Genomic DNA, 144,179 nt, shown 5'->3' on the forward strand with positions numbered 1-144,179 from the left:
TCCTCTTGTGTATCCGAGGATTTGGCCAGGCTCCTTGAGGGGAAGGAGCACCTGGAGGGAGGTCGAGGTGCCCTGTTTCCCTCTCACATTGCCGCTGCAGGAACTCACCCATGGCTACTGCGATGGAGTGCAGGCCTGTGCGCATCTCCACGTTCTGCTGGACCAGGGTCTCCATGGCGTCCACCATCCTTCCCATGGGGATCTCCATACGCGTACATGCGGGTACCACTTCATCAAAGAGCAGGCGGATGCACTCCTCCGGCCTGCGTGCCACTCTGTTGAGGGCTCCCAACAGCTCTCCGTGATGTTCTCCCTCCTTCTGCTGGCCCTCCACAATGAGTTGGAAGGCTGAATCCAGAGGCTTATCATCTGACTCGGACCTCACAGGTGCCTCTTCCCCAGAAGTCCTCTGAGTGCCGGGGAGCTCGGCCAAACTTGCCTCCTCCTGCTGCAGACACATGTCCGTATGGTGACCACAAGATTGTGAACCCAAGCCTGCTCTAGATCTAGATCCCACCAAGGTGTGTGTCTCTGCACTGGTGGAGGGTGTGGGTAAGCGCTATGATGGGACTTCCAAGCTGCTTATTTCCAGTTCTTCAATGGAGGAGGTGTCCTCTTGGCTGGTGGTGAGGACCTGAATGGAGCTGAGGGACTGGCTGGCTGAAGGTATCGGTCGCTTGGCAGAGCTCTCAGTGAACCAAAGTAGAGGTAATTAGTGCACGGCAGCAGAGTCAAAAGCAGGAGAGAGAGCACTCAGTTGCATTGAGAGAGGGATGACATGGTGCAGGATTCTCACGAGAGTGTTCACCGCCGACCTCACTGTAACTGCAGGCATGGTCCATGTCCTCACCAGTCAGCGCGATGGCACACTCTTCAAAGTGAGTGAGGGGCCTAAGGTGGGCCACTCCACCTTGGTCTGGGACCTCTCCCTGCTGCTGTAAGCCAGCTTCTCCTGCATGAAAACAGATGGAGAGAGTGTTAGCAGGACACAAGGAATGATTGCGTGGTGAGTGGAGCCATGGATGGGATGAGGATTGAATTTGAAAGGGTATGAGCCTGATGGAGATGTGAGGGTGTGTGTGAGAGTTTGTGGTTTTGTCCCTTGAGGTGTGAGATCCCTGTGGATGTGTGGTGAGTTTGTGATTTCAAAGTGATGACAGTTCTAATTCTTGGCGGAATGGATGAGACCATTCATGTTCTTGCTGCATTGGGAGGCTGTCCTCTTTTGCAGGGCGTTGGCGCTGACCACAGCTTCCACTGCCTCCCATGCTGGATTGGTGACTTTGCTTGCTGGCCTTTGCCCAGAGCAGGGGTAGAGGATACCATAGCAGGTGTCTAGCAGGTGTCCAGTAGGTGCCTCAGGGAGGCATCATTAAATCTGTTTCCTCCCTTTGGCAGCCAGCAGTTCCCAGCAGCTTCCTTCCCTTGAAGCGTGCCAGCTCTTTGCAGCGGCAGACTTTAAAAATGGCGATAAAAACAAAAACTACTGCGGATGCTGGAAATCCAAAACAAAAACAGAATTACCTGGAAAAACTCAGCAAGTCTGGCAGCATCGGCGGAGAAGAAAAGAGTTGATGTTTTATGAGGACTCGAAACGTCAACTCTTTTCTTCTCCGCCGATGCTGCCAGACCTGCTGAGTTTTTCCAGGTAATTCTGTTTTTGTTTTAAATATGGCGCCCGGTTTTCTGAAGGCGTGAGGTGACGACGGGACGGGTGAATCAGAGGATGCCCCACCAGTGATCCAACATGTTTCCCGGGAATGCATAATGAATGAGGCAGGAATGGAATGATATGGCACGAAAATCTCCCATTCCAGCCAGTGGGTAAAGCACCCTTTTCCCACCCACTGCGGCACTTTGTGCAAATCTGGGATAATTCCACCCTAAGTCCAGTGGGTGGCTGTAAAGTCGGTGTGATTCCCGCTGGGCAGCAGGACAGCTGAACATGCGCGATCTTCCGGTGTTCAGCTCATTAATTCTGCAAAGAGCTCAGCGAATCTCATGGCTGGATGGGCAGTAAGTCGCATACCCCATTGTTACCTCACGGGGTCGAAGATCCTGGTGCCACATCTAAACAGCAGCTGGACAACTTTCACCCTTCCCCGGTCTCTTGAACATGCTGCCTGGACAGTCTTTCACCTATGCCCTCTGGTCCTTCCCTCTGCCCTCTGCACCCCCCAGTCCTGCCTCTGTCTTACCCCCTAGCATTACCCCCCCCCCCCCACCCCCCATCCCGCCCCATTGCTGGTCAAGCCTCCTGTGCCCAACATTGGTACAGCTTATGCTACAGGCACCTGATGCGTAGTAGTGATGCTTTAAAAGGAAGATGAAAGCTTCTCTATTGACCTCAGAGTCATGGATGAAGTGAAGCTCGCTAGGCATGCACCACTTATATATAGTCATGAAATAGAATGCTCTAATCACCCACTGGTAGGGAACGTATTTTGGAGGTGGAATGCGATTCCAGCGAGTTGGCCTTTGAATGAGCATTCATGAGATGCTAATGAATGCTTATGGGAAACTGTCTTTAACCTTCCTTGAAAGTCGGGAGAACAAAATTCCAAACTATTTTCCCGCCGTCGGGAACCTGATTTTTTGACTCATGCCAAATTAATTGCCCCCGCCTGCCATGATTCCCAGTGCTAGTGGGAGCAGAAGTTTCCATCCTATATGCGTATAATTTAGGAACCTCTGTATACACTTACCCAAAACATCATCTTCTTTAACTAATAGCAAATTTTTAAAATGTATTGTTCTAACAAGATGAACACTTGAGTGTAGAAGGACAGTGAGGCTCATTCACTGAAGTGACAGCCACATTAAGATCAAAATACCATTTCTGTTCATAACTCAATGTCACCAGAGTGGTTATTGGGGTAAGTATGAAATGATTAAAATCAATACCATATATTTCAAATGACTATGAACAGCTAAGTGTATATTTTTAAGTGAGAACAGGGGAGAAAATGAATAGAAAATGTATTCCTTATACTTCCCTTTTCCTCTAAGTAGCTGTATGCTTTCGCTTGGAAAAACCTGATTTGTTTGTTTCCAAGTGCGGCCAGCAGTTCATTCATATTTGGTGATAGCTGGGGAAAGAAAACCGAGGCAGCAGCAAACATCCATTGCACAAAAAGGGGTGGGTAAATTCCTGCAGTTCTCCTTCTTGGCAGGGGAGCTGGGGAGCTTCTGGGAAAATTCACCCCATGATTAAAAATGCAGAAGGAGCTCTAGGTGAGAAATACAGATCAAACATGCAAACAGGGGAGAACAGGGACAAGCAGAATGAAAATAAAGTGCAAGGAGGAAACAATGATGAACAAAAAATGATGAGGAGAGCTAGAGAAAGCAAGGTGGAGCAAGATAGCAACACAACAGTTGATTTTAGAAGCAAATGCAATTAAAACACAAAGGCAATAATTTCCATATTAAAGCTTCCTTGAATGAAACTTAAACCACATAACTATGGCACAGGCATCTATCTGACAATGCAGACCTTTGCCCAGGTATGCCTATCCAAAAGGAATAGGCTAATTCTAATCTGGGCAATATCAGATTAGTAAATCTGATAAGTAAAAGGTAAAGCCGATACAAGCTTTATATGTCAGCAATAAAGAAAAGAATGAACAGCAAAGTGAGGAAGGCCTAGAATTATCTTCAGGAAAGAAGAACGGTCTCGCCAGGGGAGAGACGGGAAGTCAACTTTTGGCTGCTCTCCAAGTTTTCACATCCTGCTCATGACGATGCCTGGAAAATGCAAACCAATGTTGTAGTGGATTAAACTGGGTTAGCACATTGGCTGGTCTTTTCTGGCTTCTGGCTTTAAATCTGGCCTGGAATGATGGAATAGAAGGCCATCTGTTGACTATAAGGATCTCACATCAAATGAATGTGGGTAGTCTCAATCTTGTTTCTAGTGGGTATGCATCACTACCCGATTTGGCATTAATTGGCACTAAATCTGGCATAGTTGACAGAGAAGCTGCGGATAGTTACTGTGAAAAAGTCAAAAATGATTACTTTGGATGTAATAAAATGTATTTATCGTAGATTATCTGATAAGATAAATGAAAGAAATGTGACCTTGCACCAAATTTTGTTGTGTCCAGCCTGTGAATCTTTAATGTTTAATGGAAAATGTTCCAGCCTCTTTGATCTTAATGAGTTCAAAATTCATTAAATATATTCAACATTTGAATTTTCTAGAAAATATATTTGAAGGAGTAATATGCTACCAAAATGTATCCATTTAAAAGAAGTTTAGTATTAAAGGATTGAAAATAAAAATGACTGAAATCAGATAATCTTGCAATATTAAACTTTATTCCATGACATAAGTACACCGATTCCCACATTCTGAGGAGACCAAATTTAACTGCACTTTTTTGACTAAACAAAGACCTCTAACTTTAAAACATTACTATCATTTGTACAATATAGCATCAACAAATGGTTTGCTCTTAACAGTAAAAGAAGATTACACAACAGTTGATTTTAGAAGCAAATGCAATTAAAACACAAAGGCAGTAATTTCCATATTAAAGCTTCCTTGAATGAAACTTAAACCACACAACTATGGCACAGGCATCTATCTGACAATGCAGACCTTTGCCCAGGTATGCCTATCCAAAAGGAATAGGCTAAATCTAATCTGGGCAATATCACCCTGTCAACCTCCCCCAAACACCAGAAAAGTTAAACATTTGTATTCTCAGCCCTTTTACACCTCTCCCTATTTGCTACTTTTAGAGGCAATTTGATCTTCAGCTCTTGGACTATCAAGAACTAGCCACCAGCAGGAAGAACAAATTGAAACTCTCTGTCATACAAATCAGGGCCTGGATTTTCGCAACAACAGAGAGCCTCTCTGTCATTGCAAAAATGGTGGAAGAGCCTGAATCCAGAAGTTCTGCCCCCAAACACAACGGCTACGGGGTTGAGAATGGGCCTGGGTTGGGATTTGCACATGTGCATTTTCATAAAGGCAGTTACCCATATAAATCAGCAGCTTTCTCCACTCATTTGTGATCTTGGTGTGACAGGTGTCCAAACTTGACATGCATAGATTAGACCTGGTAGGAGCAGGTCTGAACTTCGTAGATCCATTTGGATAGCCAGGGTATCCTTTTGGAGATGTAAGGTACCGTTCTGGATATGGTCCCAGGACCTTTGGGAAGGTCATGTGCCCTTTGGGGAGTTCATATGCCTTTTGGAGAGGTAAGGTGCCCTTCGGGATACTAAAACTAGGCATGAATGTGTGTACAAAGTGCATAAACTCATCGGAACTGTGAAGCTTGTTGGAGCTATCAAAAACAACTGTCAAAAGTGTCAAAATGAACTATCAAGAAGAGCTGTCAAAAATAACTGTCAAAAGTGTCAATATGAATTGTTAAAGGGAGCTATCAAGGCATTTAAAAACCCTCCCTTTAACTCTTTATAAAAACCTGCCTGGAGTGTTAAAAATTATTGCTTCTGTTTCACACTGCCTGTTGACACAAGCCTTAGAGCTACCATTACTGGATTAGAGCTGCATGGTTGAGTTCATAACCTCCCATTATCACAGTAGGGTGCCTGCAATTACACAGTATGATTTACAGCCCCAAGCGTTTATGGGCTCTTTGAAATGGGACTATGAATTCCAATGCTTGTTTTTATAAGGGATTATGCAATTGAATGAAATATTTGTTGTTTATAAGGGACAATACAGTTGAAGGAATGTAAATGTATTAAATATGTTTTTTTATGAATGATTGTTTTTTAAATAAAGTCTGCAATAGACACTTGGAACTTTATTTTATTTAATCTCAGAATGGGTCCTGAGGCCTGCCTACAGCGGATACTGGGTCAGCTGGCATGATAGGTGTAAAGGCAAAGGGTGTGGGGGGGGGGTGGCATGGGTTGACGTGAGTTGGCATGAAGGTGACACGGGGCTATAAAGGGCCATGGAGGGTATGAGGGGTCATGAGGGTAGGCAGAAGGGCATAGGTTTCCATGGAGATTGTGAGAGGCCATGGGGGGGTGGGCAGAAGGGCATTGGTTGGCATGGAGGGTATACAGGACCATGATGGGGTAGGTGGGGACATAGTTGGCATGGAGGGTATGAGGGGCCATGTGGGTTGGGTGGAGACTATGTGCGGCCATGGGGTGGTGGGGGCATGAGGTGGGATGTGTTGACATGGATGGAGCTTGGGGAGTGTGCACAGGGGTGAAGGGGTGTAAGAGCTGAAGGATGTTTTATGTTTTGCTTTTTTTAAAAAAAAACTTCAATACAGTACTCATGCACCAAGGTAGGCCCACTACCCAGCCCACTTCCGCACCTGGCATCCTCCACACTGGTTACAGGGTTGCCTGGCCTGATTGCCAGAGAACCCCGCCAGCCCAGAATGAAAATATGTCCTTTTGGGCCACTTTCTCCCGGATCAGATTTGTGGGGCCGGGAAATGACCCGACTCTGTGCTCCCAAACTGGGAGCAAAAATCCCAGCCCAAATGTCAGTGAGGACGCATTTTCTCTCTCTCATTTTTACTGCAACTCTAAGTGAAGACAAATAATGAATTAAGTGGACTCTGGCAGTGCTGCAATCAGTAATACAACAAATAAATCTTAATGACCCTTCACAAGCTTGAAACTTGGGGGGAAAGTTTCCACTGAAGATATGAACCAATTTAGAACTCACACTGAGTTGAACTTCTGTCTGCAGCAATAATTATGCTTCCATCTCTATTTTTGATCTATTTTTGATGTTGACTGTTAATCCAACAACTGAATGGAAAACTCTGGTCTTAATAGCATTGTTCCACTGTGCTCACCTATATGATTCCAAACTTACCCAATCCTATGATAGGTCATTTTTAAAAATCTACAGACCACTTTTCCTTACTTTAAGAAATTTGTCTGGGGTAAAATAAAATCTTTGTATTTCTCAGTGGGTTCTACTAAAGTTATGATGGAAAATAGGAGAATTCCTGCAAAAATGTTACCCATTTGTGTTCAAAAATATTCTCTGATTGTAAAAACACAAGTCCAATTGATTGTTTTAAAATAACACTTCATTCACTCAGTAGAATATAGAATATTTCCAAATAAATGCTAAATGCATACTACAGCTGACTTAAGGGAGGTATCAGCAGGCTATAGTCTGAAATTTACTGTCATATAGTACTACTTTACGAATGGCTTAACATGTTTATATTGAAGTCCACTCTCTATTTTAACAAAAGCATTTAAAGTGACTTAATTTTCACAGTGTTAAATGAGAGAAAGAGGATTTAAAATGAGCATGTTAAGTGCTTGTCTAATCGCTCACAATAAATTGTAGGTTTATATCAGTGTACAGTATTATCATTTGAATAGTATTGCACAGTGCAAATAGCAAAACTGAGAAAAATATATTTTGGACCCATGAATGGTGATCCATTTGAAGAAAATGCTTTCTAAAAAGAGGTAGACTCAGAAGAATCTCTCATGCTTATGATTTTTGCAAGATTTTTTCGAATTGCGTCCCAACCCAGATGGTGTGAATACTTCTGTGCGTTCAATGCTGGGACTTGCACTTTTGCTCCCACTGTTTCAGTAAGAATTTCTTCAACCCTGTAATAAAAAGAATAACTTAGATAAATGAAATTTGTATTTGAAATGCAAAAATGAATAAGTAAGATACTGACATGTAATTTTTGGATTACCCAATATACCACTTGTCATCATCAAAACCCAAAGATCTTCCTGGAACTCCGGAGCGGATCTTCAGAAATACTGGCACACGTCGTTCTAGAAGCAATATGGTGGCAGCGATCTGAAAAAGATGACCTAGCAATTTAATCTCTAATACTTGGAATGTTTTATACTATTACCATTTTAATTTCTAATACAAAGCAAACAAAAGACATTGGAGAACATGGACACAAATCCTGCTCCTTCCTCCTATATCCTCACTCACATGCACACTGATAACAGCAGTACATCTCATTTAAAAGCTAATGGCCCAGATTCTGCCTTCCTAAAGGACATTAGTGAACCAGATGTGTTTTTATAACCATCTGTGATAGTTTCATGGTCACCATTACTGAGATTGGCTTTCAAATCCAGATTTTATTAATCAATTTCAAATTCCACCAGCTGCCACGGTGGGATGTGAGTCAATGTCCCCAGAGCACTAGCCTGGGTTGCCTGATTACTAGTCCAGTGACATTATTACTATGCCACTGCCTCCCTTGTGTCAGGGTTGTTTGGAGGGGAACTTGCAGGTAGGGGTGTCCCCACATGTCTGCTGACCTTGTTCTTCTAAGTGGCAGAGGTCATGTGTTTGAAAGGTACTGTCAAAGGAGCCTTGGCAAGTTGCTGCAGTGCATCTTGTAGATGGCACACACTGCTGCCACTGTGCATCAGTGGCGGAGGGAGTGAATGTTTAAGTTGATGGATGGGGTGCTAATCAGATGGACAGCTTTGTCTTGGATGGTGTCAAACATCTTGAGTGTTGAAGCCGCAATCATCTATGCAAATGGAGAGTATTCCATCACACTCATGAATTGTGCCTTGTAGATGGTGGACAGACTCCAGGGAGTCAGGAGGTGAGTTACTCACCACAAAATTCCTAGGCTCTGACCTGTTCTTGTAGCCACAGTATTTATATGGCTGTTGCAGTTCAGTTTCTGGTCAATGGTAACCCCCCAGGATGTTGATAATTAACTAATTCAGCTGATTTTTCAGCTTAACAAGGATGGGTGGGGGTTCAGTTATAGGTTGGAGATGTGTTCCATATATGGACAAGCATATTGTAATGATATTTAAATTATGGTAAAGGTAGGTCATTGTGTCAGGCTTTTGAGCCATAAGGTAAATCCAATTGTAGAACTCCTGCTCCCACTCCAACTGTGATCACCTAAATCAGTACACGTCAATGATTGAACTCAGCAGTTTCCTGATTGGTGTAACCTAGTACTGCAACATACAATGCATTTATTAGGAGGGTATTGGAGGAGAATTGATCAAAATATGTATTACAATATTAGTCTGCTTTTTCTGCACTATATGTTTGAAATGGTTAACTTGAAGTTTGGTGATTAACTCTTAATATACTAACTACAGTAATTTAAAGTACTAACTCTGCAAATCATATTATTTACCTAGCTGGTGCATTTGTACTTAAACGAGAGTGAACAACTTCATGCCTGCTTATTTTCTGTGCAACAAGGTAGATTTTGCCAAATGGCAAATTCTCACCTGTTGCAAGTTTATAATTGAAAATCACAGGCAACGTACCCAGAAATTCAACAGGCACTCACTGCAGATGAGGAATCTCCTCATGGGTGAAGACTGGAAAAAATCTATTCTAAATTCTGACAGGAAGTTGTTTACTAACTTTCATTACCAAATTTGATTCATTACAATGTTGCCTTTCTCTTATAAATTAAGTATCATGGTAGCTATGCGTTTAACTTACAAAATTGACAAATTAGTCACTATAGACAACTGATTCAAGTACTGCAGTATACATCTCTCACTGTAATATTAGAAATAGGCAAACCCACTTGTTCCAGTCAAGGATGGGGTGTCAGTATTTCCAATTAATTAGATCACTTCCTACGTGATTATGTTTTCTGCTTTCTAACTTTTCAATTTGTCTAGTTCATAAACTGGATTAAAAAAACTTAGCTTACCTGCACTTTCCAAAGTTCCTCTCTTTCGTATGCAATTCTCCAATATGTGTCATCCATCATTGCAATCAACAAATTTAACAGCAAAAGGTACACAAAGATCATGTATAGAACATAGCCAGTATATATAATACTGGGAGTAGGCCTATCATACGGAACCGGAAGATCAATTAAGCCCATCATTAGCTCAACTGTGGTGTACATGGTCATTGAAAAGTCCCTGAAATACGGATAATTTCTCAAATCCAGAGTCTGAAACATAACATAAAAAGCTGCAGGACAAAAGCAAAAAAAAACAAAGCCATGTGAGATTTGTTTTCAATTAAAATGTCAACAGTGAATACTGCAGCAAAGTGAATTTTAGAACTTTCTATGGGTCGGAAGAAAAGGGAAAAATTATGCACAAATGTGTGGTCTACCCAGGCCTATAATATTGGAAATGTCTTCATTAACAATGCAATGTAAACAATTCCATATTTTAGTCTCTGCTGGGATTAGAAACTACTCAAAATCACTTACACGTGGGGATGCAGTTTAGTATTAGGGTGAATGCTTTGTACGCAGGTGGACCTGGGTTCAATTCTCATCATTTCCATTCAACGTAGTGTTCATGTTGGATCGAATTGTGAAAAAGGTTTTATGCACCTGAAGTGCCATAACCTGCAGGGCTTCAGACCCAATTCTGGAAAGTGGGATTAGGCTGGGTGGCTCGTTTTCTGGCTGGCGTACACATGATGGGACAAGTGGCCTCTTTCTGTGCCATAAACTTTCTATGATTCTATGCAGAGACTCTAGTCACTTTTTCTAATTCTGTTAACCAGCTTCAAATCTAAAGGAAATCATTTATTTAGCATTGCCTTAGCACACTCAATCCATATCCAATATGGAATCTTGTAACTAAACTTTTGAATGAAATCAAACTATTTGGGGGGTGGGAGGTGGGTGGTAAGCAGACCTCATTCTTTTTAATTACATTACACAAATGTTTGGTTTTTAACTTTCTCAGACGTTTACAGAAGGAGGCCATTTGGCCCATCATGTCCATTGTGTTTATTTTAATCAGCTACCTAAAATAATTTTTATCAAGCTGAGGCACATACCAGAGGTAAATCCAGTGATACAGATAAGTACCAGGCAGCACCATTGCATAAAATCACCAAAAATTATCTGAAAGGAAATAACAACCCACAAACATGATACTTAGGAAGTCACATCATGTTACAAATTACTTAGCTTTAGTTGGTGACTAGATAACCCAAAACCTAAGTAGAATTTCAAAAAATATATGTAAATTGGAACTTTGTTGAATTTTAACTTTAATTTTACATGGCAAGTGGCAACACTGGAGGAAATGTCATCCAGGAATTTATCACACTATTATTTTTCCCTTCTTACTTCTGTCTCACCCTACACACTCCAAACCTTCTCTCAACAATCTTAACTTGGCTGTCAGTGTTCTTCTTAGCACATTGAAGATTATTTAGCAAATGTTGTCCCATCGCGGAATCATATCTAACGTTGGACACTGTGTTTTGAGTTTTGCAAGCATGAGTCGGTTGGGTACAGTCTGTACCTTGCCCATTGCAAACAGCAACTGGGACATGTAGGATAATGGCTACCCTAATCAGATTACTCTGTGCTGTATATCATGCAAACTCATGAATGGGCCTAAGGCTGTCACTTCCATCCCCGAAAAAGTGCCCAGTCTACCTCAGATTACCCTGGAAGGTTACCTTTTGAACACAAGTGGCATTCATCTCTAACAGGATGCTGCCGTCAAGCTAAAAATATGTACTGCCTATCACACAAATGAGTAATGTGGTATATTAATTTCAGTGCCAGTGTGATGCTAGGTATGTAGGCCTTACATCCGAAAGACTGATGGATTGTATCAAACAGAATTCCCAACGATTGTTCGCGATTGGACGTTTGCTAAATAATCCTCAATGCGCTAAGAATTGAGCTGAGAACAAATTTAAGATTGTCAACTGGGCTCGCAAAGTGGGACATTTGTGCGTACTGGAAGCTATATATATTAATACACTGGGCCTTGTTCTTCACAGACAGAAAGAACATGTACATACATTGCGTCTGTTTTAGCTAAAGAAAATATGTGACAGCCATTCGCTGACTCATTCCTCAGGGCAGTACATTGACCAATCAGGGTCAAACTACCTGGTTTAAATTTCAAACAATGCTTGGCAGTTAACTGTCAGCCACCATCAGTGGCGTATTCTCCATGGCAACGCTACTTGCCAACCAATCAGCACTCTCTTCACATACAGCACAAATTGATGTTTCCCCCTTATATTGGTATTCATGCGAGTGTCCTGATGAGTGCAAGACGAAAAGCTTAGACATCTCTCTTTTTTCAGCAATACTCAAGTTCTGTACTGCCAAATGACTACTTCTTAAAATATTTACTACTTGAGCTCCCCAAACGTTCAATGGTCATTGAGAAAACAAGAAAATAATGCCGAATTTCACTGGGTGGGTAGCAACATAATTGAGTTCTATAATAATGCCTCTGATGGGAGAGGTTTAACTGAAAACGAGATGGGAGTGAAATGTTTAGGGTGACCCATCAGCAGACAACTTGTTGGTAGCCGGGGACAATATAACTATTTTCAACCTGTTAAGATGTTTCCACTTTTATTAAAAGATTTCAAATAGCTTTTTTACCTTTTGAATCATAATGGAAAACTGTCCAAGCATTTTAAAACCTCTCGCAAAATAGATGGTGTTACACCACCCAATGATCAGAGCCAAAGAAATTGGAACTGCTTCTTCAACATTACCGAGGATTCTCATGATAACGGCCACAGCAATCAATAGGGAGTAACAAACCCTGGAACCACAGGAAATCATAGTTTGGCTTTTTATAAATCATGAGTTTTCTAACTGTTTTATATAGATATACATTTCACATGATATATTAAATATTTTGCACCATACACTGGCAGTAAAAAAAACATTTAAGCCCTGATTTTCTGCATCTAGTAAACTGAGAGTTGGGCTTTTCCATGGTGGCCCACATTGGCAATGTGGTGGGCTGGCCTCACTGAATTTCATAAGTTAGGTTCCTCTTCTTTATTTGAATACAGTCATGACTGGAAGCTGATTGTCTCCAAAATGCAAAACTGGGGGCCAGATTTTCATCGTCAAGTTGGGTATCGGGAGGTGGGAATTTTCCTGACCCCGCGATCCTCTCTCTGATGTGGAGGAGCCCACCTACCCTATTTTCATGCCAGGAAGACAGGCTCATGATGGAGACTGGCCTGCCAAATCTGAAGGCTCCATGAAGCTGGAAAGGGGCTTGGATGCAGAGGCGGGCAAATTGTTTTGCAGCCCTAATATAAAGGCCCACCTCCGACGCCATTGCTGGGAGTTGAGATGGTGAGGAGACAGCTGACCCAGTACTGTGAAGTCTTCTCTGACCCTTGTCATGCGAATAGTGAACTTTTCTCTGACTCTATGTGAGAGCCAACAGGTTTTTAACTGTGGTAAAGTTAGCCCAGCATAAGCCTACCCTATGAAAGCTGCAAATCCCTTGTTGCTGCCTCCATTTCTCACAAGATTGTTACACATGGCATTGACCCATTTCTGGCAATTGTACCTGCTGTCCTATCAGAAGCACAGTTTAGGGTCTGCTTTCTGCACTCAGCCTTCAGTCATAAGACCTCTAATCCTAATAGCTCACTGGAGAGGTAAAACAGAAGTGCCAAGCCCTGGCACATCAAGCCACCTGGCACTTCATACCATTGTCACACTCCTGCACACCTTATCATCTAATAGATCCATAGAAGTAGTGAAGTCTTGCTTCAATTGTATAGAACCTTGGTTCGACCGCACCTGGAGTACTGTGTGCAGCTTTAGTCTACTTACTTTAAGAGGGATATTATTGCCATAGAGAGAGTTCATCAACCTTGTTCCTGGGTGGCAGGATTATCTTATGAAGAGTGATTAGTGAAACTGGGCCTGTATTCTCTAGAGTTTCAAAGAATGAGAGTGATCTCATTGAAACCTACAAAATACTTAAAAGGGATAGACAGGGTGGATGCAGGTAAGATGTTGGGGAACCAGGGTGACACCATTTTAAAATAAGGGGGGAGCCACTGAGGGCCGAGATGAGGAGAAATACTTCTCTCAGAGGTTTGTGAATCTTTGGAATTCTCTACCCCAGAGGGCAGTGAAGATCAGTCACTAAGCATGTTTAAAACAGAGATTGACAGATTTCTAAATACAATTGATGTAAATGAATGTGGGGATAGTGTGGGAAAAAGGCATTGATGTGGATGATCAGCCATGATTGTATTGAATGGCAGAGCAGTCTCAATAGGCTGAATGGCCTACTCATGCTGCTATGTTCCTATGTCGTGGCCACTCTATCTGCTCTTGCTATGCTGGCATGCAGACAGTCGTGGCAATGCCACATACCTGGCACACAACTAGCCCAGCACCAGTTGTCAGCACCCACTCACTGGTGTCACCCCATTATCCAACCGGACCAATTGATTGTGACTTTTCACACAAGGTGAGTGTGGCTAATGACCAATATGCCTTGTTTGTTGCCATGCCAGAATGTCCCAGAGAAGACCATTAATGGGGAGCCAGGCATCAAGTACACCTCAATTCAGTGACCAGGACCTGGAGCTCCTGGTGCAGTCAGTGAGCAGCAAGAGGGGACATCCTGTAGCCAACAGACAGATAGCTCTCCCAACCACCACAAAACCAGAATGGCTGGAGATTGCAGCAATTGTGAATGCCTCAGGTGAACACAAGCACAACTGCAATCAGTGCCACAAGTGCTTTCACGACCTTCTGTGGTCTGGCAAGGTAAGTGGATCCTTCTGTAGACCAGAGATGGCCATTAATGGTCTCTAAGCAGCATGCCAATATAGGTGGGCCACACATGGCACATGCCTGTCCTGTTTCAGGAGAACTATGTGGACATGAGACAATCGGAAGGGAGACCACTCATGTTGTAAAACGTGTATGACCACTATCAGTTCAAGCCACGTTGATGAGCAGCATATGCCCATACAGGTGTATAATGCCTTTTGCACCTCTTCCTCTTGTCCTTGCAGGAAAAGGTGCATAATGCCAGGGACATGACCCGAGATGGTGTTGGGGTACCGCAGCTGAGGGCAATACTATTGTGGAGGAGAGGGCCATGGAGAGAGTGTGTGTGCCCTGTCACCAGAGCATTGGAGATGGTGAGTCTCCCGTTCCAGGTGCAGTTGGTTGTGGATAAGCCCTACAACAGCATGTTTTCATTGGTGGGAGTGATGGCGTTTAGGAGGGACAGGGATCTGCTGTGGATGATTATCACAAAGGGAGGAAATGGATTGAGGACCAGTGAAAGGGGTTGATGGGTCGAGCTGCAGGCAGGGGCCTTGAGGTGAGTGTCGAATCACTGAATGCTGAGCCCAGGATGGTGTGGATGGTGCCATGATTGTATATCCAGGATGTCAAAGGTTAACTCTCATTACCATCTCTTGTCTCTCACATAACTCCCACCAGCGTGCGGCCATTCCAACAAGTCAGGTGATCCCTAGGGCATCAGGAGGAGGAAGAGATGTCTGCGGATGCAATCTCACATCAGATGATTACACCATCCCCCATCGCAGATACTTGCACTTCGGTGGGCTCTTACATGCGATTAGAGTTGGTGTCACCTGGTGAAGCACACGGCACCAAAGTGCAGAAGGAGGCATTAGAGTCAGAAGCATTCATAGACAGCTCTCATAGGAGGAAGGGCAGTCATGATGATCCTCCAGCAAGCACTGAAGAAGATCCTGAGGCTCAGTGCTTGGAACAGCTACAGCAGATGTGTGAACATCTGACAGAGTTCCTGGGGGCAAAGCAAGCTCATGCTCTGTGAGTGGGAGGAATCCATGGTACAGATGAGATCAATCATGCCCCAGGGGCTCAAGTGCATGAATTCTCTCCTGGAGATAATAGCCATCCTCATGGAGAGCCATACGTGGCAGTACGTGGAGTGCGCGTGTGAGCAGCATGAGATTATGCACAGCTACAGAATCGTTGCTGTATTCGGTGGGTCCTGGCGACACTGGCTTGAGCATGGATGCAGCCTCCAGGCATGCCATTTGCCAATCCTTCCCTCGCCACCATCTGCTTCTGATGGCTCATGCTCTGATTCACTTGGCCGTTCCTCTCCCTCCTCTACTTAGTCCTCATCCTCCGATGATGTGGGGCATTCCTCACCTTCTGCCTCCTCAAGGTGAACTCCCCTTCTCTGCACCATATTGTGCAGGATGCAATGGGCAACCAACTATTCTGTAAACCCTGCCGGGTGAATATTTCAGGGCACCTCCACAGCGTTCCAGGCACCAAAATCGCATGTTCACCAGCCCGATTGCCTGTTCAGTGATGAGACACATCTCAATATAGCTCACGTTACGATGTTGTGGTCCTCATTCTGTTGTCAGGGGAGTGAGAAACCAATTACTTAAAGGGAAGATTGTGTCACTGAGTAGTCAGCCACGTACCTGCAGAACAGGTTGGAATAATTGAGACAGGCACAACTCCTGCAGGACGAACGCATCGTGAGAGCTTTCCGGGAATTGAACGCACGTGTAGGAATATCTTCCTGTGGTCACACACCACCTGAATGTTGATAGAATAGAACACTTTTTGGTTTAGGAATCTCAGGTCTGTTGGCGGATGCCCTGATGGCCACATGTGTGCAATCAATTACTCCTTGCACCTGGGGAAGATTGGCTATTGCGGTGAAGCCCGTTGCCCTTTTTGCCTGGGAGTCTGTGTCTGTGGAGAAGGTGATGAAGTCCGCTGTCCGCGCAAACAGGGCACCCGTAACTATGGAGCCGGGCTGCTGCTTGTGAAATCTCACACAGATCTGCATCAAAGCCCTGGGATGAGGTGAACACAAAAATATTTAGGGGCTACCATAACCTTGACCGCTATGGGCAGCGCCTGTTGGCTGTTACTCTGAGACCTGCTAAGGATGTAGGAGTTGTGGACGGTCCCTAGGATTCATGCGCAGACCTATAGGATGCGTTTGTCATGGTTGCAGACCATCTGAACATTCAACGAGTGGAAGCCCTTGCGGTTGACATTGTTGACCGCTTGTTGTCATGGAGATCTGAGCACCACGTGAGTGCAGTCGATGGCACTCTGCAACCTGCGATCTGGGCAAATCCAATTGCTCTTGCATTCTGGCTTAACTGGTCCCAGGTGAAATGCACAAAGTTGTGTGCCTTCACGAAGATGGTATCCATGACCTCATAGATGCATTTGTGGGTGGAGGCTTGTGATATCCCACAGAGGTCACCTATGGAGCCCTGAAAGGAGCCACTGGCATACAAATTGGGTGCTGCAGTAACTTTCAAGACCACTGACAGTGGATGCCCTCTGTGTCCCCGTGGAACCAAATCCTGCACAAGGTGGCAGATCTGACCAACCAGTTCCCTAGACATGTGCAGTCTTCAGTGGCACTAGTTCTTAGTCATCTGCAGGAATGAAAGGAGGCGTCTATAGACCCTGGGTCTAGCTAGGTGCCGACCATCGACGGCTCACTGTAGCTCTTTAGCGGATGCCCCAGCTGCCCCTTCTTCCTCCCTCTGCCCAGCCAGGCGCCTCTGTCACTTTCTCCTCTATTGTCTTCACTTTCTGTACGCCATGAGGCATACAGCTAAGTCATCAGGCTCCATCCTCCTGATGTACTCCTCCTGAAGGATGAAAGAGAGAGACATGTGGGTTAGCGTTGGTGTTCTAAGAACCTGTCCTGGTTAAGTCTGACGGCCCATTAACATCCTAGAGAGTGTTGGCAACCACTTGGATGGCCAGAGTTTAGTGTGCTGCATAGCTTCCCGAAATCCCACCCACCTCCGCCCCATTCCATCTGACCGATTAGTGACAGCTTTGCCCACTGGACTGCATGCTGTGCTGTCAGCTCAGGCACAGGCATTCTCCTAAGCCACACTGCGAGACTGTGCTGTTAGCTTGAACCATGGGGGTGACTGGTCCAAACCGGGATCATGACTTTGCAAGGGGCTGTGAGCACCTCCACCAGTGAATGCTCCATGGCCAGCTTTAGCAAAGGAGATTGTAGAACGTGCCAAGTCATCCAACTGTTCTGCAGTCCACTAAAATGCTCATTAGTTTGCAGTCTGTGCCCGAGAGGTGAAAAGCTCTGGAGCATTTAGTGACTTTCATGCCCCTGCGTTGCTTGAGTGGGCAGGTAACATAGAGGCCCGACTCCAGGTATGTAAATGACGCTGCGTCCGAACTGTTTCAGCTGCGGAGGAATGGTCACTTTATATAAAGTTTCCCTAATCCTTGGATGTTTCCCTCCCCCGCATCCCGCACGTGCTAGTGCACTACCATCAACCGCGGGGCAGCCCTTGCCCCTGCCCCCAACTTGCCTCAGCCGCAGGGCAGCTCTTATATCCCACCTGCACCAACTCATCTCAACCGCAGGGCAGCCGTTGTCCCCACCCTGCACCAATTCACCTCAACCATAGGGCAAGCCTTGACCTGACACTGCACTGTCAGCCAGCCAGGAAAAGACAACTTGCCTGTGCCCTTGTCTGAATGCATGGCACCTCAGCCGTGAGGTCCACGAATGCTGCGCAACGTTACAATGCATTCACCTCCGAGTTCCCCTCAAAGTGCAGCTCGCCAGCTGCACTCCTTATAAATGTTGTTGTGAAACAATTGAGCGTGATTGCTCAGATGATCCAGCGTGGTGGGATGATTCCAGTGAGCTGAGCTTGTAATGATATGCAAATGTATTACAATGAAGTTCCTGATGTCCAGCAGCAGGAACACGGAAACACTATTTCCGCTATTGACAGATGGAGTGGACGGGTGCAGAGGTGTTTCACAACAGTGTGGAAGTGATTTTTGGCCTTCCTGCCATATTGTTCACTCATGCCCATCATGATACCCAATGCCAGCAGGCATGGAAAATTCCGCCCTTTATGTACCTACAACTTTGTTAACAATACTAAAGAGGGAAAAATCTATCCCAGCATCACTGAGAACCTGATCTGTGCAACTTATAAATGCAGCATGGAATGAGGCATCATTATTTAATCCATTTTTAGTTGTGTTATCCAATTTGTAAAATTATTTACCTTCTCTAATTAGATTCTAATGTGCTCTCTGGATCCATTTAGAAGAAAACTGGTAAGAGCGGGAGATCATACTTACAAGAGCAATGGAAAAGGCCCTCCTATTGATGTATTTCCTAAATAATTTCTTGGACCAATCCTGTACAGATAAGGGATCTGGAAATGAAAATAATTGAGTCCATCAAATATCTCCCGTAGGCAACTGAAAGAAGCTGAATAACTACTGTTTAAAATGTATTTGCTTCCTGGGTTCTTCAGTCCATCTTGCCAATTCTAATTGTATAAAGATCCTAGATCATTCCCCACATCCCTATTCAACTTGAATCAATTTAACCCAGGTTTGTTCAACATATGACCTGCGGACTGGATGTGACCTGTGAAGCTGCTCTATGCGGCCCCCAGAGCCAGTTTTCAAAATGCTGGTTAAACAGGTAAGTTTGAATGGAAGATTTTGCATGGAGTTGCTCCTTCAATCACAGGCTGTTCCTCTCACTGTTTGCAGCTGATAGGCTCACCCTATTACACTCTAATGCTCATCTTTATTTACTAGCGCCCACTCCGCCCCCCTCCCCTCCCCCATTTATCTTGGAATCTTTGCAGATACATGAATCACATACAGTAGTTCTCAGTACTCCATGGGGAAGATCATTCTGTCTGTGCCTGCTATCATGACTACAGATGAATGGGTTTCATTATAACAGCACTGAGCTGATATCTTGACAACGTGCAAAGCTGCCATCAGCCACTGTTGTAGAAGGTAAGCTTGCGTGATCTTGAAGGAGTTTTCAAAGGATCTGGTTTTGAGAGTAAAAGAATGCTAGGATAGTGGACAGACTTAAAGTAAAAGCACCTTGGTTGCACTGGGGAAAGTAAATGTTGACTTATGCGGTGAGATGCTGCTGCTGGTCAAAATGAGCTGAACAGTGAGGGTGGAATCCTTTGCTATTGATATGCATAATAACACAGATCATGAAAGCATCTGTGAGTGATGATTCCTTGGACCTTGGGAATCTTGCCACTTTATAAAATCACATTTCCCTGTCGTATCATCAACACCTGTCCTTGGGGAAATGGACAAAATAGCAGTTCTAGTAACAATGTATACAATGCTTGCTTAAATATACCCAAGATTAGCGAATTGGCTAATCTTACAAATGTCATCAGTGCAACCTGGGATGTTGTTGAGGACAATTGTGGCTTTCACTGCCACTGGCATTATGACATCTGTGGTGGAGATGGACTGTGGCATGATTTTCCTTTCAGTGGGGATAGATTTAACTTTTTGGCCAGGATTTTTCCCTCATCGGGCAGACTCAGCAAGAGCGGGCGGAAGCAGTCAAGAAGCCAACCGCTGCCCTAGATTGGGCCAGGCCGCGATTTTACCCTGGCAGGACAACTAAGGTTCACCTAGCGTGAAACATGCACGGCATGTTTTAAATTGCTGTTGGAAACCTAATCCCGCCCATGGATGAGATTTCCTAAAAAGTGCAAAGGCTGCTTGGCCTTTTTGCCTGCCCACCAACCGAAAGGCTGGATGGGCAGCGAATTAACATTTAATTAAATCTGTAATGGCCTTAATAGGCTTTTTAATAGGCACAGGACTTTAATAGGCGCTGACCGAAATACTGTGCGAGTGCGCGATGATGTTGGGATGCTCGTCTGATGTCACCGCGCATCATTTTACACTCCAGTGGATTGGGCGCGTGCCCACCCGCTCAGTGAAAAATCCTGCCCTTTATAAACCTATCAAAACTCAAATATCATTTTCATTATTGGCTTCCCTTGTGTAGCACAGCCTCTGAAAGTTTTGCTTTTCGGACAGCAAGAAATAAGAGTCTCTTAGTCTGTGCGTTTTGTTGTAGAAATATAAATGGTTATGTACAATGCATCCCAGTAACTCTGCAACTTACTGTGTAATTTCTGGCTGAGGTATGTTTGATACTAGATTCCCAGAATCAGAGGTTGTGTAAATGTCTGACAATGTTTGACAATAGCTGTCAAAATCCTGGAGCTTCCTCCCTAACAGCACTGTGGATGTACCTACACCACATGGACTGCAGCAAATCAAGAAGTCAGCTCACCACCACCTTCTCAAGGGCAATTAGGGATGGGCAATAAATGCTGGCCTTGCCAGCGAAGCCCACATTCTATGAATGAATAAAAAATAAACAAGTTTTATTATAGCTTTGAGGCTGGGAACTTATCATGAAAGGATTCAAAACTGTAAACCAGCCTACTACCATTCTATCGCACAATGCACTGGAATGCCAAGATATTTCCTCACTAGTGCTTTATAAATGTTACCTTGTAAACAAACTAAACTTTGTTCTTACAAACATTTGAAAAAAAAACTTGTTGGGGAATACCACAGCAGAGCTTATGGATCATGGCAACCTTCAACTCTATTAGCTCCTCTGTAAATGGTGTCATTTTAGCCAGCAACCTTGGCATCCCAGACTGGATAATTGATTGTTGGGATAATGCTACTGCTCTACCTTCTCTAGACTTCTCTTCCCAAAATGCAAGCAAGGGTGAGTAGTTAAAGAATTACCTTCACCAGCTACTTCTCTTTTCATATGTAAACTGTAAGTGCACCACTCAGCCCCAAGGTTTACAGGACGTAGGTCTGGGACTTACCTCACTAATGAGTATCACCAGTGCTCCAATGATGGTTATTAGTTCACCCACAAGTCTCAGATAATCTTCCTTCGTTTGATAGGATTCCTAAAATAAGTAAATAATAGAAAAATAACTGTTAACACAAACACAATACATTTATCACAAACAAAGATTAAGAATAGCAGTTGACCCTGTACTGTGCTTATTGGTTAAATTAGAAACTTGACTTCATCCAAAGGGAACCAAAAACAGGTGCAGGGATAGCAATGTGTGACTAACCTGGGTCCATTGATTGCAATGCAGGCAGCGCATTTACTTGGCGCAGATGTCTCATGCACTGTTCGCACCCTGAGGCTGATATTAGAAATTGTTCCCTGAACACCCTAGGGGAATATGACCTTCTGCTGAGAGCTCTTCTCCCCTTCCTTCTCCTCTCTCTGCCAACAGCTTCTTCTGCTCTGCATGACTTCTATTCATTCTCCAATTCAAGGTGCATTCTAAGAGAATGCCTCATGTGTGGGAACAACTGGTTTGTGCTGAAACCTTAAAGTCCGCACAAAGTCCTTCTGCACCTGCCACAGCACTCCCTATAGACCTTTACAATTTTAAACATCCATATGAAGGACTAAACACCTGTAGAATCATAGCAACAGCCAATCAGTTACTAACTTGAAATTAAGTTGATGATCCCTTTATAGGCTGCTGATGGGGCTCCTTCTTGTGGAACACATCCTGTGTGAGCTCCAAAATGGCAGCACTAGTATCAAATTAGTGTTACATTACACATGATCTGCCTGCTCTGAATACTTCCATTGCATGTTCACTGCACATGCTTGTACAAATATGGTATCTGGTGTAATTTTCCCCTTTCTGCTGAAAGAAGTTGGTTCAATTGGTGTTAATTACTGTAGCAGGAAGCTAAACGAGGTAGTGACTCATCAGAAGCTCTACATAAGAGACCCGTTCTTCAAACTGCACGGACGGTAAGGAGAACATGAGGAGACAAGAGACTATGTCTGAGTGAGACATAGATGGAGTGTGGAGTTGGGAATTTGGTTCATGTGGGAATTCAGTGTACAGGGTGAAATAGGTGCTCCATCTTATACCCTTTTTATCAGTCTCCAGTGGTTGGAACAAGAGAAGAAACTCATTGGTGTGTTAGTCTACTCTACTTTTTAGTCTCCAGTTTGCAGTAAATAATTGAAAAGTAAGCTTAAGGTATGGTAGGGCAGCTTGGTCACGTGGAATGCTCATCCTCTGGCATGTGGGGACTCATGGACACTTCACGTGGCCTAGGCAAAAACAGTAGGCAGTAATAGTGGGGATTTTAACTACTCCAATATTAACAGGGATTATTTTAGTATGAAAGGAATGGAAGGAACAGAATTCTTGAGGTACATTCAGAAGAACTTTTTTGGCCAGTATGCAGCAAGTCCAACAAGAGGGCATACAGCTTTGGACTTAATTTTAAGAAATGAAGCTGGGCATGTGGAAGGAGTGATAGTGGGAGAGCATTTTGGCGGTAGTGATCATAATTCAGTTAGTTTTAACATAATTATAGAAAAGGACAAAGAGAAAACAGGAGCTAAAATCCTAAGTTGGGGCAAGGCCAGTTTTACTAAGCCGTGGAGTGATTTAGCAAAAAATGGACTGGAAACAGCTACCGGAAGGTAAATCAGTGTCAGAGCAGTGGGAGTATTTAAAGGGGAGATTCGAGGGGTTTAGAGTAAACATGTTCTCTCAAAGAAAAAGGGTGAGATTGCCAAATCTAGAGCCCTGTGAATGTCAAGGAGCTTACAGGATAAGATAAGGCAGAAAAGGAAAGCTTATGTCAGACACCGAGAACTCAATACTACAGAAACCCGAGTAGAGTATAAAAAGAGGAGGGGCGAAATCAAAAAGGAAATTAGGAAAGCAAAGAGAGGACATGAAAGAATATTGGCAAGTCAAATCAAGGAGAACCCAAATATGTTTTGTAAATCCATTGAGTAAGAGGATGACTAAGGAAAGACCAGGGCCTGTAAAAGACCAAAAAGGTAACCTATGTGTGAAGGCGGAGGATGTGAGTATGGTTCTTAATGAACACTTTGCATCTGTCTTCACAAAAGAGGGGGACAATGCAGATGTTGTAGTTAAGGAGGAAGAATGTGAAGTATTAGATGTGACAAACATTGGTAGAGGGGAAGTATTAAAGGGATTAGCATCCTTGCTGAAGTGAACTGGGATACTAGGCTAGGGGATAGATCAATAGAGAAGCAATGGCAGACATTTAAGGGAATATTTCAGAATACTCAGAATAAGTATATTCCTGCTATAGAGAAAAATTATAAGGGGAGGACCCAAATCCGTGGTTAACTAAAGAAATTAAGAAAAGCATCAAACTTAAGGAAAAGCATATAACTACACAAAAATGAATGGCAGGTCAGATGATTGGTCAGAATATAAAAAACGGCAGAGAATAGCGAAAAGATTAATCAGGAGAAAGAAATTAGAGTATGAGTAGAAGCTAGCTAGAAACATGAAAATGGATAGCAAGAGTTTCTACAGGTTTTTAAAAAGGAAAAGAGTAAGTAAAGTGAGTCTTGGTCCTCTAGACAGTGAGAGTGAGGAGTTAATAATAGATAATAAGGAAATGGCGGATGAAATGAACATATATTTTGCTTCTGTCTTCTCTATTGAAGATACTAAAAAAAATTCCAGTTATAGCTATAAATCAGGAGGTGGAAGGGAGAGGGGAACTTGGTGAAATTGCAATCACCAGGGAAGCAGTACTGAGCAAACTGATGGATCTGCAGGCTGACAAATCTTCGGGTCCTAATGAACTTCATCCTTGGCTCTTAAAAAAGGTGGCTAATGAGATAGTAGATGCATTGGTGTTAATTTTCCAAAATTGGCTAGATTCTGGGGAGGTTTCATCAGACTGGAAAGAAGGGAGGGAGGCAGAAAATAGGCAACTATCGACCAGTTAGCATGACATCTGTTGCGGGGAAGGTGTCAGAACCGATCATTAAGGAGGTTATAGCTGGGCACTTAGAAAAACTCAAGGTAATTGGGAAGAGTCAGCATAGCTTTGTGAAAAGGAAGTCATGTTTATCCAATTTATTGGAGTGCTTTGAAGGAGTAGCATGCACAATGGTTAAAGGGGTGTCGGTAGATCTGCTGTACGTGGATTTCCAGAAGGCATTTGATAAGGTGCCACTTCAAAGGTTATTGCAGAAAATAAAAGCTCATGGTATACGAGGTAACATATTAACATGGATAGAAGTTTAGCTGGCTGGCAGAAAACAGAGTATGCATAAGTGGGTCTTTGTCTGATTGGTGGGATGTGACAAGTGGAGTCCTGCAGGAGTCTGTGCTGGGGCCTCAACTTTTTACAATTTATATCAATGACTTACATGAAGGGAGTGACGGCAGGGTAGCTAAATTTGCAGGTCACGCAAGGACAGGTAGGAAGGTATGTTGTGAAGAGGACATAAGGACCTTGTAGATGGATATAGATAGGTTGAGTATTTGGGCAAAAATCTGGAAAATTAAGTTTAATATTGGAAAATGTGAAGCTGTTCACTTTGGCAGGAAGAATAAAAAGTAGAGTATTACTTAAATGGAGAACGGCTGCAGAATTCCAAGGTGTAGAGGGATCTAGGTGTTCTGGTGCATAAATCACAAAAAGTTAGTATGCAGGTACAGCATGTAATTAAGAAGGCTAATGGAATGCTATCCTTTATTATGAGAGGAATTGAACATAAAAGTAGGCTATGCTTCAATGATACAGAGCATTGTTGAGACCACGGTCAGAATTTTCTGGGTCCAACCCAATCTCCGGTGGGCGGGGAGCCGATTGGATCCAGGTGAGGTGCCGCAGCATTGAGGTCTGCCAACGTTGTACCTTTGTTTAAAAAGGGAGTGAGGGATAGGCTGAATAATTACAGACCAGTCAGTCTGACCTTGGTAGTGGGCAAATTATTGGAATCAATTCTGAGGGACAGAATAAACTGTCACTTAGAAAGACATGGATTAATCAAGGACAGACAGCATGGATTTGTTAAGGGAAGGTCGTGTCTGACCAATTTGATTGAATTGTTTGAGGAAGTAACAAGGAGGATTGATGAGGGTAATGCAGTTGTTATGTTCTACATGGATTTTAGCAAGGCTTTTGACAGCATCCCACATGACAGACTGCTAAAAAAAATAAAAGCTGCTGGGATCCAGGGGAATGTAGCAAGCTAGGATACAAAATTGGCTCTGAGGCAGCAAACAAAGGGTCATTCTTTTAGTGACTGGAAGGCCATTTCCAGTGGGGTTCTGCAGGGGTCAGTACTAGGTCTTCTGCTTTTTGTGATATATATTAATGATTTGGATGTAAATGTAGGGGGAGTAATCAAGAAATTTGCAGATAACACAAAAATTGGCCGTGTGATAGGTGCAGAATGCAAGAAGATATCAATGGGTTGGTCAGGTGGGCAGATAAGTGGCAAAAAGGAATTCAACCCAGCAAAGTGTGTGGTGATGCATTTGGGTAGGTCAAACAAGGCAAAGGGTTACACAATAAATGGGAGGATACTGAGAGGTGTAGAGGAAGTGAGGGACCTTGGAGTGAATGTCCACAGATCCCCAAGGTAACAGGACAGGTTGATAAAGTGGTTAAGGAGGCATATGGAATCCTTTCACTTATTAGCCAAGGCATAGAATACAAGAGCAGTTAGGATATGCTGGAACTATATAAAATTTTAGTTATGCCACAATTTGAGTACTATGTGCAGTTCTGGTCCCCTCATTACAAAAGGATGTAATTGCATTGGAGAGGGTACGGAGGAGATTTACGAGGATTTTGCCAGGACTGGAAAATTGCAGCTATGAGGAAAGGTTGGATAGGCGAGGGTGTTCTCCTTGGAACAGAGGAGGCTGAGGGGAGATTTGATTTGAGATGTATAAAATTGTGACGGGCCTGGATAGAGTGGATGGGAATGGCCTATTTACTTCAGCAGAGAGGTCAGTGACTAGGGGGCATAGATTTAAAATGATTGATAGAGAAATTAGAGAGAAAAAATTTTTCACCCGGAGGGTTGTGGGTGTCTGAAACTTACTGCCTGAAAGGATAGTAGAGGCAGAAACCTTCAACTCATTTAAAAAGTGTCTGGATATGCACCTCAGGTGCTGTAACCTGCAGGGCGATGGAACAAATGCAGGGAAGTGGGATTCGGCTGAGTGGCTCGTTTTTCAGCCGGTGCAGACACAATGGGCCCAGTGGCCTCTTTCTGTGCCGTAAATAGTCCATGATTCTATGTTTGTGTGCCCCACGGATGCCATTTTGAAAGTCTAAGGCCCCTCACAATGCCCTAAAAAATGGCTCTAATAATCCCAATTTTTGCTCATACTCTTTGATTTCCGGAACAATGCTGTATTGGGCAAGCCTTTCCATTGGGAATGCTAACTCATTCTGCTGTGTACTGGCAATTACTGTTCTGGAAATATATTTAATTATTTCATTTTATAAACATTGGGTTGGATTTTGTTGGGGTAGTGGTGGCCTTGATGATGGGTCAGGAAACTGGGGACAACCCCACCTCGGCTGTTTCAGGGGCAGTCCTGACTCGATTTTCTGTCCATTTTGCAGTTAATGAGTTAACTGCCATTGGGACACCTGTCCCTTTAAGGCATGAGGGTATTTCTCCCAGAGCTGCTGGCCAGTTGGAGGGCTGACAGCTTTGCAGTCTCAACAGCATCACCAGGAGCAGTGGCCGCTGCTGGGACTACATCCAGCTGAGAGGATGCAGCAAGGGACACCTGCCTTACAGCAAGGTAAGTGAGGGCGGAGGTCATCAGAGCCAGTCAGGCAGGCTCCGCTGAGAGTGGGTGAGATGGCTGGTGAGGGCAAAGGAAAGTCACGTAGGTGGCCATTGCTGCCACAAGGCCCTTCCTGGGTCACAGAATGCCCAAGTGGGAGGGCATCCCACCTTGAGCCCACAGAGCAGCTGCCAGGGTTCACCAAGTGGTCCCTCCACAAGTCAGAGGGCCCACCCATTTCTGGTAAAATGCTATGGCGGCAGGAAGACAATGGCAACCCATCCTTTGCCATCCTGATTTCCAGCCCCCTCTTTCAGATCCCATAAAATCCAGAACAATATCATTTCAAATCTGTTTTTTGTTTTCATTTTGTGACAACTTTAAATTCAAGAGAATTCTGTAATGCCATTACTATCTGTTCATGTCAAACTAATTTTGACCACAGAATTTCAAACATGATATGACTGGATAATTAGCAATTCTTTCATAACACTAATATTTTTCTACTTTAGCAACAATTATGCTCAATCTGATAGGCTTAATTGCAAAAATATTATGAATGTCTGATATAATCAGGAAACTATTGAGGTACTTTGGTCTGGATTTTGCTTAACCCATGCCAGCAGAGTCAGTGTGATATTTTTGCTTGCTATCCCAACCAAGACCCATTTTCCTGGACTAAGGTTCACACAGGGGTTTGTGGGTGGGGTCAGGAGATCCAGCTGAGACCCCCACCATCAAGAGGGACCTACTATTGACAGGGGAAGAAAATGCAAGGGGAGCTTCAACAGAGCTCCTGATGCAGCACCTGAGAAGATGAGAACATTAAAGTGCCCTGAGCTTCAGAATTCAATTTTTTCTTTAGACCTCAGACTGGCTGAGGCTTTCATCCATTATCGGTGAGGTTGAGCAGAGAGAGAGGGAGATCCACCCATCAGTGGTGGGCCGTGTTTCCCTCCACTGTACATCGGGAACCTAATTTCAATATTTTAGCATCTCATTATAAGCCTTGCTCGCCGGAATCACCCCCTTACACTGGATCACTCGGGAACGTCGATGTGATCATACGCCAACATGTTTCACAACTGTACATAAGCAATATGCACCTGGCAAGCTGCACTTCATTCAGGAATTTGAGGTTTGTTTGCCTACCTTGCTTCAGGCAGCACTCGCGGTCATCAGCACCAAGTTTTTCAGGCAGCACCACATCAATTTTACGGGGGGTTCACATGTAGGTCTCTACCTACCAGACCAGCCATAAGGCTGGGGTAGCATTTCAATGGCTGAGCGGTAGGGCTTGCTTGGGGAAAGGGAAGAAGTGACCTCAGTCAAGGGAAGAAGCTGCAGAGTAAGGGCTCTACTGGGGAAGGGGGGTATCCCAGGGTGTGTGTGTGTGGGGGCACATGTTGATCTGTGCAAGTGGCCTCAAGATGGTGGGAACTGAGGAGGCAGTCTCCAGAGGCGATGAGGCCTAATGGTGATGAGAGTGTGTGTGAGAGAATGAATGGTAGTGTCCTTTGAGCTGGCAGTGAGTGAGATGCCAGTGAATATGTGATGGCCTTATCAGTGTGTGAGTTTAGAGTGATAAGATGGTTGCCTTGCCCTGGTGGCACAGATGAGATTATTCATCCATTTTCTGCACTGGATGTCCAACCTCTTCTGTGTAGCATTGGCCCTGACCACACCTGCCATTGCCTCCCAAGTGGTGAGACTGATGGGCCTCCTGCAGCCAGAGCGGGGGTAGAGGACATTGCTGTGGGCCTCCACAGTTTCCCGAAGGCATCCCAGGGATTCATTGCTGAATCAGCGGGGTGCACTCTTCTTGGCTTTTGGGGCCATGTCTTCACCGGTGCCCTCCTGGGCTGCAAGCATTGAGAAGGATGAATGCAGCTGCAGTTTAAATATGGCACCCAGCATGAGGAAGCAGTGAGGTAATGGTGTGGTGGGCAAATCAGAGGCTGCCCGCCAGTGAGACAGCACGTTTCCTTTGGCTGCATAATTAATGAGGTGGGAATGGTATGATACGGAGCGAAAACCTGCCATTGTGGCTGCCGGGCAAAAGGGTTTCTTTCCCGCCCGCTACCGCACTTTGTGGAAATCTGGGATGATTTCACCCCAGCATTGCTGGGTTGATGGGCCAGTGGTTGAAGACAGAGAAAGGACCTGAGTTGACATGCTCTGCCTCCTCTCCATTGTATACAGCGGGACAATGTAAGGGTGTCTATTGACATTACCTACCCAGTTGAATGGAGGGGAGTGTAGATCAGGGTGGGGAGGTGCTGGCAGTCCTCCCTATACAAATATCTGTTGCTCTCACCTACCTGGGCCAGAATTTTTCCCGTCGGCGAGTTGGGGGCGGGGCCCACTCGCCGACGGGAAAATGACGTGGGATGACATCGGGAGGAACCCCCTGAAATCATCCCGCCCCATTTAAATATTCAGGAAGGTGGGCGGACAGCGAAATCAGCTGTCCGTCCGCCAACCTGCCAAGGGCCAATTGAGGCCATTGACAGGATAATTAAGCCAATTAAAGGACCTGCCCGTCCAACCTTAAGGCTGGCGGGCAGGACAGGAGCCCCAGCGGGCTTCTGAAAAAACATGAAACCTCATCCATTGATGGGGTGAGGTTTCATGTCTGTTTTTAAAACTTTAATAAACTTTGTGATATTTATTAACATGTCCCATCTCATATGACATTGTCACATGAGGGGGGGAACTTGTTAATAATTTTTTTATTTTTCTATTTTTTAAGTTTATAAAACTCTCAGCGCTCTCCCTGAGACAGCACTTAGTCTCAGGGAGATATGCGCTCTTTCACGCGTATGCACAAAAGAGCGCACTCTGACAGTTGGGGAATCCCTTCCCACCGCGCATAGCGCTTCCCGTCGGGCGGCCCGCTAGGTGGGCCTTAATTGGCCCTCCCACTCACCGTGGTGGCGGGGCCCATTTCTGCGGCGGTGATCGGCTGCCCGCCCACCGCTGAGCCGGTGGGGCCCGCCCGCTCATCAAGGGCAAAATTCTGACCCCTGATTTGGGGAAGATTGGTGAAGGAAAATCCAGCCCTTAAGTAAAATCGATCAATCAAAATTGTTGCATTGAATCATTCAGCAGCCTTACAAAACAGGATTTTACAGATTTCTTATAGAAGACATGGGGAAGAAAAATCCAGCCAGATTTAATATATGTCAGTTAGAAAATATCCTGAAAACTATTCGATCTTTACAGGATTCTGTAAAGTGTTTTGATGAGGATTTTTTATGGGATATTTCATCAATGGTAACATACTTCATACACTTGAGGATTGATCAGTATTCCCTCTAACTTTTTTTTCAATATGTGGGTGATTTATTTAAGCGAATGGTCCCTTTAAAGATTTTGTGCAGCCTGACGTTTTTGAGAACTTAAAGGGGCTAAATTGTTTACGGCCTGAACGGGGACTTCTGGGTTGCTGTGCAACCATGCAACTTATAGACAACTTTGGAATGGATTATTTAGTGTTGCCTGATTATCGCCTACCCCGCACCCACCCCAGCCACATCTTTTCAGTCTTTAGATCCTCCTGCACAAACACTAACTATTATTGGAAATGATTTATTACAGTCCGTATTGTATTATCTTAGCACTAAAAACTTATGCCTCATAATGATGAGGTCATTAGAAGGCCTAGAAGGAATTGGTTTTTAAAAGCCTTGAGATGATGAACATACTACATAAATAACTGGAGAATGTCCATAAGGAAATGCTTATACTTACTGCCAAAGTCTTTTGTGTCCTAATGGTAAGGTTGTCAGATAACCCGGGTGGAATTGGCTTCAAGGGCCGATAAAGACTAGCAACGGTGAATATAATAATGTACATAATATAGGAGAACATCCATATCAGGAAATACTTATATCCAAAGGAATTCCACTTTTGATGTAATAACTCCTTCACTGGTTTAGCATCAACAAGTTTGCGAACCTATAAAAACAAGATTTTTAATGTCTGGTCAATTTTTCAACAGTTTTCTTCCTTTTCCAGCCAACCTTCTCTTCTTCTGATGAAGTGACATCATAGGTCACATCTTCTACCATTACGAGTTTGGAATACTGGACTTTAAACTGTTTACAACAGGTGCCTAACATTACGAAGTAAAGTGAAATGTAAGAAACACTTTAAAAGCAGATCAGAACCTCAAAAGTGGGATTATCAATCTGAAAACTCACACAACTCTACTACTGGATCTGCAGTGGTAAAAGCAACTACCTTTTTGTTATGATGGCTTTTCCTTTAAGCATATTGTAGACATCTGACCTTTACAGAGCAATTTCTTGAGCACCCACCTGCCCCCTTCCACCCACTCCCCACACCCCCCAGTGATGGAAAACTTCCAAACCCAAGTACGGGTGCGAATCAGCCAGTTTAAAAGATGTAAATACTTTTTTAAAAAAGTAATGCTTCTAGTAATCTTCTAGCAGAAGTCTTGAAATCCCCTGCCATATAAACCATGGGCCAGAATTTTACGTTCCACGGGCGGGTGTGCGCCCGACCCGAACGAGCGCGAAATCGCGCGAGCTGACTTCAGGTGAGCATCCCAACATCATCGCGCATTCACACAATATTTCGCTCGGCAGGCACGCTCAGAAGTCAGAGGGGGGCCCGCCGACAATTAAGCGGGCAATTAAGCCCATTAATGGCCCAATTGTCAGCGATTTTTCATGGCCCGTCCAACCTTACGGTTGGTGGATGGGCCAATCAGCCAGGCGGGCTTTATGTTTTTGATGAAACCTCATCCAAGAGTGGGATGAAATCTCCGTTAGGAGGTAAAATAAAAAGAAACATCTGTGGATGTTTTTTCATGAGGTATGTTTTCAGGTGCTTGATTGTGCTGCACGGACATATTGTGCAGCAGTTTTGTGCTTTTGTGCACTCACCAGTACCCACAGTGACATTGGCACCCGCTCTCTTCCCACCCCCAACAGCAGTGCTGAGCCTTTCTCCAGGCACGTTAATTGGTCAGCCAGGGTAAGATTGCAGTCAGGGGCTGATCGCAGGAGGAAGCGCATTTCGTGCCCGCTTACAGACCCACCGATCGCACGCGCCTGATGAGGGGGAAAATTCAGGCCCACATTATACAGCTTTCCCTAAGATATTTAAAGTTATTTTATTTTTGTTTAAAAATAGTTTTATTGGTGAGCATTGTGAAAGAAAGATGTTCTTTTGATACTATTGGGTAATATTAACTGCACCTTCCTCTGTAGTTGATTTTTCACTGCCTAAAAACTTTCACTCAAAAGAGCAGTGAATTGTTATGAATTAACACTACGAGGCATAAAAAGTTACACTTTATTAGTTGTAATGAAACTAGTCTATTTAGCTTCATGACTAGAAGTCAATGTGATTAAGAAATTAACCAAAATTAAAGATCATGTGTTTGTAGCCTTGCAGTGGTGATCCTTATTTCTGACTGGTGTCATTAACTGAAGTGCTGAATGTAGAGTGCAAGTGGGGAACACCAGCAAAGCCACAATATTTACTAAAGTAAAAACAAAAACAAAAATACCTGGAAAAACTTAGCAGGTCTGGCCTGCTGAGTTTTTCCAGGTATTTTTGTTTTGGTTTTTGTTTTGGATTTCCAGCACCCGCAGTTCTTTGCTTTTATTTACTAAAGTACATCCTCATTGAAAACGTAAATGCATATTTGCACAATAGAGATCTCAAAGTCACAAAATATGTAGAACTATCCCATGGAAATGTATGGCATAAGGGACAATTACAGCAAAGTACAGGTAAGTTCATTCTTATGATTACCTCACTATTCCTGCTTGTTGTTATGATGTCCAGAACTGATTTTTGATCACCCCATGTATCAATGTTGGTGAGATCATAGACACAGTAAGAAATTGTCCCCATTGTCCAGTATATCTTCTTTTGTTTTTGCACCAAATAGTTGAACATCTACAGAGGAAAAAGCATTTAATAATTAAATCAAGTATTAAATAAATTTGGGTACATTTTTTAAAGAACAATTTTATATGATTCAAATTTAATTGGAATGCACTCGTTCTGCTGAAATATGTTTTGCTAGGTTCTGATTTTTTCCTCTGTGGTTACAAATCTGAGTTTGAACTAAATTTAGGAGAAATCTCATTTCAGCAGAGGGAGAAAGTGAGGCAAGTAAAGTCAAGCTGAGTTTAGTATTTCTTGTACCACATCACTGTGTGATTGTCCCCATGGAAACAGAAACAAAGTGATGTTAAAACTGTTTAACTAACAGCATACCTCCCTCCCTAACAGCACTGTGGATGCACCTACAACACAGGGACTGCAGCAGTTGAAGAAGGCAGCTCATCACCACCTTCTCAAGGGCAATTAGGGATGGGCAATAAATGCTGGCCCAGCCAGTGATGCCCACATCCCGTAACTGAATTTAAAAAAATACAAAATGTGATTTTTTTTTGCAAGGGAAATTCAGTCCTCAATAAAACTGACCTTCTGCCTCAAAAGGGAAATGCTTCCACTGAGATATCTGCTTCTCAGATTAAATTAAAGCACTTTCATCTGAGGCATCCTGCTCCATAACAGCTCACCCATTGCATAACCCCTGCTGAATCTCTCTCTCTCTCTCCCATTTCCCTACCACCCCAACTCACCCACACCCCCTCTAGCCTTGCACACCCACTCCATCTCTTCATTCATCTCCTCCCTGCCTATTCTCCACATCACCACCCCCCCCACCCCAGTACAGACCATCACCACCTACTAGTACCTCCTGCAGCCTTTCACCTGCAGCTTGAAGATTCGAACCCTGGGAGAAGTTGTTGCTCCGAGAACAACCACCTCATGTATGCTGCTGCACAGAGAGGATCCACATAGTTGTTGCTCCACCCACCCACTGATGCATGTGATGTTCCAGGGCCTGGTCGCTGGAGACTCTATCTTCTCAAGCTGCCTCAGGCCTCCTGAAGGTAAATGGTGACATTTACACGCCTCGTTGACCCAGAAATGTTCTGGACTGGCGTGATTTCCTGCTGGCGGTGCGGATAATTAGGCAGGGGGTGGGGGAGGGGGGGGCGGCTATTCCAGTCAGATATGCATCCCACTAGTGGGCTGAGAATTGGTTTTGTGCCGGCCTCTGGTGGGAATTGCGACCTGTCATGGCAGGTTGGAGTGGAAGATCCCGCCATCATTTTACATTGGGGGGAAACTGATTTTTGATCTCTCGCCGCATCATTGCCGCCCCCCCCAGCTCATCATTAAACCCACCATGGGGAGGGCCTGGGAAATTCTGCCCCTTGATTTAACTATTAAGATAAGGCTTCCATTGGTTTTGAGCTAGAGCTCTGGCCTTCTATTTCTTGAACATTGGGTGGCCAGTGAGCAGCAGCATTTAAAAAAATACATATCTGCTTCCTTCCCCTTTTTCATTGTGAATGGCTTGGCAAGCAATAAAACATCATTTTCTCAGAAGAAAGACAGAAAAGGTTACAGAGAAAAGAAAGTATTTGTGGAAAGCACTATGTGCCCAACAGCAAAGGAAGGGGATAAGGAAGAGAGAGAGGGAGAGCAAAACAAAGAGGAAGGCAGTCAGACTGCAATAAACTTGCTGTACTGGACAGGTTCTTACTTGAAACAGAACTTTATTTACAGAGCTTTTGTAGAAGCTACATGCTTGAACCAGGTCCATGGCTAGAAAGCTCCACCCCTAAGATTGCCCACGCTTAGCACTGATTTGTCAGTACGATCACATAGCCCCTAAAGGCAGTAGGAAAGGATTTACCTACAATCACTACATTCCTCCTCCTTTAGTTTTGTTTTACATTTCTTATTTACAAGAATATCATAATCCACAACATATACATTTATACACAGGTCATGCAATTATAGATTAAGTCTCTGAGGTGGTTTTCTATTCGGTTAGAGCGACATAGCTCTATGACTTGAGATTCTCCCACTGGATTGACATGATCAGGAACTGCAGCATCAGTGACCTCCTTAGAGAATGGCAGTTCAGAATTAGGTAATTCAACAGAGAGCCTGAGGTATGTCTATTCTAAATCAATCTGACACCTCAGGGATTAAAGGTTCAGCATCAGTTACAGGTGGAATAACTGGTTGTTGGAATGTCTCTGTACCCCTTAGATGATCCACATGCTTTTGAACAATCGGGTCTTCCACTTCCACTTGGTATGACAAAGGTCTAGTTTCAAAGTCAATTATAACAGGGTCCATTTCCAAAATTTTGCACAAAAACTGTGGGCAGAATTTTCAGGTCGGTGGGCGGGTGCGATCAACGGGTCCTGGAGGAGCTGGGGAACGGACACTAACTGCGATCAGCCCCTGACCGCAATTTCACACTGGCTGCCCAATTAACGGCCAGTCAGCGTGAAGCACTCGTTGAAATGCTCAGTGCTGCTGGGGTGGGGGCGGGAGGAGGGTGGGTGCTGATGTAAGCTTGGGCGCGGGTGAGCGTGGAATGAAAGCTCCCTGAAGGCAGAGAGACGCCTCAGGGAGCTGAAGATTTCAAAAGTATTAAATAAAGATTTTTAAATCAGAACAAAAATATCTAAGCATTACAAACAGTCACCTGAACATATACATTATAAATATTCTGTCCATAGATTTTTATTTCTTTTTTAATTTAATAACGGAAACCTCATCCCGCCCTTGAATGGCACTCTTCAAATCAATATTAACTTATGCAAGTAAATGGCGCTGAATGGCATCGTTGTGTACTCCACAAACCAAACGATCTCGCAACATGATATAGATTATGATTGACTCACCCGGGGCCTTTACTCGAGTTGAACTTAAATCTCTACATAATAACTAATGGCTTCAGCTGAAAATGCACCTTCGCAAGGTCTACCAGTTTGTTAAAAGATTTAGAATTGGGTGCATTTGGGGCCGTCGGACTACGGATGAGGTTATATATCTTGCTCCCACAGACGATTAAAAGAATTGCTTTCTGCTCCTCCTCCACTGTTATTAATTCACTGTGAAATAAAAAACCTAGGCGCTTTATGTACTGGCTCCTGTCTTCCATAGACAAGTCATAAGAGTCAATTCTGCTGAAGAGTGGCATGACTGGTGAGTATACTTTTCTATCTTTCCTTAAGAATTAATGTGCTCACATTCACAAGGCGAGGTGCAATGTGGGAGCTATCCCATCCTCATCGTCAATTGTAATAAACTTGGTGTACGGGACAGGTTTCTTACCTTGAAACAGATAACTTTATTTACAGAGCTCTTGTAGAAGCTATATGCTTGAACAAGGTCCATGACTAGAAAGCTCTGCCCCTAAGATTGGCCACACTTAAGGCTGATTTGTCAGTACAATCATGTGATCCCTAAAAGCAGTAGGGCAGGTTTTACCTACAATCACTGCACATACTCACCAGGAAACTGCTGAAGAGGCAAAATGAGAACAAAGTAAGGAAGAGGTGAAAAACAAAAAATGTAAAGTAAAAAGACAAACACAAAAGTGAGAGAGAGTAAAAATAGGAAAAAGGGAGTAGAATCGGAAAGAAGAGTGAGAAATAAAACAAAAGTGAATAAAGATAAAAGGGAGAAAAAAGAGAAGTGCAGGATGAGATTGCAGAATTAACATGAGCAGCATCCTTAGCCAGGCATGATAGACCGAAGAGCTCATGATTGCCCCAGACAAGGAAGTTTCAGAATGACTGAATTAGACAGTTTCATTGAAATTTATTGCCCAGAATGAGCAATAGTGGTAGGTGACTCAATAGTGAGGGGTACAGACAGGTGTTTCTGCAGCTGTAGATGTGACTCCAGGATGTTGTGCTTCCTCCCTGGGGCCAGGGTCAAGGATATCACTGAATGGCTGCAGGTCATTCTGAAGGGGAAGGGTAAACAGTCAGAGATCATGGTTCAAATTGGTACCAACATAGGTACAAAGAGGGATGAGATCCTGCAAGAAGAATTTAGGGAGCTAGGTAGCAGATTGAAAAGCACAACCTCAAAAGTGCCACCTGCTAGAGAGTATAGGAATAGGACGATAGAGCAGATAAATGGGTGGCTGAAGAGATGGTGCAGGAAGTTGGGCTTCAGATTCCAGGACGCTAGGTCCATTTCTGGGGAAGTTGGGACCTGTACAAGTCTGATGGGTTGCACTTGAACCGGAACGGGACCAATATCCTTGCAGGGGGGTGGGTGGGGGGGTTGGGGATGTTTGCTAGCGCTGTTGGCGGGGGTTTAATCTAATTTGGCAGGGGGGTGGGATATGGAGTCAAGGTATAGGTGATGCATAGACAAGTATAGAAGAAAAGCCAAGTCAGTCTGGAAGGCAGAGCATATATAGTCAAATTAAGACAAAAGGCAGTGTGGCAAGGCTGGATGGCATTTATTTTAATGCATGGAGCCTTGCAAGTAAGGCAGATGAGTTGTGGGTGTTGATTAACACATGGGGACATGATATCATTGCTATCATGGAGATATGGTTGAGGGAGGGGCAGGACTGGCAGCTCAATATTCTGGGGTATAGAATCTTCAGGTGAGATGAGGGGTGTGGTGGGTGTAAAAGAGGAGGTGGTGTCACAATATTGATCAAGGAGTTAATTACTGCAATAAAGTGGGATGATATCTTAGAAGGTTCCTCAAATGAGGCCATAAGGATAGAACTTAAAAACAAAAAGGAGGTAATCACATTGCTGGGAGTGTACTATAGACCCCCAAACAGTCAGGGAGAGATAGAAGGGCAGATATGTAGGCAAATCTCAGAGAAGTGTAAAAATAATAGAGTAATAATAGTAGGGGATTTCAACCTCCCCAACATTAACTGGGATAGACAAAGTGTGAAAGGCTTAGAGGGGGTGGAATTCTTAAAATGTATCCAGGAGAGCTTTTTAAACTAGCACATAGAAAGTCCTACAAGACAGGGGATTTTAATTTTAGGGAACAAAGCCGGGCAAAAGGTAGAAGTGTCAGTAGGGGAGCATTTTGGTGATAGTGACCATAACTCAGGAAAATTTAAGGAAGTTATGGAAAAGGACAAAAATGGACTGTAAACAAAGGTTCTAATTGGGGGAAGGCCAATTTTAATATGATAAGACAGGATCTGGCCAAAGTGGACTGGAAGCAGCTACTTGTAGGAAAATCAACATCAGAGCAATGAGAGTCATTCAAAAAGGAAGTAGTGAGAGTACAGGGCTGACATGTTCCCATAAAGGTGAAGGGTGGGACCAACAAGTCCAGAGAATCCTAGATGTTGAGGAATGTACAGTACTGGATAAGGGAAAAAAGGGAGGCTTATGGTAGATACCAAGGGCTCAAAACAGCGGAAGCCCCAGAGGAGTATAGAAAGTGCAGGGGGTTACTTTAAAAAGAAATTAGGAAAGCGAAGAGGGGGCATGAAGAAACTCTGGAAAGTAAAATAAAGGGAAAACCAAAGGCATTTTATAAGTATATCAGGAGCAAGAGGATAACCAAGGAAAGAGTAGGTCCCATTAGGGACCAAAGTGTCAATCTGTGTGAGGAGCCGGAAGACGTAGGTGAGGTTTTAAATGACTACTTTGCATCTGTATTGTCAGGAAGATATAATAATTCTCATAATGTTATTAGAATTTGTTGTAAAATAGTGATATCTGTGTCTGTATGTGAGACTTAATTGGATTAAATGCAGCTGGTCTGAAGGCTTGGTAAACATGGGTGAAGTTTAGAATGTAAGGGGTAAAAGGACATTTGCTTTTTTAAATAAATCAGACTTGATTGTTTTCAAAGGAGGGGTGAAATGTGTCTCCTAGCCAGGTGAATTTTCCCAAAGATTATTGGTAAAACTTAGTGCTATAAGAGATTTTTTATTATCAGAAAAGTAAAGTCCAAAGACATAGTGAAACAATGGGGATTTACCTTCAAAGGGGAAGATATGTATAAAGTAGCAAAGGCTATGTGCAAAGGTTGGCATTTTTAAGATCTAACAAGTGTGAAAAGCCTTCAGCATCCATGCCTCAAGCTGCTGTTTTCAAAAAAACTGAAGGTAAGAAAGCTCAGTTTGAATTCAACTGGTTCAGGGTATTGTGTGTCACTTTGCCTAGGTATTTTAAATTCTGTATGACTTACTGTTGCCTAAATGAAAGTGTAACTGGGAGTCAGATTAAGTAGGGGATTTAGAAGTTATTATATTAGTAAATTGTAGACATACATATGTGCTTAAAATTATTTCTCTTATTAATAAATGTTTAATCTAGTTTTGTAAAAACCTATAAGACTTGGTGGTCTTATTACTATTGAATTTAAGGCAAGCATCTCGAAATTTATACAAATTGCAAAACAAGTTGTGGCAGTTGTTTCAAGTTTCCCTTTGGGATTAGAACAACTCAGCATTTACCATCGGCTGTGCCATAACAGTATTCATTATAGAGAAAGTCGACGTAAATATAGAAATCAGGGAGGGGGTCTATGATATATTTAAACAAATTAGCATTGAGAAGGAGGAGGTATTAACAGTTTTAGCAGGCTTAAAAATGGATAAATCCCCAGGCCCATATGAGATGTATCCCAGGCGGCTGTGGGAGGCAAGCGAGGAGATTGCAGGGGCCCTGACATTAATTTTCAAATCCTCTCTGGTCACAGGAGAGGTGCCAGAGAGCTGGAGGACAGCTAATGTGGTACCATTATTCAAGAGCGATGGTAGGAATAAACCAGGGAACTATAGGCCAGTGAGTTTAAAATCAGTGGTAGGGAAACTTTTGGAAAAATTCTGAGGGCCAGAATTAATCCCCAATTCAAAAGGCAAGGATTAATGAAGGATAGTCGGCATGGCTCTGTCAGGGGGAGATCATGTTCAACAAATTTAATTGAATTTTTTGTGGAGATGACTAGGTGTGTAGATGAGGGTAGTGCAGTTGATGTAGACTACATGGATCCCAGTAAGGCTTTTGACAAGGTCTCACATGGGAGACTGGTCAAGAAGGTAAGAGCCCATGGGATCCAGGGCAATTTGGCAAACTGGATCCAAAATTGGCTTGGTTGCAGAAGGCAGAGGGTGATGGTCGAAGGTAGTTTTTGTGACTGGAAGCCTGTGTCCAGTGGTGTACCACAGGGTTCAGCACTGGGATCCTTGCTGTTTGTAGTGTACATTAATGATCTAGACATGAATGTGGAGGTATGATCTGTAAATTCACAGATGACACGAAACTTGGTGGTGTGGTAAATAGCGAGGAGGAAAGCCTTAGACTACAGAATGATATAAACGGCTGGTCAGATGGGCAGAACAGTGGCAAATGATATTTAATCCTAAAAAGTGTGAGGTGATGCACTTTGGGAGGACTAACAAGACAAGGGAGTACACGATGAATGGTAGGACCCTAGGAAGTACAGAGGATCAGAGGGGCCTTGGTGTGCATGTTCATAGATCCTTGAAGGCAGCAGGACTGGTAGGTAAGGTGGTTAAGAAGGCATATAGGTTCCTTGCCTTCATTACTCGAGGCATTGAAAACAAGAGCAGGGAGGTTATGATGGAGCAGTATAAAACATTAGTTAGGCCACATCTGGAGTACTGTGTGCAGTTCTGGTCACCACACGATAGGAAGGATGTGATTGCACTAGGGAGGGTGCAGAGAAGATTCACCAGGATGTTGCCTGGGCTGGAGCATTTCAGCTATGAAGAAAGACTAGATAGGCTGGGGTTGTTTTCCTTAGAGCAGAGAAGGCGGATTGAGGTGCACAAAATTATGAGGGGCATACATATAGTAGAAAGGAAGAAAATTTTCCCCTTAGTCGGGGGGGGGTCAATAACCAGGGGGCATAGATTTAAGGTAAGGGGCAGGAGGTTTAGAGAGTATTTGAGGAAAAGTTTTGTCACCCAGAGGATGGGGGGTATCTGGAACTCACTGCCTGAAAGGGTGGTAGAGGTGGGAACCCTCACAGTACTTAATAAGTATTTGGATGAACACTTGAAACACCACAGCATACAAGGCTATGGGCCAAGTGATAGAAAATGGGATTAGAGTAGATAGGGGCTTGATGACCAGTACAGACACGATGGGCCGAAGGGCCTCTTTCCTTCACATAAAACTCTATGACGCTATGGCTCTGAGTGTTTTGTTACAAATAATGTGCTGTTGTTGTAAAGTTGAAAATCAAAACAACAGATTCTCACCCAAAGAATCCAAATCAGATGACTAGTGAAAGCTGTTGGGAAATATAAAAATGAATATGACACATATGTTAATGAAAATTAAATGTTATTTAACATAGTAACATAGAAAGTTTACAACACAAAGGAAGCCATTTATCTCATTGTGCTTGTGTCGGCTGAAAACGAGCAATCCTGCCTAAGCCCACTTTCTAGATCTTGGTTCATAGCCCTGCAGGTTACAGCACTGCAAGTGGATATCCAAGTATTTTTAAATGCATTGAGAACTTCTTCCTCGACTACCCCTTCAGGCAATGAGTTCAAGGTCCCCATCAACCTCTGAGTGGGAAACTTTTTTCTGAACTCCTTTCTAATCCTTCTGCCAATTACTTTAAATGTATGCCCCCCTATTGACATCTCTGCTAAGGGAAATAGGTTCTTCCTATCCACTCTAGCCATCATAATTTTGTATACTTCAATTAAATCTCCCTTCAGCCTCCTCCGTTCCAATGAAAACAACCCTAGTCTATCCAATCATCCTTCATTGCTAAAATTCTCCAGTTCTGGTAACATCCTCATAAATCTCCTCTCTGGTGCGATAACCTTGGTGTAAGACTGTGACTAGTACTGTAGCTGTGGTCCAACTAGTGTTTTCACAGAATCTCAAAATCACAGAATCTCACAGTGCAGAAGAGGCCCTTTGGCCCATCGAGTTTGCACTGATACTTGAGAAACACCTGACCTATCTACCTAATCCCATTTACCAGCACTTGGCCCATAGCCTTGAATGTCATGACATGCCAAGTGCTCATCCAGGTACTTTTTAAAGGATGTGAGGCAACCCGCCTCCACTACACTCCCAGGCAGCGCATTCCAGACTGTCACCATCCTCTGGGTAAAAAGTTTTTCCTCACATCCCCCCCTAAACCTCCTGCCCCTCACCTTGAACTTATGTCCCCTCGTGACTGACCCTTCTACTAAGGGGAACAGCTGCTCCATATCCACCCTGTCTACGCCCCTCATAATCTTATACACCTCGATCAGGCTGCCCCTCAGTCTTCTCTGCTTCAACAAAAACAACCCAAGTCTATCCAACCTCTGTTCATAACTTAAATGTTTCATCCCAGGCAACATCCTGGTGAATCTCCTCAGCACCCCCTCCAGTGCAATCACATCCTTCCTATAATGTGGCAACCAGAACTGCACACAGTACTCCAGCTGTGGCCTCACCAAGGTTCTATACAACCCCAACATGACCTCGCTACTTTTGTAATCTATTGATAAAGGCAAGTGTCCCGTATGCCTTTTTCACCACCCCACTAACATACCCCTCCGCCTTCAGAGATCTATGGACATACACACCAAGGTTCCTTTGTTCCTCAGAACTTCCTAGTGTTATGCCGTTCATTGAATACTTCCTTGTCAAATTACTCTTTCCAAAGTATATCGCCTCTCACTTTTCAGGGTTAAATTCCATCTTATCTGCCCATTTGACCATCCTGACTTTATCTTCCTGTTGCCCAAGACATTCAACCTTACAGTTAACCACCCAGCCAATCGTTGTGTCATCCGCAAACTTACTAATCCTACTCCCCACATCGTCATCTATGTCGTTTATATAAATGACAAATAATAGAGGACCTAGCATAGATCCCTGTGGTATACCAGTGGACACTGGCTTCCAGTCACTAAAGCAGCCTTCTGTCATCATCCTCTGTCACCTACAACTAAGCCAATTTTGAATCCTCCTCATCAAATTACCCTGTATCCCATGTGCATTTGCCTTCTTTATAAGTCTCCCATGTGGGATCTTGTCAAAGGCTTTGCTGAAATCCATATAAACTACATCAACTGCACCACCCTCATCTACACCTGGTCACCTCCTCAAAAAATTCAATCAAATTTGTTAGGCATGACCTCCCTCTGACAAAGCAATGCTGACTATCCCTGATCAAACCTTGCCTCTCCAAGTGGAGATAGATTCTCTCCTTCAGAATTTTCTCCAATAGTTTCCCTACCACTGACGTGAGGCTCACTGGCCTGTAGTTCCCTGGCTTATCTCTACAACCCTTCTTAAATTCTTAAATATACGGTTTTATACAGTTACAACACAATCTCCCTGCTCTTTATTAAATAAAAAGATTTTCATGACCTACGTATTGATAGCAACACCTATGTGCCCATTCGACACTGTGAGCTAAGTTACAAATGTGCCACTGAAGGAAGCCATCAACATTTGTGCTGTCTCTCTATATCTATGTGCTGCCATTTTCTGAATCTGCCTTCATTGACCTGATGAACTTAGCAACTTGTGCAGTCGAGTTGTTTTAATGACACCATATATGCCCAAATAGATAGTGTAGCCATGAGATCCCCTCCAGACCTGGCTCTTGCTAATATTTTTGCAGGTTTCCACAAGAAATGCGTTTTTAATGGAATGAGACCTAACCTCCTACTCTGTGCATATTTCCAATATGTAAATTACATGTTTGTGACCTGTGAAACTGCAGCCGCACGTAAGGATTTTATTACACATCTTAATATACTTCATCCCGCACCCAAATTCCCTTTTGAGATAGAATAATCTAGCTCGCTCATGTTCCTCAATGGCTAGTTGAGAAATCTGCTAATGGGTTCTCAATGTCTACCGCAAGTTTTATGTTCACCAGTCAATGTACACGTTGGAATTCATATAGTATAAGATAGGCCTTATCAGTAATCTTGTTAATAGGGCCCTAGCCATTTGCTCATCCTGCAAGCTTGACGAAGAAAGAGAGCACATCAAAGCTATCCTGCGGGATAATGGCTATTCTGCTCATTGTCCACAGTGCATTGGGCAAACTCACAAATGGGCCAAAGGTTGCCACTTGCGGTCCTTTAAAAGTGTCCAGTCTACCTCAATTTACCATGGAAAGGCAAAGTATCTCAAAATTTTGAACAACAGGTTATAAGTAAGCCATTTCACATTGCCGTTATGCAATGGCTACAAGACTGGTATTTTCCACTAACAGGATGCTGCCGACAGTCCAAAAAGACATTCTGCCTCTCACACAATTGAGCAACATTGTATATGAATTGCAGTGCCTGTGTCAGGTACATTGGCCATACGTCCCAGTGATTGGCTGATTGAATCAAACAACAGGTTCCTTCAATTGTTCAGAATAGACAAAATATAGACCATACACAAACAGCCCGCGCTTGCAAAAACCAAGACCAAACTACTTTTAGATGTGATTCCGTGATTGGGAAGCACTTGCTGAACAATCCTGAGTGCACTTACAGATACACTAATAACCAATTTAAGATAATCAGTCAAAGTCATAGTGTGACTCATTTATGCTTGCTAGAAGTGACATTCATTCACACACAGTGACCTGTTCTCCGCAAACAAAAGGAATATGTTCAAGCCTTGTGTCTTTTTGAATTATCATGAGCTTGAGGAGCCTATAGTTCCCCGTTGCTTTCTCTATGGTCTCTATGGCCTAATACCCTGGCCAATCGGAGTCAACTAGCCAACCAATCAGCACGTCTATCTCCTGTAGCATAAATGGCTGTGATCATTTAAAATTTGACATTCTTTCAGTTGTCCTCATGAGTGCAAGATGAAAAGCTTCAGCAACATGTCTCTTTTTTCAGCAATGAAAGGTTTTGTCCAAAAAAACAAAGGTATATATTTAAAGAGATATTTTAACCTAACTGATATTTTGATTAGAGGTTATGCACTAGGGTGCACTTTCAGATAAAGGTTTCAACACTTACAATGCAAAAAATATGGCAGCCAATTTGTGCACAGCAAAATTGCACAAGCAGTACTGTGATAATGACCAGATATTCTGCTTTTATCAATGTTGTTCAGCTCTTCTTCGAAAAAATATCATGGGATCTTTTATATCCACTGGGAGGGAAAATAGGGCCTCAGTTTAATGCTTTATCCAAGAGGCAGAAGCTCCCTCAGTACAGCACTGGAGTGAGAGTCTAGATTTTGTGCTTAAGCCCCTTGAGTGGGATTTAAGTCCCAAACTGACTCTGCGGTGAGAGTGCTACTTCCCACTGCCAGCTTATTAGATAGGTTCACTTAATTTCAGAGAAGTAGTTTACTTACTACAAAGTCACCTTCGGCTGCTGCAAGCTTCAATGGAGTGTAGCCATCATTGTTCACAATGTTTTCTACAAATTGATGATGTTTCTCAGACACAAGTGATGTGATAAGATCATACATGGAATATGCCTGTTCTTTTTCTGGTTGTAGAACTAACACATGAAGCACTGTATTGCCTGCAGAAAAAAAAGATTTGAATTTCCAATCACTGTCATAAGCATCCTGCCTTCCGAATCAAGGTAACATATGTAAGCATTCATACCAGTTTAGTTTCATCTGCCTTAGAGTGATGCTGATGGCTCACAGCCCACATGAACTATGTGTACACACATTTGCAGGTATGAATGTGCATTTTAAACACAAGTGTGTGTGCCTGCATTTAGAGTGAGCTCATCAATTAAACTGAAATCTTAAAACCACCCAAGCTGGGTAAATTCATGGTTAATTTGCATATACAGCATTAGCATTAATTCATACGTTTGATTCCATTTGGTTAGCACAAAACATCCTACATTCTCGCTGTTATTGCTGAAAGCAGGGTGTTGAGCCGTTATTATCATAGGTAATATTTTATGTGTAAGTTTTAGACTATGTTAACTATTAAATGAGATGGACAAGCAAGATAAAAGGTTGAGAAGAGCATTTTTTTGTGAATGTCATAGCAATACTCTTATTCTGAAATAAAAACAGAAGATATTGGAAATTCTCAGGAGGGTGGGCAGCATCTGTGTAGAGAGAAATAGAGTTAACACTTCAGTTCAATGACCTTTTGTCAGAACTGGAAGAAATTAGAGATGGAACAGTTTTTAAGCAAGTGTGGAGGAAGGGAAAGGGAAGAGGGCACAAAAAATCAAAGGGGACAGTCTGTGAATAAGGTGTAAGGCAGGAGAGATGACATGAAAGAAGTGTTGGTGGTGCAAGGCAAAAGAGAGTGATAATGAAACAAGTAAAGAAACAAAGGATGGGTCTGAAGAAGGTGTCAATATGGCAACAGCAGAATTGCTGTCTGAAAAGATACAAGCAATTGTCATTACCTGAAGTTATTGAAATCAATGTTGAGTTCAGGAGAACTTTCTAAAATCTGAAGGTTTGTGGACTTTCTCAAGCACAGCCATGATCTATTTCCTGTTACCTGCACATTCATAAAATACATACAGGAAAGCTGGAGAGGGAATTCTTAACTGAGAGTGAGATTTGAGTGGGTGGAATGTGGGACAACTATCAAAAAACCCAACGGTGCCAGTATGACATCTTGGCATTCTTGACTCCTGCGTCCCATTTGAATATGATAAGAAATATGCATTTTTTTCAAAGAAAGTCACCTCCAACAAGATTTCCAAGGCTTTACCAATAAAAGTAAGAAGATCTTCACATTCCTGCATTGTCTTTAGTGGAATATGCCTCTGGCCAATTTGTCTGAAACTATCCAGTATTTTCTGCACAACTTTCACCATGATAAACATTCCCTCCCCTTCAATAGCAAGTACATGCCTTTTATTCAGTGAAGTCAATCCTCTTCACCAGCAACACTGATATTACTAACATCATAAAACTGTGGCTATAGTTTCAAAGTGACACATTTTTCTATCCCATCTAAGATTGTATATCATCCAATAGCAAATATATGAAAACTATAACTCCTAATCAGCCCTGGGGCATTTTTATTTCTTCGGAGGCTCACACAACAGAAAATATACATCATAATTGCTGCTACTCGCTTCTGTTTTCAGCATTCATGTACATGCAGATTTCAGGAAGCAACTCGCACACATGTACCAGAAGATATCCAAGGAAGTCCAAACTTGTTTCAAACAAATAATAAGTCAATGAAGAAATGACAACAAATTAAATTTATATAGCATCTCAAAAGTAGAAAAATATCCCAAGGCATTGCACACAGCAGGAAAGCAACGGACACCAAATATTTGGTTGAGAAATAGAAGATGACAGCCAAAAGCTTTTGAAAGTGAGGGGAAAGGTGGAGAGGCACAGAGGGGTTTATATACAAAGTTCGAAGAGTAAGGGTGAGATAACCAAAATATTTGTTATCAATGAAAGAAGGAGGAACGAAATAGGCCAGAAGTAAAGTATTTTCCAGCCCCGCCCACCATCTGGTCCCGCCGAAAGTCAATGAACTTTTGGCTGGGCCACCAAATCTCCGCGGCAGGTCCTGCCACAACGGGGCCAGAAAATCCTGGCCATAGGGCTGGAGGCAGTTTCAGGGCTAGTATACAGCAATTCTGTGAATGAATTTGAAGATGAGTGTTGGGAAGATAGTATAGTTCAGTGAGAACTTAGTGTAGGACAAGATATGGATATCAGAGTTTTGGATGACTTTGAATTGGTGAAGAGAGGACATTAGAGATTGGTGGACTGACAAGAAGGGGACTGGAAAAAATGAGTGCAGATGTGATTAAGGCATGGATGAAGACTTCCCTGATCCAGAGATGGAGGCAGTCAATGCTATGAAGTGGGAAGTAAACCATTTAAGGATGATTAGAATACAGGGGTCATAGCTTAGCTCTTGGTTGAGCAAGGTATCTAACCTGCACCCAATCAAATTCAGCTTATATCATCAAACACTGAAAGGAATAGACTTTCCTGAATGTGTGGAGTTTGTGGTAATCATTGAATGCCTAGATTTATTGATATTAGTTTGAAGGGAATTTGACTTATTGAAGACAGGCAGTCTACAGCAGAGGCAGTGATGGAAGGAGCTTGAGTTATAAAATGTTAAGGGTAGAATCATGCTAAGCGCAGAGACATCATATTATGAACTTTCAGACAATACTTTTAAGAAAATTTGACAAACAAGCTATTTAACTGGCTGCTGCAAATCATGTGACCTTTGGCATTTGAACTACAGCCAGTACCAAGTCTCAAATGAATACCTAGTTAAATATGGGCATTCACAGCCCTTTTGTTAAAGGATGGGACAACTATGGAGTTTTCCATACTGCCTGTCTCCAAGTTTCATATGGAACAAAAAGGAAGATTGGTGACAGATGGAAGTGAATGGCCCCTATCACCATGCCATTGTATTTGATGGTTTTCTGCACCCAAACTAAGTTCGGTGGACTTCAGAGATGTTAGCCCAGGATGTTACATCAACATAAATACCACCCCTTACTTGGAAAAGGGCTGAACTTGTCACATGGTGAGGTAGCCATGTTTTTGTCTGATTCTAAAAATCAGCTAAGGGCTCTTTGCAGGCAGTTCCACAAAAGCCATCAGAAGTATCAGTTCAGCCAGTCTGTGAACCAGATTCAGGCACAAGCTGCAAGACATCAGGCAGCCAGAGTAAGTAACTGTTCCACTTCACATTTTGTCTGAAGAACAAACCTCCTAGCTATTTGACTACAAGAAACCTTACAATCTTCTGTGAACCCTTCACTTTGAGATCCTCATTCCAACTTTAAATCATCAAATCCATTCAAAAGACTACAGGCCTGCATGTGGAAGACCAAAGGTTATAAATCAGACTGAGATAACTATAATCTATAAAATTGCATGAGCTTTATCTGTATCCAATCTTTATATGTGGGGGTGCATGAGTGAGACTGAGTATGTGTGATGTTATGCTAAATTTGGGGTAAGTATGTGAGAATAAATGGCCTTTATTTTTAAACTCACAAGAGCTTGCTGCTGAATTATTTAATTGGAATATGCACTCCAAGGGTAAGAAAACACACACCTCTTTTCATACAAAACACAAAGATTACAGGCAGTAAGAGAATGCATAAATTCTGTCCATGACAGTAGTATGACATTGACAGTCACTGCCAAAGCATGGCCACCTAGCCCAGCAAACAGCAGGCCTTGTTGCAGGATGTTGCGGAGATCAACAGCAACCTGCCTAAAAAGGCATAGTTTCCCCATGTACTGTTCGTCAGAGATACTCCTGACCTATAAATCCAGTGGGCTGAGTATAGTCGCCCGTGAGCAGCCTATCCCATCTGCTATCTTTTAACAGGACCACTTGCTGCTGGTCCTGGTTCTTGAGGTTGCTGTTGTTGCTGCTGCTGTTCTTAAACTCTTCCTCAATCCAAACAATGAAGCTAGGGTGGCACCCATCGTAACACAGAGTGCTTTTCAAGGTATGTAAGGTAAACAATAAGCAGAACAAACAACCTCCAAGCTCAAAAAACCATTTGAAATCCAAAAGTCACATTGCCAAATAGATCTTGATGATCTGAGTGGGCGATATACCTTATGGTCACTGTTATTTTCTGAAACTTGTTTCTCATTCCCTTCAGGGGTCAGGAAGGAATTTCTAAGAACTATTCTTTTCCTTTAAGTCAACCTAGATTTTCTTGTAACATTTTTGTGTGCCTCTCCCAGGAGATCATATGATTATGGGGAGTATTATTGTTCATGTAGTGACAAGACTGGATGAGACAGAATCAGTGGAACAGCTGGTCTTTTTCTGTCCAGCTTTTTTATATGTTCATATCTTAATATTAATAAAAGTGGTGCAGAGATTGAGATAAGTTTCATTGGATGCATATGGAAGCTAGCCCCATCCCAAAAGATAATGCTACTATGAAGTCGCATGTAGATCAAGAAGAAGTGGAGGCTACTTTGGAAAAGGAAGAGCCATTGTTTGAGATCTCCTGGTTGTTTGTGACAGGTACAAGTAGAGTTCCCAAAGAACTGAGGAAGATAGCATGGTCAAATAGCTTGGATGCTGAAGGAAGATGAAGAAAGATAAGAATAGATCAGATGCCATGTACACAGGTAAAGGAGATATTGTTGATTACATTGACTTGGGTGATCTTGCCCTGATTAGGGTGGAAAGTAGACTAAATGAATTCAAATAAAGAGTAATGGCAGAGCTGAGTATGTAGCAGGGAAATGAGGGCTTTACGAAAGAATGGTTAAAGATGAGGTAGTAGTTGGGAGGGAACAGACAGTTGAAAGTTGGCCTTTTTGAGAACAAGTAAATATGGCAATTTTGAATGGGACAAGTGCTAAGTCTGACAAAAGAAGTAAATAACAATATTGATAACCAGTGGCATCAGATAGGTAGTTGAGTAAAAATTGAGTTCAAGACTGGGATGAACTGGTTGAGAAGCTGCAGAATGACAGGACATCAGGACTAGACTGAACAAGTTCTAAGGGGAATATTGGGAGCTAGCAGCTGGGGTGGCTGTATGGATGGTCTCAATCTTTGCAACAACAAGCCAATGCATTCCTTGTCTTGGTGTTAGTGCTAAGATTGGAGGAAATAGTTTGCCATAGCAAAAGGGAGGAGCAATAGATTGCTTATCCACCAGGATGGTTCAATTAGTAGCAGGATAGGTAGGAAAGATTGATTGTATTCTATAATTTACTTTTTTTTCTTTCTCATGCTTTCCTCCACCCACTTCCTGCTCTTGCTCACATTTTGTCAAATATAGAATAAATTAATTTTAATGAAATTTACAGACAAATTAAGTCCCTACCCCTGAGTTTTAGGGATTAAATTAGGCAAATTTACACCATATTCTATCCATTACTTACTTATCACTGCTCACTTCTTCCTCCACAACTGTGTCCATATATGCTGCCATCTCATCGCCACTGTTCATGAGCCTTCATTCACAATTTGTCACCCCACTGAATCAATTTCTATGATGCCATCCTTGCAATTTTCCATCCTCTATAATCCATCTTGCTTAAAATTCAGTTGCCCATACCTGGTCCTTTATATCTGCTGCTTATGTTATTGCTGACCAATATTGGGTTCTGGTCCTTCAATCCATTGAATTTAAAATCTTTAGTGCTATCTTCAGATGCCACCATGCTCTCACTGTAACCTATCTCTGCAACTACTTCCAGACTTAGAAATTTCAGTCCATCATCCTTGTGTATTGCCTCTTCCCTTTGTTCAATCATTGACAGCTTGACTCTATTGAATTTCCTCCCTAAACCCTTCTCTCTCTTTAAAAACATTCTCAACCTACCTTTCCAAACAAACATTTGGCCACCTCTCCTGACTCTTACACAATGGCTCTTTGTCCATTCCTTTTATTCATAATTTTCTCCCTTTTCTGTAAAGTGTCTCAGGACTACATTAAAGCTGTTAAACAAATGCATGTTATTGTAAAGGATTAAAGCTGCTATGGATTCTGCACTTATTGTGAGTCCATTTCCACAATTATATTAGACATTTGTATGCCACTAACTAGAATTATTCTTGTTTTATTACAGGATACAATTATATCCCAATGGACATATAAGTCCATGTTTGTCATTACCTACCAATGTTTCTCAACATATTACATCTTCTCTCCTGCTGTTTTGAGCCATGGTGATATCCTGCACTATGACACTTGGTTTCTCTTGTTTTAATTTAAAACAAAACAGTTTCCATAATGGTCTGACACTTCTGAGCAAAGAATTGTTAAAAACTTGTTAACCCTTCTATGTATTTCATGAATGTTTATAATTGTAGTTTACATCTGGTATGTATACGGAGGTAGCAAAAGGTACATTCCTTCAAAAAAGTTTAATTCAGGCACAGCTCTTGGAATAATTATGGAATACTTACCTAAGGAATCTTGTGCCTCTAATGGCGCACAATGCTTAATAAGAGTTCTGACAATCTCTTCATTGCCAATGCATGCTGCAAATGACAACAAATATTCACCTGGAGGTAAGATAATATGGTCAAATACAGACAAAATAACCTGCGTAAAACTGAATCAAAAACTAAACCACCTCTGCTCATCAATCTACAATCAACCATTGATGACATTGTGAAAGACAGTTGCAATAGATTGTTGAAGAGGTTACAAAACTATTAAAACTATCTAAAAGTATTATTCCACACATGCCATTACTTGATTGCTACATGCCTGAACTTAAGTAAACAGTGATCCCTTACCTTAAAAACCATCAGGCAGGGCTACATTAAAATTAGAATTTCAGAGGTAAATAAGAGTCAGGAGCAGCAGTAACAAGCAAGGCAGTTTATTCAGTTACAACAAGATAAAAGCAAAAAACTGCAGATGCTAGAAATCCAAAACAAAAACAAAAATACCTGGAAAAACTCAGCAGGTCTGGCAGCATCTGCGGATAGGAACACAGTTAACGTTTCGAGTCCGAATGACCCTTCAACAGAACCAAGTAAAAATAGAAGAGAGGTGAAATATAAGCTGGTTTAAGGGGGCGGGTGGGGGGGGGGGGCTGGTGACGAGAAGAGCTGGATAGAGGGCCAGTGATAGGTGGATATAACCAAAAGATGCCACAGACAAAAGGAGAAAGACGTGTTGAAGGTGGTGATATTATCTAAAGGAATGTGCTAATTAAGGGTAGAAAGCAGGACAAGCAAGGTACAGATAGCCCTAGTGGGGGTGGGGTGGGGGGAAGGGATCGAAATAAGCTAAAAGGTAGAGATAAAACAATGGATGGAAATACATTTAAAAATAATGGAAGTAGGTGGGAAAAGAAAAATCTATATAAATTATTGGAAAAAACAAAAAGGAGGGGGAAAATGGGAAAGGGGGTGGGGATGGAAGAGAGAATTCATGATCTAAAATTGTTGAACTCAATATTCAGTCCGGAAGGCTGTAAAGTGCATAGTCGGAAGATGAGGTGCTGTTCCTTCAGTTTGCGTTGAGCTTCACTGGAACAATGCAGCAGGCCAAGGACAGACATGTGGGCATGAGAGCAGGGTGGAGTGTTGAAATGGCAAGCGACAGGGAGGTCTGGGTAATGCTTGCGGTCAGACCGAAGGTGTTCTGCAAAGCAGTCACCCAGTCTGCGTTTGGTCTCTCCAATGTAGAGGAGACCGGATTGGGAGCAACGAATGCAGTAGACTAAGTTGGGGGAAATGCAAGTGAAATGCTGCTTCACTTGAAAGGAATGTTTGGGCCCTTGGACGGTGAGGAGAGGGGAAGTAAAGGGGCAGGTGTCGCACCTTCTATAGTTGCATGGGAAGGTGCCATGGGAGGGGGTTGAGGTGTAGGGGGTGATGGAGGAGTGGACCAGGGTGTCCCGGAGGGAATGATCCCTGCAGAATGCCGCCAGGGGGGGGTGAATGGAAGATGTGTTTGGTGGTGGCATCATGCTGGAGTTGGCGGAAATGGCGGAGGATGATCCTTTGAATGCGGAGGCTGGTGCAGTGATAAGTGAAGACAAGGGGGACCCTATCATGTTTCTGGAAAGGAGAAGAAGGTGTGAGGGTGGATGCACGGGAGATGGGCCGGACACAGTTGAGGGCCCTGTCAACCACCGTGGCTGGAAAACCTCGGTTAAGGAAGAAGGAGGAAATGTCAGAGGAACTGTTTTTGAAAGTGGCATCATCAGAACAGATGCGACGGAGGTGAAGGAATTGAGAGAATGGGATGGAGTCCTTACAGGAAGCGGGGTGTGAGGAGCTGTAGTCGAGGTAGCTGTGGGAGTCGGTAGACTTGTAATGGATATTGGTGGACAGTCTATCACCAGAAATTGAGACAGAGAGGTCAAGGAAGGGAAGGGAAGTGTCAGAGATGGACCATGTGAAAATGATGGAGGGGTGGAAATTGGAAGCAAAATTAATAAATTTTTCCAGGTCCAGACGAGAGCATGAAGCAGCACCGAAGTAATCATCGATGTACCGGAGAAAGAGTTGTGGGAGGGGGCCTGAGCAGGACTGGAACAAGGAATGTTCCACATACCCCATAAAGAGACAGGCATAGCTGGGGCCCATGCAGGTACCCATAGCCAAACCTTTTATTTGTTTAGTTTATTTGTGTTTTATTTTATTTTTATTTCCCCTTGTCCAGTCCCTTCCCACCTACATCCGTGATTCCTCTGACACCCTACATCATATCAACAATTTCCAGTTCCCTGGCCCCAACCGCCTCCTCTTCACCATGGACGTCCAATCCCTCTACACCTCCATCCCCCACTGGGATGGCCTGAGGGCTCTCCGCTTCTTCCTCGAACAGAGGCCCGAACAATCCCCATCCACCACTACTCTCCTCCCTCTGGCTGAACTTGTTCTCACACTGAACAATTTCTCCTTAAACTCCTCTCACTTCCTCCAAATAAAACTGGGCCCACCTCCGATGCCTCACCTCTTCCAATGGAAGTAGGAGTAAAAAAAAATTGCCTTGTAAGTCCAACAGCCTACCCCTCATACTCCCTTAGGTTAAAGCCAGGCAGTTGGATTTGAGTTTTTGCCAGTTCTGAGGCAGTTCATGCCTACACCTCTCCAGAATGGTACCCAGGCTATCCAAACAAACCCACAAAGTTCAGACCTGCTCCGACAAGGTCTAACCCGCACACGACGTTTTTCTCACACCTGTGAGAGCACTATCGCACATGAGTGGAGGAAGCTGCTCATTTAAGTGGGCAACTGCCTCTATGAAATACGCATGTGTGAAATGTGACCCGCCCCATTCCTGCCCCTGCAAAAATTATAGGTGCCATGTTCGGGCCAGGATTTCCAATTTTCAAGCTCACCCACCATTTTTGCAACAACAGGGAAAATTCAAACCTGTTGGATGGAGGTGACGTCCACCATTCTTCTGGAAGAATGGCCCGGGTGGGTAGGGGAGTCAGGAAAATTCCCAGTTCGGCCCACCACCTTGGGAGAAAGTGCCTGCAAAGGCAGGATCTTCATTGTTTGTGGGGAGGGGGGGATGCAGGCTGGAGTCGGGCCAGCCGACCCAGGAAGTAGTGTAGAAGTGGCCACAGGGGTTGCCAGGTGCCAAGGTGGGCTATTTAAAAGGCACACCTCAGTGCCATGGGTCTTTGTCCCAACTAAAATAAGAAAACAAAGGTCCTCCAGTCCTCACCCCTCAACCCCTTCACCCTCCAAACACTCCCCATGCCCAATCCATGCCACTTCATGCTCCCATGCCAAGCTCTGCCCTTCAACCACCCCTATGGTTACTCATGCCCCTTATGCCAAGTTCTGCCTTTCCACCCACCCCAAGGCTCCTCATGGCCCCTGTGTCAAGCTATGGCACTTTCATGCCCATTGATTCACTATACACTTTCTAGAGCTAATGAACCTTATAGTATAAAGTGGTATGTGCAGTAAAAAACCTTTGAAAAGATGTCATTTATTGAGAACTTTCTTGAGTGTTTGAGAAAAATGTCCGATGTACAAGATAAAAAAGTGTTAATCATCCAGGTCCTTTGAAGTTTCAAAAACCACACCCTTGAAACAACCTAACTTGCGTAAACAAACATTATGGGCAGAATTTTATGTCGGCGGGATTTTATGTTTCCACCGAAGTTAATGGACATTTGAACAGCTTGTCGCATTTTACGGCCCTGGCCCCGCCCCCACTGAAACAGGGCCATTAAATTTTGACCTGTGAAACTGACAGCAGAGATCAGAGAGCCTGAGCTGTCAATCAAACAATGTTTCCTTTGGAAAGCAGCTGTTCCATCAATATAATAGCTGTTTCGGCTCTTAACCAAGCCTCATTATGTATGCTTTGCTGAGGGCTCAGACAGCACGAGAAGAAAATCTTTTTTTTTAATTCGTCTATGGGATGCGGGCGTCACTGACTAGTCCAGCATTTATTGCCCATCCCTAATTGCCCTTTACATATGTTACACTCCTGGCTACAACAGACTCAAATATTGTTTCTATGTAAATATACTGCATCACATTCTATTGTGCTTGAGTGCAGGCCTGGAGGGCATCAACTGTATAGACTGAGAACAAAGAAAATGAGAAAGATGGTAAATGCATCATGCAGTTAGGTTTTGAAATTTTTTTGAGGCGGAGACTATTAAGGTATCAGTGTGATAAACATTATAGGTATAAGTAGTTGTTAGGTATGCTCTGCTGTAGAATGGATATATAAGGAAGCATTCAAAGGTAAAGTAGTCTGAGTAGGAAAAAAAACTTTATGGTATATCTATTTTGCCAATCTAATTGGTACTTGAGGGTGCTCTTACCTTGATAGGTTTGCTGAAGCCAAACACCCACAGCGAGATTTCTTCAACACAAAAATATCATTGAGATGGAATGTCACTTCCTTCTCTGCACTGTGAAATACTACCTGTGTGGATGATGCCTGCAGTATCACACAGGGCAAACATCTTGTACTGCATCACTTCCAGAAGCAGTTCTAAAAATGCATCATCAAATATAATGTAATTCAATCCAGATTTCTGTATTTGTGCTATATATCCTGCTCCCTCCTTCTTCACCAAAAAAAGAAAGCTCCCAATGACCAGCATATTACATACCAGGAGCTCATTGTGTATACAATTAGACCTGACTAAATTGTATGCAAAGTCACTGGACATAAATCCCACATGTTCTTGAGTCACTGCTCAAACTGTCTATGGAAAATTAACCATCTTAACTCTCGGAAGACGAATGAGACATTACCATAGTAACACTGACATTCTTCTCCAGGGACAAAGCAGGATCCCGTTGCACGAGCGTTCATCACATCAGCACCTCTTTTCAGAAGTTCTTTAACCATTTCCACATCTTGTTTCAGAACAGCAATGTGCATGGGTGTCTCACCTATAGATTGATACAAAAAGAGAATTGAAAGTGATTCTAGAGACAGTTCATTCATGTAAACAGTATAAGAAATAGCGCGGCACTAAAAATGTCTACTGAGTAATACATTTTCCTTGTTCTTATTTCATTTTGCTGAAAGGTTCATTTTAACCTGAAAATGTCAGATGCTGATATTGGTGAACTGAAACAAAAAGGTTACATTCCAGAAGACCAACTTCCCTCACCTGGCTGAGCACTAAAACAAAAATCTTAGATCAATGTTCGGCTTTTGTTACTGAGCTTAAATGTGTTAAAAATGTCATAATGGAGAGGCAACCTAGTGACTATCTCTGTCCAGTCAGTCAGCAATGTTTTGCCCTGTGCCTCCCATATTAAATTAATAGGCAGAATTTCTGTTTTGGGTGCAATTGGGAAATTGTGCCCAAAATGCATTTGTAATTGTGCTGGTTATGTTTCAGTTTCAGTTTGCAATAAAATTGATTCGCATAATCACAAAAGGAAAATTGTCCATGAACCCATGCAATCGAGCAACATGATAGAATGTAATTGTTTCTTTATTTCTTTCCATTAAAAAGAATTTCTTTAAGTATTTAAGTAGTGCATTTTTATCAATATAGCTGAAAGTGGGTTTATTTGCTAAACTAAGTTTTTAATAAAGGTACCTGGTCCTCTGCCTATGACTAACCTGATTGAAAATCGTTGAAAATTATTTAAAACCATACTGAGCCATTTAATGGGTTCATTGGAATACACTAGTGAGTTTTATAGTAAATTAAATGCATTTTGTTATGAAAAAACTTTTTAAAATATTTCTATCGGTGTCTATGCACTTAAGGGGCACAATTTAAAGCGCATTCTGGAGCCTGTACAATTGACATAAGCTTGCAATTTATACCTGGGGGAGTGGAATTTTTGTGGGAAGAACCTTATCCTAGAAAATTGAATCTTGAATCCATGTAAAAGATGGCAGAAGACATGTTTACAAGTACCTTTAGGCGTAACCCATGTTTAAGATTTCCCAATATTTTGCAACAATTCCACCCCGATTGCAGATATTATCGGTGTAAATAAGCAGAAACCCTACCGCAAAAATAGCAAAATGTTTTGCTATTCTGGCCAACAATGTGCCTCAGCCTCAACCTCAGGAAAGCACTTGCCAATACACTAGTGTGACACTTCTTTCAAATTTGCACATCAACCATTCTTAGGACTACTTGAGTGACAATGCCATTTAGTGGCAAATTGGGGGCAGTTTTGTATTGTAATCCTATGCCATATTAGGAAGTGAGACTGTCCTAACACATTACACAAACTCTTATAGCCAACAAATAGAGCAGACTTTCATCCTACCATTCTACATTTGTTTTGACCCACATGTTAGAAGTGGAAGGCCAGTGTTTAATCAACTGCATCATTCGATAGCACTGCTATGACACTTTCACCTCATATCTAGGCCTTGAAATAGGTTCAGAAACAGTTTTTTTAATTTATAAGCCCTCCATTAAAGTTGAACATTTTTCAGATGAATGCATTAAGCAACTGTAAGCCAATATTTCATAACATAACGACAAGTTAAATAGGTTAAAATAAGGACCTAATTAGTCTTTCAAATGTGTTCACTTATACATATAAGCTAGGCTTTGAATTTCTGTGAGTCTGAGATTAAAATTCCAAAATAACAACAACTAGCATCTTTAACATAGTCAGAACTGTCTCTATAAACAACACGAACACTATGTATATTTTACCTCTGTACATATCAGATGTCATCGGTTCATTGATCAGCGATGGCATCATGTCCAGAATGAATTCCGCAATTTCTTTATTGCCATTTAACAATGCTGTATGCAGTATCGTTTCTTCCAAATTCCCTTTAAATTATATTATTGAATTTCAGTTTCAGAACAAAGGCCCAATGGAATACTAAAACACTGGTGACATTATTTTACAACTTATATTTTACATTACGTACAAATGAAATATTTGATTCAGAAACAAGTGTTTGCTATTATCATGTCTAGCATTGTGAAAATAGGTGTTATTATATAACCAGCCAGTTTGGCAATATCATTATTTGTATATTTGTGACATAGCTGCTGGCATTATAGATCAACGCAAGTATTCTTGCTATTCAATTACCTCTTAATGATATAGTTTGTTCATATATGTGAAATGGGATTTGTTTCTTATACTTCCTTCAGGTTTCAGGACTAGTCACAGTGCTGGAAAGAAGATCATACAAAAAGTTGCACTCCTCCAACATAAAGAACAGGAGAGTGGGATTAATTGGATAGTTCTTTCAAAGAGCCCATGCAGGCACAATGGGCTGAATGGCCTCCTTCTATGCTGCATTATTGTATGATTCTATGAAAGTTTTCTTGCCAAAATTTTCAGGTTTAATGGTGCTAACATTGTAGTGTATATGTCCTGGCCAATGGGTGCGATTCTGTCAGCTTGGAGCAGGTGAATGGCTGGCAGTGTGACCTTGAGACACTCTTTCAAGCAGCCTAAAGAATTTTTTTTTATTCATTCGTGGGATGTGGGCTTCGCTGGCTGAGCCAGAATTAATTGCCCACCCCTAATTGCCTTTGAGAAGGTGGTGGTGAGCTGCCTTCTTGAACTGCTACAGTCCATATGATGTGGGTACACCCACAATGCTGTTAGGAGGGGAGTTCCGGGATTTTGCTCCCAGTGACAGTGAAGGAATAGCGATATATTTCCCCATCTGGATGGTGAATGACTTGGAGGGGAACTTCTAGGTGGTGGTGTTCCCATCTGTCTGCTGCCCTTGTCCTTCTAGATGGTAGTGGTTGTGGGTTTGGAAGGTGCTGTCAAAGGAGCCTTCATGAATTCCTGCAGTGCATCTTGTAGATCGTACACACTGCTGCTACTGTGCGTTGGTGGTGGAGGGAGTGAATGTCTGTGGATGAGGTCGAATTAAACGGGCTGTTTTGTCCTGGACGGTGTCAAGCTTCTTGAGTGTTGTGGGAGCTGCACTCATCCAGGCAAGTGGGGGAGTATTCCATCACACATCTGACTTGTGCCTTGTAGATTGGGCAGTAAATTTCTGCAGGGTTCTCCTGCTCATCTGCCATAACTTGGTTGGAAAAGCTGAGGAAATGGAAGAACTGTGTTCATGGCATTGGCAGTTTTCTCTGGCTCTTCTGCCAAGTCACAGTCATCAACCAAAAGAACCTCAGTGACAACACACTTCCTGGGCGGCTTCCTGAAGTGGATCTTTCAGAGGAGTAATTTCTGATTATGGACTTTAACTTTTAATTTGTGAAAGATATTTTTATTGGCCCATATAACAAGATTTTTGATTGTCACAATTTTTTAAAATCCTGATTTTGGAGTTCTGAAGGTTAATTACCTCTTCTTGAATTACTTTGAATGCATCATGCTAATGAATTAAAGGCACCAATTTGAGAATACCAAAGGAAAATGCTCTGCTTCACCAAGGAAGAAATGATGGAGTTGTGCTGTTTCCTGGATTTTGACCTGCTGTTAACCTCCATTATATGCTAGCACTGCTAAGAAATTGCCAAAATGTGTTCAACAGCCCCTCCTAAAGCCATGATATCTACCACCTATTCCAAGTTACCATAGCAAACATTAACAGTATCCATCAAGTCATAGAGGTGCAATTCATCAAGCAGCTTACTGATGCATGGCTTGGTGAGCACATTCTCTTCATTCCCTATGGAATACAGTAGCCATTTGAGAAGACACTGCAAGTTTTTCCACATTGTGCGTTTATGCAAATTCTAGGTTTTGTTGAAAACACCCGTGTGTCCATTAGGACATGCAATGAGATTGTCTTCATGAACTATAACCTCAAGACCAAACTGAGACAGCTATGAACAACAGCTGGGTAAGCGTTCAATGGGGCCCATATACCATTAATCACAGAAAAGAAGTGAAAGGATTATCTATTAGAAGGTAAGGTTCTTAACAGAGTGGAGAAGTACAGAGATCCAGGATTGCAGCTATATTAAGCTTTAAAAGCAAAAGTACAAGTAGAAAACTGCATGAAAAAGAAAAATGGTTTTTGGGTTTTATATGTTAAACATAAACATAAGGAATAATGGTGAATATTTACCAAACACTTGTCAGGCAGACACATTGGCCGGGATTTTCCAGGCCTGCTGGCGTTGGGCGAGTTCAATGGCGTGACCAGACAATATGGTGAGAAGGCCAAAAACTGGTTTCACAACATCGTGAAACCATCATTGGTGGGCTGCGTTCCCCGCCATCGGGAACCTCATTGTAATATATCTGCATATCATTATAAAGCCAGGCCGCTGGAATCTTCTCCCCCTGCTGGATCATCCGCATACGTCGGCGGGAAAGCACACCAATGCAGAACACGTCTTGACAAGTGTCACGTGCAAAAGTCGGGACTCAACGCCAGGGCCTTGCTCACATCGCGGACATCCAAGGAGCAGAAAATGCTGGAACCCGACAGCAATGGGATCCTGGAGGAACGTCCATGGCATGCTGGGTGGATTCTCATGGACATGGCTCTGCTGCGAAGCAGCTCACAGAAGTTGGATAGTCACCGTTGATGCTCACAACGGATAATGGTCAAGGGGACGGGAGAGGAAAGTCTAGGATTGGCAGGGACAGGAAGAGGTGTCGGGAGGGTCAGGTTGGTGGGGATAGTAAAGGTGTTGTGGGGGTGAGGTTGGGAGGGGAGGAATGAAGGTGTCTTTGGGTGAAGTTCGTGGGGGAGGGAGTACGGGCGAGGAGTGGGTAACAGGGGAGAAGACGGAAGCTGGGAGGTAGGTGTAAGGGAGGTGGAAAGTGTAATGGAGGGGGAAGGAGTGTGGAGAGGGGAAGGAGTTCAGGGGGAGGAAACAGTGTGGAGAGGGGGGCGGAGTAAGGGTGGAGGAAGAAGTAAGGGTGGAAGAAGGAGTTGGGAAGGGAGAGGGAGTAAAGCTGGAGGAAGAAGTGAGACTGGAGGAAGAGGTAAAGTTGGAGGAAGGAGTCAGGAGGGGAAGGACTAAGGGTGGTGGAAGAAGCAAGGGTGTCTGAAGGAGTCAGGAAAGTGGAGGGACCAAGCGGGGGAGAGTCTAGGAGGGGTGATGGGAGGACTAAGGTGGGGGGAAGGGGTCCTTGGGGGGGAAGAGGTTCGAAGGGAGGAAAGGGTTCTGGGGGGGAGGGGGGGAAGGCGTCCAGAGTGGTGGGGGAATGTCCAAGTGAACATGCAAGGGGGTCTGATGTGTCCATGACTGCCTCTTGGGGAGCAAACTGAGGGTGGGGCATGGTATGAGGGAATGGTGAGAATGACCGAGGACAGAGTGAGGCAGTAGGGTGGGAGGGTGAGAATTCGACAGTAGCGGTAGAAGGGACAGCGAGGGTGATTTGGTGGGGACTTGGAGGCAGACACAGGCCCTGGGGGTGGGAAGGAGGAGGTCGGGGAGGTGAATAGGGATGTGGGTAGGCTTTACAGGAAGGAAGGGTATGTGCACATTCACCTGGAGGAAAAGGATTGTGGCTGGTAGGTCACAGAGGGGAGGTGGAAGGTGATGCCAGCGGGGTCAACAGTGATGGGGGAGGGGAAATGCGTGACTGGGGGAGGGGAAAAGACGGGGGAACCGCCGAGAAACCGAATCCAGACCATGCTGTCTAAATCAAAAGTGAAATGACAGTCGTGGTGGGTTAGATCAGGTGCTGCACGGGAGTGTGATCATTGGGTAGTCGGAGATGCAGGTCAGCTCAGATGGACAACCAAAAGTGAACCCTAGCAGGCAGCATTCAAAATGCTCAGGACATTGAGATGAGTGTGATATGTGAAGGATCTGTCTACATGGGAGAAACCCTGAAAGGCCCTGCCAGACACACACTTCTCCCTCCAGAATCACTCATTGGCCAGCTGCTCCCTCTTTGGTGACAGAGGGTGAGGTTGAGGGGCTCACAGGCAAAGGGGACTCGGAGGGAGTGGACAGCCTCCGAGATTCGTGAGCGGATGATCCAGGGGTGTCCAGCTGCAGCTCCTCCTCCCTTCAGGTGCCCGAGGGCCCCGGCCTGACTCCTTGAGGGGAACGAGCACCTGGAGGGACTTCAAGGTGCTCCGTTTCCCTCTTGCAATGCTACTGCAGGAACTCACTCATAGCTCCCACAATGGAGTGCAGGCCTGTACACATCTCCACGTTCTGTTGGACCAGGGTCTCCATGGCGTCTGCCATCCTCCCCTTGGAGACCTCCATACGTGCACATGTGGGCATTAATTCATCAAAGAGCAGGCGGATGCACTCCTCTGACTTGCGTGCCACTCTGCTTAGGCCTTCCAAAAGCTCGGCGTGATTTTCCCACGTCTTCTGCTGACTCTCTACGATGAGTTTAAAGGCCAAATCTAGAGGCTCATCAGCTGACTCAGATCTCACGATGCCTCTTCCCCAGCAGTCCTCCGAGCCGGGGAGCTCGCACGGACCTCCCTCCTCCCGCTGTGAACACGTGTCCATGTGGTGACCGCCAGATTGTGAACCTGAACCTGCTCAAAATCTATATTTTGCTGAAGTGTGTGTCTCTGGGCTGGTGAGGGGTGTGGGTGAGCGCTGTGATGGGTCTTCCAGGCTGCTTATTTCCAGTTCTTCAATGGAGGAGGTTCCCTCTTGGCTGGAGATGAGGGCCTGGATGGAGCTGAGGGGCTGGCTGGCTGAGGACATCAGGTCGCTTGGCAGAGCTCCCTATGAACCAAAGTAGAGGTAATAAGTGCATGGCAGCACAGTCACAAGCAGGAGAGAGAGCACTCACAGTTGCATTGAGAGAGGGATGAAGTGGTGTAGGAGCCTCATGAGGGTGTTCGCCACCAACCTCACTGTCACCGCAAGCAAGGTCCACATCCTCACCAGTCAGTGTGATGGCAGACTCCTCAAAGTGAGCGAGGGACCTAATGTGGGACAGTCCACACCCGGTCTGGGACCTCTTCCCACTAATGTGAGCAGGCTTCCCCTGTGTGGAAACAGATGGAGACAGTGTGAGCAAGACACGTGGCATTGCATGGAATGTGTGTGTGGTGATCGGAGCCATGGACAGGTTGAGGACATGGGCTTGAGAGGATATAAGCCTGATGGAGACGTGAGGGTGTGTGTGAGAGTTAGTGGTGTTGTCCCTTGAGGTGTGAGATCCTTGTGGATGTGTGATAGGTTTGTGTGTGTGTGAATTGAGACTGATGAGAAAAATGAATTACCTTGGCGGAATGGATGAGACCATTCATTCTTTTTCAGCACTGGGTGGCTGTCCTCTTTTGCAGGGCATTGGTACTGACCATTGCTGCCATCACCTCCTAAGCCAGATTGGTGAGGTTGCTGCCCATCCTGCAGCCAGAGCAGGAGTAGAGGAGATCATGGCGAGCCTCCACTATGCCCAAAAGGCACTTGAGTGATGCGTCATTGAACCTCGCATTTTGCCTTTCAGGGCCATGTCTTCTTTTCAGCAGTCGTGGGCTAGAAGCACTGAGAGGCGTGCGCGCGCGTATATACTTTAAATATGGCACCCAGAGTGGTGAAGCAGCGAGGTGATGGCGCGGCCGGTGAATGGGAGCCCGCCCTCCATGGAAATGCTGTGTTTCCCAGGAATACATTAATATGGCGTGTTTGGGACGATACAGCCTGAAAAGCTGCCATTGCAGCTGGTGGGTAAAATGTCATTTTACCCGCCCATGACCACACTTAGCACAAACCTGGGATGATTTGTCCAGTGGAATATTGGGCAGAATTTAGTGTTGGTGACCAGGTCCCGCCCAGCGGTCAGTGAATGCGTGAAACCCTGCGTCTTTTTACTCTGGGATGCCATATTTAAGTACAATCAGGCGCTTACCTGGACAGCATCACGCTTCCCACTCAGTCGAGTGCTGCCAGCCAATCAGAGACCGGCAGTTCTCCGATGCCAGCAGAGCGGTGGCTGCTGCCAGTAACGAACTGAGGCCTTCATCAGAGGCCGATGCTGAATCCCCTGTGGGCAGGATGACAGTCATGGGGGAGGGTCAGTAGCAATGGGGGAGATGGGAATCGGCATCAAGAGTCGGGGGTTTGGCTTTCAGTGCCCACCCCATTTAAGGGATCTCCCACCCCAACAAGGCTGCAGGAAATCCCGACAGAGTTTTCTGGCTGGCTTTGTGGATGTGTGGGAGACCGATGTGTGTCCTGTTAAATCCCTGAGCTGCTATTAAATTCCAGTGGGATCAGGGATAATTGCTCTCAAATAGCTCGTTAATGAAGCTAATTGATATCCTGCCACCTGCGGATAAGCTTCCCGGGTTGGGCCTTTCCTACCCCCCTCTAAATGCGAGACAGTTTTCCTGCTGCCGGGAATCGGATGCGGGAACTCCTGCCCATTTCTCCCAGCCCGCCCTCCATCCTGCCTGTTGAAATGGGCTCCATTAGATTCCGCCCATTGTGAGGAGTCCAGGGCACTCCATTGTAGCAAGGTTATTGGAGCCAAGCTGGGGTACACTGGAGTCACCTGAGTGAAATCAGGAATGAGAGATTATGGTCATGTAGAAGGGTTCAAAAATTATGAGGGAATCTAAGTGATTCTTAGAGAAGTTTCCAACATTATGTAAGTTTCCAAAGGGGTAACTAGTGAAAGGTTATTTACTTTGTTTGGAGATCTGGAATTAGGGCAAGGACTCAGTATCATCACTAAAAGAACAAAGGGAAATTTGAAATAGACTACTTAAAGGGTTTCCATACAGAGGCTTATTAGAACATAGAATGATTTACCAGAACTGGCCATTGAGACAGAGTTTACAGCACTTAAAGGGAATTGGATGAGTATTTGAAAAGGAATATAGAAAGAAGCATATGGAGAAAGGGCAGAGAAATGGGATTACATTAGACAGACCAGGTTAATGAGCCACCACTAACACAGGCAAAATGAGCTGAAAGACATTCATGATTTTTGAGTGCCCTATAGGAGCCTTGAAACAATATTTCAGATCCTTGGGACAAACTAGGGCATCATACAACACACTTTCACTGATCTCCCAGCCTTCCACCCTAGGACTGACAGAAGAGGGCGGGCTACAATCCTGGAATGGCAGCAGAAGGCCCACTTGATCCCATCTTGCACAGAGAGGGCCCCTCATCAGGCCACAACCACTCACTGGTTAAAGCTGGTGCTCAAGGCTGAAAACAGAACTATCTGTTGATCACTCAGGCTCTACTACCCTTTAAGTAGTCTATTCATTTTTTTTGGCATTACCAACTTTTTCTTTCCCTGGCAGTGCCAATCTTCCTCTTGGAGGCAGTGATCTCTATCCTGCATAAATAATGACCTCAACCCAGAAACATGGGTGATGCTAGGCTTGGGGAAATATATAGAAGAGTTGCCCCAACAGTCCTGGGATGAGGAAAATTCAGGGCATTGTGTTACAGATGGAGATCATTTATGTTCACTCACTGGGCTGAATTTTATGGGGCCTGAGGGAATGAACTGGGAGGCTGGGGAATGGGTCAAACATCAGGAGGGAAGGTCAGAGCTGGCATGCCTGTCATTCTCCTGCCACCATGGCATTCTGCCAGCGGTGGGGAAGGTGGAGGATGGCACTCTCATCCAAAGGCCAATTGTGCCAATTAAGTGGCCATTTAAGGGCCTCTTTCCATGGCTGATGACATTAAACCAGTGGCAGAGAGGCACTCAACTGTGTGGGGAGACTACCTGGTGAACCCTGACAATCTTCCTACAGCCTCAGGGGTAGCCTGTGACCCATGGAGGGAACCCCTGGCAACAAGGGCAACCCCGATGCCAACAACACCCCTGCACTCACCAATCACCCACCTCATCTCGTGCCTGACTGGCCCTGGCGATCCCCAGCCCCCCTATCTTGTTCTGAGTGTGGAGTCCATGGTGTTTCCCCTGACTAGGTGCACTACCAGCAGTGGCCACCACTCCCAGAAGCAGGATCTCAACACTTAAGTGGGACAGGATCCGCAAAGGCAGCTCATTGGTTGCTAGATTGCCATAGAATCTGGTTGGAGCTTCCCCAGATGCCCGAGGAGTGGTTATCCCTAGCTATTCGGCCCATCATTAGAGCCCAACACCATCCCAACAGCCCATTGTTTAAATTTCAGTGAAGGTATGGGACTATAAATTTAAGTCAGCTGTATGATACTATTGATACATGTCATTACTTGGCTGGTATTTGTGAAAGTTTCTGTGAAATGAGTGCCCAATAACATGATTTTAAATATCATGAGCTAAATTCATCAGAGTTGAGTTGAAAATTATGTCAGATGAATTCTTGCCAAAGACTCAGTTTACGATAACCTATAATGGGGTTTATGGTTTAATAGTTTACATATCCCACCACCTGAAATTTGAATTTAATTAAAAAAAATCAGGAATTAAGGGTGGATCGTCCATGCCGCTGGCGTCAGGCGTGCTCAGCAGCGTGAGCAGACAATATGGTGAGAAGGCCAAAAATAGGTTTCACGACGCCGTGAAACCAGTTTGTGATCGTCTGCTCAGCCTGCTGATGGCGGGCCATGTTTCCCGCCATCCGGTATCGGGAACCTCATTGTAATACATCTGCGTATCATTATAAGGCCAGCCTGCTGGACTCATCCCCCCGTGCTGGATCGTACGCACACCAACATGTTTCACAACTGCACGTAAGTGATGGGCACCTGGCGAGCTGCAAGTCACTTTGGACTTCGAGATTTGTTTGCCGATCTTGCTTCAGGCAGCACTCACAGTCACCAGCGCCAGGCTTCGCAGACAGCACAACATCACTTTTAGGGGTCTCACAGGGAGATCTCTACCTACCAGACCAGCCATAAGGTGCGGGTGGCTTTGTACAGCTGCAAGGCTAGGGCTTGCTTGGGGAAGAGGGAGATGTGGCCTCAGATAAGGGAAGAGGCTGCAGGGCGAGAGATGTACTGGGGAAGGGGGGTATCCCAGGATTTGTGTGTGGGCACAAGTTGATCTGTGCAAGTGAGGGTTGAGGAGGCAGTCTCCAGAGGAGATGAGGCCAGGACATGTGAGGGTGTGTGTGAGAATGGGTGGTGATGACCCTTGAGCTGACAGTGAGTGAGATGCCAGTGAATGTGTGATGGGCTTGAGTGTGTGAGTTTAGAGTGATAAGATGGTTGCCTTACCCTGGCAGCACGGATGAGATCATTCGTCCTCTATCTGCACTAGATGGCCAGCCTCTTCTGTGCAACATTGGCACTGATCGCCACTGCCATCACCTACCAAGCTGGAGTGGTAATGTTGCTGCCCCTCCTGTGGCCAGAGCGGGGGTAGAGGACATCATGGCGGGCCTCCATGTTATCCAAAAGGCACTCGAAGGATGAGTCACTAAACTTGGGGGCTGCAGTCTTCTTGTCTTTTAGGGCCATGTCTTATTTGCAGTAGTCCTGGGCTGGAAACACTGAGAGGTGTGCATGTGGCTGTAAGTTAAATGTAGCGCCTGGCGTGATGAAGTGGCGAGGTGATGGTGTGGCAGGCGAATCGGAGCCCGCCCACCATGGAAATAGCGTGTTTCCCAGGAATGCATAATTAATGTGGGGGTTTGGGATGATATGGCGTGAGAAGCCGCCATTGCGGCCAGCTGGTAAAATGTAGCTTTTCCTTACTGCACTTAGTGCAAATTTGGAACGACTCCGGATCATGAAACCATTGTCGATTGTCGTGAAAGCCCATGTGGTTCACTAATGCCCTTTAGGGAAGGAAATCTACTGTCTTTACCTGGCCTGGCCTACATGTGACTCCAGACCACAGCAATGTGGTTGACTCTTAAATGCCCTCTGAAATAGCCTAGCAAGCCACTCAGTTCTCAAGGGCAATTAGGAATGGGAAATAAATGTGGCCTAGCCAACGATGCCCACATTTACATGAATGAACAAAAAAGACTTTATAAGGCAGTTATGTTTTAAACTGTCTCTTTTAATTTGAGATAAAACAGAACGTCCTGGAATGGGGAATGGTTTGCTGAACTTCCCTGGAGACCAATGTGTTTTGGTTGTCGTGGGTACAGAAGCCTAGGCTGAAACTCATAAAAATCCAAATGCCAGTTTTCACACCTAGACAAAAAATAGAAGGAGCTGGTCATGCTGGTGGCTGGGCACAGACTCTCAGATTCAGACAGATAGAGACACCCAGAGAGGGAGAGAAACAGCTGCTGCTGTGGCAAAGAGAAGGGCTGCTTTTGTATTAACCACCAAGCAGAATGCTGGTGAAAAAGAATTTCCTGTTTGAAGAGACAAAGCTTGTAGAGATATAAAGGAGTGCCAGAGGGTGCCTTGCTGCTGAAAGTCAGTTCAATGATGCTCAGGAGATTGAATAAAGGAACTTTCAAAGGATATTGGAAGATTAGCCCTGGTGTGGCAGGGAGAAGGTGTCCTATTTGAAGCTGGGAGGTGTTTGGTACTTTACCAACAAGATTACATATTTGCTGAAAGTGTGGCACAACATATAAACGTGGCATGGAGTTTTCAGTTGTGTTAATTAGTTAATGGGGAAAGTGCCTTTTCTGTAGTTTAGTGTATTATTGGACATGTTGAGTAATGTTGAGTTTAATTTGTCAGAATAAAAGTCTTAAAACATGAAATCTTGACGTGCAATTCTTTCTGTCAGTCACTGGGAAATTCATATCTCTTTTGATTGTTAACAATCTTTACAGGCATTGTAACAGTAAGTAAATGCATTGTTTTGTGTCGTAACTAAACACACAAATCAGAAATGTTCCAAATGTAATCATCAATCTGTGCTGAATTAACTGATCACAGTTGGAACAATATTAGGAGATTACTACTGATCTCAGCAGACACAATAACAATGATAGTTTGGATTTATATAGCATTTATAATGCAGTAAAATGTCTCAAGACCATTCACAGGTCAAATAAAAGTTGACAAAAGCCACGTAAAGAGATATTAGGACAGTTGGCCAAGGTAAGTGTTAAGGAGCATCTTAAAGGAGAAGAGAGCGATAGAGAGATGGAGTGTTCAGGGAGGGAATTCAGGAGCATTGAGCCTAGGCAGCTGAAGGCAAAATCACCAACGATGGCCAACAAGGGGGAAGGAATGCAAATGGGTCTGCTGTAAACAGTGAGCTCTGCTGTAAAGTGCACGCGTGGATCCTGTATGAGGGTAGTATGAAGTTCAGTTGCGATGCTTTACATCTCAGCCAAAAACCTTGCCGGTGTAGCTGTTGACATTTATCAAGACATACCTGGCTTGAGTCAGTGCCTCCAAGAGAAAATGGGCAAAAAATGGGAAAAGAGTGAGAAATTTTAAAAAGCTCAGACTAAAACCAAATACAAGAATTAATAAAAAAACACATAATTTGACTTTATAACACCGTAGCTTAGGGAATTCAAAACACAGTGTTAAGCTGCATAAAATGAAAACCTAATCCTCGCAGTGCTCAGGGGTCACCTGCAGCATCTCATGCACAAGATAAATTTTGTACTTCATGAATTTCTATTGAGTGCCCTCTACATGCAATATGAATATACTGTTAAGCTGCAATAGTGCGTCAATGCTGAAATATTGTGATAAGTCTGTAAGTGCAATTATTATTTGCAGTTATCATAATATGGCTAATATTTTGGTTTCTAAACATTGGGCTTTTACTGGATTTAGGGGAGGTAGTGGCATAGTGGTATTGTCACTGAGACAGCGATCCAGAGTCCCAGGGTAATGCTCTGGGGTCCTGGGTTCAAATTCCACCATGGCAGATGGTGGAATTTGAATTCAATAAAAAAGTCTGAAGTTAAAAGTCTAATGATGACCACAAAATGATTGTTGTAAAAACCCATCTAGTTTAACAATACCCCTTTAGGGAAGGAAATCTGCCATCCTTACTTGGTCTGGCCTAAATGTGATTCCAGTTCCACAGCAATGTGGTTGACTCTGAAATGGCCTAGCAAGCCACTTAATTTCTCAAGGGCAATAATGGCTGACCTAGCCAGTGACACTCACATCCCATGAATGAATTTAAAAAAATCAATGGATGAGTATCAGTACCTGCCCTGAATTGAACCTTCATGGATTCAAGTGCTTGGGCTGCATGCCATTAATATCCTTGGGCAGGATCTTCCAGTTGGTGAGCAGGGGTGGGGCCCACTCACCGACGCGTAAAATGATGGGGATGACATTGGGTGGAACTCCTGACATCACCCCACATCATTTCCATTTTCAAGTCAGCAGGAGTGCAGCCAAGTCAGCTGCGCGCCTGCTGACCTGTCAATGGCCTTTTGAGGCCATTGAAAAACTAATTAAGGTAATTAATGGACCTGGAGGGTTCATTAATGGACCAGGCCGGGAGCCCTGGTGGGCTTCGGAAAAAGCATGAAACCTCATCCACGGGCAGGATGAGGTTTCATGCGGGTATTTAAATTTTTATCAAACCTTTCAATAAAAGTTATGACAGTGTCACATGGGGGAACATGTCAGGGAAATTTTTTAATCATTTCTATTAAAAATTTTAATTCCAAGCCGATCTCCCTGAGGCAGCACTTAGCCTCAGGGAGACCTGTGCGCTCTTTCCCGCGCATGCCGGCTGAGGGAATCCCCCCCACCCCTGCCCACACAGGGAGCGCATAGCACTTCCTGGTGGATGACACGCTCCCCGCATTTACCTCCCGACAGGACGAAAATTTTTCCCCTGAAGTCCCTGTAGTTGAAGAACATTAGACAACAGAAAATTGTTTCTAAAGAAGAGTAGGGCTGGTCAATGGACAAAGTGATTTAACATAGGCTCATAATCCTCAATCTCCATTAGGTAATGTCCTGATTTCAACCAGAATTTGAAAGAAAGGTTCAAACCAAAAGTAAAGGCAAGAAGGAAGGAGAAAAATGTAGACAAGTTAATCCAGATCCCTTTCTTATTGGTGCTAACATTCAACTGCTTCCAGCAAAGGAATTCTCATTTTCTGCCTGAACTTTTAGTGCATGATGGAGAGGGGATCTTAATAGTGGGGAGGATGTAAAATGTAGAGAGCAAAAGTTAAGACTATTATTAAGATACTATAAACACACCTCGAATGGCAGGATCAAAATCTTTACTTGTTAATAAGGACTTCATGCTGACAGTGTCGTTTATGTGAGCTGCTTTAAAAAACTCACTTCCATGCCTGCAAAAACACATTTTTTTCTGTATATATTCAAAGAATGAAACATGTTAATCATTTGAAATCTATTTAAAATGCATTTAATGTCAGATAGCCTCAAACAGTTGAAAAAAATACTTTTTCCCTTCTTAGATATGCAGCTTATTCGAAGGATTGATCCCCAGGTTTTTAAAAATTTGAAGCTATGGTGCAGACTAACCAAACTAAAAACAAAGCTTTATCAAAATTGTGATCAATAGGATTGTTGCAATTTTTTTTACACTATGTCAAAATTTAAGTAAAAATCGAAATGATGCCCCTCTCTCATGTTTATCTGTTAGCAATACCATGCTGTCTTGACCTACTACCAAAAACAATAATAAGGCCTCCAAAATTCAGCATAATTATTCCTGGAAAACATAAATGTCTCAGTTCAGTTGGTGAATGAGGCTCATGTTGGAACCTCGCATTTAGAAAACAAAACCAGTCCCATTATTTTACAAACATCATCCATAACCATTCAATTTGAAATTCATTCTTCAGTATACCATTGGAATAATCAACAGCATAAATATGTAAAGTTATTCACATAACGTATAAGTCATAAAGATTTCCACATTTCTTTGAACAAATACTGGGAGGAATTTTATGGCCCTGGCATGACAGGGGCGGGTCCGTAAAATGCAGCGAGCTATTCAAAAGTCCGTTGACTCCAGCGGAACAGTAAAATTCCGCCCACTGTTTTATTTACTAAATGTTGCATTGCAATTTATATCAACTTCTTTGGCTCATTTGCCCCCGCCATCCCCTACAATATGTTTTAGAAAATTCAAACTATTGCTTCTGCAGATTGTTGCGTGGCTCAACTTTGTTACATATTTGTTATTAACGTGTTCTTTAAGTTTGTTACCTCGCTGTATCGTTCATGTTCACTGTGATATACATGTGGACTTTATAAGTTACTTTCAGCAGCTCTGGTCCTGGTTATTTCCTTTTCAAAGAAGAAAGAGGGAAAGATAATTTACAAGCATAGCTTCAAGAATAAAAGCATATTATTTCTGACCGCTAAGCTAAGGGCCTGGCCTGCCAGGAGTATATATTGGAAAATACAGGTATGCTCCTTGCAAAATTAATAGCCAGCACATGGTGGTGAGTGCAAACATCAGTTCTGTATGTGTGTTGGCAGTGGTTGAGAATTCACATTGGAGACTCACATTTCAGCCATTTTGTTCTCAAAAACTTGTCCATTAATTTATTTAGCATCTTATGCTACTGTCCACTAATACATACCAGATGTTTATGAGATAATATTTGGGGAAAATTCATTGTGATATTCATTGCTGATTATATGGTGGCATTGTACAACCATTTAACCTCTTAATGCAGTCTTGGAATATACGACAAAGTTTATAATCCCATTAACATTTTTAATTTCAAAATTTTCCTAGTGTCAGGTGGATGATCTAAAGGACAAATGGAAAATATTTAGGCATTTTTTAAAATCAAACTCTGCTTTACTTACTTTAAAGTTTCATTAAAATGTGCCAACTTGTACAATTTATGCCAATTTGATGTCTTCAAAAACACCTTTTAGAATATTCTTTAATATAATATCTCTATTACTTTATTTAAAAAAATAATAGTATGCCATTAATATAGACTCTCCTATCAATTACAGTTTGTATAATTGTCATCTATGAACTATTTTCAGCACACCCTCAATTTTGTTTAATTAAAATTAATATTGGTTACTTGCTTTCACTTTATAAACTGGAGGAATATAAAATTGAGGTATTCGAAGCCACCTCGATTTTATAGTTTGGTATAATACTTATTAATGTGCTAAAAATTTAAATATCGTTGCTGAAACAAAGTGACAAGACAATTCAAATGTGCCCATTTGATTAATGTCGAACAATGTCCCTTTACATGAGAAATAGTTACAATAACGGACATCAGTAAATCAAAATGTGCCTCTGAATCAGTGAAACAATGATAGAGTGTTCTGCTGCTATATCTCAAAATTCTGTACTGAATTATCACAACATTTGTAATCAATGAAACAGCAAATAAAATTCCAAATTATTTCTACTTTACAATGGATAATTATTCGCTTATCCTCTGCACATTTAAATGCCAATATTAGAATTACAGTACTAGTCACATTGCTGTTTACTTCCCAAGAATTACTTATTGTCAAATTAACTTAATTTATTTTCTGGCTTTGAATGAAGATCTTAAGTCGTATGTCTACATCTTAAACATTATTTTAAGTTTTTCTTTAGAACCATTAGTGAGAATTCACAGTCTTTTCGCAAGCTTTAATACACAAATTTCATGAGTACTGCCAAATTCAGAAGGCTCTTTTTTGTAAATAGCTCATGTTTATTAACTTGAAGAAGATTGTCTTAGCCTATAACGGCAGGTTTAATGTTCTTACCTCAGTTTCTCTTCTTGATCATGCTTGTGTAAAATCTTTCAGTGCAATGTGATATTGACTACAGAAACAATCCTTGAAGGAGAGACTTTATCTGTCTAAGTGTTTTGGAAACACATTGGTCAACTTCTTGACATGTTTTCATTGTATTATGGAAGATTATTTATTGTTTTGGTAACTAACAATAAATAGAAGGAATAATCTGTAGCAGGAATGTTTAATAGATTCCTCATTATTGTTCAATTTACTTCCAGTGAACGACTTGATAAAAACTATCCTAATTCAGGGGAAATGTGATGAAATGTGACCCTGAAAAGGACAACAGCAAGCAAATTCTAAGTTTCTTTAAAAATACAGGCTTTTTAAAATTTATTTACCTTCTGAGTGTAATGATTGGGAACATAGTAGAACATTTCTGAAAAGACAAATGGAACTAATGATGTAGGATAAAGCAGGACATAGATCTTACAGAAGAACTTGAGGCATCAAATGTGACACATTTCAATCTGCATGCTTCCATGAGTTCAGTAGCATTAGTCACTCCCTTAAGTAGCCTTATATTTATCTTATATAAGATAAGGGTCTTATTTTTATTGCACTGCCCTATGTCCATTCCTACCTGCATGGATACCAACATCTGCAGACAAATGGAAGGGTTTGCTTATGCAATCAATTAGCACATACAGATGCTTCTCTTCCCAGTAAATCTAATGGCAGCACTAAAATATTAGAAATCCTGACTAACTTTTGAATGCTTTCCCAGAAACTCTCCAATCACAGTATGTCTTGCTTTCAGTAGTACTGTTTGGAAGAGGAATACCAACATGATCTACGGTCAGTGTATCTGGATTGGACACAGTTGCCAAATATCACAAACCTTATCTGCAAGCCCTGGTAAACATACCAAGTGACAACTTGGGGGAACTGTCTTGAGAGGATCCAGTTGATCATTAAGCCAGACGTAGAACTATGCTAAGTGCTGTAAGGATACCTGCAGTTACCATGCAGTGTAGTTAGTGAAAAAGTGATCAGCTAAGGCTTCAAACCAGGCCCTATCTCCTTACAGGCATGCTCCAATGAAGACCTATTGGAGTAGCACCGTGGACCACCCTCACAACCCAGCAGCTTTAGATTGCTGTGATCTGTAAGGAAAGTACAGATGAGAGAGACCATTTGGTTCATCGCAAAGGCAAGTCAAATAGTCTCTCTCACCTGTGCGTGTCCTTGGTTTTCTTGTGTCTTGGGATTAGGCTTCCTCAGGTAAATTCAGATGAATAAGCCATTGTACAGAATATTCTAGAGTTTGCTTTGAGAAAGGTCCAGAATAAAATATCAATCAAATTAATTGTCAATTCAAACATTATTTGCCATAAATTTACAATGGAAAACTTTGGGAGACCAATAAAATGTTCGAGAATATAGGTACTTTGGTTTAATATCATTTGCCTGGCATATTAATTGCTGCTAGAAAGGAATGCTGTGGTGAACTATTCACTTTGCTGCATGGCCTGTAAGAAATACAAGCATCGCAGCAAAATATTGTGAAAAATGAAGCAATGTTTATTTTTTTTAATTCATTTATGGGATGTAGGCATCCCTGGCTAGGCCAGCATTTATTACCCATCCCTAATTGCCCTTGAGAAGGTGGTGGTGAGCTTCCTTCTTGAAATGCTGCAGTCCCTGTGATGTAGGTACACCCACAGTGCTGTTAGGAAGGCAGTTCCAGGATTTTGAACCAGCAACAGTGAAAGAACAGCGATATATTTCCAAGTCAGGGTGGTGTGTCAGGAATTTATTTTTCACACTTCTAAAAATTTTTGAAACTTCCAGCGATCTCCCTGAGGCAGCACTTTGCCTCACGGAGATCTGTGTGCTCTTTCATACGCACCTGGCTCAGGGAATCCTCTCCTGCCCGCACAGCCTTAATTGGCCCGCCCACATAAAATAGCGGCGCAGCCCCGACTGGGGGTGCCGATTGGGAACTGGCCCGCCCCCGACCGCTTCCGCATATCCCTGCCCCCGACCGGGGGAAAATGTTGCCCCATATGTTTTTGTATTATTGATGTTATCCTGTATACTTGAAGTAAAACCATATGAAATTCATTCAAATTCTTATTTGAAGAACTGCGAAATGTTTTGCTTTTATGAGATGGGGTGATAGTGACTGCCCTTGACAACACAACAGCATTTGACCGAGTATGGCACCTAGAACAACAGGGGGAGCAGACACATGGGAACACCACCTCCTGCAAGTTTCCCTCCAAGCCAGATAACATCCTAACTTGGAACTGTATCACTGGTCCTTCACTGTCGCTGGGCCAAAATCCAGGAACTCCCTTCCTCACAGCACTGTGGGTGACCCTACACCAGGTTGGCCGCAGCGGTTCAAGAGGATGGCTCACCTCTACCTGCTCAAGGGCAATTATGGATGGGCAACAAATGCTGGCCTTGCCAGCAATGTCCATATCCCATGCAATGTTTTTTTAAATGAGAAAGCTGTTTCCTGTTTGATAATTTGATAACTGTTATAGGCAGGTGGGGGGTTGGGGGGTGGTTGGGGGGTGGGGGTGGGGGGGGGGGTGGCGAGTCCATTCAATCAGCACTTATTCTGCTTCTCATCTGTAAACAGAAAGGTTCTCATTTGTTTCCTTTTAATAAGTGGTGATGTTTTTCCCAACCCCTCGGTTTTTGTGTGATCCAATTCCTACTAATAGCCCCACAGTAAACTTGAGGTAGGATGTCCTCAAAAGGTTAGTTTGTTGCACATTTTCAAAAGCCATGAAAAGGAGGGTCTGCAGCGCTGCCCACCTCTGCACACATGCGGTAAAGAGAGGGATAAAGAAAAGAGGGTTTTATAGTCCAGAGGCAACAGAGAAGATAAATATTGGTTCATGTGAGGTCCAGAGTCCAGAATCAAAGTCCCATGAGGAATCCCTTCACAGAGGTCAGCGGGCAAGATTCACGTTTCTGGTGTGTTGACCTCCCAAGGTGAAATAAGCAAGCAGAGCTTAATCAGTTTGTAGACGATGGTACCAGAACTTTCAGCAGAGGCAGGATTGATGGTGTCATGACAGTGGATCACACCCCCAAATTACTTACGGGCATACTGAACTTTTTAAGGAAGACGTTTTTTTTTAAAAAAGACATACAAGCCAAAGCTGGCTGAGAATGTAAAATAACCACTTAATGGAAAATTCCTATGTGGATTATACTTGACTGACTAGTCCAGAGAGACCCTGGAATCTCACACCTAAAAAGGTATCAGGGCCCACTTTAGACAGAGACACATGAAAAAAAGAAATGCAATGCAAAAGACTGAACTTAAATCTCCAGCGGCTTCGGAGACAATGAAGGCTGATTACCACATCTCAGTAGAACCCATCTCCTGTTGAGTTATATCTCAGAATGTGGACATCATCTGAGTTAAAAGAAAGCAAATTCTGGGTGAAGGACACGTTGGGGTTTTTTTTTCCCCTTCCAGGAATACACAAGAAAATGTGTTAAAAAGCCAGCTGCAAACCTGATCTGTGTATTCTAGTCCTGGTGTGCTAAGTGTGTGCTTTGAGTGTCACAGCTGAAGAACATCAACTAGGCACCTCTGCAGCTTGCAGGTAAAAGTCTCTTTCCCTTCTCACACTCTTTGGCTGGAGGCAAGTCAGCAAAGCTACAGTCAAAAAGGAAATAGGACAGCTCCTTCAGCTAAGCTGCAGAACCAAGTGTCTCCAAACCAACTGCTCAACTGCCAAAGTCAGCTCTACTGGAATCACCCAATTTAACGGTTGCAATGTTTTACCATCTACTCCTCATGGACAAGCCAAAGATTGACTCATATATCATTTTTAACTCTTATTTTTTGGAGTCAACTTCTCATTTCTGATCTGCGTGTATGTGTGTTGCATTCTTATTTTTTTTCTTGAGTTTTTAGTAACTAATAAACTTACCTTTTTTTTGACTCAAGAAAGCCTGGTTAAATTGGCTCCTTCTAAAACATAAATATATTTGCATTGGAAAAGGTATCCACGAGAGAAGGGATCCTTTATAAATTAACCTTGCTGCGATCAACTGAGGGGGTTGAATAAAGAAGGGGACCTCATCCAGGGACCAGTTGTAACAATGGGGCCAGTTATCCAGCCTGGCTAGAACTCCCTCTGTGTGGCCTGTGGCCTGCTAATCAGATGTTAAAACAGCAGACTGGCTAGCAGGAGGACAATATTAACTTTTTCAACAAGCCAGAGTCATGTGACCTTACCTCTCCACAACAAAGGATGTTTATCCAGAATCTGGAAATTAGCATTGTGTTCAAGGCTGATAACACCTCAGCCATTATGGGTTGAAAGAGATACTATTTGTTGTGGGTCTGGTGTTTGGGAAGTTATGGTCTCTGTAGACTCTCCAACTCTGCTGGTAGGCCTGGTTTATCAAATACAAATGGTCTTCATGTAGTTCGTTTGAAACTCTTTTGAGTCATCAACAGTCACAGATTGCAACTCTTTCAAGTACAATCACAGTTCTTGGTTTCCGGGAGTGAGACATGAACCCACAACCCTCTGAGTCAAAGGCGAGGGTGCTATGGACTGAGCCATAGCTGACACCTCTAGTTCCGTTTGAAGTTGGGCTGTGTGATCCCCAGGTGGTCTGTTAGTGGGTCGTCAGAAATAACGAGGTGTGACACTTCCGAAACTGTGAAGTGACTTCTTTTGTTCTTTTATTGTTGACTCACAGGCAATAACTCACAGACAGAGGGTCAGCCATCTTAATGGTCTTTTTTCAACCAAAAGGTCCAGTTTAAAATTAAGAAATAGCAACGAGGATATATTTTTACATAAAAAGATATAGTGTTAGGTTCTGTTCTGTCCCATAACAAAGGGGGAGATGGTGGTATAGTGGCAGCGTCATTGGACTAGTAAGCCAGAGGCCTAGGTTAATGCTCTGGGGACATGAGTTTAAATCCCACTACAGCAGCTGGTGAAATTTAAATTCAATTAATAAATCTGGAATATAAAGCTAGTCTCAGTGATGATGACCATGACAACTATCATCATTTGTTGTAAAATCCCATCTGGTTCACTAATGTCCTTTAGGGAAGGAAATCTGCCATCCTTACCAAGTCTGGTTTACCTGGTCTGGCCTACTTGTGAATCCAGAGCCACAGTAATGTGGTTGACTCTTAAATGCCCTCTGAAATGGCGTAGCAAGCCATTCAGTTCAAGGGTATATCATGATGGGCAATAAATTCTGGCCCTGACAGTGATGCCCACATCTCATGAAAGAATAGAGAAAAAGAATTAATAAACTAATTGTTTGGAAAACTTATTTTGGCATTAGAGATAGTTGTAACTGCAGAATAGGGACATAGGGTACAAAAAGCATGGACGTTATGATAAACACTGCTTCGGCCTCAACTTGAGTATTGCGTCCAGTTCTGGGCAGCACACTTTAAGAAAGATGTGAAGGAATTAGAGAGGGTTTAGAAAAGGTTCACAAGAATGGTCCCAGAGATGAGGAACTTCAATTATGTGAATAGATTGAAAAAGCTGGAGCTGTTCTTCTTGGAAAAGATTAAAAAGGGATTTGATAGAGGTGTTCAAAATGATTTGGGGGTCTATACAGAGTAGATATGGAGAAACTGTTCATGTCGGTGATAGGATTGAGAACCAGAGGGCACCAATTTAAAATGATTGGCCAAAGAAGCAACGGTGACGTGACAAAAAATATTTTTATGCAGTGAGTGGTTAGCATTTGGAATGCACTGCCTGAGATTGTGGTAGAGGCAGATTCAACTGTGATTTTCAAGAGAATATTGAATAATTATCCATAGAAAAAAATTGCGGGGTTACAAGGAAACGGTAGAAAGCTAGCATGCACACAATGTGCCAAATGGCCTCCTTCTGTACTATAACTGTTTTAGGATTCTCCAATTTCCAGTGTGGACCATCTGGTTTAATGAATTCTAACAGAAAAACATTTAAAAAACATCAGAATGTTTATTTGAATTAACCCAAGCCTTGGATTACCTGTGATCCTGGAGATCGTTGACAAACAAAGGGCCAGAGTGACAGAACTACGGATTTGCCATTCCTCCATATTCATGGGGAAATCTTTTGGCTCTGGGTTTCCTTGGCAGATCCATCCAAATCCAAAGCCTCTATCACCAAGAAGGACAAGGGCAGCAGACACATGGGCACAGCACCACTTGCAGGTTCCCCTACAAGACACACACCATCCTGACTTGAAAATATATCATCATCCCTTTATCGTCACCAATGGCACGCTGCCACCTCTGGTGGGTCTGTTCTGCCGGTGGGATAGACAAACCCAGGGATGGTGATGGAGGGGTTTGGCTGTAATGTATGATTCTGTGAGTGCATATATCAGGCTGATGCTTGTCTAATCTGTGGGAGAACTTAAGTTCTGTTCAGGCCAAATGTGAGCCTTTGTCTTTCTTGATACACAATGATAATATGCATGATACACAATAGCCTAGACCATCCTGCTCTGAATGCTGATTATCATCCTGGGAAACACAGAAATCCTTTGGACTTGGCATCGATGTCCATTCATTGAATTACAGGACCAGTTGTTAATCATGAGTACCATTCATATAGGTTTTAACAACAGTGAAAGCTTGCATATGTTTAAATTGATGTTCTCTGCTATCTATTATAAATATTGATTTCCTTCATTAGCAGTTTTTTTTTAACACCTTCACCTGACATGCAACCTAACTCGCATTCTGACGGTCATCTCACGTGTCTGTCATTATTGCTTTGGGAAGTTACCAGGTAACTGTAACCAGTTTGGTTGGTTCTCAAGCCCTTTGTCTTTCTCATGGATTCGGGTCAATTTAAAGATTTTACACAAGGTATTGAAGGTCATGCAGCCATCAAACGGACTGTAAGGCAGGCACAACATGTCAGAAAGGTAAGAGCTTTAAAACAGTTTGTTGGAATGACAACCAGATCACATCGGATTAGGCAAGAACATCTTGGTTTAAAGCTGTCGAAGTAAAATTAGCACAAGTGCACATTTGATAGTTAAAACATTGTTCTAACTGTAAGTTTGTAGAAATATCAACTGATACACAACTGACAACCTTGTAAGATATGTATATATTAGTATTATATTTCCCAACTGTGAATGTATTTCTGATTAAAAAAACATGTTACCTTCACGGCTCAATTACACCTGCTCATGTATCTGGTTACTATGGTTACCTCATGAATGGAATTGAGGATTAATTGCAACCTTAACCTTAAGAATCATCCACAACTTTCTCCTTAAATCCAAGCTTAAACGTAGAATATTTACATCGTATATGCACTTTTCTAATTTTACAGGGTGAGGCTCATTGAAATGTATGAATGTGTCAAAAGAGTTTATTTTAAAGATATTGAACAGTACGTTTCCTGCACAGCCTCTGGTTCACACGGATGCTCATAGCACGTTATCTCTTACTGCATCAAAGAGAATGGGCAGAATTCTCTAGTCCTGTTGGCATCGGGCATCATGGCAGGAGCGGGGGAGGGGAGGGAAGGGGGAATCAATATGGAGAAAAGGCCAAAAATTGGTTTCATACCATCGTGAAACCAGTTTGCGATCATCCGCTCCACCCCTCAATGGTGGGCCATGCCTCCCACTGCCGCACTTCAGGAATCTAATTTCAATACTTTAACATCTCATTATAAGCCCTGCTCGCCAGAAACATTCCCCCCCCCCGCAACCCACCCCCCCCCCGGTCAAATTTACCACCCACGTCGGCGTAACTTCAGAATAGCGTTCTTCACAACTGCCATTAAAGGGCGTGCACCTAGTGGCCTGAACTTCGAGGGGAACTCGGAGGTGAGTGCACACAATCTTGCACAGTGCTCATTAGCATCTCCCGTAAGACATCAAGGACGAGGCAAACCATGCAAGTCGCTTTTTTCCAGCTGGCTTTCAGTGCAGTGCCGGGGCAAGGGCTCCAGTGTGGGTCAGGCTGGGGCAGCTTGGTGGAGGTGGAGGGGGTGGGGGGGTTCGTGGGGTGGCAATGCAGCACAGACTGAAAGAAGTACACAAGCACATGCTGGGGGTTGGGGGTGTGAGGGAAGCAGCCATGCACTTGGAAAACCTTGTCAAAAGTGAGCATTCTTCCACAGCTGAGACCGTTCAGCTGCAGCTCCATTGATGTGCTTGGAGCCGGGCCTCTGAAGCTTTTCTGCCCACTCAAGCAACACAAAAGCACAAAAGTGTCACCAAATGTTCCAGAACTTTTCACCCCTTGGGCGCAGACTGCAAAATAACATCAGGATCATGGAGCCTGATGATTTAGCGATATGCCTTATGGCTTACAAGGAGCAGAGAAGATGAAGAAGAGAGCGGCAGCAGCGTCTGGCTTGGCAAAGGGAGGAGCACCTTCCTGAAGATGATGAGGCAGCAGGGAGCTGAAGATTCACAGAGAGCCATCGTTCGTAGGCGCCTCGCTAGACCCAGGGTCTACTGACGGCACCTATCATTCCTGCAGGTGACTGAGAACCAGTGTCGCCGAAGACTGTGCAGAACTTTGTGCCCTGGATCAGGAAAGCCAGGAAGCAAGAGCGCTGGGATTTGTGCAGATCTCAGGCTTTCCACAGGGGGAGGGTGCCATTGACTGCACCCACATGGTGCTTAGATCTCCATGGCAACAAGCAATCTACTACGTCAACCACAAAGGCTGCCACTTGCTGAACGTTCAGCTGGTGTGCGACCACCACAAACGTATCCCACAGGTCTGTACATGATTCCAAGGAGTGTCCACGATTCCTCATCCTTAACAGGTTTCAGATCCCTAACATCTTCCAGGGTCCAGGGAGGCTGCAGGGTTGGCTCCTTGGGGACAAGGGACGGGGCCATAGAGGACGATGCACATGCAGTGGCCTCAAACTGCAGCAGAGCGAAGATATAACGAGGCTTATGCCGTGACCCCGACTTTGGCGGAGCGAATGATAGGCATCTTGAAAATGAGGGACCGGTGCCTCAACAGGTCCAGTGGAGCACTGCAATACAGTCCACCGAGGGTGTTGCGCATCATTATAGCTTGCTGCGTGCTCCACAACCTGTCACTGCAATGGAGGGAGGACCTGGCTGAGGAAGAGATGGAAGAACTGCACGTCTCCTCCGATGAGGAGGATGTCGAAGGGGATGATGATGATGAAGTCCTCGAAGGCGAGGATGCTGGCGATGAGGCCATTGCACTGGCCGGTTGAAGCTCTCATAGCCGCATAATTCGTGGAGGATGATGACGAGATGCAGTGAGGACAGTCCTGACGCCCTCACTTTGCATCTGTGAATGTTTGACTCCTGTGTGGCTGATGGCAGTGCACATACCCTCAGTGCTCAGGCCAGGTCATGGAGACACAACGGAGGCCCTAATTGCCCCTAGATTCCAGGAGAATGATGACGACATGTAGTGAGGACACTCAATAGACCTTCAGATTGCCTCTGAGAATGTCTGACTCCTGTCTGGCTGAGGGCAGCTCACTTGCACTCTGTGACCAGGGTCATATCATGGAGACGCAGCCATGAAACTTTATAGGCACCTGATCCTTTGTCAGCCTTCAGCACCTGAGCCCTTCAGGAGCACAGCATCACTGGTCACAGATGCTGTAGAGATGGGGGCCAGCCCCACCTCAGAGGTGCTGAGAGCACATAGAGAGAATGACGGAACTCTGTGACAGCTGCCCATGACATTCTGGCAGCAATGACAAGCACCATCGGGGTGCAGCCATCACTAATGTATCCAGTGAATGTGAAGCTGGACCATCACTTTGCTCTGAAGGTTACTCACTGCACAGGGAAGAGGCCCTGGACTGAGAGACCTGCCTTTATCTTGTGCAGGAACCAAGGTTTCACATCTGAGTGACATAAACACTGCTTATCATAAAAAGGAGTCACAGGCGAGGAGACATTCTTGGCGATTTATTTACAACAATGAACATTATGTACAAGTGATTAACACCTGTGCTCAGGATGCAGAACTATATCTTGCTGCTCCCCCAGCATCCACATCGGAGGTGGAGGCAGCCTGCAGAATCCTGCAGCCTGTCTAAGATGACTTTGGTGGGCATCCCCTGGCGGGCTGAGGCCTGTAGGGCCCCGGCCTGCTTTGAGTGTCCTAGTGTTGGCCAGATGCACCCTCCTCAGCCTGAGTAGGAGGAGCTGCAGGGGTCACAGGAAGAGGGGATTTGGATCGGCCAGACATTCCAGGAGTCACCTGGGTGGATGCCCTGGGGTGTCAAGCTGCTGAAGGGGAAGCTGAAGTGAGATTAAGCTGCCCCGCACCGCTCTTGCGTTGAAATTTTTTGAGGCCAACTACGGTGTCAGCGATGGAGTTCAGCCCATGCACCAGTGCAAGACCGATGTCTTGGACCAAGGTCTCCATGGCAGCCGCCATCCTACCAGTGTTGACCTTGGTGCGTTGGCACGCTGGCGCTATCACAAACTGATGACGGACGGACTCCTCCATCGAGCCTTGTAATCTGAGGAGTGCAGCAGACATCCCGTCCTGATGTTCCCGAGCTTGCCTTTGCAGCTCCAGCAACTGAGATGTGACCGAGTCCAGAGGCTCCTCATTGGACTCGAACTCAGCAGACTTCTGGCCTCCAGACTCCTCCGAGTGCCAGAAACTTGGGAAGTCCCTGGCGCCGTCTGCTGTGCATCTGACAGTGCGATATGCTCACCAGATTGCGATCCTGAGGCTACTCTAGAACTAGGTCCCACCAATGTGCGTGTCTCTGTGCTGGTGGAGGGTGTGGATGAGTGGCTGTGATGGATCTTCAAATAGGGTGTCATCAGATTCTTCTTCCAAGGTGTCTTTGGGGCTTGGGTTGAGGGCCTGGCTCGTGGACCCCATCAGCTGCTTCCCAGATGTGCCTACGAAAGCAAGGAGAGATAATTAGTGCATGGCAGGGGACTGCGGAATAGGGGAACTGACTCACAGTAGGTCACCTGATGGAAGTTGCACTGCTTGAGTTCACTTGGTTGAGCACCGCCGATCTCACCATTAGCACAGGAAATGTCCAGATCGTCACTGGCCAGCTGGATGACTGTTTTCAAAGCCTGTGATGACATTGATGTCAGGAATTCCTCCACCAGCCTGCGACCTCTCCCTTTTGTTGTGTGCCAGCTTATCCTGCATGAATACAGATGGAGAGAGTGTAAGCAGGGCTCCTGCCAGGCCAGATGAGAAGGATGCCTGGCATGTGCGGGTAGGGATTGGTGCCATGGACAGTATGAGGACACAATCCACAGGGCAGCGAAAGGTGCGTGTGAGAGAGTGAATGGTGATGTCCCTTGAACTGGCAGTGAGTGAGATGCCTATGGATGGGTTTTTGAGTGTGAGTAGAGAGTGATGAGAAGAGTGACTTACCTTGGCAGAATGGAGATCAGTCATCGTCTTTCGGCACTGGGTGGCAGTCTTCTTTTGCAGGGCGTTGGCGCTGACCATAAGACTTAGGAGCAGAATAAGTCATTCAGCCCATCGAGTCTGCTCTGCCATTCAATGGCTAACCTGATAAGCTTGAGCTCCACTTTCCTGTCTTTTCCCCATAACCCTTGATTCCCTTACTGATTAAAAATCTGTCTATCTCAGCCTTGAATATATTTAATGACCCAATCTCTACAACCCTCTGTGGTAAAGAATTCCACAAATTCACTGCCCTCTGAGAGAAGAAATTCCTCCTCATCTCTGTCTTAAATGGGCGACCTCTTACTCTGAGCTTATGCCCTCTGGTCCTAGGTTCCCCCGCAAGAGGAAATATCCTCTGAGCATCTACCATGTCAAGCCCCCTAAGAATCTTATATGTTTCAATAATGTCGCCTCTCATTCTTCTAAACTCCGATGAGTACAGACCCAACCTACTCAACCTCCTCTCATAAGAAAATCCCTCCATACCCGGGATCAACCCAGTGATCCTTCACTGGACTGCCTCCAATGCCAGTACATCTTTCCTTAGATGAGGGGACCAAAACTGATCACTGTATTCTAGGTGTGGTCTAACCAGTGCCTTTTATAGTTTTAGCAAGACTCCCCTATTTTTATACTCCATTCCCTTTGAAATAAAGGCCAACATTCCTTTGCGTTCCCTATTACCTGCTGAACTTGTATGCTAGCTTTGTGTGATTCATGCATGAGGACCCCCAAATCCCTCTGTGCTGCAACCTTCTACAGTCTTTCTCCATTTAAATAATATTCAGCTCCTGACCACCACTGCTGCCACCTCCCATGCTGGATTGATGAAGTTGCTTGCTGGTCTTTGCTCAGAGTGGGGGCAGAGGACTTCATGGCAGACCTCCACTGTGCCCAGTTGGTGCCCAAAGGAGGCATCGCTAAATTTGGGCCAGCATGTTTCCTCCCTTTGGCAGCCATGGCTTTCCAGCAGCTCCCTATCACTTAGAAAGTGCGAGCTCTGTGCAGGGGCGGCCTTTAACTATGGCACCCCGATTATTGAAGGCCTGAGGTGATGGCGGGGCGGGTGAATGAGGGGCTGCCCCACCAGCAATCCGGAGTCTTTCCCATAAATGCATTATTAATGAGCTGGACATGTTGGGAATGTGTGAAAACCCGCCATTGCAGCCAATGGGTAAAATGAGAGTTTTCATGCCTGCTACCACATTTATTGCAAATCTGGGACAATTCTCCCCAACAATCTTTCCAGTGTTTAATTAGAGGAAATTAAGGCTCACCAGAAATGGATGCCGCACAACACAAACACAAGGAGGTAGAGCATGTTGTCTTTCGTGACCACATGGAACCTGATGCCATGACTTTGGATGATGTTGCCGAGGGTCAGCTTGTAGATGAGGAATAAGTGGGTTGAGTAGTAGACCCATTAAAGGCTGCAGAGGTCAAGAAGGACAACGAGTGATAGTGCATTGTGGCCACATTAAAATGGATGACATTTGTAACTTTGCTTAGGGCTATTTCAGTGCTCTGGGAGGGGTGGAAACCTCTTTGGCATAACTTTTGGAGGACAACATGTTCAAAAGGTTTTGAGAGGAAATAGAGTTAGAGATGGGGCAGTAGTTTGCAAACACAAATGGAAACATCAAGGATTTTTTTTCATGAGGGAAGTGATAATGGCAATTTTGAAAGAAAGGGAACAGTACCAACAGGAGAAGGAAATTTAAGTATTTCAGAAAAAAAGAGACATGCTTTTGAAGCTTCTTGTCTTGCACTCATCAGGACAGATTCGCAAGAGTACCAATTCTAAAGAGGACAACAATTTATACTACATGAAAAGAGAGTACTGATTGGTTAGCAAGTGGACTCTGATTGACATAGGTTTTGCCATGGAAAAGGCACCGGGGAACAATTAACTGCCAAGCTTTTGTTTAAGTTCAAACCAGGCAGGTTGACTTTGATTGGTCAAGGCATTGTCATGAGGATTGAACCAGGGAATGGCTGCCCCTCAATCATTTGCCTGAAAAAGACACAATGCGTGGACATGCTCTTTCTGTTTACAAAGGACAGGTCCCTATGTGTGAACATATGTCAATTCTTGTATGCCTAAGTGAACCACACTGCGAGCCTGACTGGTGTCGGTGTAAGGGACCAATCAGAGTCAATCTGCCTGGCTTGAATTTAAACAAAATCTTGGCAGTTAATGTTCCCTGGTGAATTCTTTATGGCAATGACTTCACCAAGCAAAGTCCACTTGCCAATGATTCAACGCTCTCTTCTCATGCAATATAAATTGTTGCTCACTTTAGAATTGGTACTCTTGCGAATCTTTTCAGATGAGCATAAGGTTTTTATTTCAACAATACTCAAGTTCTGTACTATCAAATGACTATTAGAAAGGAAATATTCACAATGTCAGCTAACATGGGTACCAGGAAAAGAGTTTTTGGGAATTAGATTGAGAGAATAAGGAGTGAGTCTCATTGACATGATAAGCTGAGAACAGAGCATAAGGGAAGAAAAATTAGAGGAAGATGATAAATCAGAGCTTTGCCAGGGAGAAACATTGAATAAGTTTGGCTTAGTGGGCAAGGAAAATGGTTAGGAATCAGTAGAGCCAGCTGAATGGAAGATCTCAAGTTTAATGACAAAGAAGCCCATGAGTTCCTTGCACTTGTTAGTGATGAGGGTGGAAGGATTAAGAAAGAGTGGTTTAAGGAGATGGCTGATAATTGAGAAAAGTAGCCAGAGTTCATCTTTTGCTTTGCAGGATGATTCAAAAATAATGAGCATTTTTAATAGAGGAGATCAGTAGCACTTGACTCACAGAGCAGAGCCACAGCAGTTGAGTCTTAGGGTGAGGAGCAGCATAGTTCTGATGGCAGACAGATCTTCAAGTCCAGAAAGACAAATTTAGTACACTTAGGGCTGAATTTTCCGTGCCCGCTGGCGTCGGACATCATGGTGGGTGTGTGTGGACAATATGGTGGGAAGGCCAAAAATCAGGTTCACGCTGTCGTGAAACCAGCTTGCAATCGTCTGCTCTACCCATCAACGGCGCTCTGTGTTTCCCACCACTGCACATCAGGACTTTATTGTAATACATCTGCATATCGTTATAAGCCCAGCTCACTGGAATCATACCACTACGTCAAAGTTACCACTCACGTTGGTGTGAAAACACATGGGTGCAGAAAACATCTTGGCAACTGTGACGTGCAGAAGTCGGGACATACCGTCAGAGCCTTGCTTACATTGCGGATACCCGAGGAGCAGAAGATGCTGAGAGCCTAACAGCAAGAGGGCCCAGGAGGAACACATCTAACGCATGCTGGCTGAATTCTCATGGACATGGCTGTGTCGCAAAGCAGCTCATGGAAGGTGGAAGGTCACGGTTGAAGGTCTGCTTCAGGCCATCAGTGTCTTGGCCATGGTCTACAATGGATGATCATCGAGGGGGTGGGGAGGAAGGTGGAGGTTTGACTGGGAGAGGAGGGTGTGTCAGTGGGTTGGTGAAGTTGGTGGGGGGAAGGAAGGTGTCGGGAGGTGAGGTTGGGAGGTGGGGAATGAAGGTTTCAGGGTGAGTGAGGTTGGGGGGAACAAAGGTGTTGGGGGGGTGAGGTTGGGAGTGGGGGACAAAGGTGGCGGGGGATGAAGTTGGTGGGGGAGGGAGTACATGATGTAATGGGCAGAAAACAGCAACTGGGGAGATAGGTGTAAAAGGGGAGGAAGGTGTAAGGGAAGGAGTTCTGAGAGGGGAAGGAGTTTGGAGGGGGGAAGGAGTTTGGAGTGGGGAAGGAGTCCGGGGAGAGGAGGGAGTAAGGAGGGGAGAAGGAGTAAGGGTGGAGGAAGGAATCCAGAGGGTGGAGGGAGTCCAGAAGGGGGAAGGAGTTCAGAGTGGGGGAAGGAGTCCGGTGGAGGAAGGAGTCTGGGGAGGTAAGGAGTCCAGGCTGTAAAGGAGTCCAGAGGGGAGAAGTAGGCCGTGGGGAGGAAGGAATAAGGGAAGTATATCCAGGTAAATGTGCAAGGGAGGGGTCTGTGGAGTCAATGACTGCCTCCTGGGGAGCGAAATAAGGGTTGGCGTAGTAGGAAGGAATGGTGAGAAAGAGAGGGCAGAGTGAGCCAGTAGGGCAAGAGGGTGAGGGTGCAACAGTATCAGTAGAAGGGAGGTGAGGGCAGTTGGTGGATCTCAGAGGCAGAGCCCCCTGGGGGTGGGAAGGAGGAGGTCAGGAAGGTCAATGTGGATGGGGGTCGGATTTTCGGGAAGGAAGGGAACATGTACGTGGCCCTGGACATCCCCAAAAGTAAAGGGTTCTGGCTGGTATGTGACAATGGGGAGGTGGAAGGTGATGCCAGGGGGTCGACAGTGATGGGGGAGAGGGTGACTGGGGGAGGAGAAAGAACAGGGGAGCTAGAGACAAAGGTTACATGCACCATGCTTCGAAAACCGAAAGTGAAAGGAGACTCGTGTTAGGCAGGAACAAGTGCTGCATGTGTGTGCGCTCAGTGGGTGGGCAGAGATGCAGCTCAGATGGACAACTGAAAGAGAGCCCCAGCAAGCAGCATTGAAAACGCTTGGGATATTGAGATGAGTGTGAAGGAGGAAGGATCCGTGTACGTGGGAGAGTGCTTGTACCAGGCTCTGAAAGGCCCTGCCACACACACATTTCTCCTTCCAGAATCACTCATGTGCTGGCTGCATGCAGATGAACTGCTAGTGGGGGGGGTGGGGAGGGGGTGGGTGGGAGAGAAGGGTAGGATGCAGTGGGAGGACTCACGAAGCCTGTCAATGAAGCTGAAAAATGCCATAACACGTTATTCAGTGAAGGTGGATATATTTTCAGATTATAAAGTGACAAAATGTGTTCAGCCGAGCAACCAATTCTGATCAGAATTTCTTAACTTTTCTAGGCCTACCACTTCTAGGTGCTGCCCTGACATCCACAGCAGGGGTGGAGACAGCCTGTGTAATGGTTGGTCCTGTTGCCTCTGATAACTTCAACGTGGGTCCTCTGGAGAGCCGAGGCCTTGGGGCCCCGGCTTCCTTTGGCTGTCCTCCTGTGGGCCGGCTGCTCCCTCTGCGGTGACAGACGATGAGCTTGAGGTGTCACAGGCAAAGACAGCTTGGAGGGAGAGGACAGCCTCTGAGATTCCTGAGTGCATGACCCAGGGGTGTCCAGTTGTCACTCCTCCTCCCTTTGGGTGCCTGAGAGCCCTGACCTGATTCCTTGAGGCGAAGGAGCACCTGGAGTGATGTCAAGGTGCCCCATTTCCCTCTCACATTGCCACTGCAGGAACTTATCCATGGCTATTGCGATGGAGTGCAGGTCTGCACGCATCTCTGCATTCTGCTGGACCAGCCACTCCATGGTGTCTGCCATCCTTCCCATGGAGTCCTCCAGGTGCGCAACACTTCATCAGAGAGCAGGCAGCGGACACACTCCTCTGACACATGTGCACGCTGTAGAGGGCTTCCAACAGCACCAAGTGATGTTCCCCCACCTTCTACTGACTCTCTATGATGAGTTGGAAGGCTGAATCCAGAGGCTTGTCTTCTGACTTGGACCTCACAGACGCCTCTTCCCCAGCAGTTCCCCAAGTGCCGGGGAGCTTGACTGAACCTGCCTCCTGCTGCTGCAGACATGTGTCCGTGCGGTGACCACCGGATTGTGAACCGGAGCCTGCTCTGGATCTAGGATCCACCAAGGTGTGTGTTTCTGTGCTGGTGGAGGGTGTGGGTAAGCACTGTGACAGGTCTTCCAGGCTTCTTATTTCCAGCTCTTCAATGGAGGAGGTGTCCTCTTGGCTGGGAGTGAGGACCTGGATGGAGCTGAGCGATTAGCTGGCTGAGGGTGTCAGTCACTTGGCAGAGCTCCCTGTGAACCAAGTAGAGATAATTAGTGCATGGCAGCAGACTCAAAAGCAGGAGCGGGGGAATTCACAGTTGCGTTTAGAGAGGGATGATGTGATGCAGGGTCCTCATGAGGGTGTTCGCCGCCAACCTCACCGTCACTGCAGGCATAGTCCACGTCCTCACCAGTCAGCGCAATGGCACACACCTCAAAGTGAGTGTGGGACCTAATGTGGGCCATTCCACCCCTGGTCTGGGACCTCTCCCTGCTGATGTGAGCCAGCTTCTCCTGCATGAAAGCAGATGGAGAGAGTGTGAACAGGACACATGGCACTGCATGGAATGTTTGTGTGGTGAGTGGAGCCATGGTTGGGATGAGGAAGTGAGCTCAAAGGGATATGAGCCTGATGGGGATGTGAGGGTATGTGTGAGAGTTAGTGGTGTGGTCCCTTGAGGGGCGAGATCCCTGTGGATGTGTGATGGGTTTGTGAGTGCGTGCGTTGAGAGTGATGAGAAGAGTGACTTACCCTGCAGAATGGAGGAGATCATTCATCCTCTTTCGGCACTGGGTGGCTTTCCTCTTTTGCAGGACGTTGGCGCTGACCACTACTGCCACCGCCTCCCATGCTGGATTTGTCACCGTACTTTCTGGCCTTCACCCAGAGTGTGGGTAGAGGACATCATGGTGGGCTCCTTGGTATCCAAAAGGCATTCTAGGGATGTGTCAGTGAATTGAGGGGCTGCCTTTCTTGCCTTTCGGGGTCATGTCTTCTGTACAGCAGTCCTGGGCTGGAAGCGCTGAGAGGTGTGCGCATGGCTGCCCTTAAAAAGTGATGCCCAGCGTGACGAAGTGGTGAGGTGGCGGTATGGGATGAATCGGAGACTGCCCACCAGCGAAACACCGTGTTTCCCGGGATTGCATGATTAATGAGGCGGGATTGGGATGATACAGCGTGAAAAGCCTACGGCTGGCAGGTGAAATGTTCTTTTTCCCACCCGCTACCTCACTTAGTGCAAATTTGGGACGGTTCTGCCCTTGGTGCTAAATGATGGACTGTTTTGTGGTATGAGTTTACAAAAGACAGCATTGACACTGATACTTAGTTATGATTTTAGTGCCCTCTCATCATTCAAAACCCATCACTTACACAGAATTAAAATCAGGCCCTTATAATTTGGCCATCTTTAGAATCCAGTCCCTGAAGATAGAATTATAATTGAATATATTCAATCATTGTATAATTTAATCCCTTGTTACAGCAGTATTCTGAATTTTATCAGGTAAGTTCAGTGGAATCAAATGTGTGGAAAACATATGTCAACTATAATGCTTTAACAAATTTCTGTTTCATTTCTAGTTCTTCAGGAGTGAATACAATCAGTGATAGTTTCCCTAAGACTCAATCTTCACCATGCTTGAACCTCAGTGATACAAGCATTTCACTGCCAGTTGCCTGCAGAAGAAAGGAAACTCCACAACAGAGCTGTGATTCAGGAATATTGTCACCTGTGAGTAGTTTGTGGTTGTTCTCAAATGCAGGCACTTTGTTCTTTCCTCTTGGTTATTTGATCAACATGAAAGGAATTGTACTAAAAGTAAGAGTTGTTGAATGATTTTTGCAGAGAAATATAGGAGTGCAGCTACATCAGCCTTTAAGTGTGGAATTTCAGGTAGAAAATGGCGTGCAGAGGCAACTAGCATCTGGATTGAATATATGTAATGAATATAAAAGCAAGAAAGTTGTTATGCCATAGTCGGAATGTTGCATGCATTCTAGGTGTTCCATTATATAAAAAGAGAAAGATTTGTATTTATATAGCACCTTTCTTGACTCCAGGGCATCCCAAAGTGTTTTATAGCCTATGGAATATTTTTGAAGTGTAGTCACTCTTATAATGTAGGAAACATGGCCGCCAGTTTACCCACAAACACCAATGTAATAAAGACTAGATAATCTGCTTTAGGCATTTGTTCATACATAAATTTGGCCAGGATACCAGGAGAATTCTCCAACTGTTCTTCAAATAGTGCAATGTGACCTTCTACATTCACTTGAGTGGGTTAGATGGTTTCACACCTCATTTGATAGTAGATCTGTGGAATGGTTAAATAAAAGGTTTGCTGAATACACCAGAAATGATAGGTTATAGTCATGAAGAAAAGCTTAGAAAATTGGGGTTTGATTCTCAGGAGCAGAGAAGGTTACTGTGAGGATCTAACAGAGGCTTTTGAAATTTTGAAAGATTTTGTAAAGGGTTTGCTGAATCAGTAATGAACAGGCCAAAGATTCAACGTTATCACAAGAAGGAAAAAGAAGGAAATCAAAAGAATCTTTTCATGCAGATGATTATTAGACTATGCAATGCTTTACAACAACTGACTCTTCATGTAGAGACTGAAGACCTGAAATTCCTTTGACGATTATGAGGTCAACAGAAGTGTATCTCATGTCTACTGCTTGGCCCATGAAAGTACTTTCTTGGGTACATTTCTGTTGCTCCCCTGACAATTGGAATCTTCTGTGTGCTATGACGTGGCAGATGGTGTGTGCTAAGTGGGTCAAATCCACGAGGGAAACTTGATCACGCGGTCACAACTATTTGCAATTTGTATTTTATTTTGAGTTACATGCCCTGATTTCAGAAGTAATAAGACTACCATGGCTTCAGAGCTTTTTAGAAAACTAAATTAAACATTTATTAATAAAAGAAAAGATTTCAAGCACATACATGGGTTTACAAATTACTACTATAATAACTCCTAAAACCCATAATTAATCCGATTCCCAGTTACATCTCCATTAAGGCAACAGTAAAAGCAAATAGATTTAAACAGGCCCAGGCAAAGCAACACAATACTCTGGACAATGAACTTCAAAGTGAGTTTTCTCACCTTTTGGCTCCTGTAGACATAGAGGCTGGAGGCATTTCACACTCGTGTTAGATCTTAGAATCCCTTTTTTCTGACACATAGCCTCATCTCCTATATACATGTTTCTCCCACTTTAATGTAAATTCCATTGTTCCCTTATATTTTTGCAAATTTACTTTTCTCATAATATAAATCTTTCATAGTACTAATTTTATCAGTAACCTTTGGGAAAAATAAACACATTGTTTGGCTTGGCTTCTTCTGGCTGGGTGTAACATCTTACCACCTCTTTGAAATTCAAACTACCCTAATTTATCTATAAATGCAAATTTTCCTCGCACCTCACATTCTAAAACTTCAGCCATGTTTACGTGTTTAGCATTTCAAACCGAGCTTCTTATTGATAATTCAAAGCCTCCAGACCACCTGTCTCCAATTCAATTAAATCCCCGACACATATACACACAGAGAAACTAACCCAAACCCCCCAATTACCCACTTTTACTATAAATCACAATAATATTATGAAAACTGTATATTTTCATGGCATACCCCTCCTTACGGGAAAATGAACCATCATATTTTAAAAAGGCTGCTTCATTTTCTTGACTCATCTTACACTCCCTCCTATACTTACCTATAAACTCACACTATTACATTACCAGATGCAATCATTAACATAACAATACATATATAAATCCTTGGTATCAACAGAAATCATTCCAGTCCATGTTTTAAATGTCCAATTTTCCCTTTTGAGCTTCAAACTCTTAACAATGCGTCCGCAATTAGATTTTCTCGTCCAGTCACATGTATAATCTGTAGGTTAAATGGTTGAAGTAATAAATTCCATCTGAATAGCCTTGCACTTCTGTCTCGAAATTTGTCCAGAAGCTTTAAAGGATTGTAGTCTATATAAACAATTGTTTCTGATGAATTGTTTGCAACATAAATCTCAAAATGCCGCAATGCTAACATCAAACCCAGAGTTTCCTTTTCAGTCGTTGAAAATCTTCTCTTGTACATTCGACTTCCGTGAAAAATACCTGACCAGTTTTTCAATTCCAGTTTAACCTTCTTGTAACAGTACAGCCCTGATGCCTATATCGCTTGCGTCAATGGCCAATTGAAATTGCTTGGCATTATTGGGTACTGCCAAAACTGGTGTCGTAGTCAATACAGTTTTAAAACTGTCAAATCCCCTCTGATACTCCTGTGTCCATTGAAACTTCTTGTTCTTTCTTAACAGTTTAGTCAATGGAGCAACCACACTGCTAAAATTTGGTACAAATTTCTAGTAAAACCCACTTATGCCCAGAAATCTCAAAACTTCTCATTTTATTGTAAGCATGGGGAATTCCACAATAGGTTTGATTTTCACATCTCTTAGAGCCACCTTACCACATCCAATGTTATGACCTAGATATGTAACTTGTGCTTTTGCAAATTCACTTTTAGCCAAGTTCATCACCAAATTAGCTCCTTGTAGTTGACAAAATAGTTCTTCCAGATGTTGTAAATGTTCCTCCCACATTTGACTGAAAACTATCGAGTCGTCAATATAAACGGCATAATTGCTCAGTCCCACAATTATTTTGTTTGTCAGTCTTTGAAATGTTACAGGTGCATTGTTCATACCAAATGGCATGACTTTAAACTGATATAGTTCATCTGGTGTCACAAAAGCCAACATCTCCTTTGCTCTCTCCAATAATGGTACTTGCCAATATCCTTTTAGCAAGTCAATCTTTGTAATAAATTTTGATTGCCCCACTTTCTCAATACAATCTTTCAACCGTAGTGTAAGATGTGAATCTACCTTTGTCACTGTGTTCACTTGTCAATAGTTCACACACACGGCAGGGTTTTCTGCACTCACCTGCCGCTGCGATCTTCGGTCAATTGGCTGAGATCAATAGACTTCTGGCTGGGGCGCTGCCTCGCCCATGGTGGATCCCACCCGCATTGGGGCCAGAAAATCCTGGCCACAGTCTTTATGTCCCATCCGGTTTCAGTACCATCACAATAGGTGAACTCCAGTTACTGCAACTAGACTCAATGGTGTCAGTTTGAAGCATGAATTCAATTTATTCCTGTACTTGTGGTAACTTTGCTGGGTTTAATCTATAAGGATGTTGCCTTATCAAAGATTAAACTTCAGCACACACATCACGTATAGCTCAATTTGTTCTCCCTAGCTTTTTCCCACAAATAGCTTTGCGTGACTGCAATAGCTTCTCCAAATCACTTTGACACTTGTCTGGAAGATAACTCAATATTACATTTAAATTTTCAAGTACCCCTCTTAATCCAATTTTATTAGAGGAAAATCAATTTCTGAATCCTTCATTTCTACCTCTTTTGCTTTATCTACCACCACTAATACCTCCTTTTGGTCCTCTTCCCTGTCAGCACTTTTAAAGAATGTTTACATGATACACCCTCTGCTTCTTCCTTCTTTCTGGAGTATTTATTAAATAATTTACTTCACTCTGTTTCCTTTCAATCCTGTAAGGCACTCTAAACCTTGCCTTTAATGAGTCACCCAGTATTGGTAACAAAACTAGCACTTTATCCCCAGCAACAAAACAATGAGCTGTAGCTTTCATATCTGCATTCACTTTCATCATTTGCTGTGATATCTTTAAATGTTCCCCAGCTAACACACATGCTCTGTTCAATCTTTCTATGAAGTTTTATACATAATCCAGGGGAGTAGTTTCTGAATTTTGACTCACCAATTTCTCATGAATCAATTTCAGTGGTCCCCTTACTTCATGACCATAGACTAGCTTGAAAGGACTAAACCTAGTCGTTGCATTAGGAGCATCCCTAATAGCAAATGACAAGAATGGAATTCCCCTATCCCAGTCCTGTGGATAGTCTACACTATATTTCTTCATCATAGTTTTTAAAATTTGATGCCATCTTTCCAAAGCCCCTTGTGACTCAACTGTTGACTTAACCTGTTTTATCCCCAAACTGTTCATTACTTCCTTAAACAGTTGTGACATGAAATTTGAACCCTGATTGGAATGTATTTCTTTTGGTAAACCATATCTTGTAAAAGAATTTAGCCAACTCTTCCACAATTCTCTTTGTTATAACATTTCTCAAAGGTATCACTTCAGGTAACCTTGTAGACACCTTCATTGTTGTCAGTAAGTACTGATTTCCACTTTTAGTCTTAGGGAGGGGTCCTACATAATCAATCATGACCCTAGTAAAAGGTTCTTCAAATGCTGGAATTACAATTAAAGGTGTCAGCTAAATCATTGCTTGTGGTTTCCCTATCACCTGACATGTAAGATATTATTACATCTCTATGCAATCCAGGTCAATAAAAATGTTTTTGTATTTGCGCCTGTGCCTAATTCCTAAATGTCCCCCTCATTGAAATTTCATGAGCTATTCTCAGGATCTAATTTCTATACCTAAATGTGATAACAATCTGCTGCACTTTCCTCTAGTTTTCATTTGCTGAAACATGATATGGCTACCATTTTTTTATTAAAACAATACCCTTTATAACATTCTGGAATACATTCTGCCTCTGTTTCTGAGTAAGCTGTCAGATATAATGACCTGAATTTTTCCCGCGTCAGGTGGGCTCAGCAGGAGCAATTGGAGGTGGTCACGAAGCTGACCGCCACACGCGATCAGTTCCGCATCACCATTTTACATGGGTGGGCTAATTAAGGCCTGCCCAGCATAATAAGCGAGCGGTAGTGCTGAGCGCTACCTGTGTGGGCAGGGGGAGGAGGGAGAGTTGGGTCCAGCGCTCTTTTGTGCACGCGCACGAAAGAGCGCTTCAATCTCCCTGATGCAGCTCCGAGCCATAGGGAGATCAAAGCGCTTTTGAAAAAATAAATACATGCAATAAAAAATTAATGAAACATGTCCCCTCATGTGACTGTATCACATGAGATGGGACATGATTTTATTTTTCAAAAAAAGTTTTTATTCAATTTGTAAAAACGTTAAAAAAAACCTCATCCCGCTCGTGGATGAGGCTTCCTAAAAAACGTAAAGGCCACTTGGCCTTTTTGCCTGCCCGCCAACCATTAGGTTGGACAGGCAGTGCAAATTTGAAATTAGTTAGTTCCTTAATGGCCTTAACAGGCCTTTTAATTATAGGAGGGCACGCAGCTGACTCCAGCGCGCACCTGCTGAACGAAGCTTCGCGAGACAGTGCGATAATGTCGGGACGCATGCCCTACATCATCGTGTGCCACTGTGTTAGGCCCATCCCCGCATGCTGATTGTAAAATCTTGGCCAATGTTTTATTTGCAGACCCTTTTTCTATAACTCTACCAACTGCCTTGAGTTAAATATCTCAGCTGCATTATCGTCCATTCTTTCTTCCTGAACCATCTTATCAAAAACAGCCTTCTCCCTGCCTTTTAAATTCCTGTTCTTCCTGTTTCAATCTGTGAACCTGTGACCTTGTTATCATACAATCTAGAAACAATCCAGGATGCTCTTCCTGCAACACTTCTCTTGAAAATACCTCTACAGCTCCTCAACTACCATAGGCATCATCCACATGTATGACCCAGCTGTATCATTACCTAAAATAAATTGAATCCCTACAATGGGTAATTTTTCCACTACTCCAACAATCACCTCACCTGTTTTCCACTTACTCTTTAAATTTACATTCCACAATGGAATAGGTTTAACCCCACTTATTATCGCCTGTTCCTGCAATACTCCCTCTGAACAACAAATATCACTATCCTACAACATTAAGGATTGATTAACCCGCTATGTCTCTTAAAATTTTAATATCTTTACCTACTCCACCTTGTACACATGGAAAGTCTTCCCCTTCACATACAAAATCTTTAAATGTTTCTGCCACCTGCCCCTCAGAACTCCCTTGGGTAAATTGTGAACACATTCCCACTTCTTTACCTTTATCTTCCTGTTTTACCTGCACTCAAATCACTTGTTTTTCTTCTGCCTGAACCTCAGAACCCATAGTGCTTTTACTTCCAGAGCTTTTCTGCATCCCGATAATCCCAATAGATTTTCCCTGTAATTTCCAACGCACTGACTTCTTGTGTCCAACTTTATTACAATGAAAACACCTCAATTTTCGAGTGTCAATTCTATCCTTAGCACCTTTCTTTTTATCCTAAGAAAAAAACTTCCTGGGAATTTCCACCTACTCCTTCTCTTCCCTGACGACCCACATTTCTTTCACCTTCCCACTTTCTATCCTTCTCTGATTTAAAAGGGTGACAAAAGAAAAGTTTAGATCTATGAACTAACTCATAATCATCAACTATCTCTGCTGCTTGTCTTACCGTTTTAACCCTCTGTTCCTCCACATGAGTTCTCACTACCAAAGGAATTGAATATTTAAATTCTTCCAAAATAATCACTTCTCTAAGAGCTACATATGTTCTCTCTATCTTTAATGCTCGTATCCACCGGTCAAAATTACTTTGTTTTACTCTCTCAAACTCAATATAAGTTTACCCAGGCTGTTTTATTATATTCCTAAATTTATGCCTGTATGCCTCAGGAATCAACTCATATGCACTCAAAATAACCTTTTTTTTTACCACATCATAGTCCACTGACATTTCTTCTGAGAGTGAAGCATAAACCTTATGTGCTCTACCCACCAACCTAGATTTGGCATTCTCACTGCTTTAAAAATACCTCACACCAACTCCCGCAGAAGAATTTTCGGGGGGCGGGGGTGGGGGGGAGTGCAGGAGCGGGCATGGGCAGGCGCGCCTCTGATCGGCGCCCCCAATTGGGGGCGCACTACCATTTTACATGGGCGGGCCAATTAAGATCCGCCCAGCATGGTGTCTGCCAGGAAGCGCTATGCACTCCCTATGCGGGTGGGGGGGATTCCCTCAGCTGGGAGTGCACTCTTTCGTGCTTGTGTGCAAAAGAACACACTGATCTCCCTGAGGCTAAGTGCAGCCTCAGGGAGATCAGCTCAGAATTAAAACTTTGACGGTAAATGTTTTAAAAAATTCCCTGACATGTCCCCTCATGTGACACTGTCACATGAGTTGGGACATGTCCATCACTTTAACTCAAACATTTATTAAATTTTTAAAAACCCTCATGAAACCTCATCCCGCCCGTGGATGAGGTTTCATGCTTTTTCTGAAGCCCGCCAGGGCTCCCGGCCTGCCCGCCAACCCTGAGGTTGGATGGGCAGGTCCATTAATTAGGTTAATGACTTATTAAATGATCTCAATAGGCCGATGACAGGTCGGCGGGCGCGGAGCTGATTTGGGTGCGCCCCCGCCGACCTGAAAATGGAGATGATGTGGGGTGACATCGGGAGTTCCACCCGACGTCATCCTGAGTCATTTTACACATTGGTGAGCGGGACCTGCCCCCTGCTCGCAGACCTAAAGATCCTGCCCCTGAATTCAAAATGGTTCTTGTACTCGTAACCTTAAGATTCACCAACTCCAAACCAATTTCAAATATATCCCGTAAAGTGCCCCCAATTTGTTATGATGTGACTGATGATGTGTGCCAGGCAGATCAAATCCATGAGAGAAAGTTGATCATGTGGTCACAACTGTTTTGCAATTTGTATTTTATTTTGAGTTGCATGTCCTGAATTCACAAGTAATAAGACCACCATGACTCCAGAGGTTTTAGAAAACTAAATTAAATATTTACCAACAAAAGAAAAGATTTCAAGCACATACATAGGTCAACAAATTATTACTATAATAATTCCTAAAACCCATAATTAATCTGACTCCCAGTTACACCTCCACTAAGGCAACAGTAAAAACAAATAGATTTAAACAGACCCAAACAAAGCACATAATACCCTGAACAGTGAGCTTCAAAGTGAATTTTCTCAGCTTCAGTTCCTGTAGACAGCAACTTGATGCACAGAGGCTGGAGGCTTTTCACACTTGTGTTAGATCTTAGAATCCCTTTGTTCTGACACATAGCCTCATCTCTTTTATACATGTTTCTTCCTCTTTAATGTAAATTCCATTGTTCCCATATGGTTTTGCAACTTTACTTTTCTCATAATATAAATCTTTCATAGGACTAATTTTATCAGTCACCTTTGGGAAAGATAAACACACCGTTTGGCTTGGCTTCTTCTGGCTAGGTGTAACATCTTACCACCTCTTTGAAATTCAAACTACCCTAATTTATCTATAAATGCAAATTTTCCTCGCAACTCACATTCTAAAACTTTAGCTATGTTTACGTATTTAGCATTTCAAACCTAGTTTCTTGTTGACATCACAAAGCCTCCAGACCAGCTGTCTCCAATTTAATTAAACCCCACACATAAAGAAACTCATCCAAACCCCACTATTACCCACTTTTACAATAAATCACAATAATATTATGAAAATTATTATATTTTCATGGCATGTGACTACTCATCTGTGTGGAGGAGAATTTTACTCATACTATCCCCTCCTCTCATCCATTATCTACCAATGTTCATAATGGCCCCCTTATAAAGGGGGCTCATCCATCAGTAATTATCAAAAATAGAATAATCTGAGATACTTCAGTTGTCCAGGTCTCCAGGTCTCTTACTTATCTTGAATCTAAACTGGTATTGCTCATAGATACCATTTTTGGAGGCCTATGTACTTCCATTCAGTACGCTAGCCTGCCAGAGAATGGTTCCCGATTAGTGTTAGGATTGGGAGAGCTGTGGCGTCCCGGCTTCTTGTTACGTGGTGGTTATTTGTCTTGTATGAGTCACCATTATGAACAGTGATGACTTGGACAAATGGGTCTCCACCATTTTCCTGGGGATTCCATTAAACTCCCATTGGTCTTATGGTAGGGGACTGATGAAATCTCTGCACAATATCAGGCAACTGGATAATTATTTGGAAAGGGATTACACAAAATGCTATGGAGAAGGGGCAGAGGAATGGGATTGGAATAGACAGGTCCACCTGTAGAAATAGCACTGGCAAATAAGCACAATGGACAAAGCTATCTTCTTTTGTACACTGCTCTATGATTCTTTTGTTGTTGTTAAACTTAACTCCATTAGATAGGACATACAGCACAGAAACAGGCCATTAAGCCCAACCAATCCATGCCAAACCTGCTTCCATCTCCTGTCATTTAAATCTATCACCGTAATCCTCTTTTCCTTTCCCCCTCATTGTCAAGCTTCTTAACTGCATCTATAGTATTTGATTCAACCATTCCACGTGGTAAGGAGTTCCGCATTCTCACCACACTTTGTGTAAAGAAGTTTCTTCTGAATTACTGACTGGATGATTTGTTGATATTGATGGCCTTTAGTTTTGCTCCTCCCCACAAGAAGAAACAGTCTTTCTGTATCCACTCTATTAAAACCTTTGATAGTTTTAAAGACTTCTATTAGGTCTCCCCTCAGCCTTCTTTTTTCAAGACAAAAGTGACCCAACCTGTCAATGCGTTTGTAATATGTATGCCCATGCATTTCTGGTATCATCCTTGTAAATATTCTCTTCACCCTCTCCAGTGGGATTCTGTATCCCTTTTATAAATGGCAACTAGAACTGCGCACAGTACTCTAATTGTGGTCTAACTAAGCTTTGATTCGGGTTTTCAATTCCATCCCCCTAAGTCTAGTGCTTGGTTTGCTTTCTTATGGTCTTGGTGTATTTGTACTCTGAACTCTCTGTGTTCCTCTACCCCACCTAGACTTGCACCTTCCAAGTGTAAGATATATTAACTCACGTTTATGTGCATTGAATTTTGTTTGCCAATTATTTGCCCATTATTAATATCCTCCTGTAATTTGTTGCCACCTTCCTCAATATTGACAATCCCCACCATTTGGTGTTATCCACAAATCTAGAGATTGTGTTTTTGATTCCAAAGTTCAAATTGTTAATTTATATTGTGAACATCAATTGCCTCAGCACTGATCCTTGTGAAGTTATCAGGAAAATAAATATTTTAAATAGTCACTGAAAGCAACAGACCTGGGGCAGAATTTTCTGCCTGTCGGGCGGGCGGGCCCGACCCAATCTCCGGCAGGCGGGGAGCCAATCACCGCCCGCAAAGCGGGCCACACCGCCATTTTACATGGGCGGGCCAATTAAGGCCCGCCCAGTGTGACATCCGGCGGGAAGCGCTATGCGCTCCCTGTGCGGGCAGGAGGGAATCCCTAAGAGCAAGAGTGCGCTCTTTCGCACATGCGCACGAAAGAGCACACATCTCCCTGAGGCTGCACTTAGCCTCAGGGAGATCGCCTGGACTTTTAAAAATATTAAAAATAGAAAAAAAATCCGTTACATGTCCCCTCATGTGACAATGTTACATGAGTTGGAACATGTTCATAATTCACAGAACAACTTTATTATAATTTTTAAAACCCTACATGAAACTTCATCCCGCCAGTGGACGAGGTTTCATGTTTTTTCTATTTGCTGCCGGGGCTCCTGGCCTGCCCGCCAACCTTAAGGTTGGATGGGCAGGTCCCTTGATTGGTTAATTGATCCTGTCAATGGCCTCAATTGGCCATTGACAGGTTGGCGGGCCAGCAGCTGATTTTGCTGTGCCCCCGCCTTCCTGAAAATCTAAATGGGGCGGGATGACATCGGGGGTTCCGCCCAACGTCATCCCACATCATTTTACGGGTCAGCAAGCGGGCCCCACCCCCAGCTCACTGACGGGAAAATTCTGTCCCTGGAATTTCCTGTTCCCCAAACTGCCAAACATGGACACCAGCAGGCAATATGCCCTAAAAACAAGTATTGCATATATTGGCCTTAACTCACCTCACAGGGCCCATGCGCACCTTCCACCAGCTCAGATACACACACCTTGGTGGGAATTCCAAGGGAGAAGGTTAGGTTGTCACATGGTGAGATGCATATTGCATGTGAATTGGAGCATGTGCTAGAGACAAGGACAGCAATGAAGGAAAATTATATCTCCCAAACCCCAGCTGAGGCCAACTATTTCAGCAATAATATGTCATAAGGCTGTTCATACTCAGATTATCCATGCCTAAATGAGTCTGTCATGGGCTTCTTTGACAGGTAGCTGAGGGGTTGCAGGCACCCTAGCTACATCAGGCTCTCCCTCCTCCTGCTCTTCCTCCAATCCTCTCTGCATTGCAGTGTTATGCAAGGCACAGCAAACCACTACCATTCTGGAGACCTTCGCTGGTACATACTGAAAGGTGGGCTAGATCTAGCCAGGCACATGAATCAGATCTTCAGCCGCCCAATGGTTTGCTCAATGAGTTCTATCATTCCTCAGCATCAGTGATCATCAACCACATCCTCCCTCATCTCCAAGGAACCAGCCGCTGACACTGTTTAGAGATGTGAAGACCTGTGGGAGATGCGCCTGGCACAGAACCCTGGCAGCTTCCAGGATATCTTGCACAGAAAGACAAAAAGCCTTCTGGTAGTCACATACCAGCTGAACACTGATGGAGTAAAATCCCTTCCAATTGATGAATACTGCTGATTGATGTGAAGATGCCTTGACCGTCACACGGATGCTGTCCCTGTATCTGTAGGAATCCAGCCACAGCAGCATATACGAGAATTATCTGGTTTTGACTATCCTCATCAGTGGCAAAGTGGATGTAATTGGCATCTCTGGCAGACACGGGGCAGAATTTTCCAGTCAGTGTGCGGGGGTGGGCCCGACACACCGACATGTTAAAATGACGCGCGATGACATTGGGCATGTGTCACCGCACGCCATCGTGATATTTCAGAAGGTGGGCACTATGAGTTCCGGAGTTCCGAGGCGCGCCCACCATTAATTAACGGGCCAGTTAAGGCCCTTAAGGTAGCAATTGAAGATGATTTTTCGCAGCCCATGCAATTTTCAGTGTGTCGCATGGGCGCAACGGGCAGGCGGGTAGGCCACATTTTTAAAAACCCCATCCATGGGTGCGATAATAGGGGTGAGTGGGCTCACTAATGCGAATTGTTTGAACTTTAGTTTATTACTTGCTGCTACTTGCTTATGTGAACAGGACAACTACATTTTGCTTCAGAGCTGCTTTGTTAGAAAGAACAGGCTTCAGTTCAGGACTCTGGAGGAATCATATCACTTGGGGCTTTCCAGGCATCAGGCAGCCTTCCCTTACCCTGGGAATGGGGATTGTGTTCCCTGCTGGAGGCACCTCCTCTGAGGAGGAAGAGAGGGTCAGAAGTGGGAGGAGGTCAGGAGTCCATATTCAGCCTCCAGGGGTGCCACCTGTGGGAGGACAAGCGCAGGCAGAAGGGATGCAGGGCCAACAGGAAGGCCAAGGTATAAGCAGCCGCAGAAGACACCACTATCCTGCTGCCAGGGTTTACAGGCGGTAATGCAGCTACCTCAATATGTCTGAGGTGCAGTGCCAAAGGAGGCTCCGTCTCTGAAGGGAGACAGTGACCTCCATCTGTCAGATGATAGGTCCTGAGATCAGCTCCAACTGTGTGGGTGGACACCCCATGTCAGTGGCGCTGAAGGTCACAGTTGCCCTCAACCTCTATGCCTCCGGCTCTTTCCAGGGGTCGGTTGGTGACCTTTGTGGAGTCTCCCAATCAGCTGTCCACAGTTGTGTCAAGCTGGTGACAGATGCTTTGTTCAGGCATGCATTAACCTTCATTCACAACTGCTCAGATGAGACCAGCCAGACAGAGCGAGCCAGAGGCTTTTCCATGATTGCTGGGTTCCCCCGTGTCCAGGGAGCAATTGATTGCACAAGTGTGGCCATCAAGGCGCCAGTGGGTGAGCCGGGAGCCTTCGTCAACAGGAAGGGTTTCCACTCCATGAACGTACAGCTAGTGTGTGACCAAAGGATGCAGATTCTGCAAGTCTGTGCAAGATACCCAGGCAGATCTCATGACGTTTACATTCTGAGACACTTCCAAGGGCCGAGGCTCTTCCGTGCTTCAGCTCAGCTGGATGGATGGCTGCTGGGTGACAAGAGCTATCCCCTCAGAAGGTGGTTCATGACGCCTCTCGCCATCCAAGAACAAAGACTGAGCAGCGGTACAATAGGAGCCATGCTCAAGGGCAGTGGTAGAGAGAACCATCGGTCTTCTCAAGATGCACTTCCGATGCCTGGACCGTTCAGGGGACGCACTCCAATGCCCCCCTGACCATGTCACTGATAGAGGTTGCATGCTGCGCTCTACACAATCTGGTGCTGGAAAGAGGGGACGCAGTGGAAGAAGAAGATGTAGACGCAGCTGCTCTGGCAGCAGATGATAAGCCCAGTAGTGAGTCCAAGGATGAGCACAGTCAGGAGAACGCTGAGGGAATAAACGCCGATCTGGGCAACCTCCAGAGAGGCAGGGACACCCGAGAGGCTTTGATCCAACCCTCCTTCGGCTAGCCCACCAAAGATGAACCACCAACACATGCCAGGCTGCAGGCTCCATACTCAATACCCGAGAGCAACATTTGCTTGGTCAACAACATGAACTATGTGCCATTTCAATAAAGCTCAATGACAAACAAGTCACTCATAACATCACGGGTTCCCCTTCATCTGCAGAGCTAACGAAGCATGCAGAGGCTTGTTGAGAACCAAAACATTCAATAATTGGCAACTTGGCAAATCAAAGTACATTAAAAGGTGTTGAACAGCACACCAGCTTAAAAGCATCTTAAAAGTGGGGCAAAAGAAAACCACTCATGATAAGCCCGTGTTATGCCTAAGGTGCTTTAGGTTTACGCTTGTGGGTGCTACGTCTAGGTATTCTCCACTCGCTGGCACCAGCATTGGAGGCACCCTGCTTGTGCTGCCCTGTTGGCCTTGATGACCTTGGCGGGCGTCATCTGGCCCGTGGAGCCTGTGCTGGCCTCGACTGGGAGGGAGAGGCCAGTGGCACGACTGGCATCTCCCCAGTTGCCACAGCCTCATCAGATGCGATGGTCACTGGCAGAGAGACGGAGGAGCTGCAGCAGTCATCCAGAGCGCCCTGAGAGGAGCTCACAGAGATGACAGGCAGTTCGTGCGCCAATGTGAGGTCACTTAGCACCTCCCTGCTCACCATTGATGGACAGACACCTAGCTGGGATACTGGGTGCCCAATCCATCTCCCACACTGACACTGACCACCTGAGGTTAATGCCACTGTGAGGGCTTGCAGGTCCGAGTGCATCCCCAGGAAGCCCTGATTGTTCTCCTGGAGGAGCCTCTCCATGAGAGTCGCCATTCTCTCCATGGAGGAGGCATTGTGCTCGGCCATGAGGGTCATTGCATCGCTCATGCTCTGCATGGACTCCTCCATCATGGAGACCATGCCACACATTCCCTCATGTATCTCCTCCAGATCCTCCCGCACACCCTGCTGGACTTCCAGCATCTGCTGCCTCAGGGACAACTCCAGAGGCTCATCATCAGCCACCGACTGAGCATGTTCCTGGCCCCCAGAATTCCTCCGACTGGCGGTGCCATGGGCACACTCTGCCTCCGCCTGCACCTCAAGCGGGTGTGAAGTGCCCTCACCAGCCCACGATCTTATTCCCACCAAGGTGCTGGTGTCTGCACTGGTGCCTGTCTGGCTGAGATGGTGTGATGCTGGTGCGTTAATGTCTTCTGTGTCCTCAGGGGTTGGAGGCATGCTCCGGTAAGAATGAAAGGAAGAACAAAGACATTTGATTAGCTGAAGTTGTTACACTGTAAATATGCATGCCTGGCACCCGGATCAGGATGCGCTGCTCCTTCCATTATCAATGGGGATCCCATGTTGGAGGCTGAAATCAATATACAGTCAACAGTGGAATGTTTGCACTGACAGACATTGTGACCTCAGTGCACGGCATCTTACCTCCCAGTGACACCCCAACCTCACCGCGGCTGCTTGGCCTGGGCGCATGGTGCCTCTCCAGCTCGAGAGCCTCCTGCTCGTATCTGGTGATGATGAGAAGGTGGGGTTGCCCTCCACCAGTCCACAGCCTCTCAGCATTATTGTGTGCTGTCTTCTCCTGAAAGGAGAGAGAAGCATTGATTAGTCCACCCTGTACCTGCATCGCCATTGCAACCTTGCCACCCCCACCTGAGGAATACCTCGCAGGGCTCATCCGATTCGTGACCCTGGAGCCGCCATACACTCACTCCAAGCAGCCAGGGCTGATCTCCTTGCCCAGATGCTGCCTCCATCACATTTGCCACTCACACTCTAAGAACTTCCAAACCCACGAACACTGCCATCTAGAAGGACGAGGGCAGTAGATAGATGGGAACACCACCACCTGGAAGCTCCCCTCCAAGTCACTCAGCATCCTGACTTGGAAATGTTTCGCCGTTCCACCACTGTCGCTGGGTCCAAATCCTGGAACTTGCCCTAGCAGCACTGTGAGTGTTCCTGCACCACATGGACTGCAGCGGTTCAAGAAGGCAGCTCGCCACCACCTTCTCATGGGCAACTAGGGTTGGGCAATAAATGCTGGCACAGCCAGCGAAGCCCACATGCTGTGAATGAATGAATACAAAAACAAAATTCTGAGGTGCCGGTTTGGGGGGTGGGGGCCAACCTAACTGCTGTGCTAAGTGACCCAGGCCAACACGGTACTCACCCTTCCCGATCGCAACAGGTCATTAAGCCGCTTGCAGCACTGCACCCAGGTGCACCTCAGGTGCCCTCCTGCCTGGCCTGCTCTCCACTGGCGTTCTCCATCATGCTCCTGATCGAAATCAGTGGCAGCCTTAGGATGGCTGCCTGCACCGTTGGATCTGGTGGTCATTGGCCTCCCGCCGCTGCCCACCCCTTCCCGTTGATCTCGGGAGCCGCGATTTACGCTGGACGGGCCTTAATTGCCCTGCCCGCGTTAAATGGTGGCGCAGAGCCAATCATGCCCGCTTGCTCCCGCCGAGCCCGTATACATATGAAAAATCCTGCCCATGGCATTAGTCACCTGCGAGATGCAGTTGTGGGCAGTAGATTGTGAATTCCTGCAGATATCAACAGCAGATCCCTTGAAGGATCAGGGACAAAGAAATTCAGGGTTGTGGTAAGATTGGCAGCCACTGGAAATGACAGCAGGGAAGTGCAGACCAAGGTTGGTAAAATGCTGTACTAGGTAGCATAAACGATTTCCAAAATGTTGGAAATCAAGCAGTGAAAGCACACTCCCAGAACAAGTTACTGTGAACAAAAGCCTTTCAGTTATGCAAAGAAATAGCTCGGCAGTTTCAATCTTTAAAGGCTTTCCAGCCTGTCAGTTTCATAATGCAAGTAATCCCTGTTTTGCTGTTGTGATGTTGACACTGCTGACTTTCAGTGGCTGTCAAAGCCAGAATGCTGGGTTAAAGTCAGAATAAAATGCCTCCTTTCACATTCAAATTAGAGACCCAACATCTCCAAGGAGTTTTCCCGCATGCCTCTGTGTAGGCCCCAGTAAAAGCTGGAAATGAGTGGATATGAGGTTTCTGACTTATTGGCAATTTTGCAGGATGAACCTTCTCCACCACCACCAGCCCCCCAACCCCTACCCCTTTGCAAGTTATAATTCTGCCCTTTAAATACTTCATGCCACCATTAGGCATCAAGGCAGCACAAAAAGATGCACAGAAAGAGACATAACACACGTTTGGTCTTCCCTACAGAGCCGATCGAATCCAAATAGTGGGCAGGTACATATATATAATTTTAACCAATTTTTCACATTTTCCAATCACTCATTATGTACAGTCAATTGCATAAAGTTCTATTTTGTAATCCATGGGTTCAGGAATACTTTCTACTGTAACCATCATTATCCCAGTGAACAAGGAAAATCATGATATCAGATCTTTCCTCTGACCATGCTCCAGTCACCTCTAACCCAGCTAGCCAAATAGCCATGGCAATAAAGGAAGCTATGTAAAAAAAACTTTGAGACAAGAGTAGCTAGATGTCTCAAATATAACCATGAATCAGTTAAATATGCACTGAGGACACTCAAGGGGAAGATCTTGCAAGATGAGGGCTGAGGAATGAGCTTTGATGAGTTGAATCACTTTTTTACATCTGTGATTTTTATTATATTTTTTTCCCGAAGCAACTAAATAGAGCCTGAGGACATAAGTGGAATTAGGCGAATAATAAATTTAAACCTGTACCAGGATGAAATTCTTCAGTAAATGAGAAATAGATGTTTAGATTAATCTTCCAGGCAGAGTTACAGAGGAATGAACATCAGAATTATCCAATATATAGTAGTTGAATGATTCAATGAGGAAGTTAGGTATAAGGTGAGCTCCCACAGGCTGTTTAATCTCTCGTTCATTTTTAAGAGGTCAGGCAAACTTTGAAGGAAAAGTTAATGCAGACCAGGACAAATAAAGGAAGAGTTGTGGCAAGTAGAGAGGTCAGAAATCACATATTGGAGATTGTGAGTATAGTTTGAAAAATGATAAAGGAGGTTTGAGAAGGCTCAAAGGAGAATGAATTAAGTAGATTTAGAATTGCGTCTTAGCGAGTTAATAACAGCATGAAAAAGGCTATATGAAGACATGCATGAACTAAAGGTAGTATGGAATGGTATGATAGCCTTAGGAATATAGGTATTTGCTGGAAATGAAGAAGTTGAGAGTAAAGCAGAGGTTATTCTTTTGATGGCCTATCCTTTAGGGTTAATGACTATATCTGAAATCCCATATCCTTCAACACAGAATAAAACTGCTACTTGCTGTAAAAAGTCCTTAACTTAAGCACTGTTCAAAGGTTGCTGGGGTTCCAAATTAGACGACAAGAGGCTGGCAAGCAGCTCACACTGCTGCAGTGCAGAGCTTATGCATGTCTGCAGACAAATTGCCTGACCTTTCTGATAAAGCAAAGTCAGCTCTATGGCAAACCGTATACTACTGAAGCATGTTTTTGGATGCACTGAGAGTGCTAGAGCCATGCATTATAGGATGAACATCCCATTAACACATCATTCAGAATGAGCCCAGTGAATGGCTTCTATGCAGGTTTCTAATCCTCTTTTGCACTGATTTACAGAATTGTGGCACACTGAGCATCTCTGGTACATTAGGACCCAAACCTCATGCTCAATCTTCTGGGGAGCCATCCTTGATGCACTGAATCACCTTGTGCACCTACTTCATATTTTTTATTCATTCGTGGGTCATGGACATTTAATGCCCATCCTTGCTTTCCCTTGAGAAGGTGATGGTGAGCTGTCTTCTTGAACCGCTGCAGTCCATGTGGTGTAGGTACACCCACAGTGCTGTTAGGAAGGGAGTTCCAGGATTTTGACCCAGTGACGGTGAAGGAATGGCGATATGTTTCCAAGTCAGGATGGTGAGAGTCTTGGAGGGGAACTTCCAGGTGGTGGGGTTCCCAGGTGTCTGCTGCCCTTGTCCTTCTAGATGGTAGTAGTCGTGGTTTTTTAAGGTGCTGTCGAAGGAGCCTTAGTGAATCCATGTGAGTCTGATGAATAGAGTCCATGTGTTTATTTATTTATTTATATCACACTCACACAAACACACACACATCCCTTCTAGTAAACAATCAACTGAAACCAGTTCAAATTTATCAATCATATGTAATGTTTCTCAGGCTAAAAGAACAAAAGAAAACATGAATGAAAAATCTCTAAGCATGCATTTTAAAAAAAACTCAGCGTAGCTTCACTGAAATATATTTTAATGTTAAAAATCCTGTGTCCTGTCCCAAAAAAAAACTTTCTATTGCCACAGATTTTAAGTAACACATTTATATTAATATTTCAGTTCAGCCTTTATAATGGGGTTTCCATGTTTACCTCCATTAGTAACGGGCTATCATGATTCAGATCTCCATCCCGCTCAGTAATAACAGCCAGTGAAGCTCTTCTATGCTGCAGCAGCTTCTCCTTTCAAAGTTCCTGTAAATTCTAAATTTTTGAAACTATTTTGGCATGTTTTATGACCAATTTTTGTTATCTAAATTTGTTTTCTTTCACTTTCACACGCTTGTGGTGGTTTATAAAGAATCCTGTATCCTGCTGTATCTGAAGAATAATATCTGAAATATTAATGCTTATCTAGGATCTGCTCTTCAAGTATCATTGACAATGCCATGCAAGATTTACTAGTAACACAAAGATTTGGTTACTTGAAACAGAAGAAATTCCATTTTCAGTACAGTAGCATTGCTAAACTGTAGACATAAATGTAAGTTGTTAAGTTCATCTGAAAGCCCTGACTTCAAAAAATTAGTAGTTTAGGAATAGTGCTGCTGTTGCATTTTTTTCTGATGTTGGATTAGAGACAAGTGTTTCAGTACAAAGTGATGCTGAAACTGGAAGAGTTAGGAGAAGGCAAAACTTATTGAACCTTCCTTACCAGTAAGCAGGACTGTATTTTAAATTAGAGACTTTATAAAGAATCCTGTATCCTGCTGTATCTGAAGAATAATTGACCTTTCACGTTCTTTTCTCATCATATTTTGGTTGATATTTTCTAATGTTAGTTTTGCTGAACTTTTATGCTTCAAAATTCTAACTGAAAACAAACATCTTAGTCTGTCAAAGCTAATTTGAGTTTAATATCCATCATTCTGTGATAGTGGATATGATAGCACAGCACAAGATTGCTCAATTCAGATGTAGGTTAATTATTAGTTTTCAGATTATAAAAATCTACAAGGGCAGATGACTGAAAAGGCTTTTCCTCATGTTAGCTGAGGCAGCATAAGCTAGGAGTTTCACTAACATCATGGATTTTCACTAACATCGGATGTTTTTGTAGAGCAAGGCTAGCCACAAATAGTTGGGGTGGATGTTATGCCCAGCCTACATTATGTAGCCTCTTAGAAATGCCTTGACCACATGGGGTTGTTCTTTATCAATCCAAAGCAGAATTGCACTATACTCAAGATGACCACTTTACTAGGTAAGGAGTGACTGAGTGTAAATGTACAGCTGACTCTTTGAATCCTGGTTTCCTTTGAATTCTAATGATCAAATAGAGCACTAAAGATAATATAAATGTTAACTGGGCAAAGATTTAGTACTGCTATTTACAAATTAACCTCAAGTAGTCCAATGTTGGTACTTTGTACAGTCAATCCAGTTCAGGCAACAGCACATGATCAAGGCTAAATACGGCATTGTTTTGTAAACAATGCAGCAATGCCATGGTATATATGGCTTTTGCCATCCTGACAAATTTATGTCAAGGAAACAGGCGAAACCTTAACACCCTCACTTTCACTAGTCACTATGGATGCCGCCCATCTCAAGATCTAGGAGTGAATGGGCTATGTAACACAGTTCAGCAAAAAAATTAACTAATTAAAAAAAAAAGAAATTTATTGAGGGTGGCTATATTAATTCTTATGTCTCTAAGGTATCAGTCAAAGCAGGGCTGCAGAGGTGTGACATTTGGCATTTCAATAGAAATTTGATGACACAAGAAGTCTGTTTTACACAAATGGAATTGAAATTTACTGCCTGGCTAAAAAAAATCATTTTGCATTCGTGCTGAAGCAATTTGTAAAAATGAAATTTACCATCTAGGTTCTTTTCATTCATTCTGTGAGTGAACCTCTCTCTTTAAGATATTCTTCTTCACATCCTTGGATTTCTCCAAACTGCACACCTTTTGGAGCTGGGGGATGGATGGATAACCAATTTCCAGACCTGTGCCTGTGCCATTAGAAAATTGACTACTCAAGGTAGAAGAGATGACAGTCTCCCCAAGGTTACCTTCCTCCTCTAGCAAGGTGCCTTCCCTCCATTCAGTGGCTGTCCATTGGAATGGCCGGGATACAGGGATGGTGTATGCAGCATGAAAATCTGGTTTGTAAATGATTAAACTCCCGACATATTTTGTGCACTGTTGTGGTTCCTAAACTGAAGCTCTCCAGCTTGTGGTTAAAAAAATCTCTAAAGTTACTTATAGGGTCTGCCCTTAAGGAAAGGGAATGTGAGCTCTCTATTGAGCAAACAGAAATTTAACAGAAAGTTTTTCCAGTAGCTTGGTTCAGGTTGTTAAACATAGTTAAAAATGGTTGAAACTGCACATGTAAAGAAACACTGCTGTCCAAAAATTAATGAAAAATGAGATGTTGCAAACTGGATTTCACATCATCGCTGTATTTTATTCCTAGCACTTCATAAATGCTTTTATTTGTGAACAAACTATGGAAATTTACTATTTTAAAAACATGGGCAGAATATTACGCTCGGCGTGTGGGCGCGCTCCTGACATGCCCGAGCGTAAAATGACACACGATGACGTCAGGTGTGTACCCCAACGTCATCACATACTTGCACGATATTTCGTTCGGCGGGTGCGCACCGGAGTTGACTACGTGCCCACCAATAATTAAAAGGCCTATTAATTGGCCCGCCCACGTGAAATCATGGTGCAGAGCCAATCGCGGGCAGCCACCAGCTTACTGGCCACCCCCGCCTGCCCCTGCTGAGCACCCCTGCCAAGGGCAAAATCCTGCCCATGGTTTTGGGCTCCCCTCTCCACTGAAGATTTATATCACAGCTCTGAATTTAATTTGGCTATTTAAAAAGTTTCAGCTGTATTTTCTCTTTTTAATCAATGGTTATTAAATCTACTATAAATTACAGTTGTGATTGTAATATTGTACATGGAAGCTTGAACAAAATGGTATTTTCCATGAAAGACTCGGCCTTTATTTTGGAAACAGGTTACCTATTGAGATTTTAATATCAGCTTTTGGAAATAAGATTGTATTTAATAATAACACATGCAGGTGAAACTAGCAACATGCAAAAAAAAATAAGGTCACATTGAATATTGTTTCAAATAATGGAGACCAAAAAGATGGGAAAGTGTTCAAAATGAGAATGAGTTGGAGTAGGATTTAATCTCGAGCCCTGACACTAACTTGGAGGAATTGCAGTGTGCAGGGGTTGGAGCGAGTGAGAACTACTATGGAGCTGATGTGAGGCGCAGGCAACTTTAATCCCCTGGGCCTTGTTACCAAGTTGCAGGAGAGACTCCTGCCTGAGCCCAGTGGGAATCATTGTGAAGATGGTGGTGCAATTACCAGAGATCCGAGGAAATAGTACTGATATTAAGGTAAATGGTCAGGGAGGGGAGTCGAAGAGGATCACAGAAAGTCAGAACACAGGAGGCCTAAGGTTTGCTTGTGGGACTAGGGGAGTACTCCTGCTCCTCTTAACCAACAAGACAGTCTTAAATAAATACAATTTTCAACTTATCTCGGCTTCTTCTGGCCACACCGCTGCTTGAGTGCTTGACATAGTTTGTGACTTGCACAATCCTCAGTAAGAATTGAGATGGCATCTGAATGACATCATAAGATCACTTACATTTTACATTTAATGAGGACCCACCTGCCTGTGGCAGGTGCCTATAAAGGCTGCTGAAACTTGAAGGGTCAGAAGACATTGGAAGTGTTAAAGAGACTAAGCCAGAGAAAGAATACAATGGGTAAAGAAAGGAGGAAAGTGGACCACCTGTGGTCAAGGTTCTAAGATTCTCAGAAGCTTCTATGGAGTTGATGTTCTCAGTGACATTTGGAATCTAAAGCAGGAGTTTCTAGAGAAAGGTGATGCAGGCAGATTGGAAGGGAGGTTGCAAAGGCATTTAGTGCAACACCAAAGGCCCCAAATAAAGTGAGAGAAATATTTCCAGATTGGCCAAGTGAACATAAGAACTTAAGAAGTGGAGCAGCTTTTGCCCATTTGGCTCCTTGATCCTTCTCCATCATTCAGTAAGATCATGACTGATCTTCCCCCCATAACCTTAGACTCCTTTGTGGATCAAAAATCTGTCTAACTCATCCTTGAATATATTCAGTGATCCAGCCTCTACTGCTCTCTGGGGAAGAAATTCCTCCTCATTTTCATCTTATATGGGAGGAGTCTTATTTGGAAACTGTGCCCGCTAGTTCTAGATTCTCCCATGAGGGGAAATGTCCTCTGAGCATCTACCCTGTCAAGCCCCCTCAGAATCTTATATGTTTCAAGTGTAGGCCCAACCTGCTCAACTTTTTCTCATAAGACAACCCCTTCATTCCAGGAATCAACCTAGGGAATCTTCTCTGTGCTGCCTCCACTGCAAGTGTATTCCTCCTTAAATCAAGAAATCAAAACTTACACAATCCTCTAAGTGTGGGCTTATCAATGCCCTATAGAGTTGCAACAAGACTTCTCTGTTTTTATACTTCATCACCCTTGCGATGAAGGCCAACATTCCATCTACCTCCCAAATTTCTTGCTGTACCTGCACGATAACTTTTTGTGATTCATTAACGAGGACACCCAGATCCCTCTGCACCACAGCATTCTGTAGTCTCTCTTCATTTAAATAATATTGTGCTTTTCTATTCTTCCCACCAGAGTAGACAACCTCACATTATCCCACATTATATTCTATCTGCCAATTTTTTCCCACTCACTTAACCTGTGTACCTAAGGGGAGGCAGTGGCGTAGTGGTAATGTCACTGACTAGTACTCCAGATACTCAGGATAATACTCTGGCGACTGAGTTCGCTATCCCACCACATCAGATGGTGAAATTTGAATTCAATAATTAAAAGTCTAATTAAACCATTGTCGATTGTCGTAAAAACCTACCTGGTTCACTAATGTCCTTTAGGGAAGGAAATCTGCCATCCTTACCCAGTCTGGCTTACATGTGACTCCAGACCCACGATAATGTGGTTGACTCTTAAATGCTCTCTGAAATGGCCTAGTAAGCCACTCAGTTCTCAACAGCAATTAGGGATGGGCAGCTAGCAGTGTCCACATCCCATGAACGAATAATAAGAGAAAAACCTTTGCAGACTCTGTATCCTCCTCACAACTTGCTTTCTACCTATCTCTACAATACATCTGGCCCCTTGTAAATAGTTGAGGCCCCAGCACTGAACCCTGCTGCATCCCATTAGTTTGCCAACCTGTGAAAGCACATGTACCCATGCACATCCTGAAATAATCTAGAAGCATGATTCACTGCTGCACCATCCATGTTTATACAATGGAAGTAAAGAGATTATTGAGACAGTTAATATGCACTACATACTCCTCCCATCGTAGCAAAACACTCCTGTCACACCTTCTACAGGTCCTTAGCCCACTTTCTGAGAGCAAGAGTTTATGAGTTAAAAGTGGAAATGAGTGCTGCACATCCTGCACCTCTGAGCATGTCCTTAATGTCCTGACCATGGCCTGAAGTTCTGTCGTGACATTAAATTCCTTGCCTTTTTGTACTTTCTTGTTCTTTGAAAAAGACAATTGTGGCCACCATAAACTGAAATTAAATGACACAGGTGGAGGACCTGCAACCATCAGGTCCTTAAGTAGGAATGTGGAGGAAGGTCCACAATTCATGGGCAGATAGGCAGCAATGGAAAATGGAGAAACTGAAGGAAAAGTTCTCAGGTACAGGGTGGCAATGAGGTAGCTTGTCTGCAGTACACTGAGCGCCTATATTCTTCGGGTATTCTGAATATTTGAAAGGCCTCCTATCATTGCCGAGTAACTTCTTCTGAATCACAATTGAGAATGCATCCTCCTAAATGCTGGCCTTTACAGAAAGAAGGTGGCATTGTGCAGCATCTAAGTCTTGAAGCAACAATTCTAATACATCCCAGAGAATGTGTCCAAGACAATAATAGTGTGCAATATGTTCCATTCTATCACAATGAAGAGAGGTCTCTGCATGTAGGACACCAGCCTGTTGTATCCATCAGAAGAGATGTTCCAAATTGTATTTTGTTCAGCACACCGCACACCACTGCCAACCCCCCACCCCGCCCACCTTTGACATTCCTATTTTCTGTTTCCTGTTCATGCTGCCCCTTTTTCAAAGAAACTTTCCCAAGTATTTTGCCTTCTCCAAGAAGATGGTAGTGTTTGATTCTATTGATTTTAAAAACTGGGAGTAAATATTGAGAGATCTCCAAGATGCTGATCCTGTCTTTAGTCATGTAAAGATTGTGTGCCTCAAATGACCAACTGATTTAAGGGTTTCAACTTCCATGCTACAATCTGGATATGCCATAGAAATGTTTTTCACTTTAAAGAGTACACTCTCACACAACCTGAGGAGGTGCCTAATGGGCTCACCACATGCAGGATGCTTGAATACTTCCCACTTTCTAGAAATAGAAATTGGGTATATCAGGGCTACTTCTGGTGCAACAATTAATTATAAGTTACATTCCTCCACATAATTCATGTAGGAGAAGTGCCCCTGAATGCCAGCTGTGGATATTGCCTTCCACACAATGCCATTGTTACCTCTGTTCCTCCTCTCTGTTGGCTTCCCTGCTGCTCCCCATCCTCTTCCAGCACCACCAAACCACTCATGACTGCAGCCAAGCTTTTTAGAAGGAAGCCAGAAACAGTGCAACACTATCAAAATCTGCTTTTCAAAATTATGCTCCCAGAATAAGATGACCAGCAGCCTGAAATGACAAGCCAGCAACTAAACTGCAAGCATTGCACGATCCCTTTAAATAGCATCGGTGAAGAGCCCTTCCTTCCTGTTATTGCCACAAGTTGCTGGACAAGTTAATCACGTGGTGAGTCCAGTGCTGGGATTTGCAAATATCAGAAGAAAGTTTTCCAGCACATGCAAAATCTTAATTTAAATACAGTATTCAACAGTTTCCATTGTTCTGCCTTGCACCCTAGACACCTATGGAAAAGTCCAATCACACATGCTGGGGGGCACTTTTCCACTGGTAATTAACACGCACTTCCTGACCACCATATTGGATGATTATGGCCAGGATTTTTCAGTTGGCGTGCAGGCCCAACATGCCAACACATAAAATGATGCGTGATGATGTCAGGTGTGCGTCTCAATGTCATCGTGCAGTCCCGCGATATTTCGTTCGGCGGGCACGCGCCTGAGTCGGCTGCGTACCCGCCGATATGTAAACAGCCTATTGAGGCCATTAACAAAGTAATTGATGTCATTGTTAATGCTGCCCGTCCAATTTTAAGGTTGGCGGGCAGGCGAAAAGGCCAAGCGGCCTTCGGTTTATTAGGAAACCTCATCCACGAGCGGGATGAGGTTTCCTAAATCTTTTATTTAATAAATAAAACATTTTTCCTAAATATAAAAACATGTCCCATCTCATGTGGCACAGTAACGTGAGGGGATATGTTTAAATCAATTTTAAATCCTTTTATTTAATTATTTCAATGCACGAAAGAGCACTAGCCCCGACTTTCCTCCCTCCGCCCACCCGCACAGGGAGCGCTGAGCACTACGGCTTGTGTACTACACCGGACGGGCCTTAATTGGCCCGCCTGTGTAAAATGGCGGTGTGGAGCTGATTGCAGGCAACGAACGGCTCCGTGACCGCCCCCGCTCGCTCCCACCGAGCCCACCCGCCACCTGAAAAATTCAGGCCTATGTGTCTGTTTAGCAGCAGAAAAATGGCATGGCCCAATTGCATTTCCTGACCATGATCTTGTATAGGTAGGTTATAGTGTCTCCGCTAACAGTACTATATATTGCTTTAGAAATGTGCTGACAATAACAACGCAGGACAGCAATTCCTCACAGAATAAAAGAAAAAGGAACATGAAGGAAAATAAAAGTTTATGTATTGAAGCTGCAGAAATATCCATCTGGGCTTATTTTTCCTGTCAATAATTAACAAACCTGTTGTACGCAGTTCATTTTTCTAGTTACTGAAGATTTTATTATGAAACAAATACAAAAACTCTAACTTGGACAAGGATTTGAAATTTAATAAGTTGGGGACAACAGAACTAACATAAGTCAATGAAAACAGAGGTCAGGGACAATCGGGATTCAGCGTGGAGCAGAGTTTTGCACATACAGTAACTTACAGAGGATAGCAAAAGATCAGCATGGAGAACATTGGAGTGGTTGAGTTTGAATTTGATGAAAACATGTATAAGGGTTTTAGCAATAAGGGGACGAAGATCAGTGATGCTGCTGATAAGGAAAGAAGCAGCCTTTGTGATGGAGAGGATAAGAAACTAATGTCAGAGTCAAGCAGAACACAAGGGCTGTAAACAGCCTGATGGTAACATAAAGCTTGGGTTTTAAACCTCTCTACATTGCAGGAATAGGGAAAGACTGAAGAAGGGAAGTAGTTCCACAGTTTTGGTGTCTTTGAAAAGACTAAGTCAAAAATGATTTTTGATTTCAACATAGTGAGGGTGCATGAGGTGGAAGACCATATAAAATGAACAGTAAAATAGAAAGAATCATAAAACATTTGCAATAAAAGAGAGATTGGAGATATAGGTGAGCAAAATATTTCTTAGCTTGTGTCGTGTGCCACCTTCACCACCAAGTGGCAACTAGCAAAGCAAATTACTCACCTGTTATGAAACCCATCTGCTCTTCATCTCCATTGAAGTCAATGGCTATTAAAATGGGATGGGTTCAACAATGGGCGAATGATCTGCTCTGACAGTCAACACTAGTTATCAAGATAAAAATTAACACTTGCCCTGTCCTCCAGCATATCATTCCAACGTTTGAAACATTTTGCTATTTGTTTCACCATATCTAAGCTCTATTTCAGATGACTTTTCAGAAAATGCAGTGCAGAACAACACAAGTGATGGTAATCTAACTTTGTCAAGAGGAAGAATAATGAAGTTGACCTTAATGCTGGAAACAATTTGTCTTGCAGCAAACCTCAGGGTCTATCGAAGACATATTTGGATGTAAACTTCTGATAAGCTGATAAGAGGCATTTTTCATATTGGGACATAATATAGGGCGGAATTTCCCGAACCCGCTGGTGGCGGGCGTGATAGGTGGCGTGCACGGAAAATATGGCAGGACCTGCTTCACGACCGTGTGAATGCAGGTCACGATCGTCCGCTCAACCCATCGATGGCAGGCCACGTTTCCTGCCATCAGTCGGCGGGGAGCTAATTGTAATACATCAGCATATAATTAAAAGGCCATCCCGCCAGGCACTTAGAAATGCTGTCTCATCCGCCCACATCAGCGGGAAAGCTCATTGATGTGTTTCACAACAGCACACTGGCAATGTGCATTTGGCGGCCTTCACTTTGGGGGAACTGAGGTGAGTGAGCAGCAGTGTTCTCCACAGCTCACCTGTTGTGTACAGGCCTCAGGGGTGCCGGGGGGTAGGGACAAGTGCTGGCCAGCCTCGGAGTCGATTGCTGAGGAGGGGGATGTCCGGGGGTAAGTGCTGGCCAGCCTTGGAAGCGACTGTTGTCAGTGGATGTGGGGTGGGGGGGGGGGGTCAAATGCTGCCCGGGCACTGCATCCCGCGCACAGGCAATTGAGGTGTGGGGCAGGCTAAGCGAGGGAAGTGGCCACGCATTAGGGACACCTGTATAAACCAATGATGCTTCTGAAACAGATCAGGCACAGTCACAGTGATATGACTGGGGTCAGGCTCCTAGCCTGCCCGCCCATGCAAGCATCGTGGAGGCACTAAAGGGCCACCAAATGCTCCATACCTTACACCCACCCTGTGCACCCCCCCCACCCTCGACTACCCCCAGCACAGGCTTCAAGTCTGCCACCACTTTATTGGACCGCAGAGCAGTTGGGCTTCACACATTGTACAATCTCCTCGCCTACGCTGGCCGTGTAGCAGTCACTGTTGAAGGCGCTCACAGCCCCTTGCAATCTCAACACCCCGGTTTGGACCAGTGTCGCCCATGTCGCAGGCTGACAGGGCAGCCATGCAGCGCACTCATCTCTGGCCATCCGAGGGGTGACCAGCACTCTCCGGGAAGCATTAAGGGGCAGTCACACAGGGCCAGGAAAAATACTAAGTACAGCCACAATAACCATGTCTCTCTCTCTTTCATGCTGCAGGAGGACCACGTCAGGATCGTTGACCCTAGTGACCTAGCTGTTTGCCTGATGGCCTACAGAGAACGTAGAAGATGGAGGAGAGCGCGACTAAGGCACCTGGCTGTGCAAAGGCAGGAGCAGCAACCTCATGAAGAAGGGGCAGCAGGGGCTCCTGCACACGCTGCCCAGGCGCAACAGCGAGCTATGGCTGGTCAGTGCCTAGCGATGCCCAGAGTCTACAGCCATTGCTGCAGATGACTGAGAACTGATGTCACCGACGATTGCGCATGTCTAGGGACCTGGTGGCTCACATCTGCCATTTACAGCAGGACTTGGCGCCAAGGGAACATGGAGGGCATCCACTGCCAGTGGCTGTGAAAGCAATGCTCAATTTCTATGCCAGTGGCTCCTTTCAGGGCTCCACAGGTCACCTCTGTGAGATTTCACAATCTGTCACCCACAAATACATCCGTGAGGTCACGGATGCCATCTTCTCCATGTCAAACAAAATAGTGGATTTTTCCCGGGACCAGGACAGCCAGGATGTAAGGGCCATTGGATTCGCCCTGATCTCGGGATTCCCACAGGTGCAGGGTGCTATTGACTGCTCTCACATGGTGCTCAGGTCTCCGTCGCTACACTCGGTGGACCACATCAACCGCAAGGGCTTTCATTCACTGACCATACAGCTGGCATGCAACCACCAAACGCATCTTGCAGGTATCCACATGGTTTCCAGGAAGTGTGCACAATGCCTACATCCTCAGCCGGTCACAGATCCCTGACGTCTTCCAGGGTCCACAGAGGCTGAAGAGTTGGCTCCTTGGGGACAAGAGCTACCCGCAGAGGCCATGGCTGATGACACCCGTGCCGAGGCCTCAGACTGCAGCAGAGCGACGCTATAATGAAGCTCATGTAGCAGCTTGTAATTTGGTGGAGCAGACCATCGGGATGCTGAAGATGCGGTTCCGGTGCCTGGACCGGTCTGGTGGAGCCCTGCAATACAGTCTGCAGAGAGTGTCACACATCGTCGTCGTCTGCTGCACCCTTTACAACCTGGCCCTGCAACGGGGGAGAGGAGCTGGCTGAGGAGGAGGTGGAGGAGCTGCATGTCTCCTCCGATGAGGAGGACGCTGATGGAAATGAGGGTGAGGGGGTCCTCGGTGGTGACGACGACAGGGCTAAGGCTCTCGCACTGGCTAGACGAGGCAGGCACACTTAGAAGGCCCTCATAGCTGCCAGATTTGTGGAGAATTATGACGACATGCAGTGAAGTATCCCCAAAAATCCTCACATCACAGTTGTGAATGTTTGACTCCAGTCTGGCTTATGGCATTCTCTGTAAGAATGCTCCTGTCATGGAGATGCAGTGGAGGCACTAATAGTTGCTCCATCGCAGGAGGATAATGACAACATGCAGTGAGGACACTCCATAGATCTTCACATAGTCTCTGAGAATGTCTGACTCCTGTCTGGCTGAGGGCAGCTCACTTGCAATCCATGACCAGGGCCATCTCAGAGATGCAGCCATGAAACTTTAGATGCATCTGCTGCTGTGTCCACCTTCAGCACCTCAGCCCTTCAGGAGCTGGAGCACAGCATCACTGGTCGCAGATGCTGGTGTGTTGGGGGCCAGCCCCACCTTAAAAGGTGCTGAGAGTGCACAGAGAGAATGAGAGAACTCTGTGGCACCTGCCCACTACATTCTGGCAGCAATGACCAGCACTGCCGAGGTGCAGGCATCAGTAATGTTTCCAGTGAGTGTGAGGCTCGACCATCACTGTGGTCTGAAGGCTGCACGGAGCACAGGGAAGAGGCCCTGGACTGAGACACCTGCCTTTATCTTGTGCAGAAAGGTTTCACATCTGAGTGACAAGAGCACTGCTCATCAGAACAAGGAAACATAGGCAGGGTGACATTCTTAGGAGTTTATTGGCAATAGTGAACAGTATGTACAAGTGATTAACACCCGTGGCCAGGCTGTGCAACTACGTTTACCTAACTTTCCTAACCCTGCCGCTATGTCTTGGTGCTCTCCAGACATCCATAGCGGAGGTGGAGGCAGCCTGCTGACTGTGATGCCCTGTCTGTGATGAATTTGGTGGGCGTCCTCTGGAGGGCCGAGACTTGGTGGGCCCCAGCCTGCTTTTGGGGTCCTGCTGTGTGGCAGTGGCACCCTCCTCGGCCTGTGAAGCTGGATCTGTGGAGGTCACAGGGAGAAGGGATTTGGATGGGCCGGTCACTCCCAGAGTCACCTGGGTGGATGATCCCGGAGTGTGCACTTGCTAATCCTCCTCCCTATGGGTGCCCTAGGGCCCCTGGCTGACCCCTGAGCAGAAGGGATAGCTGGAGTGAGATCGAGCTGCCCAGCACCCCTCTCACATACACACTGTTGGAGGCCAACTATTGCATCAACAATGAAATTAAGCCCACACAGCAGTGCAAGAGTGACATCCTGGACCAAGGTCTCCATGGTGGCCGCCATCTTACCATGTTGACATTGGTGCATTGCAATGCCAACTCTATTCCCTCAGCCTGAAGACAGACGGACTCCTCCATCGTTCTTTGCAATCTGAGGACTGCAGCGGACATCCCTTCCTGATGTTGCTTAGCTAGCCTTTGCAGCTCCAGCAACTGTGATGTGCTCACCAGATTGTGGTCTCGAGGCTATTCTAAAGCTAAGTCCCACTGATGTGTGTGTCTCTGCGCTGGTGGAGGGTGTGGGTGAGTGTTGTGATGGGTCTTCAGGGAGGGTGCCTTCAGATTCCTCTTCAGAGGTGTTTTCTGGGCTTGATTGGAGGCCCTGGGTCATGGACTCTGTTGGCTGTTTGGCAGATGTGCCTGCGAAAGCAAGGGGAGATAATTAGTGCATGGCAGTGGCCTGTGAAACAGGACACATCACTCATGGCATGGTTGTCTGATGGATTCTGCACTGCTGGCTCCTCACTTGGTATAGAAGCACAGGACCGGTCCCGGTCATCGCCGGCCAGCTGGATGGCTCTGTTTTTGAATTCTGTCAGAACTTTGATCTCCAGCATTCCTCCATATGTCTGTGACCTTTCCCTCCTGTTGTGAGCCAGTTTGTCCTGCATGGATAGAGATGGGGAGAGTGTATCAGGACGCCTGCTGGGCCAGATGATAAGTATGCCTGACCTGTGTGGTGATGAGTGGTCCCATGGACAGGATGAGGACAATGACGGTCTGTGTGAAAGAGTTAATGGTGATGTCCCTTGCACCGGCAGTGAATGAGGGCCCTGTGGATGTGTGATGGGTTTGTGAGTGTGTGAGTTGGGAGTGATGAAAAGAGTGGCTTACCCTGGCAGAATGGAGGAGATCATTCATCCTTTTGCTACACTGTGTGGCTGTCCTCCACTGCAGCCCATTTGTACTGACCACCGCTGTTACCACCTCCCAAGCCGGGTTGGTGACTTTGCGGCCAGAGTAGTGGTAGAGCACATCCAGGTGGGCCTCCACGGCATCCAGCAGTCACTCAAGGGACCCAACGTTGAAGCGGGGAGGCCGCAGTCTTTTCTTCCTTTGCTGGCCATGTCTCCTGGGCAGCGATGGTGAGCTGGTGGCGACGAACGCTTTGCTGGTGGCTGCCTTTTAAAGATGGTGGCTGGCGTGATGCAACAGCGGGGTGATGACAGGTGGGTGAAGGAGAGCCCGCTCACCATAGAAATGGTGTTTCGTGGGAGCGAATAAATAATGAGGTGGGCTCGGGAAGATACAGCGTGAAAACCCGCAATTTTCGTCAGCGGGTGGGACTTCATTTTACCCGCCCGCCACAGCACTTAGTGCAAATCTGGGAAAATTTGGCCCTTAGAGAAGGATTTCCTTTACCTTTGGATTGTTTGATACTCCTGTTCACTGTATTTCTCTATTTTTGTTTTTTGTTCCCTTTTGTAATGTTAATGCAGGTATCTTTCATCAAAATTAAATCTTTGAGTGGATGCCAAGTTTAACCATTTTAGACAACTCCATTAGCCTGAGGAATGTATATTAAATGTGCCTGGACAGGCTTCAACTTTAATGGATTTGGAAATATATGAACAGTCAAAAGGTTACCAGTTATTTAATGAATTACAGCCAAGTTATGCAGTATATGGCAGCAGGAATTAAAATACTGTATAATGTTTATACAAGAAATATAGTTGTGATTTATTAACGTATGTACATGTGCCTACTTATCAACATAAGTAAAGGACAGAGAGAAATCTGTCCCATTTAATCATGTTGCAACGAAACAGCATGACGACCAATACTTCCCAATGACCCGGGGGATGCTAGAAACAAATTTTAAAAGCTCTAAGCCAACTTGGAAAGAATTCTAGAAATTTGTCTTTCATTCCTGAAGGCAAAATCCAGTAAATAACATTAACACTGAGAAACATTTTCCAATGCCGCAGAAAGCTTTTGTAAGCAGCAATATCAGTCTTTTCATTGTCATTCTGAATGTCTGCAATGAATCGAATACATTTGCATGAGTTGGCAACATATTTCAAAAGTCAATATTCTTCTAGGAAAACCTAATTAATTAATTGCTTAAACAGCTTTTACGCATGCCTTATTATTCTCCTTAACCTACTTGACTCAAATAATCATTTTAAATATATCAATCAAATCACCCCAAAATGTAAATTTTTCTAGAGTAAAAAGACACAACTTTCTGAGCCTATCATGTTTGCTTAGAGATTTTAGGCTCTGTTATTAATCTAATGGACTCTTCTTAACCTTTTCTATTGCCTGCATATTTCCCACCACCATGTCAGGAGACAAGAATTGGCATAATATTCTAGATGGGGCCTAGCCAAGCTCTTGTACAGGAACACTTTTGTGCTCTTTAGTCTGTATGTGTCACTTTTGCTTTTGGTATGCCCTGCTGGCATTAAAGTGAACCTTTAGAGACTCATGCTTCATAGCACCTAGGTCTCTTACTCTTTCAATAAACTTCAATTTGAAGCCTAACATGGCCTACTTATACTTAGCATTAACATTACCAACAAACATGCCAGATACAGGCTAATTCCTGCATTTTATCTAGGTCAGATGGTATTTTTTTCTTCTGATCCTACATTTTGCCATACATAGATCATTGTATCATGTGCAAACTTGCAGACAGTAACCCAGTTCCTTTATCTAGTGTATTGTTCTTTACTGTAAAGTGGAACAGCCTTAACACCAATCCCTGTGGGATTTTATTAATATTCAGACCCCACACGGAATGGCTATCAATAATGTCAACCTCTTGTCTATCCCATAAGTCTCATTACTTTTATTACATGGGGGAATCTTTTCACAAATTTTTAGAAAATCCAATCATATAGGGCCATATTTTCCTGTCAAGGTAACAGTGCGACTAATGCTGCTCACTGTTACTTTGTGCAAACGATACAGAAATTTCAGGTGAGGGGAAGGTGTGCAGTTAAATGTGGATACCCAAAAGCTGCTGTTGAACTATACCACTCCATTATTCAATTTGAAAATGGCATCTCACTGTCTTGTTCATCATTGATGTGCTTTGAATAGCATGAAGTTGCTGTACTTTTGCAGTAAATTCATCACAAAAAGATGGATTGGGCTATAGTATTGCAAAGAGTCTGCCTTGCATATTTAATTAACATGGTTTCAGACAAAGGGAACTTTCTAGAAGTCAATGATTCTTTCAGCAACATGATCAGTCTTAATTACTGCCATTCAACCTCTTCAGCACCAAAAATTAACTACAAGTTTCAAATCTCATTCCTTCAGGTTTTTAATTGTTGGTGGAGATTTTTTTTTAAATGTCAAATTTTACATGTTTTTCTCTTTTTCCTCTCTGTTTTAATCTGATCTTTCTTTCCCTTTCTTATTTCTCTTTCTGTATCTGATTTGACATTGAATTCACCCACTCTAATTTACACTTTGGCTTGTCCTTCTGGAGCTAATTTCACAATACTTCAATCTGATTGGTTAAGGAGATACACAATGTTATATATATCTCTGTAATGCCCAATGACATCACCCCCTTGTTTCACACCCACTCAACCTATTCTTGAGTTTGTATTTGGAGCAGAAATATTTAGTAAATAAAAATGTTTTATAATGTTTGTAGCAACTATCTGCAGTTTTTTTTGCTTAATGAGAAATGGAATTTAAAGAGACTTATCAGATTGAGAACTGTATAATTACATGTTGCCACAGTCTCTGGGTGTTTTCATTCAGCAGTTATATTGTACATCGGGTAATTGACCAGACATTTTTTCAAAAGAATATTTTCTCTTTTAACTAAGAAAATTATATTGCAAATAATAAGAAAATTATTTATAAAGTTATGATGTGTGAATATTAATGTATAAAATGCTTAATAGCAGCTATTTCAATGAAGGCATAACTTTAAACCATATATGAGTTATTGGTTGGGTAATGAGACACCAGCAGTTCATGTGATATGATTGATTTTTGGACTCTCTCTTTCTACACACATTGTGGAAAAAAAACGATGAACATGGTAGCCTGGTGATGTAACATACTGTTTTTTATTCATTTTTGGGAGGTGGGTATCACTGGCAAGACCAGTATCTATTGGCCATTTTTGCTGCCTTCTCCCTTGAAAAGGTGGAAGTGGGTCTTCTTCTTGAACTCTTGCTGGCACAAGGATCAAGATGCTCTAATTGTGCTGTTAGGAACAACATTCCAGAACTTTGAACAATACACAATGAAATAATGGTAATATATATCTAGATCAGTATGAGTTGGAAGGGAATTTGGAAGTGATAGTGTTCTCATGCACCTGCTGCTCTTGTCCTTCTAGGCGGTGCAAGTCATGGGTTTTGCAGTCAAAGGGTCATTGACAAGTTGCTACAGTGCCTTGTGTAAATAGTCCATACTGTAGCCTTGGTACACTAGCAGTGGAGAGAACCAGTTCACCCAGAACTATTGGGTGAAGTACCAATCAAGCAATCTGCTTTGTCCTGGATGGTGTCAAGCTTCTTGATTGTTGTTGCAGCTGCATTCATCCAGCCAGATGGAGAGTATTGTGTCATACTCCGGACTTGTGCCTTGTGAATGATGGAGAGGCTTGGGGAATGAGGTAGTGTGCTACTCAGGCACTACAGTGGAAGGACATTTTTAATATCGAGAGTCTCATTTTAGTGTAATGCAGATTTTTTGAAATCTACCATCATTACCCCACCATCTATGATCTATAAAAGGAAACCTTCTATCAGAAAATGTATACCTGTGAGAAACTTTGTTAAATTAATATACATATTTTAATTATACTGTCAAGAATGCTATTATTTTTCTGAATTCACTTTGAATCTTTTTTTTGTCCTTTAAATAGAATTTCAATGCTAAATTAGTGAAGTTTAATGATTACTTGATTAATATTCAAATCCAATAAAATGAAAATTTCTGAATTCCTTTGCCGTTTTTTTCTAAGCTGCCGTCCAATAAGTTCAAGTTCAGGACCTGGCATGAGCTGGAAGGACATAACGTCAAAGGTACTCAACTTCATTGTCCAAGAGTCAGAACAGGTAACACCAATATTAAAAATAAAATCCTAAAGATTGTAAAAATAACAAATTGTACACCATTTTGGTCAAATTTTAAGGGGCACAGAAGATGCTGTATTACTACAAGGTAAGGCCGATAACAACAAAATCCATGAATTATGTTCACAAAAAATGTTTCATAGACAATGGAGGTTGAATTGGGCCATGTAACACTAATTCTTCAGATGCTATGTGGCTTCCTAAGCCCCGAATGATGTGTGGGAAGCTTGCACACACTTCCAACTGGAAGCGCAACGCCCGCCATATTGGGTAAGAACAAGCAAGATGTGTCCTTCACCCATGGCTGAATCAGACATTAGGTCCTTTGCATTTGCTGCAATGTTATTTTGGCTCAAGGGAGACCAACCCTAAATTTCTCCTAAATAAAAGGTAAGTACTCACGATAATCAGCATCCCAAACACCAGTGCTCTTGTTCCCATGACCCCTCCAGTCTGGTCCAAAGGTCCAGGCCCCCCCAACCCTTTCTCCAGCATCTTGACCACAAGGTGAACTCATCGATTCAAACCAATCCCCTGCCTCTTCCTCCTCCTCTGAGGCTCTGATTCCTCCTATTGGCCCCAATGCCAAAGTGAAGATCCACCAATCATGATTTCCCCCCACCACCCAACCTCCACCCCGTGTCCCCTCCCCTGCTCTACCGGTGGCCCAAAGCTTTACCTACCTTCTCCCTGAGCATCATCTTCATTTTTATTAAGTCTAAGGTCTGATATACTAGAGTCCTCAGGCCTCATCATTTGTATCTGCAGAAACAAAGCTGTGCCTGGGAGGTCTTCAAAAATGGCTGCTCTAAACTTAACCCCCAACAACTAGAGCACATCCTAAAAATGTTGTAGAAATTTATGGTCAATGCATAAAACAGGTGTAGTATTTTACACCTGTTAATGAATACTTTATTTCCCCACAGAAATATTAACTTCTGCATTAAAATATATAGGGTGTGAAATTGGCCTTCAGTGGTGGCACAAAATGGGTGACAGGGAATTGACAGCCTGTTTTACAATCTGCCTGATTCACTTTCTATTGAGGTCAGTGGAAAAGATAATTGGGCCAAGTATAAAATGGGCTGACAATTAATTATCATTCATTTTGCACTGCACCAATTCCAGACCTTTTTCATATGATTCATTATTCAGGAACTTTTAAAATGTAGGTAGCGATAACCAGAGTGTGACAGGAAGGGACAGAGTGTGCAAATACAAGAGTGCACCAATAAATAAAGTCAAAATCACAAAAAGTGGTAAGAAGACAGAATTAAAAGCTCTTTATTTGAATGTTCATAGCATTCATAACAATATAGATGAATTGATAGTGCAAATAGAAATAAATGAGTATGATATGATAGCCATTACAGAGACGTGGTTACAAGGTGACCAAAGCTGGAAAATGAATGTTCAAGGGTATTTTAAATTTAGGAAGGACAAGAAGAAAGGGAAAAGAAGTGAGGTAGCTCTGTTAATAAAGGATGAGATCACTACAGTGGTGAGAAATGATCTTGCTTCAGAAGATCAAGATCGGATTAGTTTGGGTGTAGATAAGAAATAGCAAAGGAAGAAAGTAGGAATAGGCACCCTAACAGTAACTACACAGTAGGACAGCATATATGTCAATGAATAATGAGGGCTTGTAAGAAAGATATTGTAAGAATCGTGTGAAATTTTAATCTTCAAATAGATTGAATGAATCAAATTAGCAAAGAGAGCCTGGAGGATGAGTTCATAGAGTGTATTTGGGACAGTTTCTTCAAACAATACATTCTGGAGTCAACCAGGGAGCAGGCTATTTTAGACCTGGTAATGTGTAATGAAACTGGATTAATTAATGACCTCACAGCAAAAGATCCTTTAGGCAAGAGTGTTCATAACATAATAGAATTTCACGTTCAGTTTGAGAGTGAGAAATTTGGGTCTAAACCTAGTGGCATAATCTTAAATAAAGGCAATTACAAGGGTAGGAAGACACAGTTGGCTAAAGTGGACTGGGAAAATCAGTTAAAATGTAAGATGTTGGAGAAGCAGTGTCAGGCATTCAAGGAGCTAATTCGTAACTCTCAACAAGGATATTTTCCATTAAGAAAGAGAGACTCTATGAGAATAATAGAATCATGGCCATCTAAGGAAGTTAAAGATGGTAGAAAATTGAAAGAAAAGGCTTACAATGTGGTGAAGATTAGTAGCAGACCAGAAGATTGGAAAGGTTTTAGAAACCAGCGAAGGATGACCAAAAAAATGGAAAAATTAGAGTATGAGAAAAAACTAGCAAAAAAATATATAAAAACAGACAGTAAAAGTTCTACAAACATATAAAAAGGAAAACAGTAGCTAAAGCAAGTATTGATTCCTTAGAGAATGAGACTGGGCAATTAATAATGGCAAACACAAAGACTTTCAACAAATATTTTGTATCTGTCTTCACAGCAGATGACACAAAAAGCATCCCGAGAATAGTAGAAAATTAAGGGTGGAGGAACTTAAAACAATCATTATAATTACAGAAAAAATACTGCGAAAACTAATGGGTCTGTCATGAAACTATCGTATTTTTTCACGATATTATTGTGGTAAAGTAGGTTTATGAGTATGAGTGTGTATGGTTCTGTCTGTGTGATTTAATTGAATTAGAGTCAGATGGACTGCAAGTTTGAAATTATCAAAATAATTTAGGTGTAAAAGGCATTTGAAATGCTAATGAGTAAACATGGATGAAGTCTTAGATGTAGGGTGTGAAGGAAATTTGCATTTTTAGATAAGTGAAGGGGTTGTTTTAGGTTTCAAAGGGATGATAGGATGTTTACAACTAACAAGATAAGCAAGGCCAAGCAGTATGTTTACTTTTCCCAAAGGTACTGGCAATATTGGCAACATGAAAGGTTTTGTATTATGGGAAAAGTAAATTTCCAAAGACAATGGAATTTACAGATTAAAGAGAGAGAAACACATATAAAGAAGGATGGAAGGCTATGTTGGGGGTGATGTAAGATCTAAAAAGACCACGTACAACAGCCATGGGGGAAAAGCCTCCAACCACTTTTGCAGAAGTCTGTTGTGTCCAGAAACCAAAGTTGGAGAAACGCCTTTGAAATTCCACTCTCGAGTGGGTGCTGTGGTAACTTGTTGGATTGCCTATCTAAATTTAAAACCTATTTTGGACTGCTGCCTTAAAGAGGGTGTGTAGTTGGAAGTCAGATTAATTAGGAATTTTGGGGTTTGTATTAAGTAAATGTAATCTTATGTATGTGCTTGAAATCTTTTCTTTAATTAATAATTATTTTAATTTAATTTTTAAAATCTCTAAAGCTGTTAGTAGACCCATTACTTCTGAATTCAGTGCATAAATCTTCTCATAATAAATACAAATTGCAAAACCATTGTGATAGTGTGAACAAGTTTCCCTTGTGGACATCACCTGCCACATTATAACAGGTCTAAAGGCTGACAAGTCCCCTGGCCTGGTATCTTTCATCCTAGGGTCTTAAAAAGAATTAGTGGCAAAGATAGTGGATGTATTGGAGATAATCTTTCAAAATTCCCTAGATTCTGGAAAGGTCCAGCAGATTAGAAAACCACAGATGTAATACTTCTAATGTAATAATTCAAGAAAGGAGGAAGACAGAAAGCAGGAAACTATAGGCCAGTTAATCTAACATCTGTCATTGGGAAAATGCTGGAATTCATTATTAAGGAAGTAGTAGCTGGACAATCAGAGAATCATAACACAATCAGGCAGAGTCAACATGGTTTTGTGAAAGGGAAAAATTATGTTTGACAAATTTATTAGAGTTCTTTGATGATATCAAGTGGGCTGGGGAAAGGGGAACCAGCAGATGTAGTGTATTTTGATTTCCAAAAGCCATTTGATAAGGTGTCACATAGAAGGGTACTACACATGTTAAGAGCTCACAGTGTTGGGGGTGATATATTAGTGTGGATAGAGGATTGTCGAACTAACAGAAAACAGAGAGTCAGGATAATTGGGTCATTTTCATCTTGGCAAACTGTAACTAGTGGAGTGCCACAGGGTTCGGTGCTGGGGCCTCTATTATTTATGTTCTATGTTAATGACTTGGATGAAGGGACCAACTGAACTGTAGCCAATTTTGCTGATGATACAAAGATAGGTTAGAAAGCAAATTGTGAGGAGGATACAAAGAGTCTGCAAAAGGATGTAGACGGGTTAAGTAAGTGAGGAAAAATTTGGCAGATGGGGTATAATGTGGAAAATTTATGAGTTTGTCCACTTTGACAGGAAGAATAGAACAGCAGAATATTATTTAAATGAAGGGAAAGTGCAGAATGCTGTGGTACAGGGGGATCTGGGTGTCCTTGTACATGAATCTCAAAAGGTTAGTTTGGAGGTAGAGGAAGTAATTAGGAGGTAAAATCGAATGTTGCCCTTTATTACAAGGAGGTTGGAGTATAACAGTAGGGAAGTATTCTACAGCTGCACATGCATTGGTGAAATCACACCTAGAGTATTGTGTGCAGTTTAGGTCTCCTTACTTTAGAAGCGATATACCTGCATTGATAGCAGTTCAGAGAAGGTTCATGAGGCTGAATCCTAGGATGAAGGGGTTGTCTTATGAGGAAAGGCTAAACAGGTTGGCCCTATACTCACTGGAATTTCCTAAATGAACAGATCATATTGTGAGGATAAAAGAAAAGTTACCAATTATGAAAAAGCACATAGTGAATAAAAACAGGGTGATTTAAATATTAGTCTTTAAAATTAATCAGAAATACATATCAATTCAATGAAATCTGTGTGTAATAGGTCCTCCACCAGAGCATCTGTTTTTCAAAGACAGAGGAGGAATTTCACCTGTGAGGGAGGAGAGACAGAACAAAGCTGCACCGGATCAAAGGTTACTGGAGAACTGGGAGAATTGTTTGGTGAGACTTGAAAATACAATTTTTTTTGCATATGTAAAATAATCTACTAAATTACCCAATATTTACCATTTTCAATTGTCAAAACACCTTTTCATTTACAAAACTTTTAACAAAAAAATGACCACAGTAGAGCTAAAGGGCCAATATTTCAATGTCTCCCACCAGAAGTGTGCATCTGCCAAAATTGGCTCTTAAGTGTTAAAATAGCGTATCAAGCAAGCCCAGCTTTTATTGACTTCTTTAAGCTCACTAAGAGGATTTAATGCTATGGATGATTTTAGTTAGCTCCATGTTGCTTAGAACAATATGGGCTAATAAACCCATATCATACTCTCAGGACAGGGAAAACAGAGTTTTGCAGTTATACCATGGTAGGTGTGAAACTGGTACAGTGTTTAAAGGGCTATCACTTTCAAAAAGCTGGTACATGCACAACAGGCCAAATAGCCTGCTTCTTTGCTGTATGATTCTATAAACTCCGGGGGTTGCTGCAACATTACTTGCTTGAATTTGATTCAGTGAAGTACATTGCTTGTTTTGTGCCAACAAGTAGACAAAACTATTTTATAACAACAAGAACTATATGGTATAATTGGCTGATCCTTGTTCTAAACAAAAGCAAAACTTGGAACTATAAATTTGGAAATAAAATGGTAGCAGTACAACAGTTTCACAGCCAATTCAGTAACTATTTTCAGGATAATTTCTGTACTAAATGTCAATCACTGTGAGATCATATATCATGTGAACTTATTCCATATTCACCAGGATCACATTAAAATACTATGACTTACTGGTAGATGTTAAGAGTTTTCCAAATCGTTTCAGCTTCAGTGATAAACATGTGCATTTTTTGTCAAAAATGTGCAAACTAACAGATTTTTCATTTTCGTCAAGCAGGAAGTAAACCTGTCATTCCAAGGTCTTGGTGATTCCTATCAGTTAGAAAACTTTTATAAGATTCTTCGCAGGCTGATCCGAGTGGAAAAGCTTCAGCTGGTGGACAATTTTCTGACAGACCTTAGTTCTATCAGGTTGCCAAGGTAGGAAATACAGTGCTTAACTATTGATGTCTGACTCCTCTTTAGATTCAGATTTCAACATTTAATTTTTAATAGTTCTAGCACTTGTATGGAAACATCCGAAGGTCTTTGTCACATGCTCTACATACTTCTATTACATAAAGGGGCTGCTCCTGAATTTATGGCCTGAATTTTTCAGTCAGCGGACGGTCTCAGCGGGAGTGGACGAGGATGGTTGCGACCTGACCACTGCCTGCGATCAGCACCACACCGCCATTTTATGTGGGCGGGCCAATTAAGGCCCGTCCAGAATAAGACTCGAGCCATAGCGCTCAGTGCTACCTGTGCGGGCAGGGAAAGGAGGGAGAGTTGGGGCCAGCGCGAAAGAAAGCTTCAATCTCCCTGAAGCACGGAGCAGCCTCAGGGAGAATGAAGCAGTTTTGAAATAAATAAATAAATGGTTTAAAAATTTAATTAAACATGTCCTCTCATGTAACTGTGTCACAAGAGATGGGACATGCTTTTTTTTCAGAATTTTTTTTTATTTAAATGGTAAAAGCTTTAGGAAACCGCATCCTGCTTGTGGATGAGGTTTCCTAAAAAACATGAAGGCCTCTTGGCCTTTTCGCCTGCCCACCAACCTTAAAGTTGGACGGGCAGCGTAAACAATTAATTAATTCCTTAATGACTTTAATAGGCCTATCAATTATTGGCAGGCACGCAGCCGACCCCAGCTTGCACCGCTGAATGAAACATGGCGAGATAACGTGATGACATCGGGACGCACGCCCGATGTCATTGCCCATCATTTTACGTGCCAATCTGTTGGGCCCGCCCCCGCACGCCGACTGAAAAATTCAGGCCTATGGCTCCATTTGTTGCCTTGCTGTTTACTTTTAGTTGATCTGATGCACAGGACATTGTTGATGTTCAGAGGAGCCCCTGGAGGGTCGGCTCCTGGGCCTGGTGAAATCCACCACCTACATTTCCAGAATTACAGGGATGCCATGCAGGATCTCTCCAACTGCATGTCCTTATTACATGCCCAGCTGACCATGGAACATGATTGTGTGTGGTCCACTGATAATTTGAAACCTTCCATGACTGTTTGGCACTGCAGGGCATCTCCTACCTAATTGGCAGTGATAACCAAACTATAACTTAAAATTATCTTACTTTACTTCTGGTGAGGGACATTAATTCTGGGCTTGGCCTGTATACATTACTACATGCCCCTTACTTAAACTACTTCAATCATTCTGATTTAATTTTAATAGGACTTTAGTGCTATTTACTTTAGTGGCTTTACTGTCATTCTTAATCCTTTTGAAATTAAACACATAGTTAATCAAATTAGTTTCCATCACAATCAATTCAGATACCTTCCAATTGTCATTACTATATTCAGGACCAACCCTCAATACACAAACTCATTTGTTTTGGTTCTGAGTCTGTGGATCTTTGTGACAAAGTCCTTTCCTAATTTAATCATTCTGGTTTCAGTAAAAACAGCAAAAGGTTTAATTGCCCTGGCCTTGATGTCTTGTTCTTAACAAATCCTTCTCTTTCATCATTGAGAAATTTAAGCAATGTACTGATTTGATTTCCCAAATTTATATACAATTTGGTAGTCTTTCAGATTCTAGCTGAACACAATGTGATTATTCTATCTTTGCAGATGTAAAGAACTTAATCTCAACAAAAATCATTTAACATCTTTTAAACAACTGCCGAAAATTCCTCAAATTCAACATTTGTCATTAACTGAAAACAACATAAAGACATTAAGAGGACTTAATGAACTAGGAGCAACTCCAGTAGAATCACTTACTTTGAAAAGGAACCCCTGTGAATTTCAGGATAAGTATAGATCCAAGTATGTGCAATTTAACTTTGTTGGGAAAATATAAATTATATAGGGGAAATCGCTAACTGCTTAAGTGTGAGGGCTAATTTTTAAACATGATGGTACAGAAACCTCTAACAACATTATTAACAAAGATTTGGGATAAACTCCAAATTATTACCAAGAATTCCGCCTTTTAAAAAGTGTTAAATCTACACATCATATGAAGCAAGTAAAAAATATTCAAGAACAAAAAACTTGTTTGCATAATACCGATTTGAAGAGTTCAGGAATAATGCAATACCTTTTGTTTTAGAAGCAATCAAGGGCCATAAAAGAGTGAATAAACATAGTAATTCTTGAACCTTGGGAGAAGCCAGGCAGATCAATATAATCTTTTTTTGGTCATGTATGTCCTGTACCTATGTTTGTATTTGTATTATATAGACATCCGTGTATTCCAGGTAGCACTTTAAGATCTATATCTTTAGAGCACAATGCAGACCCTAATTATACTGCCAACTGCACTGCATACTTCTCACCACAACAAGACATTTCTGCATGTCTTTAAAAAGGCGTGAAGCTCATTTACATTTTAATATTGGGGAAGGTTTAGTGGAGCATCAACACTCCACCAAGATGTAAAACATTCTAACTTAAGATTGGAATTTCCTTGGAACTGCTCCCATTCCATCATCATAACTTTGTCAGAAATGTGGCAGAAACTCCCTTTACACAGGTATACGGATTTTCCACAGCACTTCCAACAAAGGTATGGTGGCAGAGCAGGGAGGATGGTGGGGGGCTGGGGTCGGGGGAGCAGGTGCAAGATCTAACTGTTTCAAATTTGGCTTTGTACTTGTACTTCTCGTACATCTAGTGTGAAGCTCCTAATGGAGGGGATTTCTCACCACTTGGTTTTAGTGCATTTGACAATCAGATTGTTGAACTGTTACCTGAGTCATAACACCACTTTCGAGGTAATGTTTATCTGTAAGTACTTTGTACCGATACACTAGCAGTGTTTTTGATAAGCCACCAGGAGGAGCTGAGAGGATATTTGATGGAAGTTCTGCAACTTGAATGTAATTTTCACAAAGTGCAATGAATTTTTCTTGCGCCAAGCAATTCTTCTTTGTATGCTTTGTAATGATCAGAATGAAATAAACACTCTCCTCATTAATGATTGAACACAATACCAGGTAATACATCAGCCTCCATTGTTAATTCAATGGCACATAATACTGAACATTAAGAAAGGAATGCAACATATGGTAACTGATCAAGAAGAAGTGTTTAACACTTAACATAAGTTATGGATGGCATAATTAATAGGGAATGAAGTTCTGGGAAGACATTGGTCATCAGGAGGGCAGCATGGATCACTGGTATGTATTATATTAATAAATTATATGCTTGCATCATTTATTACATCAGCATATCCATACACATTATGCAGAAGCATTTCATGATTCAAGTAATAAAAGCATAATAGCCAAATGGATAAACATGAATGGATTCTAGTACTGCCCTCTCATAGTACAGCATTTAGAACTTAGCGTCATTAGCTGCAGAGGAACAATCATTGCAGTATTACAGATACTTTTATCAGTCATTAGTCCAGATACAGACACTTCATGCCTGTAATTTGCTGGGGATGAGGCACCATAAGATGAAGCATGCCACTTGAGCGGAAGATTTCATTATATGACAACTGCTGAAAGGCCACCAAGTAGAAGACAAGGTTTGTCATGCAGGATGCCTCCTGTGAGTTGTCGTGAAACACAGTGTGATGGCCTTGCTTTCCAACAAAGAATATCAGGAAAATGCACTCACTTGAGTAAGTACATAACTTCATACCCTTGGTAATACAAGGGATGGACAACTGTTATGCCTACAGCAGCCCAGCATTGAATATGAAGCAACATCAGCAGAACTACAGTACCCCAAGCCATTGCACAGCACTAAGAATACCTCTCCTGGATGTTCATGGCTGCCTTGGGGTCAGTCCAAGGAGCATTGAAATCCTGTTTCAACAGACTTGAACAATGTTGAAAGACAATCAAGAAAGAGGGATTTGAAAACATTTTAGATACTAACTGTTCTAAACTCAGACAAAACACTGAACCATTTAAAATGATGGCTTCCAACGGTGACTGTGGTGACATTGGTAATTCTGGGCCATTTGCTTCGCACAGTGAGACTCAGCACCACCCCCATAGTGCCTGCAGCATACCCGGTAGTGTTATGCAAGAATCAGAATTAGTTGTAGATGCAGGTAACAGGACGTCTGAAATGCACAGTTCACAAATTGGCTCAGCTGACAACCACAATGCTATAAACTCAGTTAAGAAAGCAATAGGAGTAGAGAGAACACATATTAGTATACTAACACCTTGAACTCATAATAACTTAAAAGATACTTAACTATAGATTGTAGTGATTTTTTCATTATGCTCAAAATACATATATCTCAACAGAATTGCACAACATAGAAACAGTCCATTTGGCCCATCAAGTTTATGCCGGCCCTCCCACCTTATTTCATCTCACCGTTTTTTATTCTTTCATGGGATGTGGCCATCGCTGGCTGGGCCAGCTTTTGTTGCTCATCCCTGATTGTCCTTGAGAAGGGTCACCTGATTAGTGTATTCTAATATTCCTTTCTCCCTCTGTGTCAACCTGTCGAAGCCCTGCAGAATTTTAAACGTCTCCAGTTCCACATAATCCTTTATTTTCGAGAGAACAGAGCTCCAGTAGTTAAGACTTTCCGGATTGTTGTACCCTCTCAGTTCAGATATCATCCTTTTAAATCTTTTCTGTACTTCTCCAGTGCTTTTATGTTCTTTTCATAATGTAGAGAACTGTTCTAAGTGTGGTCTAAGCCACATTCTCTGTTAGTTTAACATAATTCCTCTGCTTTTGCATTTTATTCCTCTGAAAGTGTTTTGCTTGCATTTTTATGGCTTTGTGAACATATGTTATTACTGTTAATTATTTGTGAATTGGGTCAACAATATTCAGTCAGGGCTTTATGGGCTGCATCTTCTGGTCGGTGACGTGGGCGGGTGTCCCGACGTTACCCTGCGTCATTTACATTCTCAGGTCGGCGCACGCGGAGCCAACTCGGCTGTGTGCCCGCCGGCCTGTCAACAGCCATTAAAAAAGTAATTGAAATCATTAATGGACCTGCCCGTCCAACCTTAACCTTCTGAAAAAACATGAAACCTCATCCACGGGTGGGATGAGGTTTCATGAGGGATTTAAAATTTCAGAATATTTTAAAATAAAAGTTATGGACATGTCCCAACTCATGTGACAGTGTCACATGAGGGGACATGGCAGCGAAATTTTTTTCTCATCTTTATTTAATGTTTCAAACTTGAGCCGATCTCCCTGAGGCAGCACTTTGCCTCAGGGAGATCTGTGCGCTCTTTCATGCGCACATGCGAAAGAGCGCACTCCCGGCTCAGGGAATCCCCACCCCCCGCCCGCACAGGGAGCTTCCTGGCGGACGTCACGCTGGGCGGGCCTTAATTGGCCCGCCCACGTAAAATGGCAGTGCGGGAACCTGCCCGCCCTCGCCCGTTCCCGCACATCCCCCCCCAAAGGGGAGAAAATGTTGTCCATATGGAAATAATGCAAATAGGCTTGGGGAAAAAATTTGTATTCCCAAACCCTTTTAAGACTATCTATCGTTTTGGTTGCATCACAATGACAGTACAACTTTCATCCAAGTGGAAACTACTGGACACTGTCGGGCTATGATGAAGCAACAGTGGAGTGGAACCAATTGGATAGCTCTTTCAAAGAGGTGACACGAACACGATGGACAGAATAGCCTCCTTCTGCACTGTGATTTCATCTATGATTTCAAAAACTCTATGGTTCCAAACCTCAAGAATGCCACACCCCCAAGGAATTCCATATTGGTAGGACTGAAAATAGATCACAGCTCATAAGTTGTTATTTGAACCAATCAAACATTGGGTTAACTAAACATGAATGAAACAAAAGTAGCAAAAAAATAGCAGCAATGACCAAGTAACCAGCAGAAAGCAGAGCATTTCTCTTTTGTTCAGCATCCATGTTTGTTTGCTGAGCATTATATGATTATTAATTTCAATAAATTACAATTCAAAATATAAGAAAAGACACAAATTAAATAACTAGGGAAAAATCTCATTTTACCCATAGGTTACCCCTGCAGTGTTGCTAATGCCTGCAACATTGTTTTATTTCCAGGCCTGGGCTTGAATCCAAGCTGACATGGACTGGTTGGGCCGAATGGCTCATTTGTGTGCTGTATATTCTACGGCCAAGATTTTACGGCCCTTTCCGCCCGGCGGGGTATTATGGTCCTGCCGAACTGAATGTAGATTTAAATGGTTCACCACATCTGCCAGGGGGAGACATGCCACAGTGAGGCCGTAAAACCATGCCCTATGATTTTGAATGCTTCCTTAGTTTCAACTCCACGGCTGTGCTTTGATGTCTGTTTTTAGTGAATATATTTTACCTGCCTTTAATTATTTATGATTTTTTGTTACGGTGTAGGTTAAAGGATGCTATTCTGAAAATCAATAAATGTGCCTGTTGAACTTTCACCCAAATGTAGGACAGGTAGCCTTTCCCAGAGATATTCTTTTTTAATTTAAACAAGTATTTTTTGCTAAGTATCGGTATATTTCTTATAAGGTTTTGAGCAGTACAAGCTCTGGTATTTCAGAGCTAAGTTTAACTGAATTTTTTCTCTCATATTGGATTGCTTGTGCCATTGCTCATGAGTTGAATATTTTATGAGAGAATGGCTAAAAATTCAATTAGGCCCATTTTTGGGCACAGGCACAATGGTTCACAAGCTGTCACACCCATTGCCATTAAGGCAGGCAAACGTGTTGCCGCTTCTTCATTTATATGATTGTAGCGTTGGTCCAAGTGGGACCTGGAGGAAAGAGATTATGTTTCCATGAGAACCAGAAGGCCCTCCATGACCACCCTCTGAAGGGTATGGGAGCAGATGGCCAGAGAAGTCAATGCAAGGAACCTGGTCTCCAAGACTTGGCAGCTGTGCCACAAGAAGTTTGATAACCTCATACAGGTGGTCAAGATCACTGAGTGTAGCTTTAAAGGACCTCATAACCACTACACCACTAGCCATTCAAACTTATTGCACCACACCCCAATCTCACAACCATGGCACTCAGGGCTTACACATAATACCCAGATACTGCATCTCACTCTCAAACACCTTCCTATTCTGCCAACCTCACACCCAGCTCTTGCAGCTTCCTCATAACTCCAGCTACTCAGCTGCGGTAGGCACAGCACTCAAACACAGTGCAAAACAATCACTGACATTCTGCCCTTTCAGTTTCACAGCAAGTCATTCCAAACCACCAGGAGCAGTGCAGAGGGGGAAACAGATGCCTGCATCTCCTGAGCCCTCTGGTTTTCCATATCATGACACCTACTGTGGCATAGTCTGTGGCATACAGCATCGCTGAGAACATTGCCAATGAAGATATGTTCCTGCCTTATGCTGCTTCTCAAGTCCCAGCTCACCCACATCCTGCTATCTGGCATGAAGTGCAAGTTGTCGATGGTATGACCATAGACCTCCTGCTTTCTATCCCACCCATCTTCCTTTACTTCAACCTTTCCCTTTCTGGCTTTCTACTTTTAAACACCAAAGAGTTGCCGTCTGCCAGCCACAGCTTCCCTGGGAGGAAGAAAGAGAGCAACATCATAGCACTGATGTGGAAATGCTGTCACTTAATCTGACAATCATAGCCACCAGCTCAGATACTGGCACTGCAGGTATCTTAGAGGCTAATAGAGGGTTTGGCTGCACACAGGCCAGAGGGAAAGGATAGCTTGCCTACTAGCTCACCAAACAACGAGGTCGCAGATGAGTTCTGCTACAGGAGACTCAGATGAGGAATTTGATGGGATGGCACATTGGAAAATGCTGATGTTGATGTGCTCCAAGGTGCTGTGTGCAATGGCTGGTCTGCCAGAAAGCCTCCTTTTACTATCAAGGAGCACAGAGAAGTCTGGCTTCAACTTGGCAGAGGGAACAGTGCAGAGCTTTCTCTCTCCACAGCCTCTGCTCCATCTCCCTGAATGTTACAGACCCAGAGGCTCTGCAGCTACGGCCCCAACATCTGCTGTAGCCTTTGGTGGACAGTCCACCAAATCCTCTGCTCTCTCTGTGAGGTTACCGCAAAACTCTCTACCAAATCCAGCAACTCACCCCAAAAACACTCCACAGTATTTCCACAAAGTTTGCAAAAGCACCATTTATTCAAAATCACCATACCTGCAAGCTGGGTGGCTGACCTTAGTGGTGGGTCCCTCTTGCAGCTGAATGCATATTCTTTCATAAGCATCAAGAGGATATGGTGAGTTGGCCTGTCTGGTCCAAGTTTGTAAGTCGTGCATCAAATTAGGTAGTAATTCCACTTAATGTCAAAATCAATGAAGTCAGTTGGGATGCTTCTAAGGCTATGCACTGAACACCCAAGTGAGCCCCCTTCCCAGCATAGGGAACCATATGGGCATCTCCAGAAGCAGCCTGAAGCACTGAATACCACACTGGGAGGGCCTCTGCCTTTGTAGGACCACCTAATTTTATACTTCATCTGTTCTGTCAAGTGGAATTACTGGGAGAACTGGGCTGGATTTTATGGCTTCCATTGGATGTGTTTTCAGCAG

General features: G+C 43.6%; 1 protein-coding gene across 1 annotated transcript; it reads right to left on the reverse strand.

Annotated features, from left to right (window-relative positions):
- Positions 1–7,433: 7,433 nt before the first annotated feature.
- Positions 7,434–72,824, reverse strand: LOC144693772 (transient receptor potential cation channel subfamily V member 6-like). The gene is made up of 15 exons (XM_078563790.1): positions 72,790–72,824; positions 71,809–71,903; positions 58,564–58,686; positions 56,675–56,815; positions 51,881–51,979; positions 45,352–45,524; positions 32,966–33,112; positions 30,929–31,135; positions 21,410–21,496; positions 18,852–18,928; positions 12,336–12,501; positions 10,754–10,820; positions 9,657–9,925; positions 7,683–7,792; positions 7,434–7,590 (listed from the first exon to the last, which is right to left on the reverse strand). Exons 1-15 carry the CDS (start codon positions 72,822–72,824, stop codon positions 7,434–7,436), a joined length of 1,953 nt encoding a protein of 650 aa, XP_078419916.1.
- Positions 72,825–144,179: the final 71,355 nt, after the last annotated feature.

The sequence above is a fragment of the Cetorhinus maximus genome, chromosome 19 (assembly GCF_964194155.1).
Source record: "Cetorhinus maximus chromosome 19, sCetMax3.hap1.1, whole genome shotgun sequence".
Lineage (NCBI taxonomy): Eukaryota > Metazoa > Chordata > Chondrichthyes > Lamniformes > Cetorhinidae > Cetorhinus > Cetorhinus maximus.

Excerpts from the sequence above, each read along its gene's own strand:
- LOC144693772 (XM_078563790.1), bottom strand. The coding sequence starts at position 72,824 with ATGTATATCACAGTGAACATGAACGATACAGCGAG. Across the intron at positions 51,980-56,674 it reads AGAATGTCAGTGTTACTATG|GTGAATATTTGTTGTCATTT; the intron begins GTAATGTCTCAT and ends TCTTACCTCCAG. Across the intron at positions 21,497-30,928 it reads GGACACAAAAGACTTTGGCA|GAATCCTATCAAACGAAGGA; the intron begins GTAAGTATAAGC and ends TACTTATTTTAG.